Source organism: Sebastes fasciatus, chromosome 7, assembly GCF_043250625.1.
Source record: "Sebastes fasciatus isolate fSebFas1 chromosome 7, fSebFas1.pri, whole genome shotgun sequence".
Classification (NCBI taxonomy): domain Eukaryota; kingdom Metazoa; phylum Chordata; class Actinopteri; order Perciformes; family Sebastidae; genus Sebastes; species Sebastes fasciatus.
Window position 1 is genome coordinate 25,534,682 of NC_133801.1, and position 144,179 is coordinate 25,678,860.

The window sequence follows — 144,179 nt, forward strand, 5'->3', positions numbered from 1 at the left end:
TACTTCTGCTGCTGCAGTTTATTTTATCTGATCTGATTTAACTTTGACAAGAAAAACAAGTTTCAAGAGTCTTCTAGTAGAATTTCACACTGTAGAGAAAGAATGGAAACTAATTGTATGCCTTGAACAGAAAGCAAAAACCGTCAACATTTCTAAGACGCAGTAGCACGGTTTGTAAAAAGATTAGTCGTGAAACAATTTGTGGTAAAAGAGTTTGAACATGCCAAAACATTGGTATGAATCTTTATATGAGTGTTTAAATGTTAAATAAAAATGGATAGAGGCAAAACTGTGTATATTTTTGAAGATTTTGGGCCTCTTTTCTGTCATTTTTGAATTATGTTTTTGTTCTGAGGATTTGTAGTCATTATGTGCCAATCTAAAATATAAAGTCTATGGATTTTCCCTTCACTTTTCTTGATTCTTATTGTTATAATAATAACACTACAATAAAAACACAAACTTGTATATTGATCAAAGTGTAGAACTAATTTGCTGCTTTGCTGTTTTGCCAGCATATCATCACAATTAAGTGATTCAAGTTCAACCAGACTCAACTGCAGGCACATTTTGTTATTGGCATTACTGTTTAATTGCCTAATCAGTCTAATTCCTCATCTGTGGGGTAAGAGGTTTAGGATGGATGGATGCTTCATCGTGTGTTCAAAAATAACTTTATATATGTAAATTTTAGCTAGCTGATACCCGCTAGTTATCTTACAGAAATGTACAGTTGTACTCTAGAAAGTGGGTGATAAAAATAGGCCAAAAGACTATAAAATGTCTATTTTAGTCCTTTGCTCTGCTCATGTATCTGTATGTGGCCTTTTACCATACGGCCAGATTATGGGTTGCATGGTTGGGGCCACAGAAACCCATTACTTAGGGGGCTAAAGGCTGGAGTTAAGATTATCTGCAGGACTTCAGGCCAAAGAGATTTGTTTCCAGAAGCGCAACACAACACTGTGTTTAGTAGTGAGAGGATTCTGGGGTGACAACAGTTAAATCCAAGATTAAGCTAATTTCGTTCTGGTTGATGAGCATTTTAGTTGAGTTTCTGGGGAAATTGTATTACTTTTCCCATCAGCCCTGTTTGAGTGTGATTATGATACTTCACTAACAATGAAAACTGATGTGTGTCAAAGTAAGTGAGACACAGAAATGACTAATAGTAGCAGCTCCACTCAGAAAGAGGGAAATAGAGACCCAACCTCATAGGCATGCTATCTAAACCACAGTGGTACTGTAGTTGATGCATAATCATTGCTTTATCTTGGTAAAATAATAAGCTGCCTAAAGTTTGATTTGTTTCAGCTTTTTGGAAAGACGGATAACCCTCTATGGGCTTCAATTTTATTGAAACAATGAAATCATATTAAACTTCATATCCACTTCCTGTTTACATGTATGCCTGCAGGGAATGGAAAAAAATATATATACTTTTTGTGGGAAAATGCAGTTCTAGACAAAAATGTTATTAACAGGATTTTACTTGAAAAAGTTTGTTAAACGTGCCATAACTGTTTTTGTTTTTTTGTTTGTATTTGTCACTTACGGGCAGCAGAAACAAATTGTGAACACAATATTAACACATCATCACCTTTTAAGTTGCTTATTTCCACATCCATTACAGAGCAACATTATCATTTGGAATCATGTGTCTGTCCACCTGATAAATTTAAGTCCAATATTGACTCTCTGTTAGCTCTCTTTTTGGACTCTACCAATTTCTGAGGGAAATATTTGTCTCTCTAGATGCTTAATGCTTCACTATGTTCACCAGCTATAGTCTCTAACTTTGTCTGTCTGCTGTTTGGTGTTGAGCAGGTAGTGTCCTGCAGGTTTTTAGAGCTTTTTTGCAGAAAGCAGCTGCCTGCTATGGCCAAAAATGATGCTATTAGAGCGGTGAGAGTGAACCAAAACAGTAAAGAGTACTATTATAGCCACTTTATGAAAAACTCCATTCAAACTCCAGTGCTATCTTTAACAAGAGTGGCTTCTTAATCCTTTGGACTTCTTGTATTTGAGACAGTTGAACATAACTTTAAACTAAAGACAGTCATTACTGTCTGAAACACAACTTCATCTGTGAGAATGCCAACTTAAAACCACAAAATGGGTTTTAACATTGGCCTAGTTTAGGTTGAGTTATAAACAGAAGGGTGTCCTTTTCACTTTGGATGTGACTGAAATTGAAGATCTGCCTGGGTAGCAGGGGAATTTGGCAAATAAAGTAAAGGACAGCAAGCCACAGGGACACGCAGTACAGTCAGCGTGACATTCTTCAACAGAGGTTTTGATGTGGATGACCAGGAAACCTCCAGAGGTTCACACGCTGCTGGGATGATTTGTCATCATGAATGTCGACTCATGTAAGCAACGGTCACTGAAGGGCCCTTTCAGGTTCACCGACTCAAACCGCAAACCTCCTCCGTACACACTGCACACATGACCATGAAAGTTAAACATGCACTGTTTTATCTGAGAAGGTGCTTATTAAATTGCCAAACCCTGAGAGTGAGTTTTATTCTCAGATGTAGTCAGAGAAAACAGCTTACAATTCACACTGCATGAAGGTAATCTAATGCAATGGGTGACACAATTTTTGGCTACGTTTTTAGCTTTAAAATATGTTTAAATTATATTTTAAAAATGTACCAAGTACTAATTCAAGCTAAATATATTATTTAGCAGCAGAGAACTGCCTCTGCAGAAATGTTTGCTATTCTGGCCTTTAGGCTACATTACAAACTTTTATATTTTACTATTACAGTATCTTACACTTAAATGCTTCTTTTTGATGAGATATGTAACATAAATCTTAATTTCACAAGCGTCATAGTGCTGTGCTCTTTCTGCAAATTTGAAGGCACTTACACTCACTAACACGGGTGTGTTTGTGCACGCAGTCAGTAAAGATCATAATTATTTTAAATCACATACACATACGAGGAGGAAGCAACAGATTTCCAGAAACCACATCTCAAAAACACACTTTTCTCTCTCGCACTCGACAAACGGAGGTTGACAGACTCTCACACGTCTCTGGCTGTTTGCATCTGAGCTGTCGGAGAATCCTCACAGAGGTGTCAAATACTGGCTGTTTTTGTAGTGTGTATTTAAAAAGAAAATGCTTAAAATATCCGTGATGAGCAGAGCTGAGCCTGAAATGCTTTTGCAGGCCCTTTGCATGTCATCTTTGCAATACATCTTACTTCTGTGGTTTCTTATTGAACAAGTGAGAAGAAAGGAACGCTAGCTGGGGTTGATGTTTCCAGCTGAGGTGAGAACAATGATATACCAAAATATATTACAAAATTAATGAGGTCAAGCAGGAAAATATGAAATGCATGCTTAAAACACGAGAACATATAACTGTGCACAACAATGACGTAAGCAGAAAAACAACAACATTTGGACAGGCCCGTAAAAAACATGAATAGGCTTAGGTATTTTGTTTTCCTTGTCTACATTTTTAGAGATCATCTTGCTATCCCAAATCTACAGAGGTGATACCAATAAACAACATTGGAATATTTCTACAACCTGATCATGAGCACAGACTTGACATAATAGGCTCTAACTGTGATAGGCTATCAGAGTAAAAAAACGACAGCTGAGTTGTACAAACCAAAACAACAAAGCCAAAGGAAAACCAACCACACCTAAACAAACTAAATCAATCAATCAATCAATCAATCAAATTAAATCAAATAGCTAACAATCTCATATGTCCTCATACAAGCAGAAAACTTAATGCAAAGTCAACACATAGTGACAACCAATGCAACAATCTCAAGAAAAAAAATTGTGAGAAATGCTGTCACATTTACCCCAAAGTGACACCTTCATAATGCTAAAACTATTAAAATAAATGACAGGAAAGCAGCAAATCATCACATTTGTGAACCTGGAGGCATGACATGTTTTGCATGAAAAATTACTGCAATGATGATCAAAATAGCTGCAAACTAATTTTCTATCAATCGGCTAATTGATTAATCGACTAATTGTTTCCGCTACACTTGAATATATTGATGGGCAGTTTAATTTATGACAAAACATCACAGTTCATAAGCTCTTTGTGTAAAGTAACTAAAGCTGTCAGATAAACGTAGTGAAGTCAAATGTACAATATTTCCCTCTGAAGTGTACCATAGTGGAATATGAGTAGAAAGTGACATGAGAACTTATGTCACTTATAGGCACAGTACATATATTACAGGTACATTATTTACACCACTCTTAAAAAAAAACACAGCATTTATTGTCATTCAATTGCTATGTTGAGCATAAATGTAGCATTTTAATATCTGTTACATTTGTGGTTTTAACTTTTCATACTGGATTTACTCTTCCGCTGCAATCCTGTTTAGCAGAATCAACCACACAGTATTTGTAGCACATTTATTATGATCAATCAGAGATTTCATTGATGTGTATGGGTGAGCGTATGGCCTGAGAACGCCTCCAGGTTCCTCTCCCCCAGGGCCGGTGTGCTATTCTAGTAATCCAGGCCAGTGATTGATCCGAGCCCGGCAGCATCGTACTGCTGGCAGGTAGCCATGGTGGGTCTGACTGACCTTTAGCCCCAGGTCACTGCCTCTGGTCTTACTCCACTGGCTTTCAAAAGCTCACTGGATGGATGTACATCAGAGGGAACGCTAAAATCAATATGCAGGAGAGGCTGTCTTTTTCTTTACAAATAATAAATCATCCAGCTGTATTTTCTTGTTCTGTGCAGTCCGGCTGTTGCGTCAGAGAAGCCCCAGCCGGGTCAATGAGGTCAGATAACCTCATCATAAAGAGTTGTGGTCTACACATATACTGTATATAAGAATTGTGTCATCCAGTCTGTGATCCAAAAAGAAATGTGCACTCTTATGGGAGTGTATGGAGAATTAAGAGAAATCAAGTATCCTCCAGTATCTGTAATATCTGTAGTGTGAAAGCTTTTCATCCAATCTAAACATGAAGCAGGCCTCATATTAAAATAGATGACGGATTTCTTTTAATGATTTCTGTATGAGATGTGTGTTAGTTACATACTTATCTTATGCCACAATATTCACAAATGACGTACAATAATTTGACACCTTTGCAGCTGTTCCTGTTTGATGCAGGTAAGTGGATTTATATCGATGACTCACAGCTCTAATGCCTTTTGGTTTGGAGGGATGGGTGGAGCTTCCTGTGAGTAATAGAAGATTAGATTTTGGATAATCTAAGACAGAACGTGCAAGAAGGTCTACAGTGTAACTGTGATATTCATAACATACTTACTGGGGATCTTAACCGGGGCAAATATGTAGCCTACTTTATAAATGCAAGGGAATAAAGCAAGAGGTTAGGGAATGAGGGGGTTTAAGTTAAGTATTTAGTACAAGGCTATAATTACAAGGTACTTGTTACAAGGTAACCGTTTCGATATTATAATGAAATGAATTATTTGTATGATACAGTATATCTAAAATATCTACAGTATACTTAAATCTGTAATTATTTGATTTCACAATTATTGGGTAATTTAAAAAGTACCAATTTAAATTTAATTTATTTCTAGGTCCCTCCTAAATGAAAATTAGTTAGCCCCTGATTCCCTGTATGTCTCAGTCTCTATGTACCCAGTAAGTATTTCCTAAATATATAAAGTATTTAAACTGTAATTTGAGGGCTTTTTCCACCCAATTTCACCCAGAATGCAGAGTTCACCCAAATGAAACTCCAATGAGCTTGACAAAAGACTTAACTCAATGTTCACTTACTAGCTATTTCCCCGGCTTCCAACCACATCTCACAGTCTGCCTTAGTGGATTAGATTTTTTTTTTTGTCAAACTCTTGTTTTCAAGGTCAAGATTGAGCCTTCATGCTTCTTGTCAGATGATTTGTCTGACTCGTGAGTGAACTCCTGCTGTGCAGCTCTGATGTTTCCCACACCTGGACGTTTTTTTCACTGCTGTACAGTGGGATGCAGATTCACCAACTTACTCACAATACCGCCCCGCTTCAGTTCCTGCACTGTGAGGCAGAACTGTTTAACTTCAGCATGAGGGACGACAGCATGGCACCGCTCCATAAACCACAGCTCCTCTTTGATGTGTTGTATTTTATGGGCGAGGGAAGCCTCATGGGTTGGGCCTTTCTCCGCCTTCACCACCTCCTCCTCCTCCTCCTTTAACCCAGCTGGCATCTGACTTCCAGCATTGACCAAAGGTTGGTGGGTGAGCTCACCAAGCAGGAACGACACTGATGTGTGCACAGTGTGTAAGAGAAACGTACCTGCAAATCATTTACCAAGCGAGCGGAGGGTCATTTTAAAGAGAGAAAAGCCAAAGGGCAGTACTGTACAGTGAGCTGCATGTGACACACTGCATGGGAAACACGGAGCATCTAACATGTAATTAGCTGTTACTATTTTCATTCTGCATCGCCCTGAAGCAGCACAGGGCTGTTGGTTGTACACCCTGCGCCAGGAAAGTTTGAGACTGGCTTTTGAGTCTTCAACTTCATCTATGAACTTTCTGTATTGGTCTGAGGGGGGGACAGAGGGGACTGTCCTATAGCCAGAGGACCCCTCCCTGAAATGAATGATCCCTCTCACTGTGGGGAAACTTTAAAAACAGCCATCCTGAATGAAAAACAAGTTTTTTCAACAATATTGGCAATATCCTCAAAAAGGAAGACGTTGTACAGAAGCAAAAGAAAAGTCATGCTGTATTCCTAAAACAGATGTTGTTTTCATTTTAAAAGTGGACTGAGAGTTGAGATTATACGTTTTAGGAAGACTTTGGCCGGCTATTGTACGCTAAGTGGAAAACAGGACTGTCCTCCTGAGGGACCTCTCAGTGACTTTCACGTTAAAAGCTCATTTTCCTCTTCCCTAAATCCTGCTGCACTGAACATCATCCAAACTGCAAAGCTTATGCAAACTCCTGGCATCGCTTCAAAGCATGGCTGGTGTCTGCCTCACTTCCTCTGCCCCCTTTGCTCTGCTCCTTCGCTTCCCTCCATCTCAAGTAGCGTCGGAGCAAAAACTACGAGAGGAGCAGGACAGAAACTGCTTTCACCTCTGACCTACATCAGTGAGGTGATGAAATGGAAATAAAACCAATTGGCTAATGTGGATTCTTCAGATACCGTAGTATGTCCAGTCCAGAATAGAAGAAGTGCCTCTTTTTGGACAAACTTGACAGGAAAGCTTTTAAGGTCCAAAATCCTATACATGCAACTAGTTCTGAATATTACTGAGCGGAGAAGGCAGGACAAGAGGAACGTTTTACTCAGAGGAGACAGACGTTTAACAAACACTTTAGAGGAACAACTTGGCTCCTCTGCATCACTGAGCTGGATGTGAATGTTGAGATGAGCTTTATAGCCTTTTAGTATCATTAAGAATTAATATTGTTAATAAATTTCATCAATAATTAAATGGTGTTTTATTTCCATGCCCAGCTTTTAAATGCATTCGGTGCTTTCTTAATGGTCAGTAGTACTGTAGCTAATTCAGGAAAACAATATAAAGCCAGTCCAGTCCAAAACCAGATATGCTGAAGAAGTAAATATTTTAGTTCGTAAATTAATCAGAAAATATTTCTATATCAACACTTTTTTGCTTTATGCCTCCACGCCAGTGACATTATGTTTTCTGGTTGTCTGTCTGTCCGTCCGTCTGACCCATTCTTGTGATATCTCAGGAACGCCTGGTGAGAATTTCTTAAAATTTGGCCATTTGGACTCAAGGATGAACTGATCAGATTTTGGTGGTCAAAGGTCAAAGGTCAAAGGTCACTGTGACCACATTTTGGGTTGGGTCTAAATATGCTTACAGTATATATTCAGATCAGGTCTGACTTGAATCTGCGAGTCCCTTTTGGATTTGAAAATGTATTTGTTTACGTTGGGTTTGTTTTCCACGAGTAAGTAAGTAAATTTTACATACTACTTCCAGAGTATTCAGTTTGGCTTGGGTACAACAGATGTTTTACGGAAACCTTGTGTTAGAAATTTGGTTGTTTGGAATTTGAAAGATGTTCATTTATCAAGCAGGGAGGGTCTAACCTTACGAAAGACTATCAAACAGCATCATGGGAAGTGTAGGATCCAGGCTTTTTGGAGCTTGACTCACACTAGGGAGTAAAAGTCAAGATGTCCTGCGCTGCTTTGATTTTGACCACCTTTTAAATCTGACCCTGAACATTATGGAAGTGCATCACTAAATCACCCCTTGAATACAGACATTTCCACAGCAAGGAGTTATCAGAGCCAGTGAAACCTGTAGGTTAAGTTACCGTCACGTATTGTGTGTCGTGCCATATGGGATGTTATGCATGACAATATGACATAGAAATATAAAAGAAAGTTGTACTAAAGTTGCAAAAGTACTTTTTTAGAGTCTGCACCGTTGCGAACAATTACAAGGAGGTTTGTGTATACCATAAAGTCTAACCAGGTGTGTAGGAGCACTTGTTTCACCTTTTCTTAGGATTCAAGAGCTCATTTCAGGATACACAAGTGATCAACAGTGTGCTGGTTCTTTGGTTTCTTCAGAGTCCGCACTGCATGAAACACAAATGGGTAAAACAACTATAATATATGGTATTTTATTTCAATTAAGAAATTGACAAGCACTCATCAATCAACATATTAAAACATTTGTGCCATCTGTTCAAACTCACACGACGGCTCCTTAAAATAAATACTTTTAAGAGGAAATAATACAGACAGAATATGTGAGGCTCAAAACCACAAGTACAAACAAATTATCCAAATGTCCAAAGAGACGAAATGGTCTGAAAATTCCCAAAGTCAACCCCGACTCTCCAACCAAAAGTGTTTGTATAAAACAGCTAAGTATTTTTAAAAATACAGAATCTTACAAAAAAGTTTTTTTTTTTAATCTTCTCACTTCTTTAAATCACTGTAAAATATCAGCTGGTATTATGACAAGAAATCAGGAATTTTTCCATGTATAGTAATAAAAAGACAGAATGTGCTTCTGCATTTTTACATTAGTATTCACATACGTCATGATGAGTGTACTGTATCATCAAAGTCCTCCACGCCTCTGATGATGCTGCGATGGAGACGGGTGTATCGCACTTCCCTCCAACCGCTCCCCCGTCACAACACTGTGTGCCAAGCTGAAGATAGACACCGGTGACCATGGTAACAACGAAAGGTGTCCCGAGACACCCACATATTTGCAGAGACCATGTCATTAACCATCTTTTCAAACAGCACACCACCCTTGCCCAGGCCATGTAAAACAATACACTTCACAGCCAAGTGTTCATTGTCTTTATAGGTTATATTACCGACAGCGTTCACATTTTTCTGTATATAAAAAAACAACAACAAAAAAACATACTTTTTGACAATTTGTCAACTTTCAAACGGTCCAAAAAAAGAGACAAAATAGCCATCAACGGGAGAGGATTTCAAGAATACAGGTTACAGTACAAAAATGTGGTCCAGGTGGTAGCACATGAAGCATGCATGTGTTTATGTTGCCCTGCTCACCCCTAAAACCCTCATGCGAAGACATACTGTATAAAAAGGCCACATGGCTTTTCCTTCACTATTAAATGCACGTGTACTCCGACGACTGGCCTCTTTGTCTGCTCTGCCCATCCGAAGACCGACGAAAGGTGCGTTTTTATTCCTACTGGACTTGGTGGACTCCACAAAAAGACACGAAGCCTCATAGGGTCACTACGAAGTGTGTGTGTTTGGTACATCGGCATGCTCCTGAAGCTATTCACGACTGGGTCGAACTACTGACAAACACAAGTCACAGACGGTTCCTGTGATGGGAGCGGTTGACTAGAAGACACAAGTCTGTAGCTTCAATGTTGTTGGGTAAAAAACTTGTCAAGAAAACAGCCTTGTTTGAGCTTGATATTTGCATTTTTAGTGCAGTTTTATAAACCCAAAAGCTGTAGGATTCTCTCGGCGTGTTTAATTTTAGTTAAAGAAATAGTCTGACATTTTGAGAAATACTTTAATTCACTTTTTTTTTGCTGCGTTAGATGAGAAGATTGATACCACTCTCATATCTTTCTGTAGCAGCCGCTTAACTGAGCATAAAGACCAGAAACAGGAGGAAACGGCTACAGTAGCTTGGCTCGGTCCAAAGGTTTTTGTATGGATCAAACAAACCAGATATGAGGTGGTTAATGAGTGAGCTTTACAGGTGCTGGTTGGTGGATTGTGTTACTTTTGGACAGAGCCAGGCTAGCCGTTTCCCCGTTTCCAGTCTTTATGCTAAGCTAAGCTAACCGGCTGCTGGTCGTAGCCTTATGGCGCTTTCACAAGCCTTAGTCCGTTTGGCTAGTCCCAATCTGAGTGAAATTGATACTTTTGGTTCGTTTTCTATTTAGTTTGATTTCACAGTGCACAAATTAAAACGGACCAAATAAAAAAAATAATTTACTGCCAGGCGTACAAAGGAGCAGATTTATCTTTTTCTCAAGAGCTGCCATATTTGCTGCAGGGCTTCACAGACTTTGATATATTGCTGTCAAAGTTCTTTCACTTTGGCTCCTCCTGTTTAACTTGAATGACTTCACTATTTTTGTGGACTTTATTTAACATGTTCTCTATGTTCTCTTCGGCCTAGATGTCAAGAAAACATCGGACATCCATCTCAACAAATGTTTGCGCAGGCAGCCTACATTTTGGTTCACTTGGAAACGGTCCGAGACCACCTCTCGTAAGCAGTCTCGGACCGGTTGTTTTGGTCCGCACCAGAGTACAATTACTGCGTTCACAACTGCCCAAACGGACCGCACCAGAGTTCGATCAAAACTGACTCAATTTTGACTTGTGAAAGTGCCCTTATATTAAACGTACAGATATGTAAGGGATAATCTACAGTGAGCTGGTTATTGTTGTGAAATAAACCCCGACAGGGTCTTGCATTGCCCTGAAGGGGTTTATTTCACAACAATGACCCACTAGCTGCACATTATCCCGCTTATTACACGGCTACTTACTTAAGAAATCAATAATTTGACACAAAAACGGACCGCCAGAGTTAAATATCAGAACTGCGCCCATAGCAACGGTCTGCTTTAAAGAAATAACAGACTGTAGAACGCTGTGATTGACCAATCAGAATCAAGTATTCACCAAAGCCGTGTAATAATAATATAGAGGTATTGATCTTCTCATTAAACTCAACCAAAATGTAATACTATTACTTTAAAACACAAAAATTACCAAGATTGAAGCTGCAAGTTTCTCAGTTGAAAACATCGATTTGATGTCTGTGTGTACACAAACCTCACGAGCAGTCTCTTACCAAGGGCTCTGTGTTTGCTAATGGATCAGTGGGAGTATACTGTATGAGCATGTAAACAAAAGGCAGTTGGGCTTGAGCTTGAGTCTGCTGAGCTCCCTCGTCTTTAGATCACCCCAACGGGACGTCTCTAACCAGCCTCCAACGTTCTCTCTCCTCTAAGTGCAGAGGCTTAGTGAAGCCCATCACCCCTTTTTTATATCTTTTCCATAATCTTTAACATCTGTACTGCGGAAATAACAACAAAAATATAACTTAAGATAAACTCTCTAGGCACTGTTTGATTTCCAAGGCTTTTTGTTGTAGACTGTGATAAAAGGTCAGCAAACAGATAAAAAAAATGATAATAAAAAGAAACACCAGAGAGTGATGGTTCTGCAGACCAAGCACTTTCTCCTCTGTGATATATTAAGGTCCTCCGAGTCGGCTCACACAGCCAAACAGACTCGCTTCAAGCCCTGTGGTGGAGAGGCTGTAAGGGCAGAAAGTATCTAAAGGGTACGTGTGTAGAAGTTTTCAAGGTTAAGTGTCAATTCCAGTCTTTAACCTCTCTTTCTCCTCCATGAAAAGAAAACAAAGGTCTGATTTTAAGCCATTATCTTCTGGGGAATCTCTATAGAAGCCTTGATGAAGATGCAGTTGTCTCGGATGTAGTTCCTCTTCTTGATCTCCTCGTGAGAGATGAACTTGGGGTAGCCGAAGCCCAGGGTGCTCTCGTCCAGCGAATTGCGGGTGCTGCTGGGCTTCTGGAAGTTCTTCCAGTTGGGGTCGGGGTTGAAGGTTTCCGTAATGTGCTGGGGTTTGGAAAGCGACGGGTCGCTCTGGTCCATGATGGAGAAAGTCACCTTGTAGGAGAAGGGCCACTCCAGCAGGCTGTCGTACTCTCCGGGCAACACGCGGATGTAGACGGAAAGGTGGGAGCCCTCGCCGCTGCCGTTGCCATTCAGGAAGGCCGACACCTGCAGCTTGTAGCCGTAGCGGTGGGTGTAGAAGGGCGGGCTGAAGAACTCGTGGTTGCTTCGAACTTTGGCCTCCTGGAGTTTGCGCGTGTAGTCGCTGAGCTTCCAGATGAGAACGCCGTCGTGGCTGACTGACAGCTCCTCCATCTCCCTCCGCAGCTCCAGGATCTCCTGCCGCTGTCGCCCCACCAGGTTACACATCATAGTCAGGTGAGACTTGGTGGTGTCTTCCAGGTGACGACCGATAGCCAGTTTGGGGCACTGCCAGAGAGAAAGCACAGAGATGAATCATTTAAGAGCTGCTGCATAGTGAGAGTGAGGATTAGTTTACACATACACAGCTATTTAAAGCTACTATCTGTATCTGTTTATTTCACAAACATTTATATATTTGTGTTAAATTGTTTTCTACGGCCATTTAAGCGTGATTTATGCTTGCCGCATCTGCAAGGGTCGTAAGTGTCTGCACAGACAAAGTGACGTCACATCATCATGCACGGCCCTTCGCAGGGATTCCATGCAGGAGGATTTCGCCTGTCCGTGCACATCTACATTTTTCGAACCACATGGACGGGGATGGGTGGAGAAATGGAGAACTTTTGGTAAACGTTTGGATCTTTTACACGGAGTATGTGCACTGTATATGTAGTTTAGCTGCCCGCAAAATTAAAAAAAACATGATATTTGAACCATGTACCTAAATTAATCAAATAATAAAGCATGATTTGCTTCAAAAAAAGGAAAACAAAATAGTCTAAACTGGGTCTGTGACAGTTAATGCTCCAGGAGGAAATGAATATTGTAAATCCAATAGGAAGTTTTAATAATGGGAAAATAGAATTAATTGCATGATTGAAAAACAAAAACAAAAAAATCTCTCTTGGCCATTTTTCATGCAATTTTGAGACGGTCCCTAACTTTCACTCCTCTATTACTACTCCTATTATTAAGTCGTGCTCGGTGCCAGGCTTCAATAGAAGATGATGAGATAAAAACAACTCCTGTGCAACATCATTTTCATCCTCCACTGCACAAATAATCTGATGAAGAATGATGAAAAGTTATTAAGGATGAACCTCAGTGTTTTTAGCCCACAGCCTATATGTTTATTATTGTTGTATGTTTCTATATGTGCATTTGGGCACAATGTAAAGTCCTGCTGCTTTGCGTGCAGCAGTGTGTGTTTGATGTGATGTGACGTCTTTTGATCTGACTGAACTATGACTTTGAGAAGAAGTGGTGTGACGTTTGTGGCAAATTACGACGGAAAATAAATATAAATATTTCTGCAAAAAATGTGGATGCTGTTCATATCTGTTCTGTTCAGAGCACATTATCTGTATAATGTTTGTTTACAGCCATCCACACAGATGAACTTCTATTTATGAGTCTGCCTGAATACACTGAACAAGATAAAGATGTAGATGCTCTGATTATTATATATAGCAGTCACTCTGCTGTTGTGGACACATGTGTTTTGCTTTCCATCTGTGAATGTTATACATCAAGTTTTCCAGATGCTTTGTAATTCTTAACAGAGCGGAGCGAGTATGACGCTCATCTGCCGCTCTTCCTCGAGCGTGTCTACATTTTCTCAAATTGACGTCAGTTGCAAAAATAGACGGAAATGCATTCAGAATATAGAAGTGTTGCTCTCATTAAAATAGACCCTACAGGCACGGCACTGTATGTTCGAAGAGAAAAAAATCATTACTTTGGACACAGTGAGCAATGATTTGAAGGGAATATAATGAAAAAAAACGCATGTAAACAACAAAGACAAACAAGCCTGGCAGCTGATTAACAACAGCAGTGTTAACAGAAGGAAGAAATAATCTTTGAAGGTTAAATGCTGCAGGTCAGTCTTACCCTGTGTTTGCAGCCGGCGTCTTTGAAGGGGCAGAGAACGAGCGCGCTGCCGCAGTTGTCCTTAACATGGTTAGCCAGATCCTCCCGGGCGATGTTGGGTGTGCCGCACTGGTTTGGGCACTGGACAGGAAACCGAGGGCAGTGGTACTGGTGGTTCTGCAGAGGAGTCAGGGATGGTGTTAATGTGTGCACTGCTGACCGACAGCATGAGTGATAAGAACACAAACTGCGCAGCAGGGTCGCAGATTAATGGCTGCACAGGGAGACATGTCCTTGAAAGTTAAAAAAATATATACGTGTGGAATTAAAAATGAGGCTTCAAAAATAGACAAGAAAAGATGGAAAACAACTTATCATGCAGCCTGAAGCCACAGAACATTACTGGGAACATGCTGCCAATAACATGCAAATCTGGAAATCAGTGTAATAAAACACTCGTAGAAAAAGGACTAGAGCTGAAGCAATTAACTGAAGTGCAGATAATTAATTGGCAGGTAATTTGATAATTCATTAATTGTCTTTTTTGTTGTTGCTTTTCCTTTTCTTAAATTACAGTAAACTGAATGTGTTTTCTCTATTTTCTGATGTTTTACACAAAAAGATTCATAGAGAAAATAATCAGGGCTGCAACTATTCAGTTCAGTTCAGTTCAGCTTTATTGTACCACTCGGGTGGAATTAGGTTTGCAGCCACGATAAGCCATGCAGTCCACATGAAAACAAATCATAACAATAGAAAACAGACAATACAAGATCTCGATAAAAAAAGGACGTCCCACCAATTCTAATGTAAAGTGCAGAAGCAACAGACGATGGCTTATGATGAGTCAATCTCTAACGGTTATATTCATATATATATATATATCTTTTAGTCTCTTCTTGATTAATCAGTTAATCATTCTGTCTATAAAATGTCAGAAAAAGTGAAAAATTCTAAGGTTTTGTTTCGTTTGACCAACAGTCCAAAACCCCAAAGTATTCAATTTACAATAATAATACATGAAGTAATAATAGTATATAATAATATGAAGTCTAAAAGAATACCCACACATTATATCAGGAGGCAAAATGATGTTGAAATGAAATGACTAGGGATGAAAGCAACATCCTAAATGCATTGTAAAACACTTTGTGTCCAAGATCAGGTTATTATCTTGGCCCCAAATGTGGGGGAGGTTAGAGTGACACTGGCTGCCCGGCCTCTGGCCAGATGTGCACAGAGGCAGGTGCTTCAAAACAGCAGCTCACACTAACATCCAGCTACCACAGGACAGGGGGAAAACTGGAAACCCTCTACGAGCCACATGCAGGACGGATGACGGGTACAGTGATACTGACAGGAGTCACATTTTGGGAAAGACTGACTCAATCATGCCAAATATAACTAAGTTATTTCATTAATAAGACGTAATTTAAGCATTCTGATGGTAAACTTTGTGAGAAACCAACCTGGATTGTGTCGAAGACAAACTCCTTGCCGCAGTACTTGCAGGGCTGCGTGCGTTTGGGACACTCGGCCAGGCCGTGTTGGGACAGCAGACGCCGCATCATCCTCGCCCCGCACTTGTTCTCACAGTAAACACTCTCCTGAGGACACACACCCTGGTGGTTCTGGGAAAGAGAGAGGAAACACCTGATTACAATTCAGAGCAGGGTTATAAAGTCAACACATGTGATACTGTAGATACAGTAGGTGTTACTGCATTTTAATGAGGAAAATATATTTCCTTTTTATTATTAGATTTTTCGAAAAGCATTGGAGCTGCAGGTCAACTTTTGACTTGTCTATGATGAATGTGATTTCAAACAGTAAGAAAGAACTAATATAAAGTAAGTATAACTATAACTATACTGTATCTCATAATGAGATGTTTATTGATGGATATTGGACATCAATACTTTCAGTACCACCTAAAATACGTCAGTAAAAATCAAGTGTTTTCTGTTGGACACATTTATAATCTTGTTTTCTTATTGTTTAATCAAATATTGCCTGATTTAAATAGAAATTCAATTTATGCTATGTTGTGGGTCTTGCCGATAAACCAAATGTATCAAATTACTGACATTTTGAAACTTTTACTACCTTCAATTTACTCTGATGGCTTTTTAATAAATAAATAGTCGGCATTCCTTGTAGTCAAATCCGTCTAGAAATTCAGAAAATGTATTAATCCATCCAGACTAACATAAAATGTAAGCCGGCATGACAAAGGAAATGTCATGTACCAATGTGTTTTCAAAATAATCATCACTATATATATATTGTGGTTGAAACGATTGTGACAATTTATTGCGATATAAATTTAGATTTTTTTTTTTTGTACTTCTACATTATGCTGCAGATTTGTAAGGAATGACACTTTAAGAAGTTTGCCTAATTTTCTTCAATGAAAAGAGTTTTGTAGAAGATGTATTTATGCTAAGCAAAGTACCGTATTTACAAGAGTATCACTTAAGTACTGGTACTGAAACTCAAGTATAGAGCTGTTACAATTAGTCTAATCGAAAACTAATCAGAAGCTATTTGGATTACAGATTAATCATTTTTTTCTTGCAAAACCATCAACCATTCTCCGTTTGCAGCGTCTCAAATTTGAGGATTTGCTGTTTTTCACTTGTTTTATATTACTGAATTGAATATCTTTGGGTTTTAGAGACATCACCTTGGACTCTAGGAAATTTAAATGTATTTTATAATTTTTTTAAAATTAGTTTCACAGTTTTATAGACTAAACGAACCATCGTTCGATTGGGAAAATAATCTGCAGATTAATCATTAACGAAAATAATGATTTGGCAGTGGTATTGAAAGGTTTAGGATGATACACAGTTGTAAACATGAGTGAGTAATTCCAATGTAAGGGCCTAAAGGTGGATGAATACCCCTGTATCTGTGTGCAGAGTGGGGACCGTGTGGGCCAGTGTAAACAGAGGAGGGGCGGTGGAAATGACAGAGGTGTTAGTGAGGAGACTCTGAGGTACTTCAGGTCGCTCGCTGAGGAAAACACATTCAGCATGAAAGACCCAGTCAAAGCTTCTTTCCTTCTGCCAACACACGTGTTATTTCAAAACAGACCGACACACGTGCATTAGTCTCTCCTGCTGCTTCTCACAAAGACGTCTTTCATATAGGCATGGAAATTATGCGGAGTCACTCTGGGTTGTTTGCGTCAAGCTCCCGCCAAGTTATAGCAAGAAAATAATAAAATAAATACAGGTTTGGAGTTGGTGTTTACCTCGTAGGCTTCGCCGGTGAACTCGCTGCCACAGAACTCGCACTTGACCTTGCGCTTGGGGCAGTCGTGCTGCAGGTGGTCGGGCAAGTCGCGGCGCGTCAGCTTGACGGAGCAGCGGTTGGGGCAGGGTATCACATTGAAGGCGCAGGTGGAGAAGTGGCCCTGAAGGGAGACACAACAACACACACACGTTAGGAAAGTCACGAGTGTTTGATAAGGCAGCAGAGATAAAATAAATATGGAGGGAAACGTATGAGAGGATATTGAAGCTTCTCACCTGCAGCTGCTTCATCTGGCCGGTCCAGCGGCAGCCCTCCTCGCTGTGGATGCAGCGGATGGGCAGCGCCAGGATCTGCTGCTCCAGCTCTGGGTCCGGGTAGATCTGGAGAAGACAAGCAGGACGAGGTCAGTGTAGCTGTGGCAGGACAGGTCAGCATTTAACCAATAAAAAATAAAATAAAAAATGAAAACTTATGAAGTTGAAATCCGGGGTTTTCAAAATGTGCATGAAAAGCTGACATTTTGGAGTAACACAGGACGATTTGATTGGATTATTCATGTCACATATAAAAATATTGCCTAGTGCAGATGTTTATATTTATCTATTTATTTGCACACACATGAAACTTCATAAAATCCAGATAAAAATAAGAAATGTGACAGGAGAGGTCAAGGAGCCACATGCTTATAAAACGGACCTCCCCTCAACGTGACGAAAAAAAGAAAAGAAAAGAAAATGAAGCTAATATACATACACACGTCAAGAATTAATTACACATCATGAACTAAATGCGGTGACAATTTCATTTAAAATGTTCTAAGGCAGCGCTCTTGATTATGTGTATTTTTACATTCCATATCTTTACACCACGATATCTGAGGGAGATCTCTATATCTCTATCCATCTATCTATCACATTGAACTCCTTCTAAAACCAGAAAGGGTTAGTTTTACTTTACTGTTTATTAAAAGGTATAATATGCAGGAATTTAAAAAAAAAAAAAACACAATGTATAGACTGATACAAAAGAAAATCCCTCTCTATCATCCCACTAGAAGTGTGTGGTGGTGTTGTATTTGCAGTGACCCTGCAGCCCTCTGCCTGTATTATCTCTTTTCTTCTTATTTTGCTGTGTCTGGGACATTTCTGGGCTTCGTAACGTTCCATTTCTCGGATTCACTGCTTTGTTCTCACTAACGCTGTTCCCTCTCTTCACTCACTCCCTCCCTCGCTGGTTGAGCCAAGGAGGAGGGGGGAAACTTTGAATGGCGTGTGTTTACCACCACCAACCGACAACTTTTACATATTATGCCTTTTAAACAAACAAGATACATTGTGTACGCAAGTCAGGTCGGCGTATTTATTAACTGTGGACAAAGCCAGGCTAACTGCTCCATTAACACTCCATCTGGGAATAAATACGGAAGCAACAACGTCAGTGATGACGGCGGGAATATCTCAACGCTGATAAACTTTCGGGGAGTATGTATATGTTGTTACACACCACTTATATGATGAATGTTTTTGATACACATGCTTTAATGAAAAACTGAAATACTTTTAACCTTGCATACTGTAGCAAATGTCATGCTAATAGGCCTACCTTTTCACCTTGTATAAAATGTATAATATCCTGACTACTAAATGTTACCATTTACTATTAGTGAATGTCATTTGCTTCATTATAAGTTGTCTTTCAATCAAACATTAAGATATAAGTGGAAAAAACTGTTCAAAAAACATTATAGACATGACCACTGACTATTTGTGTAACGATTTAGCCACAAATTCACATACTGACCATATACGGTCCAGCCATGTACTCGGTTTTGACCGAGTGTTGTTTACAATGAGGGTAGCATGTTGGTTTCTACATCAAATCATGTAAGACTGAATGTTGAGCTACAGACACAAACACACACACTGGAAAATCAAACTCTTGAGATTGTGCTAGAAAACTGCAGCAGTGAGTTGACCCGGCCGCTGCAGTGATAATGAGTTAGTTTATTGGACCTTTGAGAGAGACGGGGGGAGCAGAGGAAAAGATTTATTTTTCCTCGGTCACTGAGCGATGGGGATGAGTCAGTTTTCTGCCCAAACACCCCAAATCCTCCCCTACAGTACACCGTCCTGCGGATTTACAGCTCTGCTCTGCTTCCCCAACCCCCAACCCCCCATGCTGTCACACGAGCAGAGCACTGGTCAAACAAGAAAAGCCACTTCCTCAAAATGTCACAACAGCCCTCTAAACAAATAACAGCTCAGCAACAGCCCGACCGCGCTCACGTGACTCTGCAACCCAAACACGGGAGAGCCGTCGCCTTCAAATTAAAAGTTAATTTGGAAAATAATCTTCACTTATCTCACTCATTGATTCTGTGTTAGGGGGATGGATGCCAAACTAAATAAGTGTGTATTAACCTGTTAAATATGCTCTACAGAAGCAGATCTATCCAACATTAAAACAGATGCTTGACTTGCTGCACTTTCACAGTAGACGATTTTTTTTTTTTTTGCTGCCATAATCACATTCTTTCAGGAGAGGCAAATGAGAAAAAAAAAATCCTCTAAAGCAAATTGAAACACTCTCTCATTGTTCCAGTCTTGGAATCTGCAGGGAGACGGCAATAATGACCTTTTAATAACTTAGTCCCAGGCAGATCGGGGGGGGGGGGGTTAAGCTCTTTGGAGCTCCAACTTGGGGGTTTACTCTGTCTGGTTTAGCCATTGTTACTCACACACTACTACGACTACTACTACTATGACTAAAGCAGCAGCACAATCCTTTAATGACTGCAACACTCGAGGTTGTGTTTGTGCACGTTTTCTGAAGGACGGTGTGCAGCGAACGCTACAATAACCCTGACAGTAGACCACCAGGACGGGGTAATTTGCAGGCGACTGGGAGCCTTGGTAAATAACAACGTCTGACAGGTGTGCCATGAGCACATCCTTCCCGTGGGGAGTCCCTGCTATTACAGGCGCCTTCATCGCTCTCAGCCCAGCATGCAGACCTGCAGTGCTGCAGCTCCGGGTTAATGGCTCGGCGGCTAATTCAAGCTAATGCTAACTGGATGCATGGGAGAATTACATACAGAGGATTTCTTTCAATCGATGCCAAAAGCTGCTCAGACGCAGGGACGATCATCAACCAGTCTCTCATGCATAGTTCAGAATTAAGCCCTTATCCTTTTGTTGCACTCGCTCCCTTTACAATGGGGATATCTCGTGTGAGAGAGACATCCTCTTACTCTGAATACAGTTAGTCACTATCTTTTTTTCCCCCGCGGGCACAATCTGATTAACCTCCTTTAATAAACAAAGAGTTCATTTGAAATGTAGATACAGTTTTCCTTTCTTCTGTGTGAGATATATTTGGGGGAAAAGATCAACTGTCTTTCCACTGTAATGAAATGAAATGCAACCACTGACTCTGGGTTAAGGATTATTGCTTGTATGTAATCCAGAGATTCACTCGTGCAAATGTTCAGTTTTTTTTTTTATTGTAACACTTTAAAGTCAAAAGTCAGCATCCTAAAATAGATTTTTTTGATCTCATATCCCAACTATATCTAGATTTATTGTGGCAGGATTATATTTATGTCACTATCTGACCAGCCTGTTTCCTCTCTGATTTGCATTTTTTCCTGGTTGGACTCGTTTATTTACACCAGTATGTTAAATATGTTTCTGTTATTTCTGCCAAATCTTAAATCACTTATCAGAAAGCCTTTTCTTAAATTTTAGCAATGCTTTTAACCTGTTTTGGTTTTATTGTTGTTATTGTTTTACTGTTTTATTTTGTGTTCCACTTTTAAATTGTTCTGGTATTCAACTATGTTATCCTTTTTAGCCATGCTAGCACTAGCAGCATGGCTCCAGGGATGGCAATGTAGGTCTGTCAGTCGGTCCACCACTTTGGTCCAGACTGAAATATATCTCTCTACAACTACTGGATTGATTTCCATGAAATTTTAATCAGATATTCATGGTTCCCAGAGGATGAGTCCTTTATGATTTTGGTGATCCTCTGACCTTTCCTATAGTGCCACCACGAGGTTAACATTTGTGGTCCTACTGGATGGATTGCCATGAAATTTGGTACAGACATTCATGTCCCCCCTATTGTTACGACCCCGAGGTCGTATGAACATTTATTTCTGTATTCTGTGTATGTGCTGTAATGTGCTCTGTGCTGGATCCTTTTGTTTTGTTTTGTTCTCTCTCTCTCTCTCTCTCTGTGATGTGTGTGTGATGAGCTGCAGGTAAGCTTGGCAAGGTGGCTGATTGGGTGTAGGTGTGTAGATTGATCCAGGGAGCTGATTGGTTCCAGCCTCAAGACACCGATTCAAAAGGCCGGTTTCCCTCAGTCCCAGCGGGCTCTCCTTTCATATAGAGCACCTTTAACATCAGCATGTTAGCATGCTGACATTAGTATTTAGCTCAAAGCAAAACTGTGTCAGAGTGTAGCCTCACAGAGCTGCTGGCATGGCTGTAGTAGAGTGAAAAAGGTGTGTTGTGAGAGTGTTAATCGTACCTTGGCATAGTCCAACGGCAGCTGGTCCTCCGGACACTTGAAGACTCCCTCACTACAACAAAACAACAGAAAAGTTTGGTTATTATTTGAATCACTCCAAGTCAAAGATGACTGCAGACAAAAACTGTTTGCGAGCATCTCAACGTGGACAATCAGCCATTTTTAAAATCACATTCAGCATTCAGTGAGATTAATAACTCTGACCCTGACTGAAAACAACCGGAGCTAAAGCGCAGTCTGTAAGAGCAGCGTTGCATTGCCTTTAGTTTTATCCTCTTTATTCTCTAGTGAAGTTCTCTGACTCATCACACTGTATGACATACGAGCACACGCTGCACAATAAAGTCAGATCTTTGAGCTTCTGGCTTTAATGACATCGGCTCTTTCATCTTCTCCCCCTCAGAGGTCTCAGAATGTTTGCACAGATTTGTATTACAACAGACGACAAAACTACAAGTTGTAGCCTGACTGTTTATTTATAAAGAGATGATTGATGATCCACTTCCTAGCTACTTTTATAGATTCTCTCACAGATTAGAGTTAATTTTTGACCTTGTTTTGCAGCCTAGATAACAATGAGCTAGTTCCAACAGGCTTCTGTTTTCCTGACAATAAAGCAGTGCAAGCCTCGCCTTCATGCTCGAGGCTCTTCCTCAGGAAAAACATTTGCTGATCTGCTTGTGCGAGAGAGTGGGAAGAGTTTTTTGTTCTTTTCCTAATTTTTCTCCTCCAGCAGTTTAACCCATAATAATACTTTTATATCAGGCCCCCGTTCATTATTTGTGGCGCCACAGAGGAGCCCTCACTGGCCTGTTTTAGGGCCAGATGAGCGAGTGCCATGGCTCATTAGGACGTCCCTACCCTGATGTCATCATGAAATATTCACTCTTGTAAATAATGGAGGCAGCAGCCGCTAGGGGTGAGCTGCTACACAGAATCTAAGCTTGCAGCTGCAAAGCAAAACCAGCCAGACACACAAAGGTTACTTAAAAAACACAGAAAAGGCAATCGGTGGCTGATCTCTTGAGATGTCAGCGGTGTCACGACTGTCTCGGGCCCCCTGCTGTTCCTGGATCAGAGATGCTCGCACAGACTGTCCTCATTTCCAGGTCTACTATTTTGATAAACGCTTTAGTCATTTCAACATTCATTAATTCCAGCTTCTCCTATTCGCTGCTTTTTTCTGTTTTGTGTAATAGTAAACTAACACATTTGGGTTTTAGACTTGGTCGTACAAAACAAGACATTTAAAGGCGCTCAATAGTAAATTCAGAGCATTTCTATAGAGTGCCCCAGGGATGACGTGTTTGTCAACAAAGCACAGAGAAGCTCAGATTACAACACACACAGAGGGAGAGCAACTTCATTCTCTGCTCAGGTAGACATTACTCCTGTAGATCATCACATAGAAAAAGATGCTGCTATATTAATGCTCTGAATATCATATAATATGATATCAACTTGGGATTGTGGGAATCTGTGAAAGGCATTTTGATATTTTCTAGACCAAACGATTTATTGCTTGATCGGTTGATGATGAAAATAATCTTTAGCTCCAGCTCTTAAATACAAATTTGTTTTGTTTTTCACATGCAATCTACTGGAACTGCAGACAACAGAGATGCACGGAAATGTGTTTTTGTTCAAAAGTCACAAGCCCTGAAGCTTGATCTGACCTCCCGTGCAAAGAGGCCCCTCATAGCCCCCGACCATGCCTAAATTACGTTTGAACTAATTAAGGGCCAACAGTGTGCAAACAGTCCAGTGTTTGCCCCTTGGTGCTTTAATGTGGTTGGCTGCAGTGTCACCTGACCGCGGCCCCCAGAGGCACAGCGACATGTGACAGGACGGGAGTGCATGTGTGCTTCGTCCCGTCTACCCAGCTGCTATGAAACCAGGGAGTGTGCTGCTGACGGGGGGGGATGGGAGCAGAGGTTAGGCCTGAGATGGAGGGAGGGTTGATGAAAAGGGGGTGGAGGAGGGAGGTTAATGCATGACGAGACAGCAGTAATTCTCCTCCATTAGGGTCACTGTGTCAGCAGGGAGCTGGAGACCAATTAACAAGCCACAAAGGGCTGTAAAAGAGGGTCAATCGATTAGAGGCTAGGAGAGCCCAGTCAGCATCTCACGTGTAGTGTGAAATCATTTACAGTACTCATCGCCATCACCGAGGAACCGTCCCGCACCGTGGAGTATAGAGAGCACCACAACCACGCAGCGAGAGGAGATGGGAAGCGACAGGCTCTCAGCTCCGGACAGGGGACAGCCAGAGGCCCCGTCCAGCTCGGGCCCCGTATCTGACGCACAGAGAGGAGACAGGCGAAAAGAGCCAAGTCACAGACTGTCAGGATAATTCCTCCCCTGGTCGCAGAGAAGCTCCCGCAGCCACACATTCATGTGTTCGGGCCCCACTGCTGATAATACCGCTCGACTCTCTTGGTCGCTTTCGAGTCGAACTCGCTGCGGCGTTGTGACAGCGCATTAGCAGAGAAAGGTTGGGCTGATGTGGAACGCAGCTCCAGTTCAATTACATCCATCTTCTCCGACTATTGAGGGTTTTCTCGAAGAGACTAGAGAGCAGCATGACCAAGAAAAACTGAATATCACAAATAGGGCTTGTTTTTCAAATATATCGATTCATTATTTTGTCCATAACCAAAGATTCTCAGTTCACAATGATTAAAAAAATAGAATTACCGCCTCGCGGTTGTATACTTCCGTCAACCAGTCAAGTAGCAGATTACATCCATGTCTGTCCAAAATCTTATCACTTCATCATTTTATCCTGTTAGACATTTGTGTGAAATTAGCATATGAATTCTTGAGTTATGGCCAAAAGTGTGTTTTGTGAGGTCACAGTGACCTTGACCTTTGACCTCCAAAAACTCATCAGTTCATCCTTGACTCCCAGTGGACGTTTGTGCCAAATGTGAAGAAATACCGTCAAGGCGTTCCTGAGATATCACGTTCACGAGAATGGGATGGATGTGAGGTCACAGTGACCTTGACCTTTGACCTTCAAAATCTAATCAATTCATCCTTGACTCCCAGTGGACGTTTGTGCCAAATGTGAAGAAATACCCTCAAGGCGTTCCCGAGATATTGCGTCACTAGAATTGTATGGACGGACGGACAAACTGAAAACATAATGCTTCCGGTGTCTATAAGGTAACCCACGATCTGGGAAACTCTCACGAGATGGTTAAGGTTAAGCATTGATCTTGAATAGTTAAGGTTAGGATAGGTCGTCGGGCAGCGAGTCTCGCAAGAGTTTTTGCAAATTTGCGGGTTACCTTCTAGACACGACTTCGGTGCGGAGGCAAAATCAGAAAAGCAGCAAATATTCAAAAAAGCTGCACAAGTCTAATGAATGTTTTGCATTTTTAGCCACACTGGTGGCTTTAAATTAGCAACTGTTAGCCTGCTTACATCCTAAACCAAGATGGTGAACATAGTAAACATTAGCTGCTAAACATCAGCATGTTAGCATTATCATTGTGATCACAATGTTAGCATTTAGCATAAAGTCACAGGGCTGCTGGCATGGCTGTAGACTCAGAGTCTTTCACTTGTCAGTTGCTTGATGTAACATTTAAGAGATTATCAGAATTGTTTTCCAATTAATTTCGCTGTTGATCAACTAATTCATTGACTAATCTTTTCCACTCTAATCAAAAATTGGACTCATCGTTTGAATCGCTTCTGAAAATGATTAGTTGATTAACAAATTAAACGACAGAAAACAATGTTGTTGATAATTGATTCGCTCTTTAGGTCATTTATTAGGCCAAAAAAAGCCAGGCGTTTGTTGATCCCAGCTCCTCAAATGTGACAATTTGCTCTTTTATATGTTTAAAACATTTGGGGATTTTGGGCCGTTGGTCAGACAAATCAAGCAATCTGAAGATGTCACCTTGGGCCCTGGATGAATCGTAGAAAGAGAGGTTGAACAGTAGGCATAATAATCGTTAGCTGCAGCCCTAATGCAGTCATTAAAAGAATAAACATGACAGTTACACAAAGCCCAAAGGGAAAACTCCTTTGTGTACATCCTTGCAAGTGGGAACTTGCGCCTGACAAACAGCCAGCCTCTTTTAAAAACAACTTTCCCACAAACAGTTTTCTACCACAGATCTCTGACCACAGTTCACACCCTCGTGTGTGAACATCCAGGCTGAGAGGCCGATAAACAAGTGTTTCAGTGTCGCGCTGGGATGTCGCAGGGGAGCAGCTTAAGACCGGACAGCAGACAGTATAATACAATCACCTCATTAAAATTTCATCGCCTCCTTCTGTCCACTCGTACCGTGAGAGCGGCCGAGGCTCTACAGCTGCTCCGCTGAGGAGACGATCATGTTTAAATCACCTCAAATTCACTGTCAGACGAGGACACGCGCGTTATCACGTCGTGTTAGCTCGTAGGAAACACATTCACCCCCTCTGCAGGTGAAACGCACCCACTAGTCAAACCCCATCATTGTCTCGGACCTTAAATCCCTCTCCCCTCTTATTGCCCCCCTCTCAAATCTTCTTTTCAGTCGCAGATTACACAGCCATCCATTCATCCGGCCGATACCACGAGGACAGCCGTCACAACATGCTTCGTCACTCTGCGCACGGCTCCTGACAGGCAGACGGTGAGAAGTACAAATCCCTCAGGTTTAATCTCACCGGTGCAGAGAGGAGGGTTTGTTTTTTTTCCCAAGCGACAGCGACCAGGCTGCAGGCCACACAGAGCGGGCATGTTGGTGACAGTAACCTTGAAACCTGCTCTATATTAACTAACCGAGAGAGTCCTAAACAAACCTCCCTGTGTTTGCCATTGCAGAGGGCAGGGCTGTCGAGACACACTAAACAAACTAAATCAAAAGCATGAGGCCTTTGGAGAGAGCAAGTCTGCAGCACATTAACACTCTAAACAGACCTCTGTCACACAAGCTATTTTCTCAGATAGCACCGACTGAACTGCCCGCTTATCTCCAGTTGGAGCTCACCACCAGCTTTCATGTTCATCCTCGTGCTAAACCCTTTTTGTCTTTTCAAGTTATAACCGGGATTAACTTTTATATACACAAACAAAACCTTAAATTCCACCAGCGCCCTCCGTTCGGGCTCTCAGTCTCACAGCGGAAACCAAACTCCCCGCTTCTCCTCTCAGGAAGTTGAAGAGAGAACAGGAATTTTGTTTTATCTCAGATAGAGTTCCTATAATCCCCCCAAATCCATCTGGTTTTCAGTCTGTGTGTGTAAGACTTTGTGCACTCATGACTTCTCTCTTCTGAGCCCCCTTTTTGAACAATAATGAGTTCAGATATTCTGGAGACATTACAGAGTGGTATTCTTCCATGTATTATCAGTTTTAGAAAGCTAACCGCCTGCTGGCTACAGCTTCATATTTGCCGTACACACACGAGAGAGAGGTATCAAGCTTCTCATCTAACTCTCAGCTAGGAAGCGAATAAGTGCATTTCCCAGAATGACAAACTATTTCTTTAATTGTTGGTGCCTTAAACTACACAGAACAGAACCAACACTGTCCTGCAAAGAGGAGATGAAATATTTTAGCTGCATTGCATTAACTAAATGATATATGAATAAGAGACAAAGCCGATTAATAAAATCAACCAGAATGCAACTTGTAGTATGGAAACAGATCTTTGAGATCACTGTAACCACTTCCACACTATACTAACATATAAAGTACTGTATAAACTCTGTCCTAATACTCATAGTATATACTGTATGTAGACTAAATAAACTGTCATTTAGTGTAGAAGAAATCAGAGTCTGCTGTTCTGTACTGACATTAAAATGATGTATGATGCGTGACTTTGGACAGCTACTGCCACTTTAATTATGGAAACTTCACGGAGACAAAGCTAAATGTTTTTCCAAAGATTTAATAGATTACTTTTATGTTTTCCCAGCTGTCCCTGGAGCTGTCTCACCACAACCCACAATTTGTTCTAATTTCTTCCAAGTGAAAATTGAAGATCTTCCTGTGAGTTTCTGTTGCTCAAGCAATTTGGAACAATATATGCAGCGGAGGATAATACCGATTTAGCGTGTGTACTGTTGTCTTTCTGTACAGTTAATTGTGTCAGTCGCACAGTATGTATGTAGGCTGTGCTGCTTCTTAAACCAACTCCATCCTTGGAACAACGTGTTCTCACTACGTGTACTTTAAAGCTACAGAAGGTGTTTGGCCTGCAGAAGCTCTTCCTCTCATCTTCACGACTAGCTGGATTAACGCCCTAGTGTGAGCCGTCGGCGCTGACTAAAGTGGCCCCTAAACGAGGTCGAGTGACGGGGGCCGAGGCCGGGTGGTGTTTCCACCTGTGGAACCTGATACGCCGCAGAGCGTAGAGAGCTCCCTTCGCCCACGGCTGATTTGGCTCTGGTTTATCTGAAAAGGGAGGAGCATCTCCTACTTTCACCGAGTGTGATGACACACCCGCCCACAGGTGGATCGACTGCTCCTTCACAGGCTTTCTGTGTGGGACATCCACAGAGAGCGATGCTGTGACAGCTTCTTGTGTGGGATTTAATACCTACAAAATAAGCTGTCCATACCTGTGGTTTGCTAGAGATTACATTGTGTATAATAAACCCTCTGATGTTTGAGGCGACATTCTTCTCTGCTACTTCTAATAGGAAGGCGACGCTAATGTCTATGGACAAGTCACCTTATAACAGCAACGTACATGATCGGACCGACTGAGTTCAGAAGAGTTCGTTTGACACCGAGCTCGGCCTGTTGGTCATCTCATCCAATATGTACGACACCAAAATCACCAAATCTCTGTCTTCAGTATAGCTTATACGTGCTCATGCTGTAAAATATATAGACAACTACTGTACTATTATCCAATGCATGAAGAGAGGAGCTGAAATGACGTCAATTAGTCAAACTATGTTAATAATCGATTCATCGCTTAAGACGTTTTTAAGTAAAAAAATATTTCTTTGTTTAAGCTTCTGTAAATAACACTGTTTTATGTCAGTAAATTTAATATTTTTGTGTTTTGGACCCGTTGTCGGACAAAACAAGACATCTGATGACGTCACGTTGGGCTCTTGAAAAATCATTTTAAACGTTTTCTGATGGTACATCACCCAAACAATTAATATAGAAGATAATCAGCAGATTAACCGTTTATCAAAATAATCGTTAGATGCAGCCCTATATAAAGTAGGGCTGTGTATTGGCAAGAATCTGGCGATACAATATGTATCATGATACAGGGGTATAGGGGCTTCAATATATTGCGATATATCGCGATACTGTAAACAAGGCGATATATTGCAATTTTTTAAATCTAATTTTAGGAAAACTGTCATTGTATAAAGAATTTTTTTACGCAATCAGTGTAACATCCAACATCATAGCACTACTTGGAGAGGGCACATACACTGAGAAGGCACATATCGTTACAAATGAAATAAAGTATTGACTATTCATTAAAAATGTATACAGTGTTTTTGAGAATACAGTATCACAAAACATAATATTCTAATACTCAATATTTTCTTACATCCCTAATATTAAGTATCTGACGGTTTTTCGGACAAAACAAAGCAAGATAGATACAAAATCTAGCAGGATAAGAGACTTCTTTTTGTATAGCTTATTATTGTCCTTCCAGCACCCAGCAAAGCCTTTCAGCAGGTTAAACAGTGGATACTTAAATACTCTTTTCTGTTTTATGGGACTGGTATAACCTGCCGTCCTCCTATGATTTTACTTATATTTATGGAGGTCAACTGTGTGCTTAATCTTGTTCCAATCTGCTCTGTCCTGACTTTGTAAAATACAAATGTCTTTAATTACTGACCATATTTCACCAAACACAGATTCTGATGAATATTAGTCCGGTGTGATTTACGATTTTACGAGCAGCTAATAGAGCTATCCGTTTAGCAGAAAGTCAGTAAATCTGAGTGAAACAGACTTAATTCATTATATGAATTCTGCAAAAAGCAGAACAAAGAAGAACAGGGACAAATTCTTAAATTTATCCAGACACCACAATAATCCCTTAAAAATATTTTCACACTAAGATTTTTTATTTCAGGAACCTGTTTGTTGGGTTTAGTAGAAGCCTGTCCAGGAATATGACACCTGTAAAATCCCATCCGACCTCCTCTGCTGGTCTCTAACAGCCACTGGCAGCTGTTTCATATGAAGTAACAATGGCTGACAGTCTGCAGGTCATGGTCATCAACGAGACAGAAATAAATTACATCTGACTCCGTGTTAGACATCCCTAAAAAGACAGGCGGAAAATTAAACCGCTTCCAATGGTGATTACACGTATATTCATTTACTGTAAATCAAGCTGTGCTGAACTTTATAGTGCAGTTTCAAATCTCTATTTTACGCTGCCTTTTCTAGACGAATGCTTTTTTTTTTTTTATTCTGTTGCTTTGCCAAAGCAGGAAAAAAATGATGCAAGTGGAAGAAAGGCACTACTACGAGAGTGTGTGTGTATGTGTGTGTGTGGGTGGATGTCTGGCCTCTTTCCCTGGCTTCATCTCCAGCACCCCATGTAACACACTCACCGGGACCGAATGTGGACCAAGATAGAAAAACCATTTAAAAGGATGGTTTTACTATGAGCTACACTGACACTACCTCCAAAACGTGAACAAAAGAAAGCACATCTTGCTGCTTTCGCTTCCTGTCTTTTGTACAATGTTCCTATGCAGAGATAATTTTGGAGATCCTGACGGTCAGGACACCTGAGGCCACGCTTGCTCATGCCGTCATCGCTTATGTAATGATATTCATTTCTCCTTGCAGTTCACCTCACCGTGCTGACATTTGTGAGCACAAGCCATCTGTGAGCGAGTTCACGCAGCTATAAAAGCGTCCAAAGGTTAACAAATTCTCAGTTTGTTTCTCTTAAATGTCAGCTTTGCAGTGGCACCGGCCACAGATAAAGAAGTAATCTTACTGCATACTGTATGTTGTTTTAAGGACTCTGATGGAGCTTATTTGTATTTTAACCAGACGACAACACAACATTTTTGGGGGGTTATCCTTAATAATAATGGCAAGAGACTGTTGAAGAGATAAGGAAAATCCCAGATAATCTTATGACACAAAACATATTTTGGATTTGAACCCGTTAACCTGTTTATATTTTTGACACTTACTGTTAATCTGTTTATATTTATGACATCTGTTTACATTTCTGGTATTGTATACATTTAGTTTTTGCACCTTATTGATAATCTTTATTATTTATATTTTATTATTTATATACTTTGCACTGCAACTGCTGCACAACAATTTCCGTCAGGGTAAATAAAAGTATTATTTATTAGTATTTATAATTACTACAATTTTATAGTAATTTTAGTTACTATTAACATGTGTCAAGAAATATTTTATCTATAATTTTATTCATCCTATTTTGACGCTTTGAATCGCATGTTTCTTGTGTAAATTGTCTTAACATTGTATTGTGTGTACCCTTTGTGTGAAGCACCTTGAGATTTCGCTGTATTTTAAAGTGTGCTATATAAATTAAACTTCACTATTATTATCATTACCTTTATACACACATAAGGGCTTGGTAGAACATAATTATGTTATTGCTTTATTACAGTATGTTCAGACCTACATTCCCTGGACGGAAATACTTTGCTTGTGTGATTATAAAAAGTAGCTCCGAGAAGCTGGCGAGGCGAAATCAAACAGTCGCTTTGAATTTGTGAGCAATTAATACGATGACTCATCAAATTGCCTGTGGTGCAGCTTAGAAAAACACCATGCCATGATAGCAAAGCGTAAAGGAAAGAGCCACCTGCCAGAGGACGAGCTGGCTACAAAGACAGAGCGCGAGGAAGGAAGGAAGGAAGGATGGGTGAATGGATGGAGGGAGGGTCAGAGGGAGGAGGAGCAGCCATCTGCAGGCTGAACGCAAGCCTGCGAGATGCCATAATCCATCCTTAAGTGTGAGGAGGGGAGACAGCGCTTAGAAGTATTTATAATCCCCTTGCACTGTCTCCTTCCATCAGTGTGATCGGGCTCTGACATGGAGTCTTTATCAGAGAGGGGAGGGTTATAACATGAAATGCTAATCCAGCTTGTTTTAGTTTGCTTCTGTTGACTTAATGAATTTATAGCAACTCAAGTTGTGCAGGTCTTCCTCTTAACTCGCACCTATGATATTATGAATTTGGAAGAATTGTATGAGATTTTGGGACAGCAATTATTTGCTACCGGGAGTTAGATGAGATGATTGACACCACTCTCATGTCTGTCAAAAAGTAGAGAAGGAAACTCCAGTTGTTTGTTTTGCTGCCGCCATTTTGGACTGAAAATGCTTATTATATTTTTTATTGTTCAATACAGACCATTTCGGTAGAATATGACAACAGAATAGAAATCATTTTTTAGTTTTACATTTGTACAGCACTTTTTAGGCGGGCATTTTATTGTCGTCCGGTAGTCGCGTTCAGCCCAAAATGACGGAAGTGTAGCTTTGCTGCTGGGTGCTGATGTTGCAATGCAACGATCACTTGACTTTATGTCTGTACGGGAAACCGCTCTGTCCCAAGATAACAATATTCGCCTACCAGCACCTCTTAATTAACAAGTTACATTTTGTGTCTGTTAAATATGAAAGACTGGAAACAGCTAGTCTGGCTCTATATGAAGGTTTTGATACAGATCAGCCAAAACAAACAAGATATAACTTGTGAATTAGTGAGCTAGAGGAAGTGGTTATAGCTTTGAATAGAGCCAGGCTAGCTGTTTACCCTTGATTCAAGTCTTTGTGCTCAACTAAGCTAACCGGCGGCTGACTGTAGGTTCATACTTGGCAGACGTCTAAATGGTAAAGCTAACAGTCAGCTAGCTTAGCTGAGCACAAAGACTGGAAACAGTTATCCTGGCTCTGTCCAAAAGTGACAAAATGTCTCTAAAGATCACCAATTAACACCGTATATCACCTTTTTTTAATTTGTACAAAAACTGAAGTGTAAAAACAAACAAACAAGCTGGAGTCAAGCTATATCGTATCTTATATCTGAGCTGTTTCCAATCTTTATGCTTAGCAGCAGTCTTTGTGCTTAGAGTTAGATGAGAAAGTCGATGCCACATGGTATCAATCTTCTCATCTAACTTTTGGCAAGAAAGAAAATAAGCACATTTCCTGAAATGTAGAACAATTTCTTAATCACCCCGTTGAAAGAACTGCTTGACATGGTATGGATTTCGGTCTCAGTTAGGCAGTTTCATAGCCATAGGCCTACGGATTGGCAGGCGATCAAGTAAATAAAACAGCAAATGTAATAGAATGCTGTAGGATCTTTTGTTTTCCTGGTCGATTTCATCCGCCAGATTATACGCTGTATGCAGGAGGTACAGGAAAATCAATCCACTTTCATTAACTGCTGCTGATCTGGGTGCAGGATGGCGAGAGGGTGGGTGGGGAGAGAGAAGTCTGTCCCATCAATTGTATCGGGAGCTGAGCTCATGCATCCAATGCGGTGCAGTCACCATCACCCACACAGCAAAAAAAAAGAGAGAGACCACCATAACGGAGCCATACCCCCATGCACGAAGGGCCTGCACTGCGTACATGAAAGGAAAGGAGGGCTTGAAAGGAGACGCTTTACGTTTGATCTGGTTGAAGGGCGGTTTGTGGAGGGGCGGGACAGATGGAGGACTGCGCCCGGAGATCAATGAAAGTCCTGAGCTTTAACATGTCGCACATGTGAGGAAGGACCTACTGGTCTGGGGAAAAGTGCTAAAAGCTGCTGTCAAGGTTGCAGTAGGTGTGAAAAACCCCACTCTCCACTTTTACTACCCACTGTCACACGTTTGTGAAAAAGACTGATAAACTGTTATTCACCGACTCAGCCCAAATGGAGGCAGTTATGTGCTATATATTTCTCCAGACACGTGTGAATTTTAGCTGTTTTAATCACAGATGGCTGGTCTAATTTTAGCTCGGCTTCAGAGGACAGATTTCTACTCAAAAAGGGTGATCTGCAGCGACGGCGGCCTGGCTTCGAGGAGCTGCCACGCTGCCACGCTAATCCTGTGGAATGCCTGCGCTGGACGGAGGGGCTTGAGATTGCCAAGGCATTGCCTGGCCTATTAAAAAGGAGAGCTGCCAACTGTATGCATATGGCTGCTTGAGAAGCAGCACTAGACACAGTCGCCTAAAACCTATTCCTTCAAACGGCATTAATGAATCAGCTATTGGAGTCACAATCATCGAGGAAGCACAGTATGAAATCGCAGCACTAACACAGATTAAGTGTGGAAGCAGTGGTGCACTTTGGGCCGTAAACCGTTAGTCAAAATAAGAGAAAATGCATTGTATGTGAATGCTGTAATGAAAGGTGTCATTCAGAAAACAGACACTTGCTAATGTGCAGGTGTTAAATTTGAGGTCATTTCAAGTTAATTTCCCCAAACATCAAACTATTCCTTTAAAAGCTTCTCTATACGACATCCAGAGCATTAATATAACAACTATTTGCTACTGTATGTAAAGATATAGAGGAGTAATGTCTCCCTCTGTGTGTGTTGTAATCTGAGCTTCTCTGTGCTTTGTTGACATAGCCGGGCCGGTCGCGCATGCTTTTAGCTCACGACCCACTGCTCTGCACTGCTCTCAAACGGCGGTTACAGCCGATAACGCCGTCCCGGCCGACGGCGCCATTGCACAAACTAGCACTAGCACTCCCCCCAGGTTAACACTGTTAGCTCTGTCAGCAGTGTTGCCTTTGTTTTCACTGTTAACGCTGTTAGCATCGTTAGCTGCAAGCCTCTGGCTCAGCTGCCGCCATGTTGAGAGCCGTGCGGAGGCAATCAAAATGCTCCCAATCTGGCATTTTTTATGTTTCAGGAAGCGTTTTGAATGGTTTTATAAACTTTAGCTTGAGCTAACGTGTCGTTGATGGCAAGAATATGAGACAGATGGTTGATAGGGAGGTTAGGAGGTTAATGCCCTGTAACCTGAATCCAGACATAAACATATTCTGTATCATAAAGCATTTGACTTTTAACACACTTTCTCTGATAGGATAGCAGCAGATAAATCAGTCCTTTACATAAATAGGAGATTTACACAAGATTTATATGCCAGGAAAGTTTCAAGCATCCAGAGGGGAGGTGCAATCTTGAAATATGAAACCTCCATCAGTCAAGACAGGATTGAGCTTTAATGGAGTCTTTCTACTCTCCTCCCTCGCAGTAATAAAGATAAAGAAAAAAAAATCAATCCTGACACAAAATCCCACGAGGCGTTTGTGTTAAAAAGCCATTAAAATTTAAAAAAGGATTTTACATCCAGAGGTTTCATGCTCCTTTAACCAATTAAGACGCCGTGCATGAGGTCGTCCCATAGTAGGATAATTCACAAGCCGCTTCCTAAATTAAGCGGTGTGGATTTCAGCGTGAATTAACTGTCAAAATGGCTATTTTTGTCAAGACGGTCTTAACTCCTGTGGAAGAATGAAGAGGAATATGCCAATGGCTTGTTAGCTGCTCCTAACGCCTCATTATTCCTGCGTAACGACCTCCTTTTGCTCTCCGTGGGGTTTGTTTTACGAGTTTCAAAACCACCAAGATCTGTTTCACCCAGCCCAGAGGCCAAGAGGGACAGTTTCTCTTTAAAGAGAATTTACTCGGCTGTTGGCCACCAGAGGAAAGGCATCAATCAGAGGCCACTTAGAGGTAAAGTTTCATGATTTAGCAGCACCTATAGACACATGAGCTCATGGCACCAGAGGAGAGAAGGACGAGCTGCTGCTTTGCATGCTCTTACCATGAATCACGTTTTATAGCAATTGGTAAGCACTTCAGTTCACTCGTTTATGGAGTCTGCTCTCAATGCCAAAAGCCCATACGGCAAACAAAGACGACAGTTGTTTTTAATGCACGCAGATCTACTGCATGCCTCTGGGGAGAGAAACGCTACTCATCGCCCTTCAATTAAAACTATTCTTTTATTGCTGAGTGACTGTCACTCCTTTGAAAACGAGTGAGTTGTAAACAAGCCGAGAGGGAAAACAACACAATATCTGCAACCGAACACAAACAAAAACAGATCCACAATAATTTACATCAGGTCCAGGGAGGCAGATTATCTCACCTCATTTCTGCACCAGCAACAGCAGCAGCAGGTGGGCAGTGCAGATAATCCCTCCAACCACTAACATCTTATGGACAACAGATCTTTTAATTAACCTGCACCTGTTCACCCCGAACACCGGAAGAGGAAATGGAGCACAACAATTTGCGATTGTGCCTACAATACTTCCTGCTTGTTAGATGCTTAAAAAGTTGATTAAATGATCCTGTTACACCTTTTAATTGTGTTATGTGCTGTGTCTGTGAGTTTACATCCACCTGTTTTTATGCACATTGAAAAAAAACTGGGTCGAAAGAAAGAAGTTAAAGGACCAGTGTGTAACAATTAGAAGGATCTATTAGCAAAATTGGAATATTATATTCATAAGTATGTTTTCTTTAGTGTATCATCACCTGAAAATAAGAATCATTGTGTTTTCGTTACCTTAGAATGAGCCGTTTATATCTACATAGGGAGCAGGTCTCCTCTCCACGTAGTCCGCGATGTTGCACCGACATGTTTCTACAGTAGCCCAGAACGGACAAACCAAACACTCTTAACTTTTCCTGCTTGGGCCGATGTCAATATCGTTACTCGCTCCCGTCATCGCCGCTCTCTCTCTCTCTCTCTTGCTTCACCACTCACTTCCCACGTCTGCTCCAAATAACCTACGCTACTCTTTCAACAACTGGCTCTAGAGAGGGCCATTCACGTTTTTGCATCGGCCACCGTAGCAATCATACATGCTTGGCACACTGGAGAAGTTGTAATTTGCAACCTCACCGCTAGATACCACCAGATCCAAAACACTGTTCCTTTAAAAAAAAAAAAAAAAGTCGAAATATTGCAAAAAAGTTTTACGCTTGTCTGAGGTAGAAAAGTTGGTGTATCAATAAAAATAAAATGCGACAAAGTGCAATGGAAACATACATACATAAATACTGTACATACATACATGCATACACGAATAAATCATGTCGTACGTGAAACATGAAGACTAAAATGTTCCCTGAAGAGACGAAAAAAGCCGACAGACAAAAACATCAGATCTGCGTGGACCAATTAATACATGAAACAAACATAAAATGCTGTATTTCCATCATGTTTTCCACTCAGTTTTCTATCAATTTAGGTCCGACCCATCTCATTGCACCTTCTTCTTCTGCAGTGGTTTAATGGGGTTGTGTCTTGAAGGTAACACACAAATTGCGAAACTCTTGCGAGATGGTTAAGATAGTCTCGCAAGAGTCTTTTCAAGTTTTTCGCAATTTAAGGGTTACCTTCTAGACACAACCGTTTTAATGGCACCCAACTGGAGAATTATCACCAACAGCTGTTTATCCCGATGTGCCCAACTCCTAATATTTGCATAACAGTATAGTGAATGGAAACGTGTATTAATTTTCATTTTCTTTTGCTGAGTCTCTGTAAATTTGGATAAAATTTGCGCAACATTTGGACGCAAACTTGACTTGTGTCTGCTCTGTATGTAACTCTCCACTATTTCTTTCTTTGCAGTGGGTCACTGCCTATGTGATGCTCTGGTTCGGTGCTTTGAACACAAACTACAATAAAACTGCTGGTAACACCAAAAAGAGCAGCTCTGCAGTCATTAACCAGCGCTCTCTTTTCTTTCCTGTCCTTCATAGATAAGTACTCCACTCCACACAAACACACATCTCCAGCTGACCTGCTATGTGAGCGCGAGATAGCAGGTGTGGTTAAACCATTATCAGCTTTACTGTGGGAGTTATTTTAGTCCGATCCCACAAGAAGGAGAAAAATGTGCAATGCCCTCTGTGACACATTCATTAATTAGCTCGAGGTGGAGGAGTCCAATCCTACAGGATCACTAGGAGTAAAAATGTTTCTCATGTGTCGAAACAATGACTCATTGATTGTTTGTTTTAGAAGTTGTGAAACCGATACGCGCATTAGTTTTTGCACCACTTGAACTTTGCCGGGTCACGGCGAACTGAAGGCAGAATGGAGATGGGATAATGATGTGGATTTCCCCTTGTCAAAGTCTGTGACCTGCCTCACTGTGATTCACCGTTATCACTGTAGAGTGCGGGAAGCACAGCCATGAGTCTGATGTGTCACGAGTCACTTGTGTTCCTCTCAGGCAGAAAAACTGCTAACTTTTTCCCCTCCCAGCCTTCTTTCCTCCTCGATGCTGCTGCTCACCTTCAAAAACGAGTCAAATTGACGCCTCTCAGATATCCAAAAAGAAAACAACGTTATATAATGTGAATTTCCGCTTCGGACTAATTTGCATTCCCATTGAACTGCGAGCGAAAAAAAGAGCTCCTTTTCCTGATTTGTCAGTTAGCTGATTCGAGGCTGTGAGGTGTGCACATCAGTGGCAGTGACAATTTTAGGTCCTGTGCTTTTGTGTCCATGGTAACTGGGAGGGAAGGTGAGGGTGTTTTAGGTGTGTGTGTGTGTGTGAGGGAGCAGTTGGCAGACAGTGAGCACACACAGACACAATGCACTAATTCACAAAAAATAAACAATCGCTGCTCGCTGCTCCGATTATCAGCTGCTATGATCTCAGACATGCTGTGGCTCCTGTTCTCCCCTACCAGTCTGGATCTGTGAAGAGCACATAGGTTAAAGCAATACAGAAACCCGCCCACCCTCGGCCTGTACAGTACACGATGCCCTCCTCTGACTGACTGCGAGCCAGCTCTGAGCTGCGCCTCCTGCAGTTGTCCACTTCTCTGCTTTCGTTGGATGCAATTTCTTTGTTCAGCGAGGCGAGGTGCTGACGTCAAATCGCCTCCTTTGTTTCAAAAACGCCTCGGCTGCATTGTTCGTCTAGCATGAATTCTTCAACCTGCCCCTGTTGCCGGGAGCAACAATGAGATAAATGACAAGATTTTTCAATCAGCGCATAAAGGAGCGAGGGGGGGGGGGCAAAACAAAAAAGAGGAATTAGCGACAAATAGAGATGTCGTAAGAATAAATCACAGAGAGGACAATGCAATTTTGAAATCTTTTGTCAGCTAAATTATATGAAATGCTTTAAGAGAACCAGTTGTTTATTTATTTACAGTTTCTTTGCAGATATGTTCCTGAAGGACTGCAATCAAGCAGATGTTTTGCATTGTTTTTTGAATAATTAAGTGATAATTTCTAAATAAAAATGGCAAATATTTACCGGCTCCAGCTCCTAAATTGAGAATATTTTCTGCTTTTTTCTTCTGCCTTCTGTGATAGTAGATAGATTACTTTTGGTTTGGATCTGTTTGTCGGACAAAAAGAGCAATTTGAAGATTGAAAATTGCCTTTTTTTTGTATTTTCTGACATTTTATTGACCAAACAGATTCATCGAGAGTCATTAACAGATTAATCAATAACAAAAACAATAATTAGATGCCAAGTGAGGTGTCCCATCACCACAATCAGCCAATCCCATGCAAATTTCCACGGCTGCTGAGCTGAGAAAGTCTAGAAAACAAGCTCCTTCACCCCGAACGAGTCGACTGAATGATCCATCTGGACGTGCACCTGACAGAGCGGCTTCCTGCGCGGCCCTTTCATGGGATCAATAGTTGGCTTGTGCCGAGAGGGAGGAAGAAGGGGGTTCAGAGCATTAACGTGTTGACATATGTGAGAATGAGCTGCGAGACACAACACAAGGGAGTTAGTGTACTTGACGGAGTCATTGAGCTGTTTGGTTAAAGGACCACCACAGTAAACAGCCCAGCTGATGAGAGGAAGGAGGAAGAGACTTTGGCAGGAAGGAAGCGGAAAGGCCGAGGGGGCAACTGGGCAATGACCTTAACATTGACGGGGCCCCTGTGGATAAATGACTATAATTCAAGAGTGTGTTCGCTTCAAGTGAAGGGCTTAACTGCTCTGCCGACACCTGTTCAGCTCCACAGAGGAGCCTTTCACTGAGGACAGGTGCCTCTGCAGCGAGACGCCCACTTCCCCGCGCTCTCCGCTCCGCTCCCAGCTGCTCTCCTTTCAGACCTCAGACTCAGATTCCTCACATGCCGGCCCGTCCGCTCGGCAACCACCGCAGCGGTCACTAAGCAGCCTGATGGTAAAGAAGACAACTCTCTAATGCAAATAAGACCTCTGCCAGAGCATCACAAGATCAGGGTGTTTAAGATAAACTAGAATATGCTGCATATTTATGCATTCAAAATGCATTAAAGCACCTTTCTCACTCTATGCAAGCTTCACTTCCTACATTCGTAATAACTAGGGCTGTCAAAGTTAACGTGTTAACGCAAATTTGTTTTAACGGCACTAATTTATTTAACGTGTTAACACAACTTGCAAGGAATCCATGTCTTACTAGCTTGTCAAGAAAGAGGCTAAATAACACTCCAAACTCACGCTACATTTTGGTGAGGAAAAACTGTCATGGCCATTTTCAAAAGGGGTCCCTTGACCTTTGACCTCAAGATATGTGAATGAAAATGGGTTCTATGGGTACCCACAAGTCTCCCCTTTACAGACATACCCACTTTATGATAATCACATGCAGTTTGGGGCAAGTCATAGTTAAGTCAGCACACTGACACACTGACAGCTGTCCCTTTAAGGTAAATGTTTAACAAATGTGCGATTCATTTGCGATTAATCTCGATTCAATATTTGAATCGACTGACAACCCGAATTTGTGCATTTAAAAAACTAAAAAGTTGCATTAAAGTATGTTTCTCACTCTATGCTAGATGGTGGACAAGTTCCCTATAAGTATGTGTAAGCTTCACTCCCTATATGAATAATAACATGACATTACTTCCATTACAATCATCAGTTTGACTCAAATTCAAGAGAAATGAACTCAAGAACTTGCTGCGTCAGTCATTTCCTGATTTCATTTTCTATATAAGTGCGAGTGGTACTTGCAATTATTTTCATTATTTTATTAATCTAATGAATCAGCCAGTTATTTTCTCAATTAACCAATTAATCATTTGATCTATAACATGTCAGAAAGAAATTATATTATAAAAAGTCCTGATTTCAAATAGCTTGTTTTGTATGACCAACAAACACCAAAACCAAAAGACATACAATTGACAGTCACATAAGACAAAAAAGCAAGAAAGCCTCACAATTCAGGAGCTGAAACGAGGGAATGTTTTGGTATATTGGCTTAAAAAGGCTTAAAAAATGATTAATTGATAATCAAAATAGCTGCTAATTAATTTTCTGTTAAATCAACTAATCAACTTAGGGTTTCTGACTCGTTTACACCCTGTTTAGGAAATTCAGTTATGCACACATTTTTTACGCAAATCGGGCAAAACAAAAAAAAAGCATCCTGCTGGAATCATTTCTGTGGGAGCTTGAACATGTGTGTGTGTTGCTGTGTGCATATATTCACACTGTCGGCTCTCTAGCTGGTTCAGTGACCTGGGCACAAGACTAACAGATTGGAGAGGGTGTGTGTGTGTGTGTGTGGGGGGGGGGTCGTCAATTTTAGTACGATAGTGAGCAGAGCGCAGATGAAGCCAGATTGAGCACTGAAATGATTTTGAACTGTGTGCCTCAGACCTTCAAATATCTGCAGTTTAACACCCCGACCACTAAACCTTCCGGAGGGGCTCACAGGATTTTGTGGGAACAGACAGCAAGCATGTACGTGTTATGATAAACATACCCTTATCTAAGCTGCTTCACATAGCATGCATACCCGGGCACGTGTAAGCACTAGCCATGCTTCCCAGATCTGGGCCAACTGGCTGCGGTCCAGCAGCAGCAGGGCTGGGTCTAGCGGCTCGGTCCCAGCATGCTCGCTGTGTGAGGAGCAAGGTGCTCCACTGCATAGCTGGAATGTTTTCGGTCTTTGTTTGGCCCCAAAAGGCTGGGAGATTCATTTTAAAGGTCCTCGTATAAGAGGAGGGCAAGTTGAGGCATGTCTATAACTCGCTCTCACGGGTCGGCTTCATTCATAACTGCTGCTGCTGCTCATTTAGTGTCATTTGATTCAGGGATATTAATATAAATCTAATCACGAGTGACAGGTCAAAGACGAATCGCATGGATAGTTCTACTTATTTGGAAGACAAAACAAAGCATACGGTTTGATTATTACCCAAACTGTCCGTTGTAAACATCAACAGATATCTTAAATTCCCTGTTTTCTCAGACTAAAATCTAAAAAAATAAAACAAAAACACAAAATATTCACATTTGAGAAGTCAGAGCCAGTTTTTGCACTTCTGCTTAAAAGATGACTCAAACTGAGGCTATGTTACTTTTGAAAGAAGAAATAACACATTCTTCCTCCTACAAATGAAAAGTTGAATTCATAAGCAATAAAAATACTCCCTTGCTTAATTGCTCAATTCAATACAGTTTTGTTGATACAATCTTTACGTGGTCTACTGTGACAGGCAACTTGTTAATGGCTAATCATCGCTAATGATAGCAAACTTTATAGAGACAGTCTACACGCCCCCAGCTTGGAGAGCAGACAAGAGTTACCGCAGCGGAGCAAAGTAATGTAGCCTACTGCTGTGGACGGGGCCGGCAGCAAAATGTATTTTAGCCACCAAAAAGACAGACTCACCCAAAAACAATCTATATCAGTTTAAGTCGTTATCTATGCTCTCACCAAAGCAACCAGACTCCATTGAAAAATACAGTAATTTTACCTCGCAGAACACGGTAGAGTTGCTGGTCTCCTGCTGCCTTGATCAGTTCGTTTGTTTGTATTATTGTGTGACTTTGGTTAGTTTGGATTCACCAAAGTCACACAATAACACAAACAAACTGACCGATTGATGCAGCAGTAGACCAGCAACCCCCCGTGTTTATGAGGTAAAATTGCAGTTTTTTTCCAATGGAGTCTGGTGGCTTTGGCAAGAGCATACAGTAGATACTGTAGATAAAACAGATTCAGTTCCCCGTCGGAAAGGTTCTGTCTGACGGCAAGGTAAACCGGAAAAAGTATTCTAAATATAGCGTACACAAACTGGTATTGAATTTTTTTAGATGGGCCTTTCATTTAGGAGGCTAAAATACATTTTACTGCCGGCCCCGTCCACAGCCGTACATTGCTTTTTTTCCCGTGCGGTATCTCCTGTTTCTCCAAACTGGGGGCGTGCCAACGATCATCTACTGTAGGTAATACACTGACTATGGATAAGAACCTCATACAACCCCACTTCAAAACACCTGTACTATCCCTTTAACAAAGTAATGTCGCTGACTTGTTAACTCTTCTCTTCTTGTGCTACTGTCCACCAACTAACCTATTAATTGACTAATTTTCTTAGGTCTAGACTTCCCTCTAGATAAAGTGGTTTAGATAATCTGGCTAATAATTTGCCCCATCAAACTTATTTTTAGCGATGCAGCCATGTTCCCAGATCTCAGCAACCAACTTGAGTGAGTATAATGTCATCATAAGCAGTAGAAATGATAGCCAAAGCTACTACAATAATGCCAAAGTTGTATCAAACCATGAATTTCCTTTACGTAAACCACCTTTGTAATTTGAAATGTGTAAAATAAAGTCTCACATCCTCATCCTGAAAACCCAAAGTTTAAACTTCTTACCAAATATACTTGTACATGTTTTTTTGCTAAACTCAACAACAAAAGCCCAAAGCTCAATATCTCATTCACAAACCGATCCACTCCACACCAACCCTGTAACATGAAGTCAAACTAGTAATTGCTGTAATTTGGGGTTGTTCTCTGCGAGTGATTCAGGTGTGTGGAGGTTGAGTCACGGCTTCAACACTTTCTGTAAACCACAAATTGCCTTTCGTCTAAAAACTCTCACATCATTCTCGAACCGCAAAGTCGGGAAAAAAGACACAATGTGTGGCCACTTGATTTGGACAGTCACGGTTCATGTGGAAGTCAACTAGACGCTTAGAGGATTTAGGATGTATTCCTGTCTGAGGCTGAACTGTTTTGCTTGGGATTCAAATAAAATCAGCCACTTTCAGGGGTCTTTCAAAAGCGATGACTTATGCTTGAACTGGCTGTCACTAATAAGCTCCCTCGCAGCAGACGGACGACCTGAAAGTGACGCACGGAGAGCCGCCCCGTCGCAACGAGAGGCCAAAACATCTCAGCGAGAAAATCCACCTAAGAAGTTTAAGCGCCCCTTCGTCTTCTGAGAGTCACGAGCGCCTCGCTCTTGTTTCTTTACATTCAAACAGCTGTCACAATACGAGTCTCACAATATCATCTTCTCTGGACCTCTGCAGCTGTGTGAAATGGTCGGGGCACTTTCTCCCAGCGATGTCATCGTCACAGCTGCATCTCTAAAGCCTCTCCGCTTCCTCCCGGGAGACTCGCCGCGAATTACCTTATCCTGAAACAGGCCGGCCAACATCTATCTGTCTGTCTGTCTGTGTGGAAACGCTTCAACTGACAAGAGTAGGGGTATTAAGTTGAGCAAGTTTCCTTTGCAAAACGTCCATCAAAGAAGCAATTCTTATTCTGCTGTTCGTTTTCTTAACTTCAAACCACGGTGGGAAAGTTTACAGGCGAATCAGAGCATGTAAACAAACCATCACATGGGCTCACATGTCATCCAGCATGGTGTTATTGGACTGTGTAATAATCTACATTCAGTGGTGTTTACACAAAGTGAGAGTTCACTCATTTTAAACCGCGTCGTGGGTCAAAAAGTGCAGTTTGAGTTCTTTTTTCTAAACATGGGTAATTGCCGCCTATCCGATGTCAACATCCATTTCCTCACACTCATGAAACGCTGTGATTTAGGGTCGTTTCCTGTTGTTTGTTTGGATTTCATTCTCAGGCTTTCATTTTCAGCTTGAGTGCAGTGACTTAAATGGCGCGTCACTGTTCATTCTTGAGCTGACACAACATTTTTTAACTTTTTAGAACGCCATTGAATCATTTTGGTCATTTGTTTTAAAGAAAAAATGTCAACTATTCACTGGTTCTAGTGTCTCAAATGTGATGATTTGTTGCTTTTCTTTGTTTTACACCATTGTATACCGAATATCTTTGGGTTTTAGACAATAAAAACAATAATAATAGTCATTTTAAACTATTCTATAGACAAAATTGATGAAGAAAATACAGTAATTGGCAGATAAATAAGTATTGAAAATAACTGTTAGCTCCAGCTGGTGCTCTTAATGCCTAAACTGGACCAAAGTCTATGAGTCATAGTCCATATTTTGAATAACAGACAGGCTCAATGTGAACGTGCTTTGCTTCAGGAGCTCAATTTCTAATTCAGGAGGTGATGAGTTCGAAGCAGCAGGAAGTAAATGTCCATGTTAAACTTTAAAGATCTTCTCATATAATCATTAGTTTCAAAGTCCATGATGACGTGTAAAGTTCAAGGAACATCCAGTCGCTACAATAAGAGAAACGAGTGGGAGGCACAAACAACTTCCCAGCAGCTGGTGTTTGCCTCTTGACTTTACAGGTGTATAGGTCCATTAAGGCAGAGTATAGAGTTACTGACTGTTCTTTTCCCCAGACAAATGCTGCTGTATCTCTTCCCACGAGTGAGCGGCTCCTTCTATGCATTGATGTGTTAAAGTTTACTGGGCTGTTTCCAGCTCTGTCACCCCGAGTACATCAGCTGACAGCAGCCTCAGTGCACAGCTCTAAGAGAGGCCTTCAAAGACCCCGAAGTGCAGAGCGGAGGCCTGAGGGCTTTCACTCAGCCAAACACAACATCTCTCTGTGTGCAGCTCACTGACCACCGTTGTCGTCAGAGACAGGATGGGACAGCAGAGTCCCCCCCCACACCCCGACCCCTAAACTCTCCGGATCTGGACCCAGGATGCCCCGCGCAGCCTACGGACACCTGCGGGGGACTGTGAATGTCTCTGTGATGGGACTGAGGAACGAGGGACGGTAATGAACACACAGTCATTCATCAGCCATCCATGGCACTGCTCCCATTCAGATACAGATACCCACTGAGACACAAAGCCCCAGCTGCCTCAAGTGGCAGACTTAACACACAACATTGGGCACCAATGCAACACAGCTCCATTTAGCCCCTTTAAAAAACGCCCCAAAGTGCCTCTCTATACATCCCGCTGCGCGCACAATGGACAGAAGTGGATTCATCGTGTGTTTAAAAGCAGAGAAATAACCTTGATTACCATCATGTTGACGGAGCCAAACGCCTTTCAGATACGGAGTTTGATTTCTATGGTACTACTTTCTAACAAATCACCCTTTTATAAAGTGTTTTAATGGTTAATAAATCACTTTCTAAAGCTTTACAGATCAGTTATTAATCTAAATCACTTTTCGGGTTGCTAGGTTGTGAAAGAGGTGTTTATCCTCCAACAGGACACGTGTCTTTTTTAGCTCTGTAGATTTTGAGGAAATGCGTTTATTTGCTGTCTAGCCAAGAGTTAGATGAGAAGATTGATGCCACTCTCATGTCTGTACAGTCAATATGAAGCATTGACAGCACAGCATAAAAGGCTGGAAACAGGGGAGAAAAGCTAGCATTGCTCTCTATGAAGGTCACAAATTCCACCTACCAGCACCTCTAAAGCTCATTAACATCTCTTTCATTTAATCTGTACACAAATTCAAATGTGAGAAATGTTTACGAGGATTTCTTTTTTTTGTATGATTTTTTTTTTGCACATCAACATATCTTTTTTTAACTGTTTTTTTGTCATGAATACTTTCACACAGAATGCAAATAGTACGCGGTGAAAAAGAAAAAAAAAATTTAAAACAAGGTCGATTTTATGAGCTTTTGCACCCTGAATAAAAGGCATCAACCAGTTACGTTGTGCGTAACGGGTTGAGTTGAGACTATATTCATGAAACAACAACACAGAGGCCATAGTCCGAGCCAAGACGCCAAACTCCATTACTCCTTTCAACCTTGAAAAAGCCAGCGCAGACCAGATCCACTCCTCCCGTTCTTACCTTCCACAATAAAAGCCCGAGAGATTCGCATGCGAGCAGTTTGCATTTTCGTGTTGTTTATTCATCACGCGCCCGGTGTTTAAAGGCCTTTACCGTACAACTTGATCAATCTTCCCATCTAACACTTATTAACATGTGTAACATTGCTAATTAGAACAAGTATTCATTAATGGATTACCAATATTTATAACTGCATTATCACCAAATAGACTAATATTGGTAATCAATGAATCGCTTAAGTTGTTTATCTTGCAACGATACTTGATCGTGGCTACTCTAATGTGAGCATTTGTTGCATTTGTCTGTGTTATATCAATGTAAATTGAATTAAATTGTTTTTTTGGACAAAAGAAGAGGTAATTTTGGGCTTTTTGTGAGATTGTGATTTGCATTTTTACTTATGCTGATATTTTATGGACTAAACAGTTAACCGATTCATTGGAAAACTACCCAACAGTTTTGCTGACAGTGAAAATAATCGTCAGTTGTAGCCCAGATTGATTGATGATTTATGTACCCTTATTAAAGCCATTAGTTAGACCTTATAAACTCTTCAAAAGAGGTCACTCATCATGAAGTAGTATCAGTCCTTCTTCCACTAAACTCTGCCCACACAGATGCTGTTGGAAGAAGAGTAAAAGAGTCTATAGCACATATGATGTTGGCGATTGTGCATCAGGGCTTTTCAGACTATAAAAGCGTGGGAGAGTGAGTATCACCTACATCAATGAGGAGAGAAAAAAACTGAGGATGTGTCAAAGTTAAACTGAATCACGGCCAATTCCCAGAAAAACCAACAACTCCCCCCTGGGTTTTGGACAGTGAATAATCGAGTTGTGTAAAAAAATTCTCATATTAGCCCACTTTGGAGTTTCTCGTGACTCTGGTTTAAGTCAGCAGTTGCAGCGCTCCACGACTGCGTGGAAGGAGAAGCTCCCGAGCCGAACAAACCAATTACACCCCTGGCAAGGCCGTGGCACCGCACTGCATCATCCCCACGGAGACGCCGCTGTCACATTGCATGGCATTACTGTGGCTCAGTGGACCCGGGACTGATGAGCCGTGAGGCCTGGCATGTGTGAGGGCTACTTAGCCCACACACAGTGAAGGAGACTGTGCTACATACCATTAAGTGTTGACTCTCCTTTATTAAAGAGGCAGTGTTGCTAAAACAAAGGCCTGCCCCGGTCAGCACAACACTCAATTGTCGAAGCATGTGACTCATATTTGATTGCAGTGAGTGTTAAAGCTGCAGGGCTGGGCTGCTTTTGGCCCCGTGACTCTCCCTGGGAGCTGGGGCAGACCTCCAGGATTGAGAAGCATTTAAACATTCCTCCCGGGGCTGCAAACACAGCCCATTAGCATCACATGCCAACATGCCAATAGACACAGAGGAAGGCACACAGCAGCAGCTCCTCTCAGCGCCGACATGCTGACATGGGAAAATAAGAACAATTCATGCGTTTCCTCGAGTGCCTCTCAGGGAAGTTTATTTTGACAAGCCTTAAAGTGAAAATACAGGATTAACCCTTTAACACTTTGGCACTGATGAGCAGCATATAAACACTGAAGATGTATACTATAACACACTATAATGTAAGCAGATATAAGTGTTTATTAATGTAAACAACTATAACTCCTCCTATGGAGAAGCATCATAACTGTAGTCTGCTGTATAAACAGATAGTAAATGACAATATAGTAAAACGTGTGTAATAATATAAAATATGTCTTCATAGGAGATGATGATATTGACATTAATGCAACACATAAACACTTGAGATGTACTTATATCTGCTTACATACACATTATAGTGTTTCTAAAGACCCATTTTATATTATTATAACCTTTATTAATGACTTATTAGCATTTGTAACTAAAGACTTGATGATTAAAACTCTTTATTAATGACTTATTATCATTTACAACTAAAGACTTGAAGGTTTAAACTCATTATTAATGACTTATTAGATTTTGTAACTAAAAACTTTATGATTTAAACTCTTTATTAGTGGCTTATTAACTATAACTCCTCTTGTGAAGCACAAAGCTGGTGTATAAACAGATAATAAATGACAATATAGTAAAACACAGTTGTCATAATATAAAATATGTCTTTATCGGAGAAGTAAACATATACTATATATCTATATATCTGCTTAAAACTACATTAAAGTGTGTTATAAACCATTTATTATTTGTGTATGTACTGCTTATGAATGCTAAATATGGGGAGTTAAAGTAAAGTGTTGCTGATGAGGTAATATTGTTACTCAATGAGGACAATTTGTCTTGAGAAAGGATGATTAACAGTGAAGAAATGTCATATATGTGGGTCTTGTTGCAACAGAGCAGCGAGCTCCGGAGACGGCGACGGAGCCGTCAGGGTGAAAGTGGGCAGAGCCGGTTGGCAAGCCCAGACTGGATGTTACGCACATACACAGCCTTCAATAATTACAGCAAAAAGGATCAACCCAGTTGCACAATGAGTGAAAGCATTAGCTAGCCACTGTCTGTCAGCCCCAATAAACCTGAGCTGTCCTCACAAAAAGATGCGTGCGCTCTGCCGGCCCAGAGAGCTGAAAGTAGCCTCAACTGGCACACTTTGTTAATTAAAGAGGTGACAAAGCAGCTTTGTTTCAGTTTGTCAGAGTAAGGGAAGTTGGGAGAGCTGCTGAAATATCATTCACTGTTGATGGAAATGTTTATTTAAGCTTTATTCTACCTGAGAGATGGACCGGGAAACTGCAACAGCTGAAACAAGTTGACGTCTTTGAGAGAAACGATGTCATCTTTCACATCAAGACACAAAAACATTTAGATTTTCTGAAAAATCTGAATGATTGAAGCAACTTGTTCAGACATCTCAGCAGCACCATCTGATGTACAATCTGACATAAGATTATGAGGTACCACGTTTTCATATGGCACCTCTTAGGAAAAGTTTAATAGGTCGTAACTAATGGCCTTATTAATGGTTAATAAGTCATTTTCTAATGCTTTATAGATTGGTTATATAACCGTCATAGGAACAACTTTTGAGTTTCCAGGTTGTGAAAAATCTCCAACTGGTTTTCTTCCTTTCCATTTGAAAATGATAAAAACATAAACGGTTGTAATCATAATAAGTCATTAATAAAGGGTTTTAACTATCAAGTCTGTCCGTATAAATGTTAATATGTCATAAATAAAGAGTCTTAATCATGAAGTCTGTAGTTATAAATGTTGATAAGTCATTAATAAAGAGTTTTAATCATAAAATCTACAGTTGAATGTGTTGATTAGTTGTAAATAAATGGATTTTGGTCCAGATTTTCTGCAGCCGTTTTCTAGAAATAAGTCAAAGGGAGTTTTCAAAACATGGCAACTCGGAATTTGATGATTTATAACCATTTATAATGATGTATTATCCATTAATAAAGCCATTAGTTACAAGTTATAACTCCTTTATGAAGGGTGCATTATTAGAAAGTGGTATTTTGGAACTCATTGCAGATTTGTGCAACTGTACATGTGTGTACATGTGTTTTCATTCGATAAAAAGTGTACATGTGTTGCTCCAGCTGTTACATCTCAATACAGGTCAGACAGGTAAGACTCATATCCCTGACGGAACGACCAAAACAGAAACAGTTACTCAACAAAAACTTTCATAAGTCGGGAAACTTTAGTTACTTTCAGTCAGCCTGTGGGAGTATGAAAAGAGCGTAAACTGGAGGACGAAGAAGACGGAGGCGAGGAGGATGAGGCAGACAAAGCGTCGGGCCAAACTCACTGATCAGCAGCGAACGCCGTTCCTCCCTCGCTCGCTTTGTTCATCTGAGCTTCTGCTTTTCAACCAGATGCAATTTGCTGCTGTCTAGGAAGCAAGAGGAGGCTTCCCGATGACTCAAGAAGGACGACACAGCGGTTTATGTACTCAGAAAGCATTCATTCACACCTCCACCTCCCTCCTGTCAACTGGCAGACTGTTTTTCTGACACATGAAGCATAAAAAAGTCGATATTTCACGACTAAATTCGATATTCGTCTTTCCCGATAGTGTTGTTTACAAAGACGTTTTAGTTGCTTGTGAGTTTCCCTCAGGGTGCCGTCAAGTTTCATCAAGTAAAACTGGAGATATTAAGATGTTTTTCAGCGCTGGTTACAGCAGAAAGGCCAATTTTGTAACTGAAATAAAAGATTGAGTTGATCTCTCACACAGAACACTAACAAAGCACAGCGTTTTATGAGCTCCAAGACTGACTTTAACAATGAAAATGCTATATTTAACTATATTTGAGAGCTTTAGCTTCTCCACAGAGTTTCTCAAACCAAACTGAGCAAATGGCTCTGCTAGTTTCTGTTTTGTCTTCCTCTCTTTATCTTTCCAAACACATCACCGAGGCCTTGATATGATTCACGCTACATGTCAACATTGATGTTCATCTGCAACACAAGAGCTGCTCTTCTGTATCGTCTAGATATGACTCAATAAATCGTGAGAAACATCAGTATGGTTGCTCTGTGTGCGAAGAAAGAATATCCACTTGCATTCATAACATATGAATGAATGTATTTGGTATTATTGTGCCGTGCCTGAGCCTGTCAACTTGCAAAAGAACCGATAAACCCATACAAGAGAGCTACGTGAACATATTTGAATCAATAGGCTACTACCAAAAAAGTCCACAAACGGAGAACAACTTTCACAATCAATTCTTCAGACCTTCGTTGTCTTTTCTTGATTAATCGATTCATCTTTTAGTCTATAAAATGTCCAAAAATAGTGAGACAACGTCCATCTCTAACAGAGCCCAAGGTGAGGTATTCAAATGCCTGGTTGTGTCCAAACAACAGTAACAATCATATAAAAGAGAAAAAGAGAAAGTTTTCAGCATTTTGGGGCATTTTTTGCTGGCAAAATTACTTAAAGGTGCAGTGTGTAGGATCTGGCAGCATCTAGCGGTGAGGTTGCAGATTGCAACCAACTGAAACTTGTCCCGTGTGCCAAATGCATACGAGAACTACGGTGGCCGACGCGAAAACGCAAAGACATGAAAACGCGAATGGCCCTATCTAGAGTGTTGACTTTGTCCCTTCTGGGCTACTGTAGAAACATTGAGGCCGTCTCCGTGAAGAGGACCCGCTCCATATGTAGATATAAAAAGCTCATTCTAAGGTAACGAAAACACCACGATTCTTATTATCAGGTGATTATACACTAAAGAAAACACTTATTATATTCCATTTCTGCCTAAATGTTACACACGGCACCTTTAAACGATTAGTTGATTATTTTTCTGTTGAGTGACTTATTGATTAATCGACTAATCATTCAATTTTGATCATCTGTATACCAGAATATGTTATTGAGTCATTTCATGAACAATTAACTCCCCTAAATCATCATAGTTTGTACTAGAGCTGAAACAATTAGCTTTGCTGTTAGATTACCTGTTTTAGATGATTGTAAACTGAATATCTTTGAGTTTAAGATTGTTGGCCGGAGAAAATAAGACATTTGAAAATGTCACTTTGGGCGCTGGGAAACTGTGTTGGACATTTTTTTGTTTTTTTCCCCGACATTTCATAGACAAAATAACGAATAGATTTAGAGCTGCAATGATTAATCGATTAGTTGTCAACTATTAAATTAATCATCAACTATTTTGAAAATCAATTATTCTTATTGTTTGAGTAACTTTTTAAGAAAAAAAAGTCAAAATTCTCTGATTCCAGCTTCTTAAATGTGAATATTTTCTGGTTTCTTTACTCCTCCATGACAGTAAACTGAATATCTTTGAGTTGTGGACAAAACAAGACATTTGAGGACGTCATCTTGGGCTTTGGGAAACATGGATCAGCATTTTTCTCCATTTTCTGACATTTTAAATGCCAAAGAACTAATCGATTAATCAAAATGTGAATCGATAATGAAAATAATCATTAGTTGCAGACTAGTTTGTAGTGCACAAAAGAAAACAGGACTCATATTCCACTTCACCCAAATTACATCATCCTCCTGAATATTCCTGAATCTGCCTGAAGAGACAAAAAAACAGATCTCAGCTGTGCAACTAAAGATCTTTGGATTCTATAGTTAAAAGAGATGTAACATATGATTAATCTTTCTGAAACTTCAATAAAGGCTTTTAACAGAGAAATTATTCATGTCCATATACAATCTGTCTACTCCAGAAGAAGTTGATGATGCAAGTTCATGATTTTGCAGGTAAATCGTGGTTATAATAGCCTATTATTTATTAGCTTCCTTGTAGTGTATGCATGACAGTTAGTGACTGTTATTGGCCAATGCAGCTCACCTAAAGATGAAACAAAGACTTTCTTTCTTCAAATCTTAACACAGACTTCAATGTTGAGCAGATTAGGAGGTGAAAGGGATGTCAGACTGCTGACCTCTGAGTGAAAGGTCCCTCAGTGGCCTCCTGACTGACACCAATGAAGGAATCTGTCTAATCCTGGACTCAGGGCATGACTCTCCAACCCACACACACACACACACATACACATCCTCATCATCATCCTCAACCCAGCAACCCCATGCAGACACAGCCACCCCTGGGGGCAAAAACACAGACAGGATGGGGAGGCAAGGGGCCCTCTGCAGGACACAAACACCACAACATGAAACACATAAAATCCCTTTAACCTAAATATGTAATTATTAAAATCTGCAAAAAAAAGCACAACTAACTGATAATTTGCACCATTGCAAGCCTCGTTTTTTGACTCCTAGATGATGCAACAACAACAACAAAAAAACACATCTCCTTTGAGCAGAACAATGACAACATCATCTACCTGTCCTACAACAACAACAAAAACACCTGCATGACTGATCCAAGACAAAAAGCTCCCCCATCATCAGTCATGGGGGTGGCTTTATCACTATTATGTAGTCATATTATTTATTGATATTAATCTTGTCTCTATAGGTGGAGGCTTCAGATAAGCCAAGCGGGGGGTTTTTGCCTCTTCCTGCACTAGTATATTATTAATTTATTTTTTTGTTATGTTGTATAGTCTTAAATTGTGCAAAATAAATGTGCATTGTTATTGCAATTGCATTGTTATTGCAATTGTATATGCAAATGTTATTGTTGTCATTATATATATAGTCCATTGCAGGCCATGTTTACCAGGCCCCATGTGTCATGATTATTGTGCTGTGGCATTAAATACTCAAAATTAAAAGGTGAGGACACACCTATACACATCCTTTATTTACTGTAGCTCGACTGAAACTAGCCTAGTAGTCTTTGAGCAGAACAATGACAACATCATCTACCTGTCCTACAAAAAAACAAACACCTGCATGACTGATCCAAGACAAAAAGCTCCCCATCGGTTTTTCTGTGGACACAGAAGAGGCTCATAAATGCATTATTGAAATCATATGTGGAGAGGATGAAAAACACCTGGAACTATAAAAGGAGGAGAGTCCAATATAGGCCATGCATGTTTACCAGGCCCCATGTGTCATTATTATTGTGCTGTGGCATTAAATACTACAAATTAAAGGTGAGGACACACCTATACACATCCTTTATTTACTGTGGCTCGACCGAAACTAGCCTAGTAGTCTCCAGTATTGCCTCCTGCAGAGAGGTTGGATCTCTCTCTGTCTGTCAAACAAACAAACACACACACACAGACAGTACCTGAGGAATTCTTGCAGACAGGTGTCACAGAACCGATGTCCACAGGTAGACACTTGGACCGGCTCCCGCATCGCCTTGCTGCAGAGCGGACACTGGAAGCGTCTCTTTGGCTTCTCCAGAAACTTGTAATCAAACCCGGGCATCGCTGCTACAGGTTCCGTGGGGAGGATTTTTTTTTTTTTATCTCGGCCTTCACAAAGCTGCTGCAAGGTTTTAAAAAAAAAAAAAAAAAAAAAAAAAAAGGTATAAATGTCCTCTCTTGATTCCTCCTCCTGTCAACCCTCCTCCTTCTCCTCCTCCACCACCTCCCTGGAAACGGGGCTATTTAGCTGCACTGCTGTCTAAAGCCGATGAGGGTTCATATCACGTCCCTTCTTCCGACGGAGGACGAGCACTCCCCCGGTTCTTCCTCCTCCGGTGCAGCCTCCCGGTAACAAAAGAGAGACACACCGACAACCAGTCCAATGGAAAAACGCTGCAGAGATGAGCACAGAAAGCGTCTCTCTCTCTGTGGTGCACGTTTTGTTAATGTGTTGGCCCTCTTCTTCTTTTTCTTCTCCTCCTCCTCCTCCTCCTCGGTGGATGCAGTAGTGACAGACTGAGCACAATGAATAACCCCTCCGTCTGTTTAGGTGCACCGAGTCTCCTCCTCTTCCTCCTCCTCCTCCTCCTCCAGCAGCAGCAGCAGCAGCAGGAGGAGTCAAGGAGCTGAAACACTCTGTTCACACCGTTGTATCCACATTATCAGCTCCATTTATAGGAGCTTTAATAGCAGCTTTTTTATGTTTGTTTTCCATGCAAGTGTTTTAATATTTATTGGCCTATTTATTTGTCAGATAAGCCTATATAAAGTACACACAAACTAGAAATATTATAATATAATATAAGAAATATTAAACATATAATTAGGAAAAGGCAGAGGTGAAGAAGGTTTTGTTGTTAATATTTCAGTAAAATATTTTTTGTTAATGTCCAATTGACCTAATACACAGACAGCACAGTCAGAGGTGACAGACGCCCTCTGGTGGTAGAGCAGACACACAACATGAATTTCTCACTGTATTTCATGTTAAAATGTTGCCTTTATAACATGATAAAGAAAAGAAAACTTACATTGTTACACTTAAAAAAATAATAAAAATAAAAACATATGAAAATCTGGACATGATTTTGTGACAGTAGAAATAAAAGGGCACATGCACATTATTTAGATCATCTTTTCACCTGCTGTATTGCCACCGGATTACATCATCATTACATCATCACACAAGACAACAATGTGGACGATCCACGTCCTTAGAAAAAAGGTGTGAACACTTCTTAAATAAGGATTAATGACTTCAAAAACGCTATGAATTTTGAAAAATAGTGGATTTCTTATCAGAAAAAAAAATCCAATTAATCTACAGTATATAGCTGTAATGTAATATTATATATAATTTATATATAATAATCATACCAAATGATAACAGCTGTATGGAAATTACATTATGAACAAAGGTGGTTAATGTGAGAGTAAGGAGGACTGTGGAGGCAGAATAACTGTCACTGAGAGATCCTATAATAATACTGTAGGTTAGTTATTAATTTTATGCTGGTGATGTATGACTTGTTTTATTTTAAAGTCAGCCTTCCCAGTCATGATAAGGATGTTTAATATTTTTGTTTCCAGACATCCATTAGCAGCCACAAGAAACATTGCATTTCCTTGAAGGGGAATTACGCCCATTTTCAAAATTCATGTTATTCCTATTGTCTAAGACAGTCCAAAAAATATTAGTAAACTCTCTCCCAAATCCAAAAACTAGAGAGCTAAAAACTCAAATTTGTGATGTCATAGGGTAGAAAATATGGAGGCGCTCCATAGACAATGAATAGGGAACGATGTTATACAGTAGATGACACTGAGAGCACCCAGGAGAATGATCTGAGTATAAGGGTACATTAATAGAATAAAGCTCATTTGGATATACAAAATCAGTCTCATTCATTGTCTATGGAGCAGCTCCAGACTTTATATAAGTTTGAGACTTACTTCTTTGGTTTCTGGCTTTGAGAGAGAGCCGCTCATGTTCACAAATATTGATTGAACTTTCCTAGGCCATGGAAAAAACATATTGGAATTGTTCATTTAGGTGGTGTTCCCCTTTAACTGAGTACTATTCACTGTGAAACCATCTTCTCGTATAAAATATAAGACTCATCACATGATTTTGTCACAGGTTGCATGTTTTATGCTGTTCAAAATTTCATTTTGGATATCCAGAAACCAACGCACACCTGTGAGGATTTATCTTTCTTTTAGTGGTTTGTTTTTGTGACAATAAAAGCTACATTTACTCAAATACTGTACTTAAGTGCAATTTGAGGTACTTTACTTGAGTATTTCCATTTTAGGGTACTTTACTTTTTTTTTTTTTGGACACTTCAGATGATTAAAACAAAATATAATCAACTAATACATTAAAGATCCCCTCCAGACATGTTTTTTACACGTATATATAAACTCTACTCATAATACTCTACTTTGAATAATAATTTGTAGCTGATATGTTCTTTCCACAAAAAATGTTGTTCTTGTAAAATAAATCTTGTTAAAATCTTTGAAATGACATGTACTCCTCATTCATTAAAAATCCATGATCTATAAATGTAAATTGAACTGCGGAACAACAGTTACTGAAGTAAAATATTGAATGCAGGGCTTGTAATGGAGTATTAATACACTGTGGTATTGCTACTTTTACTTAAGTAAAATAGAGTTCTTCTTTCACAACATTGGCTTTGGCAGTTTTCTTTTCTCAAAAGTATTAGGTCATCCTATGAATACAGTTCACACAGTATATATGTATATACCAGCTCATTCTATATATAATACATATTTCAGTGGGTTACAACACAGAATCTTCCAAAATATACAAACCTGTGTCTGAAATGACTCCTTATTTACTATATAATGCACTTTATCTACTGTCCACCATTTTCTGTGAGTGTCCAAATTGTCCCAATGTGACATTTATGCTTACTGTTAACCGTGTTTATATTTTTGGCATTGCGTATATTTTGTATTTATTTATTAATATTTTTACATTTGCACTCCTTGTACTGCAACTGCTTGATAAATACATTTCTATCATATCTGATCTCATATACTACTTTCTGCTAACAATCCCACAATGCTATTTGACACATTTTATAGATGTCAGTGATGAAGAAAAAAGTGGATGATTCATACGTGTCCATATTTATGGCTACCTGCAGAATAAACTACTGAGTGTCTATTGTATAGGGGGTAGTGAACGAGTGAACTAAGGCACTCCCTTGTTTTGGACTGAATACTGAGTGTCCATTATATAGGCGGTAGTGAACGAGTGAACGAGTGAACTAGGGCACTCCCTTGTTCCCTTGTTTCGGACTCAATCATTAAGTCTTGAAGACATAGCTCAGTTGAACCCTGAACAACACGTCGTTATTTGGTTTACATATGTATTGGAGGACTAATCCAATAAAGCACAATGTGAGCGCTGACGATGTGATCCAGATTAATGTGTTTGGGTCATTGGACTGATGACACTCAAGTGGTTTTCATTCTTTTCCTTTCTATGAATTGTGTCAACTCATTGAGCAGTGGCTTAAGAGAGCTCAAACTAGTTTGACTTTTACTGGCCTTTATTATGCTAACTCTGCTCATGAGAGAGGACAATAGCTCGCCACATAATGACTTCCTGTAATCCAGCTACAGCAACAACATTCCTTTAACTAACCTGTTGAGAGCTACACCTGCTGCAACACACTGGGTTTGACCTTTCCTGTGCTTTTGCTGCTGAATGATATCAAACCAGCGAATGAAACAAACATTCATTCCTGGAGAGAGAGAGAGAGAAAAAAAATCTAGACTGAGAGGAAGACCAAGTGTGAATGTGAGGCCGCAGCTGCGGCGTGAAAGGGAATCTTTCAACTGCAGCACAGACGGGCCTCTGGGAGGAGTTATATTCAGAGGAAGCTTCACCTCGATGCCACCGCCGGGCTTCAGGGCGACCGCTGAGTGGGTGTGGGGTCGTTTGTAGGACAGAATCATCTCGGGACAGGTTCCTCAAGCAAAGCTGGAACAAAAGGGAGGAAGGGACAAGGGTAAAACATCAGTAAGAGCTGAAAATTACTAGTCTTGTTTCAGCAAAAAATGCCAAAAAGGAGGAGGATTTGCTGCTTTTCTTCATCATATAAGATAGTTCACTGAATATCTTTTGGACTGATGGTCCGATAAAACAAAGAATTTGAAGATGCCATCATCTTTTGGACAAAACAATTATTCAGCAGATTAATCAATAATGAAAATAATTGTTAGTTGCAGCCCTAAACATGATATGACTCCACACATGACTTATCTTGTACAAATCACAGCAGACCGATAAATCAATTTGCCAATAATCAGGCCAATAGTGGCTGATTATTAAGTTAATTAAATATCGATACATGATCGTCTACATGTTCTACGACCAATATGAAACAGGATCCTCCCAGTTACATGGCTGTACAGTTAAACATGGACACTCAACACTGTTTAACAGCTCCGTTTGTGTTGCTTTCTGTTGTCTGTAGTGGTGTGGTTGCAGATTGCAACCAACTGAATACCCCTCCGCTAATTCCTCCCTTTCCCAGACTGTGGTCACGTGAGCCGCCGAATGCAAAACCATGGTAACGCCAAAATAACACCACTTTAGGAGCAACGGAAGTCAGACGGCGGCTGGCGGTACCACGGTTTTGCACTCTGCAGCTCACATTACTGCAGTTTCACAAGTGTGTCGGAGAACTACGGTGGCCTTCAGGAAACGTTAAAATGTGAAACGCTCTTTCTAGAGACAGGGTTTGGTTTGTCCGTTCTGGGCTACTGTAGAAACGTGGCGGAGCAACAGGCGGACTACGTGAAGAGGACATATTCATTCTACGCTAACGCAAACACGATTCTTAGTTTCAGCTGATTAAACACTAATGAAAACATAGTTATGAATTTGATATTCCATCTGTGCGGATAGATCCCCCGAAATGTTACACACTGTTCCTTTAAATAAGCCCTGACTACAAAGCGAGACTCGGTAAGTAAAATAGTAAACTTTGAATCAAACTGTTTTGGGTTTCTATTGTGTTCATTTTTTTCCAGTATGTGTTTGATTCTTTAATAAATTGAAGGCGTTTGTGGGTTTAAAACACCGTCGTCCTGGTAAAAAGAAAAAAGCGTACATGATATATCAACACTGTTCTAATAAGGTGTAGTATTGCTTATCAGTTTCTGGTCTGGTCCGATCAGTATCAGACCCTGCTAATGACCTCTACGAGTGTTAGTCCATATTGGTCTCCATGTCCTTGTCACATGGTGCAGGTCAACGAAACATTTAAACAGCAGCCGTGCAGCCTGTAGCGAGGATTACCAACATCTCTGTTACTTATTAAATTGTGATGCAGTTTAATCTTCTCTAAATCTGCAGCTATTTTCAATTTGGAGTGTAGAGGGACGATTTAATCCCACCTGCACTGTTTTTCAGTTTTCATTAGAATCTGTGGCCTTGCACTGTTGAGACAAAGAGGGGCAAATTGCCGTTTTTTGTTCCTCTCGGTAAGAGAATTTTAATTTCAGTCTGCAATCAATAACCACAACGCAAAACTGGAGTGAAATATTACTTTTAGCGTGCAGATAGAAAGTTTCCCGATCAAGTGTGGCAAAAAAGAAACTAGTTTGTGCGCCTGTGACTCTAAATACTTATGTATGACTGTATGAGACAAAGCTATAATCATGTCTTTAGCCAGTCAAACTTACAGATGAGGCCTTTCATGATTCCTCATAAACATGCAGCTCTGTCGACGTTATCGAGAGAAGCTCGTTTCAAGTTCAGCCTGTCTCTCATCTGGGGATTAGCACTCTCTCACTCACATTTCACCACCATCCCAACATCACCCAGTGTTTGTTAACAAAGGCTAATAAGCGAAATATTACGTTTCACTGCCAGCAGAGTGTTGCCATGACAACAAGCCACCGATGTCACCGTGAACGGGTGACTCTCGTCGAGCTGCACCGCCTTGGGTATCCCAGAATCCTCCTCTTTCCTTCCGAGGCGGCCGCGGGCCCCCTTTCCCCAGGTGTACACCTCGCCGTCTGTGGAGAGCAGGAGGAGAAGGAGCTGGTCACCATTTCTACACACACACACGTCTTTAACTGACAGCTCATAATGACTCTATCTGGAGGAAGTCAAAGCTGAACAAAGACTTCCCTCAACAAAGAAAACCTACAGGCACTGCTGGCTTTTTCCCCGGGGAGCCAGTCGCTGGCACAATATGACATTTTACCATTTTACCCTCAAAACACACTTACGCACACACACACAAACACACACACACACACATCTGTTACCTATCTGTTAACCCACATGTTCAAAGAAGCAGACCGATGGTTTTGTATGTTTAGCTCATTAGCTAAAAACCCTGTATAGTTTACATTACCGCTAACCGTTTTTCCAAACCGTACCACATGTCCCATGTAACTGTTAAACTTTCAGTTCATTTCAGTTTGACATGAAAATAAACTTCCAGAAATTTGAAACTTGTTTGAGTAACAAAATCCATCACAGTGAACATTTAATCAGCTCTGTTTTGGAGTTAGAGTTACACTACCGTTGTGTGGTCACATAGTTGCTCACAGAGACTGTTTAAAATCCTCCTCCTCTTTTCCTTCAAAGCAGCTGAACCACAGATATCTGAGGAGCAGTGTTGTCTCAGCTCAGAGCTGAGATTGAACCCTGTTGTGTTTTGCTTGTGAAACTCCTACTCATACATATCTCTAAACAACTTTTAATGTTATGTGAGGGATTAACAATGAGGGAAAATCAAGAGTGCGTCTTAAAAAGGCCTCCTTTGTGCTTGTTGGAGACTCTGCAATCTCATGTCAGCTGCAGAACAGACGCCGCTTTAATGCAAAACCATCAAATTCATCATTGTTTTTAAAAAAAAACGGACGTGTGTGCTTATTATTTTTTGCCTTCAGGTATAATTGCCAGACAAGATGGCTCCAGTGAAACACTTTTAACTAAAGACTGTTTCAGACATCAGGGCTTTTCTTCATTCCACCAACAAGAAGAGTTTCAAATCAGTCCCAGCATGCAGCAGCATCACCGTGCAGTGACAAGAAAACTTACAACCCTGCCCACAATATTTCTTCTCCCCCCTGATTTTGGCCACACCATGCGAGTAAATTTCGACAGGCAGATTTCAGTCTCAGGTCGGTGTTATTGATTGATATTGTTAACACTAAACGAAGAGAGCTTATTACCCCATTCTGGCCCACTTACATTGGCTTTCTGTATGCTTCAGAACTCAGTTCAAGATCCTCCTGATCACATTCAAAGCCCTCCATGGCATGGCTCCCTCTTATATTTCTGAATTTATAATCCAATACTCAGCACCAGGATTACTCAGATCTTGTGACCAATTGCTATTAAATATCCCACGGTCCAGGCTAAGAACAAAGGGGGGCCGTGCTTTTACTGTTTTAGCTCCAACACTATGGAATTGCCTCACCCTCACTGTCAGGTCAGCTGAGTCTGTACCACGTTTTAAAAAACTTTTAAAAACCCACTTAGGCTGGCATTTTTATAAATGTGTTGCTTGCAGTATCTTTTGGTTATGGTTTTATTTGTCTTTTAATTCTGTTTTCTTTGTTATATTGCTTTTATTTTTGAGTATCTGCTTCCGTTTCACAAATTGTATATGTTTTCATGATGTGTACTATTATGCATTTGTATTTTTAACTGTGAAGCACTTTGAAACTGCTGTTTTGAAAAGTGCTAAAATGTATTATTATTATTATTATATCTCTCTGACTCTCCCGTTAGCTGTGTTGCACCTGGTATGGCGGGACAAATGTATCACCTGTATCATTCTTATTAGTTCAACTAGTCCAGTGACCTCACATATACCCCAGCCTTCAACCTGTGGAGGTGTGCAAGGCCTTTAAAAACCGAAACGGTTAAAACATCACATTCACTTCTACTCACCAGATCCGATAGCCAGGGTGAAAGCGTCTCCACAGGCAGCCATGGTGATGCCCTGCAGCCCGGGCACCGGGTAGGGAGCACGGCTGCTACGACGGGAACTACAGCCCATCTGACCATGCTGGTTGCTGCCAAAGGTAAAACACTGACCCCTCTCTGGAAAAATCAACATCAGTATTAAGACTTTGACACAATAAATGTTTGATTATTTGCAGCCTCATTTTATGCCAAAGGTGTTGTAAAAAAAAAAAAGATTGAACTTCTACTTTTCTCATATTAGTTTAGCTTTAGCAATTTAGCTTTACTGAAGAAGTTGATCATGTTAGAAGTGATCTCTCCATGTAGTGTTTTACTCAATCTGGTGCAGCAAAAACTAGTTTGATGAAACAGGGACCTTCACTTATTTCATATCATTATGGAGGCAATCACTCAGAGATGCATCATTTCAAACAAGTCTGATTCAAAAATGTGATTTGATAGATTAATAATGGCAATATATTACCTGTAACAGCAACAGAATGGGCTGTCCCAATGTCAATGTGAACAATCTTCTCACTGTTGAGCGGGGCTGATTGGACAGGAGTGTAAGAAAGGACCTCTTCCACCTGATTGGAGGGATTCGGTTCCTCTCCAGCTGTTATCTTATCCAGCCCGAGCTTGTTGAATCTGAATACAACAAGGAATAGAGAAAACTGCATTTATTATTATTTTTTTTTAAATAGGGCTGAAACTAACGATTATTTTCATCGTTGATTAATCTGTTGATTATTTTCTCGAATAATTGATTCGTTGTTTGGTCTATAAAATGGTGAAAAATGGTGATCAGTGTTTCCCAAAGCCCAAGATGACATCCTCAAATGTCTTGTTTTGTCCAGAACTCAAAGATATTCAGTTTACTGACATAGAGGAGTAAAGAAACCAGAAAATATTCACATTTAAGAAGCTGGAATCAGAGAATTTAGACTTTTCTTTTCTTAAAAAATAATAATAGCAACTAATCGATGAATCGTTGCATCTCTACTTTTATACCACTCCATTGATATACAAGGTATATTTATCACAAACCATTTAATATTTTTTCTTCCTGTTTCCTCATCTGCTGCAGGTAACTGCTGAGTCGCAAATATCTGAACAATGCTGCTTCTACTGAGACACTGTTTACAGTCCCACTCCTACACAGCTCTACATCCTGTCCCAAACCTCTCTGAGAGAGACGGATTAACAGTTACAGAAAAGTGTTTGTCATTTCAGGAGAATGCCGTCTCACAGGTTGTGCACCAGGAAATGATCTCTGTGCATCATTTCCATCTACAGTATCATTACCACATGTAAACAAACAAGTTTATATATATACAGTACATATATATATACATTCAGTGACTATGTCATCTCATTAAATGTACAATGAGAGGGTTCACCACTGATCATTAGCTCATGTTTATTGAGACTAATGGCCATGGTTTTGGGTGGGAACACGTAGAGTAATCACCTGTTGCTTCCACATGCCACAATGCTGCACTGGGTGCTGATAATCATGGAGCAGTCGACTCCACACACCACCCTCTGGGCCTCGAATTCCACAGGTAAACACACCTGCTGTGGAGAGTTGTGGGTGTCTTGGGTGCCTTGCCCGAGGCGACCTTCCAGACAGAGGAAAGAGACCCGACAATCAAGCCGTGTGCTGGAATGCTGCAGTCATAAATGAGTCACAAGCAAACAAACACCAAGAGATGAATACTAAGATAGATTGGAAAACAACCGGTCCATTTACTACGTACCATTGTCTCCTCTTCCCCAGGCAAATACTTCTCTTTCATTGGTCACAGCGAGTACGTGGGAAGCACCGCATGACACCTGAACCAGCTCGTAGCCGAGGAGTGCCTCGACTATCTTGGGCTGAGCACAAAAACAGAGAGAGAGAAAAAAGAAGCGTCATCATTGTAATGTTTTAATTACAGATCTGTAGTTTGTCTGTAGGTTGTCACAGTTTTTAATAGGTAAACAACATGACTGACACATCCCTGGTTCGAATCAAGCATTGCATGTCACATTACTCTCTCTCCCTTTTTGTTTCCTGTCTGCCTCACTAATTTCTTTAACGCATTAACACAACTTGCGATTTTGAGGTTAAAACGGGTTCAGTTTTAAAGCTAGAGTTAATATACTGGTATCATATGAAACTAGACAACCTGAGGAATCCAACCATGCAATACAAGCATACTAGTAAAGGAGGCTACATAACTAATAAAAAACTGACATGGCCATTTTCAAAGGGGTCCCTTGACCTCTGACCTCAAGATATGTGAATGAAAATGGGTTCTATGGGTACCCACGAGTCTCCCCTTTACAGACACACATGCAGTTTGGGGCGAGTCATAGTCAAGTCAGCACACTGACAGCTGTTGTTACCTGTCACCTGTTACAACTTTAACCCTTTCACAGTGAGTTTTTAGTTCATAACAATTATTTATAACATTTCCAGTAGACTAAAAAAGTAGTCTTATTCAGTGTTCGGTTGTACTTAGCTCCACCCTCTCGTGTCACTTCTGGTTGCAAAAAACCAAGATGGCGAAGGCCAAAAACCAAGATGGCGACGGCTAAAATGCCGAACTCGAGGTTTCAATACGGCAATCCACAAACCAATGGGTGACGTCACAGTGACTACATCCACTTCTTATATATAGTCTATATTTAAAGGCATGTTTGTCATAATTTAGGACGTTTCCTTGCATATTCTGACACGGAATGTACATCAGAGCATGTAAAAAACTAGATCTGTTTACATAGTGGAGAAATTTAGAATACATGCTACTCACTGTAATATAACAGTCCTGCAAAGTCCTACCTTCATGAAGGTTATAAACAAAAGTTAGAGAGGAGCTGAATCAACTTTATGATCATTTTGGAGGATAGAGTTTGTCATGCTGTTTAAATGTATTGCATTATACTGAGAGTAATATTTAGCCCAACTGATATAAAATAAGGTGAACAAAATATTATAAATACCAGTAGAACTTATTGCAGGAGTGTTGTAGTAGTAGACTGCATTAGTTTCAGTTAGGTGTATCTAATAAACTGGCGACTGACTGTACATTGATTTAATATAAGTAGATTTTCCTTTGAATGGTGGACACGTACCTGTGTTACATCATTGAAGTTACCGTGTCCTAGGCAGCCGTTGCTCCCGCTTCCAAACGTCATGATAATACCCCTGTCTGCAAATTGAAAAAAAAAAGAAGGGATTAACGACACTATTAGTTGATGAGTGTAGGTGTATTCTTATGTAGACCAACACAATGCTCCTAATCCTCATCTAGGAAACGCTAATCTGTGTCACTACAGTGAAAAGTGATGAAAGAGAGGCGACTGAGCTGAGAGGAAGGGTCTTTAATCCTGTGTTATCTGCTTCGCAATACCGGAGGACTGACAAAACAGCCTCCTGAAGCACACTGAGTAACGGAGCACCACATTTTGAGATCAAGAAAAACTACTACCAAATGCTATCTGATGAAGTCTGGAAAAACAGCTGACTGTATCCACACTTTCATATGCAAATGCTGACTCAGTGTTGTACAGCCATGTGGTGCAGCATATGAGGGCAGAAAACAGAGAATAAACATAGATTTCCTTCAGCAGAGCTCCCTGCTTAACTGACTGGGCATGTGTGTGATGTCTTAGATGGTTATAAACGGCCCACCAACCTGTCATGCAGGTGGTAAATAGATCGCCACAGGCCACAGACTTGATGGTGACTCCGGACTGACCCTCAAGGAAACGTGAAATGAACTGAGGCTGCATCTGCTCCACCACACCGGGCAGACTGGCCTCACCAGATCCCACCGATGGAGCCTGTGACAATAAATGATTATTAGTCTTAATGAAGGCAAAGCAGTCAGAATGTAACTGTTTCCTGGAAAACATAAGCAACTACAAATGTTAAGGGATAACTTCTGTATTTTTCATCCTGGACCACATGTTTTTATGTCTAAGTAATTAATGGGGGCAACACTTTTTGAAATTGGTCCAGTATTGAGGTAGAACGCTGCAACCGGCAAGCTGTAATGTAATCATTTGTACATTTTACGTCCAATAAAAGTGATTGTTTTTGCCACTGACAGGCACAGATTGTTATTGTAAGTGTCTGAAAACATTATGGAAAGGACCCTACAGAGAAATTAAACGTTTTTCTTACCTTTCACTTTTTGTTTGTCATTGCGTCACGTGACTTTTGTCGGAATAGACAACGTTGGAAACGTGAGTGAGAGTGGAGAGAGGAGTGCCACGAGACACCGGTGTTGTCAGAGTTTTTTGTGTTGGGAGTACAGAAAGTGTAGCTTAGTGTTATCTAGAAGATTTTCAATGTCATGGTTGAATATATTGAATATATTTCAACAACGCGATCCAAGATTTAAGATGCAAGATTTAAGAACGAGTCTTCTCCGAGCGAGACACACAATAGACATTTATAATAACAATCTGAGCCTGTCAGTGGCAAAAACAAGCACTTTTAGTGGACGTAAACTGACGGTACCAGGTTGCCCCAAATGATTACATCACAGCTTGCTTTGCGGCTGCAGTTGTGGTTGCAGCGTTCTCCCTCAATACTGGACCAATGTCAAAAAGTGTTGTCCCCATTAGACACAAAAACATGGAAAAATAGGGTCCCAGTTGAAAAATACCGAAGTTATCCTTTAAAGGAAGAATCCACCCTCTGATACACCATTAAAAACCATCAATTTGTAATGTCCAACGTCTTCCAGCAGTTATTTTATTATTAATATTCCCCAGTCAGCCTCATTTAACTCTCCAGAAATACAATCCAATCCAAAACATGTTGTTTTCAGCAAATTGGTGGTGGCTGTTTGCACTGAAGCAGCTGTTGTTGTAGAACTGGTGTACTTTCTGCTCTAATGTGGTCATTGAGTCTGCTAAGAAGCTCTCTGAGGGGCTGTCACCAAAACCAGATTTGTACCAGTGATATTTTTGATAGCTGAAAAACAACATCTGAACTAGCTCGTTGTAAAAACGCCCAACTGGGTGCAGAGTAGATCACAGCTGTTCCTTGATAGTGGGTCGGGGAGGATTTTTCCTTTATATTGCATGACTGAATTATGAATTCTGAAAGCAGCATTGTAAACAAGTACAAAAATACACAGACCTCCCATGTAATCAGACGGCCAGACTTGGTCACCCCCATCCTCTGAGTGCGGCCCAGAGACACTTGAAGCACCTCAGTGTTGAGCATCGGCAGGCGGAGAGGCGCTGAGATTCCACTTCCCCACGTGTACACCGCGGACAGCGGGAGGGAATGCACCTTCCCTGATCCTAAACCGACTGATCCGTCTGTTTGAGCCCGAGGAAATAACAATCAAATGTGTAATTAAAGTACAGTGATCAACCTGGTGCAGCTAGTATCAAATAATGATGTTATATGCCTGACCTCTGGACCGGTTGGTAGGGACTCTCCCTCCTTGTCTACCATGTGGACCGGTTTGCAGAGTAGACAGTGGTTTCTCAATCCTGGAACACAGAAAAAGAAAGAGCTCGTTACACCACATATAGGAAATCCTAATCTCAGATGCGTTAAAGCATCTGTCTGGTCATTAGTCGTGCATTAAAGCAGTACCTGCGCATTTTGACATTGCCGATATCGGTGTAGAGATTAAGCAGCGGCCTGATGCATACGGGAAGAGCCATTATTTCATTGAGCTGAGGCCGTTTGGACGGATCCAGATTGAGCATGTGGAGGATGAGCTGTCGGAGTTCTGGGCTGTACCGGTCGGAAATAGGTGCGAATGTTCCGCTCATGATCTTCAGAACGAGGGCAGGTAGATTCTGAAAGCAAAAATAAAGAGTGTTATACAGATTTTCACATTAGCACCCCACTTTGGAATTGGTAGTGATAATATTTCAAAAGCTAACACAAATGTAGTACTATTTGAATCACTACATCCATGTAAGCAAGGGGTTCTTGTAAAGAAAAGGCTTTTCCTACAGCAGCCTCGAAGGCTCTCTTAAGGCTCGCTAGCTCATAGAGCACACATCCCAAAGCCCAGATGTCACTCTTCTGGTTATACGGCTTTCCCTCACACAGCTCTGGGGAGATGTAGCATGGTGTCCCGACCACCTGCAGAGGCAAAAGAAGGAGGCATCGATTTGTGCTAGTACATGTTAGGATTCAACATATCAGGGTATGTAGGTTGCTGAAGTAATCACAGTTCCAAACCAAACCAAAGGCAAATCAACTCACGGTGTAAGCTTTGCTTTTGCTGACGAGAATTTTGGAGATGCCAAAGTCACCGACTTTGACGATCATCTGGTGCTTGTCCAGAAGAATGTTCTGCGTCTTGAGGTCTCTGTGCAAGATCAGTTTGTTGTGGACGTGGTACAGGGCCAGTAAGATCTGCACAAAGAAGTGGAGGATGGTGTCCTCGTCCAGCAGAGAGTTACAGCGCTTCTGGATGTAATCAGCCAAGGTTCCACCTGCGTGAAGAAAACGTTACGAATAAGAGGATAAACAATAAAGATGACATCTGTTCTTTAAAACCATAACAACTTAGAAATCAATTAAGTTACTGGGTTGAGTGAACAGCAGTGAGATGATGATAACAAAGCCAATGAGCAATGGGTTTAACAGGCTTTAAGAACACAGCGGGTGTTGTAAATGTTATTGTTAACAAAAAAGGGAATGGGAGGCATAAAATAAACATCTAATGTAAATACATATTCATCTTTGTATCTGCTGCAAACAAGCAGGGCTCCTCAGATGATCCTAAGCTAATAATCAAGACCTTATTAAACCATTTCAACAAAGCCAGGCATGAAACACAAAATGTTGTTTTGTTTCCTGCTAAACTTTAATTAATTTTAGTTTAGTTGAGATTCTAAGGTAATAAAGAGGACTTTAAATCACAGACAACTACAAAACTGTAAAAGATGACCCAATAAATCTAAGACTTACCTAAACAAAACTTAATTACTATAATAATAGTAGGACGATGATAACAACATGGCATGATAATGACAAATAATATACTTAAAGGCCCTGACACACCAAGCCGACGGTCGGCTGTTGGCCGGTTTAGGGTCATCTGTGAGCGTCCGTCGGCCTAATTTTTTTGGTGTGCCTCGCATCGTCGGCTCTAGTCGGCCCGTGTCAAAGATTTTTTGGCCGATTCAGCACGTTGAATCTGCGGAGGAGCCCAATGGTAAGAGAAATCACTCTGATTGGCTGTTCAGTTTATATGAATCAGTGCACGAGAAGAGAAACGGAAGTGAGGAAATCAAGACGACGAGTAAAGTCAAGAGGAAAAACACAAAGGGCTCTTCTCATTTTTCATCTTCATCTCATCTGATCATTCCAATACACGGATATTTTCACAGCGACATGGCTATCTGGAATGAAGCTAAGTGGTGAGCGAGAGTGTTGTGAAAATGGTCGACAAACGCTGCTTTGTTTCATGTACGTATCGTGACAACGGCTTGTACATCCGAAGTCCTCGGTCTTCCGGTTTCCCTTTTTGAATGACGAATACAGACTACCGCCACCTGCTGGTGTGGAGAGTTATTTCCTCTCACGCAGGCGCAAAACGTACATGCTAACTGGTCGTTGACTGTAGTCTTTGCAGTGTGTTTGAGTGCAACTTGTCAGCCAAGACAAAGGCAATGTGAGGTAACGGTCGGCCTTCGTTGCCGCTAGTTCGTTGATGTCGGGTTGGTGTGTCTGGGCCTTAAGCTATGGCGGTTCCACCTGCAAATCAAAGAACTCGACAGATCACAAGGATGAAAAATTGAATTTAGAAAGATTATCCAGACCTTTAGGAGCCTGACAGCGAAGGTTTGGTCAGAACAGCTAAAGGCGCCTCATCAGGCTGAACACTGGCTCTGGGTCTTATTGCAGAATTTTGGACAACTGAATGGCGATCTACCTTTTTTACATTACACCTTGTAATATAACAGAAACGTTACCTGATCACCTCAAAACACCACCACACAGACAGATACTAGATGTTGACATGGGAAAGAGAAAAGGTATGGAGCCCTACAGCACTAAACCATGGGAAAAGTGCACCGTTAGACAATGAACAAAAGGGGGGGGTGTAATGAGATATTACAGTAAGCTTACCTGGTGCATACTCCATAGCTATCATGAGGGCCTTGTCTTCTAGGAAGTTCTCATAATACTCAATGATATTTGGATGGTTGAGCAGTTTCAGGACCTGACACTCGTTCTGAGCCGCCAGGCGTTCGTCTCGTGACATCTGCTCCACTGGGATCTCCTTCAGGATGACAAAGGCCCCGTCGCCGCGCCTGCGGCACAGGTGAACGATCCTGACAGGGGAGAGACATAAAGAGAAATTAGATGTATATTTTGTTTCATAAACAATATAGTAGGATGGTCGTTGGTAGTTTAGATCTGGTGTGACAGTTGTTTTTGACACAAGTATCCTGTATGATTTGAGGAAAAGAACTCTGTAAAGAAAAGTTGAGTATGACAATGAATCGCTGGTGTAAAAGCACTTGTGTCCTTTACTCATGTATACCTACTTACACTAATATGCTTTACAAACTTCAAATGAATTAGGAACTACTTTACTGTATTTTAATGTTGTGTGTAACAAAACAATTCCATACACTGCTGGTTTTGTGGTCCACATTAAAAAGGGTAAATAATACCATGGGGGGGATGAATGGGGATGTGAGGGTGGGGGGAATTATAGTGTTTCACTATACACTTTTTTTTAACTTGTTGAGTTGTACTGTATTGTCTGCTGAAAACCAAATAAAAAGAGGGGAAATAATGTAAAAGGACCTACAAACGTGGTGCTTCTATTTGCTCTTTATGTGCGAGGAAGGGTAGTGGGCGTTTCCTTCTGGAAGTCCAAGACCAGTCAGAAAATAATGTACAAAAAGCAATCACTACTCATTTAGCACGGATAAAGACATAATGTACAAAAATTTAGATTTACATTATTTTCTTCATGTTGCAGTGAGTTAATAATGCTGTTAGACAAAAAGTATGGCTAAGAATTGTCTATCAAATAAGCTAATTAAAACTCATAAGCTATGTTATGAGTGTACCTTATGAGTGTTTAGTGTAAAAGTTGAATATACAAAGTAACTGGTATAACTTCATATAAATTTAGGTGTGTAGAAAGTACAAAATTACCTTCTGAAATGTTTTTTATTTTTATTATTTTAATCTTTATATTTAAGATCCATTGTGATAGCAAAATAACTTTTCCAAGGGAGCGCTGGCCAAGACAGCAGCAATACAGTGTTATTGTTGTTGTTGTTATTATTATATACATATCTTGTTCTAATTGTTTGTTATCACTATTATATAGTCGTATTATCTCTGTATATCAATCTTGTGTTCTCTATAACATTGTGACATTTTAACACTGTTTAGGTGGAGGCTTAAAATAAGCCCAGTGTTTGTTGTTTTTTTCCTCTTCCTGCAATGTGTATTATTTTCTGTTATGTTTGTGTTTTAATTTGTGCAAAATAAATAAACATAAACATAAAAAACATTAAAAAAAACATACAATGTTTCAGACAACATACACACAAACACTTACAACACATAACATTTAAAATTGTTGTATATGGTCTGACAAAGTGGGAATACTCAAGTAAAGCAAGAAAAGTATCACTTTAACAAGTTCTACAATGGGAACTGAGTGAATATACTTTACGACTCGCCACTTCTGCTGAATATTTAATAATTTAATAATATTTAATAGATTTAAATACATTGGAAAATGAGCAGCAAAGAATTCTACTAAAAGTAGTATAGTCCAATTTTAGTTGGGCTACAGTACATATTGTTTGATAGATAGATAGATAGATTGATAGATAGATAGATAGGTAGGTAGGTAGGTAGGTAGGTAGGTAGGTAGGTAGGTAGGTAGGTAGGTAGGTAGGTAGGTAGGTAGGTAGGTAGATAGATAGGTAGGTAGGTAGGTAGGTAGGTAGGTAGGTAGATAGATAGATAGATAGATAGATAGATAGATAGATAGATAGATAGATAGATAGATAGATAGATAGATAGATAGATAGATAGATAGTAAGATAGTAAGATAGATAGATAGATAGATAGTAAGATAGATAGATAGGTAGATAGGTAGATAGTAAGATAGTAAGATAGATAGATAGATAGATAGTAAGATAGATAGATAGATAGATAGATAGTAAGATAGATAGATAGATAGATAGTAAGATAGTAAGATAGATAGATAGATAGATAGTAAGATAGATAGATAGATAGATAGATAGTAAGATAGTAAGATAGATAGATAGATAGATAGTAAGATAGATAGATAGATAGATAGATAGATAGTAAGATAGATAGATAGGTAGATAGTAAGATAGATAGATAGATAGTAAGATAGTAAGATAGATAGATAGATAGATAGTAAGATAGATAGATAGATAGATAGATAGTAAGATAGATAGATAGGTAGATAGGTAGGTAGATAGTTAGGTAGATAGATAGATAGATAGATAGATAGATAGATAGATAGTAAGATAGATAGATAGATAGATAGTAAGATAGATAGATAGATAGATAGATAGATAGTAAGATAGATAGATAGGTAGATAGGTAGGTAGATAGGTAGGTAGATAGATAGATAGATAGATAGATAGATAGATAGATAGATAGATAGATAGATAGATAGATAGATAGATAGATAGATAGATAGTAAGATAGATAGATAGATAGATAGTAAGATAGATAGATAGATAGATAGATAGATAGTAAGATAGATAGATAGGTAGATAGGTAGGTAGATAGGTAGGTAGATAGATAGATAGATAGATAGATAGATAGATAGATAGATAGATAGATAGATAGATAGATAGTAAGATAGATAGATAGATAGATAGTAAGATAGATAGATAGATAGATAGAAAGATAGATAGATAGATAGTAAGATAGATAGATAGATAGATAGTAAGATAGATAGATAGATAGATAGATAGATAGTAAGATAGATAGATAGATAGATAGATAGTAAGATAGATAGATAGATAGATAGTAAGATAGATAGATAGATAGATAGATAGTAAGATAGATAGATAGGTAGATAGATAGATAGATAGATAGATAGATAGATAGATAGATAGATAGATAGATAGATAGATAGTAAGATAGTAAGATAGATAGATAGATAGATAGTAAGATAGTAAGATAGATAGATAGATAGAGAGTAAGATAGATAGATAGATAGATAGATAGTAAGATAGATAGATAGATAGATAGTAAGATAGATAGATAGATAGATAGATAGATAGATAGATAGATAGATAGATAGTAAGATAGTAAGATAGATAGATAGATAGATAGTAAGATAGATAGATAGATAGATAGATAGTAAGATAGATAGATAGATAGATAGTAAGATAGATAGATAGATAGATAGATAGATAGTAAGATAGTAAGATAGATAGATAGATAGATAGTAAGATAGATAGATAGATAGATAGATAGTAAGATAGATAGATAGATAGATAGTAAGATAGATAGATAGATAGATAGATAGATAGATAGATAGATAGTAACTTTATTGATCCCGAGATAAATTCAAGTTTCCAGCATCACAGTTCCATAATGCAAAACATGTTAGTAAAAAGGCAGTAAAAAAGTTAGTAGTGCAAACTACAAAAACAATATACCAGATATAAAAATACAAGGAGATGAAGAAAACTGTTAAAAGTGAATATAGTGCAGGGTAACAGCTGAGATACACGACTATTAAAAAGGTAAATATAGTGCATTATTATCTGACCTGCAGATCGTCCTCCTTTGTCCTTTGATGTAACTTTTCCAGCAACTTAGGCAACTATCTTTAACAATGTGTCTTGTGATGATGACCAAGTGATGTGAAGCAGTAATAGTTCAGATAGCTTAGATGACTGCAACTTAACCAACATTAACTTACAGCTAGCCTTGCTCAAAATGTAAACAAACAAACAAAAACATTTGCATAGAAACGCCACACAAACTGTAATTGACAAAACATAGAAGGTATGTTTATAAATGAGACCCAGAGGGCTTTAAGATAACTCACACAGCTTCAGTGTGCCTCTTTAATAACAGTTCTGTACTTTGCTAGACATTTGATGGATCCCGTTACATTTTAGGGGTAAAACGGAGTTAGCAGCTTTGTTCTACATCGTATTTCCTCGCATACAGTGTGACTGACAGATGTGTGTAACACAGAACATCTAGGGAGTGTAAATAGACTCATAGTTTACCCGAAAGCTCCTCTTCCCACCACTTTGATCTTCTCATACTTCTCCATCGCTGCTCCTCAACGCTTCCGCCGTCTCCAGGCAACCAGCCCAGCTACTACAGGAGGAGACGAGGGACAAAAAGGGCGAAGGGGAAAAAACTCTCAAAATACATGCCAATCTGAGAAAAAGAGGTATTACAGCACTGTTGGTGGTGGTGGCACATATTTTAATGAATGTTATCAGTTACAGAGGAAAGATTTAGATACATAAAAAGAGAGCAAGCCGACCATACTGGGAAGAGAAAATCCTAAACAGCAAAGCACCCCAGTATAGCCAAGGCCAGGGGTCAGCAACCTGCGGCTCCGGAGCCACATGGGGCTCTTCAGCTCCTCTCCAGTGGCTCCCTGTGGATTTTTAAAAATGGAAATGAATAACTGTTTATTGTTTACATTTTAATTTGTATTCATCATTGTTGTAGGTCTATGGTACGACGGAGTATTAGGGCCACATTGAGGAAAAATAAATAAATCTGAGATTTCGAGAATGAAGTCATAATATTATGAGAATAAAGTCATAGGTTTACGAGAAACAAAGTCAAAATATTATGATAATAAAGTCATAATAATATAAAGTAGTAATTTTACTTGTTATTTTCTTTTTTTCTCGTTAAGTTATGACTTTATTCTCCTAATGTAACTACTCTATTCTGGAAATCTCAGATGTATTTTCCCTCAATGTGGCCCTAATACTATAGTACATTTGCACTTTGGCCCTCACTGCATTAGACTTATATACTATATACTTAGACTATAAACTGTGTTACCTTCATCACAATGCTCAAATGTTTTGCAGCTCCAGACAGATTTTTATTTTTTGGGCCTAAAATGGCTCTTTTGATAGTAAAAGTTGCCGACCCCTGGCCTAGATTAAATAGAATATATAGAATAAACAGTTAGGGGTATGCGAAGACACAGTGTGAACAGTATGAACTTGTGCAGCATGTTGCAGTAGGCAAAATAATTGAGTGCAAGTATACAGTGCCAAGAAAAAGAAAGTCAACCCTTTTATTTGGAATTACTTAAATTTCTGCACAAGTCACTATAATAGACAAATACACTCTATGTAAACTAATAATACTCAAATAATTGTTTTCAGATTTGGCATAATCATTGAATAATCTCAATATTAAAAAAATACAATTAGGAAATAGTATGTAAACCCCTTCACAAATGACCTCCAAAATAGCTACAAGTCAGATTTTCCCATCAATGAGTTGAAATTGTAATTAGTGGTTTAGTTGTGTCTTGTTCTGTACAAAACAGGCTTGATTTTATAATTTCCATTTTTCCATTAACAGCAATCCAGTTTGAACTCTGTGCTTCTAGATTTTGTCATCATGATAGAAAGAGATCACAACCAAACAATATCCTTTCTGAAAAGTTACTCAGTATATTTTGGTTTACAAACTGCTTTTGTTACAGTGATTTTATTAGTGACGTGCCAGAAATGTCTTCAGCACAGTGTTGTTGTGGCAGAGATAAATTCAGCTGAAGTGAAAACTCTAATGGAGCCAGTGAGAGAAGCAGTGAGACAGATGTGATTAGTGTAGCGTCTTGAGCATGGGCTTCTGTAGTCTCACATCCAGACATCCTGGTGATTATAAAGCGCCTTCCCTTGTCTGAGATAAGCAGGAAGAGAGTTTCCCCTCTCTGCCACGATGGGGATATAATAAATGCTTTGTGCTGTGACAAAGCCTGCTCTGTGTTGTGCCGAAGTACATACCTCCACTATTATCATCAATCGGAAATAATGATATATCACCACAAACAGTGATCTTCATGTAATTTAAACTTTTCTCTATAATTCGCAGTTTTCTAAATTAAGTTAGGTGGAGGGATGATAGGTGAGTGGGTGGTTTGCAAACAATAGTTTGCTCTTTCTCAGGGATATAGTATCTCAACAAAGGAGCACCTAAAGGAGCCTCGCAGTATATGTGGCACTCCTCAGACCAGCTCAGTGACATATTTGGCCTCACGCTGCTGTCTTCTGTCAGCCGGAGATCTGTCTCCAGACGCTACAGTCAATGACCAGGAATGCACAATGTAGGTAAGTGAAACTGATGCTAAACCCCAGGTATGAACCATCAGTCTTTCTCAAGAGATTTCTCAAGACATGACAGGAAGTTTTGGGTGAGGTTGTTTCATCACAGCTTTCACCTATTTCTCTACTTTTTTTTTTTCTCATAGGCCTTTTCAACACAAGAAAAGATGACATTTCACAGTAGGATAACCACAGGTGGAATTAATAAAAGGAATGAATTGTTAATGATGTGCTTTTCCTACTGTGACAAGTCTCTCTCTATATATTTTATAGGCTATATATAGCCTACATATATATGTGAGTGTGTGTGAACTTATATATTTGCGTATGTGTGTGTGATACTTTATTACTTCTATTTAAGTGTTTCACTGTTTACTTGATGTTTCTTTTTTTTTTTTTACATAGTTTGTTTTTTGAAAAACACTTCGTTGATTTTGTACTATATACATAAATGTAATTATTATAAATAAGCTATTTAGTTATACAGAGTGCTTGTTTTTTTATCTCTTGTTATACTGTATTACAATTATTAATATTTTGGACGATTAGAGTTCTCAATATGCACCTATATCTGTTTAAATATGATAAATTGGAGGTAACGAACATCATGTGGACATAATCAATAAATCTAACCAATTTCAATAAAGTATTTATAGTATATATACAGTATATATTATAATTGACCTTCACTTTTTCTACAACTTCCAGTGAAAAAGTGCTGTTTTACTGCCCGAGAATGACCTGAATCTCCCCCTGACCAAGACAAACCTACTTGTGTTTGTCTATTTACGATGCATTTTTGCTGAAAATCAATTAACCCGTAGATTTTTCTCTCTTGCAGACTTGCAGAGTGTCCACAGTAGCTGTTTCTCAACAGCCCTCAGGGAAAAGAAAAATCACCCCGAGATCAATATGGTTCAGTGCTGAGCCGTTGCAGGCACAAAGATATATTGGGAGACCTCCTGAACAGCTCAACCGTCTCTGGTGTTCGCTGTAGCACTGGGTGCAACATGAAACCTTTTGCATTTTCTGTCAGAAATCCTGAGCCTGTGAATAATTACAGGTTTTCTGTGTGGAAACTACAAGGGCAAAGGGCTCTCATTCTCTCACCCTCCAACAAAATAACATCGTTGAGGCAACCAGGAAACACAAGAAATGGTATTAAGTTACATTTCTCTCTCTAACTGCAGGGTTTCTTGTTACAGAGAGCCCTGTACTCAACTGATAGATGCAGATTCATGTTTCATGCTTCAAGTTTCATACCTAGACCTATTGATTAGTCCAAGTCTCTCTTTCTCTTTTATTTCCCTCTCTCAGACTTATAAAAACACATGCGTAGCTGTGTTTTGGAAGCACTTTATGAAAGAAATTGCAGCCTTATTAATCACAGGGAATTTTCTATCACATCTCAACATCATCACTACTATAGGTGGGTCTTCCCAGAGATTGTTGGAGAGAGATGCCCCCACGTGGTTTGATGAAGAACTGGGAGTCACAGTCTGTATGAAATGCTCCTTCTTCACATGAGGGTTTGCTGCTATCTAGTGGTGTGTTTTCATACTGTAGCCTATACTCTGTATGATGTCTTTCTGAATATAGGTGCAGACTCATGTCCAATTAACACTGCAGCTTCTTTTTAAGCATTCTTTGGGTATATTTGCATTTATTTGACGGTAGATGTTGAGCAGAGAGTTGAGAGGTATAAAGAAATAAGAGGAGAGAAGGTGTTGGGTGACAACCACAGGTGGAAAAAGTACTTTGCTTAAGTAAAAGTAGCAGTGTAAAAATACTCTGTTAAGCTACAAGTAAAAGTCCTGCATTCAAAAGTTTACTTAGGTAAAGATACACAAGTGTTAGCATCAAAATATACTTAAAGTACCAAGCACCAGTGGCACATTTCAGAATAATTATATGTATATTATAAATAGTGATACATTATGTATAATCACCTATGTTGCAGCTGGTAAAAGTTGGCTAATTTTTATATTTCTTATATTCTGCCAGGTTAAATCAATTTATAATAGTGTCATCATTTATTATTTGATTTAGATTTTGTGTTAATAATCTGGATTTTCAAAGTAATTGTAAAATTAACAAATATATGTAGCCAAGTAAAATGTACAATATTGGATTCTAAAATGTTGTGGAGGAGAACTATAAAGTAGCATGAAATAGAAATACTCAAGTAAAGTACAAGTATCTCAAAATTGCACTGATGTAGGTTTATTGAGTAAATGTACTTAGCTACATTCCACCACTGCATGCAACAAATACACCTGGCCAGAATCACTAACTATTCCTCAACCCCAAACATAAAAAGTACATGTATTTATGATACGATTAATACAAATAATATATTACCACAATTTGTGCCAAAAATATGCTAAAACTACAGTGCAGCTATCATAACATAATGAAGTAATTAAGGCACAGATAATGCAACAAAGACGTTATCAGCCTTACTGAGTGCATTTGACTCAATGTTTCAGTTATATAACTGTACTACAGGCACTGTCTTTTTTGATTTAGGGAAAGTATTTACATGTATCTGTATTTTGTTACAGTAAATTAAATTAATTAGTAAATGTGGAACAGCAATATATTCTACAATTCAGACACTTTTGTCCAAAGAGACGTATCTGAGAGTTCGTACGACACAAGCAAGGATGTAGATAGGAGGGAACAACGTGAGTAAGAGCCAACAACAGCTTCAAGTCTGATCGGACACGGTTAACATATGGGCATGAGACATTTCATTTCAAAGGATGGAAGACAAACATGCATATATAATGAATAAGAAGGAGCAAGGCAATAAAACAGGAATTCAAATATGCAAAACAAAAATTAAGATAAATATTAAAGACATACATCAGTTTGTGAATGAGCTGAAAAAGTTAAAGAAAAGTAAACTCCTGGTGCGTTGGTTTATATTTCACAGAGACAGCTGTGGTGCAGGTGGTAATATGTGTGGAGCGTCTTAGCATTTCCGGATGAGTTTTGCTCACTTCCTATCCCCCCACCGGGCTGCAGAGAGGCCAGCTGTGGGGGACGAGAGCCACGCTGTGTTTATGGAACGAGTTATGGCCAAGGAAGGAGGGCGTAGGCTGCCTGTCTAACACAACAGATTTACATTGTTTGCTCCAAACACAACAAAGATGTGTGTTTATGTTCTCACATCTATATTTACAGTTCTTATATTGCCACCAATTTACCTAAAAAAAAATTAAATCCTGTATTTGATCATCTAATGTATGTAATGTATTGAAGCCCCTATCTTTATGTTATTATGAACTTCCCTAACATATTATTATATATTTTATTATACCCTTGATGGAGTGCACGGTCAAGTGAGTAAGACATGATTATAATAAGGCAAAATGGATGACAATAATTGAATATTAAACTTGATAATAAGTATCTTAATAATTAGTTTTTATACTATATTTAGTTAAAATCCCAGCAGCAGCATTTTGGATGGACTGAAAGCAAGCAAGTGACTTCTGGCTTATATCAGAATAAAGAGATTTGCAGTAGTCCAGAGGAGATACAAAAACAAAACAAAAAAAACAATCAGAGGCAAGCAGTCTCTGGGCACACACAGAATATTGATTCCTTTGATCGGAGTTCACAAGTTTCGTGTGACAGCTCGGCTCTGATTGGTTGCTTTCCTTTGGCACTGTGAAATCTTTCAAAATCCATTGGGAGCACCGGAGGACACAGAGGAACATGTTGTTGTTTTTATCAGATAACCTGTCTCAAGCACTACTGTCAGGTTATAGTGCCATTTTATAAAAAAACTACTTTTTTAATCATTTTTGCTCAAAGTTACTGACTGCAGCTTTAAGCATGTCCATGTTATGCTACTTTGTACTTCTGCTTCAGAGGGGAAACATTGTGCTCCGTACTCCACTACGTTTATTTTACAGCTGTAGTTAGTTGCTTTGAGGTTCATAACAATAGCCTACAATAATACAATTAATATAGCAATATAACATTCTGAAAGTGACAATTCTGCAAAATGAGCACTTTTATTTTGTTACTACTGCACTTTTACTTTGGTAAAAATTTGGAATGCAAGCCATTTACTTGTAATGGAGTATTTTAACTTTATGGCGTTACTACTGTTTTCAGGCTTTAGAAAATCTAGCCTGTGATGGGAGACTTTGGCCAATCATAGGTCAGTTCAGAGAGAGCGGTCCTATTGGCTGTGCGGGGGGGGGGGCGGTGCTTGGTATTTCCTCAATTTATCTCAACATGGGTGCCAGATCACAAACGTTCTCATTTTACAGCTAAACAGTACACTACAAGGTGTTTCTGGAAACATTTGAGGCGAGAAATAGACATTACAGTATAACAGAATATTGATTCATATTTGATCAGCGCTGCCTAGTTTGACTGTTTATAGGAGTTCCCGAGTGATTGACAGCTGCTCAGAGACGGCAAGGCTCCAGTTCGGCTCTGATTGTTTGTTTTCCTCCGGTCTGTGAAATCTTGCAGATGTCATTTGGAGCACACCAGAGGACACAGAGACACATGATTTTTTTTCAGATTACCTGTCTCATGCACTACTGTCAGGATATAGTGACCGTTTTATAAACTTTTTAAAATCTTATTTGCTCCATTTCTACCCACTGCAGCTTTAAGTAAATTCAGATTTATGTATTTATTGGTCACTTTTGTTTTACAAAGTTAGGAAAGCAATGTTTAAAGTCAAACCTGATGTTGCCTTAAGCATAAAAGTCACTTCCACACAGTGAGGCCTATAGTTTATTAATTAAACACTGATATCAGATCGGTAATCTCTAATAAATGAGATGCATGAGGCGGAGAGACGAAGGGGGCTTTACGCACACATGCGCATATTATGAAAGGGCGGCGCTGGTTTAGCCATGAAAGTTATCACTCAGATCGTAGATCGTAAATTCGTCAGCCTGGTTCATAGCTCAGGGCTTATGCCCTTTTCTATCCATAGAATCATTGGAGGGAGGAGAGAGGAGATGGAGGAGGAGCCCAGGTGGTGTAGAGGCAGCATGGCCCATAACCGGCCAGTTGAGGTGTTTTTTTTTTCTTTTTCTTTTCTTATATCCTCCTGAGACCCAGCCCATTGACATGTGTCCTCTGTAGTGGACATTTTGTCCACATGCATATCCTCTCACTCTTTTGACCTACTCCATCAACCCCTGGTGTATTGTAAAGAGGACATCCTAGACTTTCCAGTGATATGGCATGTGTGGGTTTTTTTTAATCAATTTTAATGTATTCTTGGTTTAATATCACTCTATAGCCATAATCTGTTCATTTGTTTTTGTATTTTCACACTGAAATAGTCATGTAGTCCACTATACAGTGGACAATAAAAATAAAGTTTAACAAGCCTAAATTGTTAAGATTTTCTTTTAACCCTAAATAGGAAGGAAATCACAAAAAAGTAATTGGAAGAATCTTTTTTTAAGTCGGTTCCCAGGAGGATATATATAATTTATATATTTTTTTTTCTTTTCTTTTTTCTTTCTTTCCTTTCCTCATAACAAAATAAAATAAAATGAAATATGGATAAATCTAAATGGAGAGAAAAATAAAAAAAATAGAAGAAAAAAAGAAAACTTAAAAAAACCAACATAACTGGGCAAGATCAATATCATGTGAAGTTATCACTCAGCAGCTGTTTACAACACTTAAATGGGTAATTTCGGACACGCTTAACCCCAAAATCTCGTTTGGGCAGCCATGCTCTGTGATTTAGTTTCTTGTGTAACGTGATCACAGTTCCTGCCCCTCCTTCTTTTTGTGGCTGAAGGGCGCAGCAGCAACACTCCTCCTCTCGCCACTTCTCTCCACACAGTCAGGCGAGCTGAGAGCGCGTAAAACACTAGCAGAAACACCGTCTCACTGGAAGGAGCTGCTACCAGACAGGATCCCCTCGACTGGAAAACAACTGAGAAGAAAAAGCTGAAGAAAAGATTTAGTTAGAACTCAACTTAAAAACAGGATCTGTGCTGGAGAACACTCCCATCTCATACCAGAGCATATTATCCAGGACGGAGGAAGAAGGGAGGCAACTGTAGACAATAAGCTTTCCAGAGAGGCACAGAGAGGAAGAGCAGGGGTCTGAGGAGGAGGAGGAGGAGGATGGACACCCTGGTTACTGTGCTGAAGAGTCACACAGGCCCCTCAGTGGTGCTGTTTGCTCTGGTTTTCAGGGTGATCCACAAGTTGCTGCAGAGGCTGCCTGTGCCCAAAATTGTGAAGCAGGATTGGGAAAGAACCTGGAAGTGGAGGAACCTCTCTGTCTCATTGGTGCACTCAATGCTGACTGGGCCCTGGGCCCTGACCTGGTAAGTTTCCATCCAAAACATCTGCCTATTATTCACCCATCTATCTCTATCCATCCACACACTGGGACACCATTGTCTATTCACAGTCCACATGATGTGGGGCTGTGTGTGTGTGCAGCAGTGACAGTCTGTGGCAGCCAGGAGAAGAAGAGGAAGGGCATGTACAGACAGGGTGAGGGCTGGGGGAGGGAATGGCATTTTTAAGTGGGGAGGGAAATATCACTGTACAGTAAGTATGAGCCACATTGCTATTTGCATGCACTTGTGAATGTGTGTCACACTCAGAGGTTTGTCAAGAAATAAATCTTCTCAGCCTCACATGCAGCAAACAGTCAGTGTTACTCAAGCCACAGCCTGCAGATATGTAACAACTGGAAAAACCTGCTGGCTCAAGCATTCAAATGAAAGCATCAGGACACAGAAACTATTTTTTGGGGTGGGGAGTGCGCGTGACTCAACTTTTGACATTAAGACTTGGGATCAGAGTGAGATTTCTCAGGCTTTCTGCACGCTATTTATTGATGTGTAACATGTGAATTAGAAAGTAGAAAGTAATTTAAAAGTAGATTTTTTTGCACTGAAAGTAGTGCCAAGGAAACAGTACGCTGCTTGTCACATTAGTTCATTCATTAACAATAAATCTGTCTTGGTGTGTTTATACAGGGAGGGGATCTTTGCTTTTGAGGTGTGCCCACAACAGCAGTAAGAAGTGGCAAAGAGCAATGCAAAATCAGAGAAAAAAATAGTTGTAAAATTGTAGAAATAATGCTATTTTATGATATGTAGAAACAAATAGAAGCTAGTTTTAAAATGAAATGTTAAAAAATTAACTGCACAATTTCTCCAACTACTATAAGGAGGGATATCTATTGGTCAGGGGGTTAAAAAAGCCTGAACACCTGATGTGAAGGTGTCTGACTAGTCCGACTTTTCTCTCCAGCCCATGTATGTGTGATACATAACCATCTATCCATAACATTTCTCCCTCTCTCCAGTTGCGTGCTTTCGCCAGAGACGTTGAGCAACATTGACCACCACACCCCTCTGTCCTATCTGCTCGTCTGCATCTCAACAGGTCAGTGAAGGCATCGTGGAAAAGAATGCCACTTCAGCCTAACAAGTAAAACAAATGCAAAGTTAGGATATGTAATTAAAGAAGCAAAATGAAAGAAATGTTTCTACAAATATTAAAGGGGCTATATGTAGGAATCACAAATTGCTTGTTAAAGCTTAAGTAGCTGAGATTGGAGCAAATAAGATTTAAAAAAGTTATTTTTATAAAACGGATGCTATACCCTGACAGTAGTACATGAAACAGGTAACAAGCAGTTAGAGCTGATCTGAGGTCTGCTGTCCATCTGCTGTCTATGAGAAACTAGGCAGCGCTGATCAAATATTAATCTATATTATGTTACGTTAATGCATATTTCTCCCCTCAAATGTTTTCAGAATCACCTTGTAGTGCACGGTTTAGCTGTAAAATGAGAAAGTTTGTGACCCGGCAGCCATGTTGAGATCAGGTTGAGATGGCTTGAAGGAACGCCAAGTTCCGGTCACATGACCGGATGACAGCCAATAGGAACGCTCTCTCTCTGAAATGACCTGTGATTGGTCAAAGTCTCCCGTCATGGGCTAGATTTTCTAAAGCCTGAAAACAGAGTCATGAGGAGGTGTAGGAGTCTAGTTATCTCTCAGAACACTTGAATTACAATATGCTGAAAGGTTATTATGGAATTTTTGCCCAACGATGCCAAAAACATTCTGCCTACTGCCACTTTAACAGTGACACCTGTGGCCGTTAAGTCAACGACAGTCAGCGTCCTGTTGCTCGTGCTCGCGAGCATCGGTCGAAACAGTGAGACGACACACACAAGACTGAGCGTGATTTACCGGCATCATGTTGATTAACATTGGCAACATTATACTTTATACTTTACTTTATACTTTATTGTCAGACAGGTCTGAAATTTGTTTTGCATCACAGCAGCTCCGTTTGCAACATCACAGAAAGGACAAAGACAATAAACAAGGATACAAACATTTAAACATTACAATCACAGAAGACGATATTCAGGGCCCTTTAACGCACATTTGATCTGGGATTAGGCTCCATATTTAGTTTAAGGATTGACTGATGCAAAAAAGAGTGCTTCAGTCTAACCTTATTAAATAGTGGAACCCTGTATCTCCGATTTGATGGTAACAGTTGATATTCACTGTTCAAAACATGATTGGGGTCAGAGACGATGTTGTTAGCCAGCCTTAAGATGTTATTATGATAGGCTGATTCATAGAGTTTCTCAAGGGGTTGACCTACAATCTTTGAGCAGATTTTCATTTGTTGGAGCAGTTTTGACTTTAAAGTAGTTGACAAATTCTTGTACCATGTAGTATAACAATACTGCAGTAGTCTGCTAAAACCACAACATCACTATATATTTCACATGCTTGGCAGTAATGTTAGCTTACCTGTCCAATAGGAATTTTGCCAGCTCGGGGTCCGTTTTGATACCAAAAACCAAACGAATGTCCCTCCATGAATTGAAGGCCCGGCTGATGTTGATCCTAGGTTGCGTTCGAATAGTCCTTTTTGCTTAGGAAGGTTCCTAACTGAGTGAAATGACCCGGAAGTACCTCAGTAGCAGCCATGATAAGAGCCCTTCAAATTCACCAAAAGTTAAGGAAAGGAGCTTCAATGCTTCCTTTTATTATCTCCTTTAGCAGAGGATACACTGGACCATCCTTTACCAAAGGAAAGAAGATAATAACTTCCCACAATTCCTTGCGGCTGTAGCATTTAGAGCGACGCACCCTTCGGCCGTTCATAATAACAAACTATATGCTTATCTTGAGTATTATTTTCATACCCTCATACACTAATTGGGATTCATGTTTAATATTAGTGGACAGTGACAACCATTTCGTTTCACTTTATTTTTAATTAATTATTTATTCCGAACATGTAACAAATACCTCAGTAAAACACAAAACAAGAATAACTAATAAAATGAACAGTAAACAACCAATTAACAAATAATCAACATAAATAAATATTACGAATATTTCGAAAAGAAGTTGGAAGAAGTACAGCCTACACTTACAGTTTATGGTCCTACCCCTTCTCCATAACTCCAACAATTAACTCATATTTATCATATATTCCTGTTTATTTCAATCCCAACCTCGGTAATGAAGTGATGTTTTTCCACGTTAGGTCAGATGATCCTTTATTATCTGTTGATAGAGTGTTCCAGCAGCAGGAGGAGGAGCAGCTGTGGTATCTCTCTTTAACACACCGCAGGTGAAGGAGTCTGTCACTGAAAGACCTATTTAATAACGCACGGGGAGAAGCAGCGCCTTTTGTAGTCCATCTTCAGAACATTGTAGTTTCACCACAGCAAACTGACGTCACTAACATCCGCCGCCGTCGCATCATAATGACGGAGCCTAATGAAAGAGCAGTCGAATTCTCCTAACACCTCTGTTGTCTTTTCCTAACTCCTTCTGAATTCTCCTTCTCATCTTTCCTTGACCTCATGACGTTTTCCACTGAGGTCAAGTAAAAGTGGTTAGGAAAAGACGTTAGGGCGTAATTATTTGACTATTCGAACGCAGGCCTAGTTTTCCCCCGAAGTCGGTCTCATTCCTGTTTTGCAAGACGGGCTTCATTAGATATAACATTGTTTGTGTTGTGGTGGGGGATGGTTGTTTGTTGGCATTAGGTTGCAACCTGTTCACACATTGGCAATAAAAAAACGATTAAAAGACATATACATGTAAAAACTTGCACACAGTCTGTTTAAGTCTTAAGAGACATTTCTTTGCTTGTAGTGTTTAACGTAGGGCTGCAACAAAGGGTTATTTTTCTATTGATTCATCTGCTGATCCTTGATTAAGCTATAATTGTTTTTCTCTATAAAATTTCATGAAATTATTAAAAGTTATAACTTCCCACAGCTCAAGGTAGTGTCTCCATATGCCATTTGTCCAACTAACAGTCCCAAACTCAAAGATAGATCATGTATGGCAAAGAAAAGGATCAAATCTTCACACGTGAGAAGCTGAAACCAGCATTTTTTGGGGGCATTTTTGCTTCCAACTAGAACGATTATTACTATGACTAATAGTTGCAGGTCTAGTTCAACACACAGGAGGGAAATGTGGGGGAGGTGCTGATTGCCTGCATTGTTTCTTTCATTCTTGAATGTATCTTGTGGGCAGATAACTGCCACATTCCCAGTTGCTGCTATTCAGTAAAACCAGAAAAGGATCCGCCCATCTCACCTGATTCTCACAACAGACGAATGGGCGTCTCCTCTAAATCACCGCGGACACCAAAGATAATCCACAGAGGACTCTGGTGGTCTGATTGAGCTGTACTCTATGTGGTTAGGTTTTATGGGTTACCATGAAGACACAAATCTGTGGAGATCTGCCCTAACAACCGCAAACAGCATTAGCTCCACTGAGGCCAACCACACCAGATACTGGAGGTCGTGTTCTTTAATGCAGAGCCACAGCGTGTCAGTCAGTCATACAGAGGCACAAAAGGATTTCTAGTCACTTTAATGCCTGCATCTAAATGAGGCCTACACGGTTTAATCAGCTCAACAAACATCTTGATTAACAAGAAGTGACACAAGGGAAATCCTGCATTGTATCATCAGATATATTCAACATTATCTTGTAAAAAAAGGAGATGTTTAGGTACATGCGGTGAGTAGTTGGTGGAAGTTTTCTGCAATAATTAACATCAACAAAACACTTTGTTTTAACAGCCCCAAGGCGATACTTAACTGATGCAAATAGTGGGTAACAAAAGGTAAATGTTTGCACTTCTACTTTACACAAACGAGACATGTAAACATTCAAAGCTGCAGTTATTTTAAGCTACACAGGTTCAACATGTTGGGAATGTGCTGAAAATCTCTTATCTGAGAGATTATTTCACTTCATGTGTTGTCTCTTAAAGTTGAAATTCCTAATTATTTTTGACCAATTACATGTAGAGATGCACCGATCCCACTTTTTCAGTTCAAATATCGATATGATATCTGGGCTTTGGGTGTCGGCCGATACAGAGCACTGATCCGATACCAGTGTTTAATTAATAAGCTGTATGCCTCACTGTGTGGAAGTGACTGGGATCATTCTTTTATGTGTAAGGAAACATCAGACTTGACTTAAACATTGCTTTCCTAACTTTGTAAAACAAATTGTAACAAATAAATACATACATTACTGAACCGTATTTATTATTAAAATAATAAATCGTGCACCAGCAGCTTGGTAAAAATCTTCAAAATTAACAAGAACTACAATTCATGTGTAAACTTTTTTAATGCCGCAGCAAATTGGTAAAAATTAAACGGGAATTCAAATTCCAGTATATACTGTATATAATACTGTACATAAAAATAGAATTGAATTTAATAGATCGGCTCCATTGTCACTGATACCCGATACAGCTATTTGAGTCAGTATCGGCACGATATCCGATTTGGTTTCGGTATCGGTGTTCCTATATTGTTTTTTTTTTATGGTGGAGTGAGGTGAAACCTTAAAACAACACATTCATTGTGGTTAGAAACCTGTCCGGTTTACCAACCTCATCACCAATATATTACATTGACACTTGTTTGACCTGTTAGATTGTTGTCACTTCAATGAGGTGACACGGCTTTACTGTACAAACACAACAACTTCTCTGTCATCTGCAGTTTGAACGGACTTAAAGTTATGATCGCAGATTCAGCGTGAAAGATGTTTTGGCAAGCCAAGCAAGGAGGTGACAATCTGAGAAAAATCACACCAAACTCGGAAGCTTTTTTAACTTATACACACAAATATGGCCAGTCTGCATGGAGACTACTTCCATTAAATACAGAGGCAAGAGAAAACAAAATGAAAGCAACATGCTACTGTGTCGTCATGTGTCAAAACATGTCTGATATAAATGTAAAAAATTAAACATACATACTGTACGACGTTGATGATAAGCTTTTAACGAAAACTGAGCTACAGTGGATTAAACATGTGTAAATGTACTGTAATCAACATGCATCTGTTGTGTCAAACAGACCGGGATGTACGGCAAACACTTTCAGGAAAAGCTTAACTCGAAAATCAAATGAACAGTAAAATATAAAAATGCATTTTATTCTCATCGTCTTCCTCTCACACTAGTGACAAAGACAGTGTGCTTTTCTCTTCCCTCTCAGGATACTTTGTGCATGATGCCAGTGACATCATCCTATCAGGACATGCAAGAGCATCATGGGAATTCTTACTCCATCATGAGCTGGTAAGGCAACCCGGGCTCTATGCTATGTTTACTTTCTTTTTTTGCATTTCTGGTGCAGATAAGATAATCACAGTCAGTATGTAAAGCTCAGCTAAATGTCAAAGCGATCCTCACATGTGTGTAAAAGACTGAGAGAGAAGAAGAAGAAGAGAAAGTGAGGTGTTAGTTTGTTGATTTGACTTTAGCTCCAAAATGTGTTTCTGAATGTCACCAAATATGGAACAAAAAAAAACTTATTGCAAGTTTGTAGGCTGAAAGATTTGTTTTATATGCTGTTATTGTTTTTTACTGAATGAAAGGACTGTACAAGACTGAATGCCACATGTTGCCACCGAGCAGATCATTGTAACTCATGAGCTCAACAGTCTTGCTATTGTTATCTTATTGGCATGGTGGAGTGTGTCTATTTGTTCAGTCTTTATCTTAAAACCATCCAGTCTCCTTTAATTACCCCTTTAAGTAACTTTAAAGCTGAAAACATCATGTACAACATATAATACACAGTACATGTATATTTTATTGTTTATCAACTTGTTCCATTAAAGCTGTACGGTGTTTAAACCAAGTTAAATGGTTAAAACACACAACTCGTGAAGAAACATTTTATGTGGATTTTCCCAAAATTCAGCCCGACATATTTGATATCTTTGGAAACTTTGGCTTCTTCCCTAGAATATAAAGTTCACTTTAAGCAGACAATAAAAGACAAATGCAAAGACAACCCATGAGACCATTAGCTGTAAAAACCCCTCCACCTCTCTGTGCGTGTCTCCTCTTCAGGTGCTCTCGTGTTTCCTGTACGCCCTCTACACTGAGCTGTATCTATCCGGCGCCGTAATCGCTCTCTTTGTGGAGTTCAACAGTGTCACGCTGCACCTGAGGCTGTTGCTGAAGCTGATGACCGCTCAGTCCTCCTCCGTGTACTACGTCAACAAATTCATCAACATCTTCACCTTCGTCGTCTTCCGTCTGGGCGCCCAGGCCTACCTCACCTGGTACTTTATCAACAACTACACCACGCTGGACCACGGTGCTTACATCTTCGCCAGCTTGATGGTGATGAATATTATGATCCTGATTTATTTCTACCGCCTGCTCCGTACTGACTTCTTCTCCCGGAGGCACACATCTGTGGGACAGAACGGGACGTATAACAACAACTCCAAAAAGTTTCCTTGTGATTGACCTGGGGAAGGTTTACGGACCAATATTGTGTTTTCATTTAGGGTGGCAGTTTACACATTTTGTCTTTTTTCAAAGTGATCCCATTCCTCGTGACGGAAGGTTCCTTTGTTGCGTCTCAATGCCAAAGTAAAAAAAACAAAAGAACTCTTGGTGGAACAAGGACCAGTCTTGTTCATGCTGTTAAGTCAGAAATGTGGCTTTTCACGGGTAAAAGTACAATGCAACAGTCAAAAGCCACAAAAGCACTTCTGTTTTTGTACCATTTTAACATGTTAATTCGTGAGCTTTAGAGGTGCTGGCACATTTAGTTCCCTTTGGACAGAGCCACTACAGCTATTTCTCTGTTTCTGGTCTTTATGCTAAGTTAAGCTAACTGGCTGCTGGTTGTATATTTATATGCGGCCTACAGACGTGAGAGTGGTATCAATCTTTTCATCTAACCCTCAACAACAAAATAAATAAGTATGTTTTTCTAAATGTCAAACTATCACTTAAACATTACATTTCTGCACTTAATATGAAGCTACAGCTAACAGACTGTAAGCTTAGTTTAGCATAAAGAAAGGAAACATGGGAAATGGCCAGCCTCTCTCCGTGCAAAGGTAAACAAACAAGACAGGGTAACGTGTTCATTTGTGAGATTCAGAGGTGCTGATAGGTATATATTTTTTTGCCTATAGACCATTTCACATTTGTAAATGTAAACATTCCAAATGTGTCCCAGCTTGTCTCCTGAGTGCAGTGGTGTAAGTGAAAGACATAATCTGACAGACAGTAAACATGCAAACTAGCAACATGCAAACTAGCAATGCAATTTCACTGAAACGGTCTATGGACAGAGACGGACGCTAGCTGTTTTCCTTTTGTTAGCAGCAACAGACTCCCTCTTTCTGTCTCTATGACGCCATGTGTGGCTGAAGAGATGCTGGGCTGTGTACAGGACCGATTCAACTGGTAACACAAAGGAACTTCTGGTCCTCTTATGGTTCTCGTCTTAAATCTGTTGGTATTTGACAGAAGTGGGGCCGAAGCTGTTCATCAGTGGGCACCATGAGAAACCCTTCACAGTGAGCAGGCAGCAGCACAATCAGTACAGATATTGATTATCACCAGTAGTTAAGACTTGATGTGGAGTGATAGAAGAGATCCCCGCAGTGTGAACCGTATTTGCAAAAATAATACTTTAACATAAGAGACTACTTTTTTTTAAAGATATTTTCCTCTTCCTCCTCTTTCCTAACAAAATTGGATGTACAGCATTTTGTAAATAATATCCTCAAATCTGCATTCCTTTTTGATATATTTCAAGTCATAATACAAGTAAACACCATCAGTGGAGTACATCACCCACAAAATGACCATTTAAATATCAATTACTCTCGAAGTAAACTTTGTTTTTCTCGCAGAATCAAAAAATGGAGAAAATTATTGATGAATTTAAGTAAATTTAACAACACAAAAATTATATCAAAACATCTGTTTTACAAACTGATGTAGTATAATCTAAGCCCTGAGCCTTTTCCACAAATTCAAGGTATCACAGGGTGAGTAATTGATGTACAGATGGTCATTTTGTGGGAGAAGTATTCCTTTAAATATCCTAATCATGCCATAAATCACAAGTGCTGGCAGTGTAATTTAAAAGCCTGATGATCAGTACATTTCATTTTCTATTTCAGCCAAACGCCAAGAAATGGACTATTTTAAATGTGTCCGATCTGTGCTACAGTGCCTTCACCACAGTGCCTTTTCAAAAACAGATAATGTGTGAATAATAAAGTTCAGATATAGAGCAGACTGACATCCGTAGCTCTTTGTTAAAGCTGGGCCACGTGGAGAGATTTTTGAGACAAACATACAGTAAATTCATTTGTGTGTAATTTGTATCTTGTATTAACTGTTTTTTAGGAGCCCTGTATTTTGGATGATTGAGAGAAATAAAAAGTGTTTAAAATCACAGTGTTGATGTATATTTTTGTGATATGTACTCTACTGAGGAGGGAAGTTTCATGTTTGTTTTTTTTATTCTGTTTTACATTCATGTAGTCACTCACATTCACACCTGAGATTCCTGGTGAAGCTACAGTCAGATAGGCTACTTTACTTAAGTAAAATTGTCCTGCATTCAGAATTATGTTTATATATATATATATACGAGTACAGAAATACGATCTCAAAATGTACTTGTTTCAAAAGTAAAAGTACTATGTATGTGCCTGCAGACTGACTGATAGCATATATTTGAATATATTACATTAACTAATGCAACAATGTGCATGTAGCATTTTACTGTTGTAGCTGGACGAGGTGGAGCTACTTTATATAAATTTAGGTAGTTTAGTTCAGCGGTTCCCAGTCTAGTCGTCTGTCCCCTGTAAAGGGTCACAGGATAAATCTGAGGGGTCATGATATGGTTAATGGGAGAGCAAAGAAGTTGTTTTTTTTCTTCATTTTTTTCGACTTTTCGCTTCATCAACAATGAAACACTGTTGAGGAAGCATAAAGAAGAATTTGGGGACTAAAAAGATCCCACTTGGTTGGACTAAACCAGGCTGATGAAGCCTTGTGTTAACTGTATACAAGTCATTTTTAAACAGAACGAGGATTGTGGATTTTGTCCCCCATCATTTACAACAACAAAGTCTAGTTAGAAAGGCATCTCTTGATGGCCAGTATGATGATCAGATGATCAGTATGAAGGAACCATTAGAGAGACAAAAAACTCCTACACCTGTACAAACTAATGCAAATGTTTTGTCATAAAGTTGACTTTTATGACGCCTATAATGTTCAGTTTGTGTTGACACAAATTCAAAACACCTCTGAATATAAGGTAGTCCAGTACAACACCACCTTTAAGTATGACCTCAATAATAAAACTACAATTTAATTTACACATTTCCAAAATTGTACTTAAGTACAGTACTTAAATGTTCTCAGTTTACGAGAATGTAAAACCTTTACAAAATTAACTATGTATCACCTTACATTTAAAGAAATATTAGTAGTTTAATTTAGTTAAGTAATTATTATAAACTGATATAATAATATGTTTATGTTATTTTCATTTAATGCTGTATATATTTTACATATTTTTTAAAAATGTTTTATATTGATATTTAATTATTTTACAGTGTGTCTATCAGACAGACAGATGTGTTGTGTTTATAATGAGGCAGAGATGAGTGAGAAGAGGCTCAGAGCGCCCTCTTCTGTCGACATATTTAAGTGACGGGCAGGAAACACATTTTATTTTCTTCTATGTTTTCACACTATATCACAAAAACAAGTATGAAAATATGACATTTGTAGAGACAGTAAAAAAAAAATCGTGTAATAGAAAAGTATAAACACATGAATAAATAAGAAGACTAAAAGAATAAAAACAAAAGGAAACAATATCTAATGCAGCTGTTCTACCATAAAGTCTACTATTATTATGCCAATAATGTTTGTTTTTGTTTTTAACACCACTGGGAAGAGTATATTGAATTACATGTTAAGAATGCAAAACCTGTACAAAATTAACTATTTGTAACCTTACATATTAAATAATATTAGTAGTATAATTGAGTTAAGTGATTATTAGAAACTTATATAATAGTATTATGTATCATGTTTATGTTATTTTCATTTAATGCTGTATATATTTTGCTTCTTTTTTTAAATGTTTTTATATTTATATTTAATTATTTTACAGTGTGTGTATCAGACAGACAGATGTGTTGTGTTTATAACGAGGCAGAGATGATGAGAAGAGGCTCAGAGCGCCCTCTTCTGTCGACTATATTTAACTGACGGACAGGACACACATTTTCTTTTCTTCTATTTTTTCACACTATATCACAAAAACAAGCAAAGTATGAAAATATGAAATCGTGTAGACAGTAAAAAAAAATCATGTTATAGAGAAATATAACTACATAAATAAATAAGAATAAAAACAAAAGGAAACAATAAAAGGTCAATAAGATAAATGTCCAATTTGTTCTACATCTTGATAGATCGATAGATAGATCGATAGATAGATAGATAGATAGATAGATAGATAGATAGATAGATTTTCTTTACCTCATTTCCTCCAGCAGGGGGCCGAGCAGAGAAAAATGTGGGAGGAAAGAAAAAAAGGAATCCAGGGATCTGAGTCAGCAGCTCCAGTCTGCTCCTCTTCTCCTCTCTCTTCTCCTCTTCCTCAACTTCCGTGGATCCATTTCACCTCTGATCACTATCGAATCCACACTTTAACGCTTTTCAATGAACATGCATGAGTCTACATCACAATAAGGAAGAAAACAAGCCGAAACACAGCAGAGAGGAGAGTCTGGAGTCTCGATGAGGTAACGTGATGTGTTAACTTCTTCAGCAGCTCAAACACGCTTAAAAGTTTCATTCAGTCATGTATGTGTAACTTTAACTTATAGCTTTCTTAATAACTTTACATAAACAATACGATACTTTACCTGGTGTTTGGATGTAAGATGGAGTTTTAAAGTCTCAGTTTTTTACGGTGGACCAAACTAACTCTTCTTCTTCTTCTTCATTACCAGGAGCTTTGATGAAGTAGAGGATTAAAACAGATCTACACAGTAAGTGGATCAACACTGATTACATTTGTCTGGCTCTGCATCTGGTCATGCTGTTGCTACACAATGGATCACTAATAATATTTTCTCTCACTACAGTGTATTGTTTGACTCTCTTTATTTGCAGTGAGTCAGGATGTAGATGTGTGTGTGCAGTACAGTCTATGTTCTGGTTGCCTGGGAAAATAAAACAAATATAAAGATGGCAGGAAGAGAACATGTGAGCTATATTTATCCCAAATGTAATAGACACAAACGTATTTTTCTTTGTGCCTTATAGAACTAACATACAGGTATTGATTCATCTATTTCTTGGTGACTCATTCTTTTCTAAGTGTTTTTATAATATATAAAATATAGATATTTATACATGCCAAAAATGTGCAGAAGATAAATTACATTCAGTTTAGTTCAGTCGAGATCTTTATTGTCCCAGAAGGGGAAATTATTGCTGCAGCAAGAAAACAAATAGAAAGCTGCAACTAATGGATAATTGAATTATTATTACTATTATTAGTCTGTAAATTTAAATTGTCTGTATCGTGCAACCAACAGTCCATAAACCCAAATGCATTAAGTTTACTATCAAAGAAGACTCAGAAAACCAGTAAATATTCCCATTTGAGCTGTCGAACCGTGAATTTTGGGGATTTTGATTGAAAGAGTGACAGAAACGATCAATCAATTATTTTGATTGATTAATCAAAATTGTTTCAGCTTTAGAACTAACATTTTATGTATTATTTTATCAATGTAAGTTTAATATATTTGGGTTTTGACTGTTGGTTGGACGAAACAAGTTATGAGATACTCAATTTACAAGGGTATGTAATGATATAAAACAGTGAAAAGCAGAAAATCTTCGTATTTGAGTGGCTGGATCCAGAGAATATTTTCAATACGAGCTTCATTTAACATCTCGTAAGTTTAATTTCCAGTAGCAACAGTAAAAGTGAGCAGCAGGTCTGGAAATCATTCATTGCAGTCTAGATATTCTGAAGCCTTAACTAGTTAACATGTCTTTTTCTCTCTCTGTCCAGCTCACCACATGTCCCTCTGCTAAACATTTACCCCGAAGCTTCATGTCCCTCCGAGTTTCAGCCATGAGTGTTCTTCCTCCTGTCCGAAGGGACCGTGTCATTGCTCAGCTCCCTCAGGTAAAATCATTTACTGTTATTATCGCCTACGGTTGTCCACCAGCTCTCTAAAACAGCCTCACAAAACCCCTCTTCTTCTCTTGTAGTATTTCAGGAAAGAGGCAGCTCTCCACACTGACCAGGACTTCAACAATAAAGTGAAGACGGCCTGTCAGGAGCAGCGAACTGGCACTGTGGGGTGAGAGCAGGAACCAGCAGCCACAACATGATACTGGATGTGTGACACTTATTCACTTGTTGCTTCTTCTTTTATTCTTCTCAGCAGATTTAAAATCTCTAAGGTCATTGTTGTGGGAGACCTGGCTGTGGGGAAAACCTGTCTGATTAATAGGTGAGCTCAAACACACTCACTGAGGCACTTCTGGGAATAAATAAATAACTCATGTACCTCCTTCAAGGAAGCACAATCCTCTAAGTTAACTATTTTATTATTAAAAAGTGTAGAAGTCTTAAATCTGCATTAAAATACACACTGTAATAGACACTGGTGGAAAGTAACTACTTAAGTACTGTACTAAAGTATAATTTTGAGGTCATTTTGCTTTACTTAAGTATTTCAATTTTATGCTACTTTATACTTCTATTCCACAACATTTATCTGACAGCTGGAAATACTTTACAGTTTAAGATTAACAAAACATACGATCACTTCATAGAATACGATACTGTGCTATAGATTAAACTACCCAACAGCATATAAAGTAGTTCAAATCTGCTCCACCTCTACCAGCTGTAATGTTTACAGTAAATGCTGCTTACATACACACTATACTCACTTTTAACAGTTTCTTCTGCACTATATTCACTTTTTTGATAGTCGTGTATCACAGCTGTTACCCTGCACTATATTCACTTTTAACAGTTTTCTCCGTCTCCTTGTATTTTTAAATCTGGTATATTTTTTTGTACTTTGTACTACTAACTTTTTTACTGCCTTTTTACTAACATGTTTTTGCACTATGGAACTGTGATGCTGGAAACTTGAATTTCCCTCAGGATTAATAAAGTTACTATCTATCTATCTATCTATCTATCTATCTATCTATCTATCTATCTATCTATCTATCTATCTATCTATCTATCTATCTATCTATCTACATGTTAAAGCATCAGTAATAATATTCCAATAATGTGATATATGTAATTATATACCTCCGGAAGGCCCAACAAGCACTTTTACTAAGTGAAATCTTGAATGTAGGACTTGTAACAGAGTATTATTGCTATTTAACTTAAGTTAAAGATGGAATAGAATTCTGTTTATGCTGCTCAAAGTATTAAAATTAAGTTTAAGGCATTTTAAAAGGCCAGGTCCGGCCAATAATCCACAGGAGATGCTGTCCCTAGTTTTCATTGTAACTGTATGTTATACCAGAGAAATAGTCCCTAATATACAGCATATTCCACTGTAATTTGACTGAACCAACAATTTAGAAAATCCACCCGATTCAACTATTATCAGGCCATTAAATAGGCATCATCAGTCGCTATAAGCACCATAGATGTGGGTCATTAGGGGCCTACTACGCCTACTATGTTGGAAAATCAGTGGATCTACACATTAATTCAGTGGATGGCGATGTGAATGTGAATGGTTTTATATTTTACTGAAATCTTTTGAGAGTATTTTGAGATATCTTGATCAGAAACAAACAAATCAAAAATATAGCCTCCTTCATTTAGATAAATACTGAAGATATTTGTCTTATGTTTTCAGATTTTGCAAAGATGCTTTTGATAAAAACTACAAGGCAACGATCGGTGTCGACTTTGAGATGGAGCGCTTCGAGGTGCTGGGCGTTCCTTTCAGCCTACAGCTGTAAGTCTTCATTATTCTACATAAAAAACAAAGTAAACTGAGTCTTGTCTGATGCAAACAATGCTCACATATCTGTCTCTATGTTACAGCTGGGACACTGCAGGCCAAGAAAGGTTCAAGTGCATCGCTTCCACGTACTACAGAGGAGCGCAGAGTGAGAGATTTGTGTGTTTTAGGGCAGAAAACTAATAAGAAATGTACTAAAGACTCCTCTTTCCGTGTACACAATATCAAAAACTCTTAATTAATGTATTATTTTCTCTTCTTCCAGTTGTAATTATCGCGTTTGATGTTAATGACATCGCCTCTTTGGGCCATGTGAGGTGAGCTTATTCATTATGAGCAGATTGTTGGCACTCGTACAGATTTTGGTCCCAGCTGGAGGTCTTTAACTGGTCTCGTTGTGTCTGCAGGCAGTGGCTCGAAGACGCCCTGAAAGAGAACGACCCCACCGCTGTTCAGCTGTTCCTCGTCGGCACAAAGAAAGACCTGAGCGTACGTCTTTTCACTGTTTAAAGTGGACATGCCTGTGGACGTTTTTATGTCTTTTACTGGAGTCGAATGTCAAATGTTTGGATTGTTGCCAGCTGCACAAAGCGTTTGTGTCCGGGCTCCAACCTCAGGAATGTAGCTTCACTAGACTCCACAGCTTTTCTGATAGAGGCTGAAATGATGGACATGCAGACATTTCTAACTGTATTTAAGCAGTGGTGGGAAGTAGGAAGCAGACTCTTCTTCCATTTCAAGATGTTTGGAATATTTCTTGAACTATTTGAAATGCGTCTCTTCTTTGACTTTATTGTGATTTGGTGGTAAGATGGAGCACGCTGAGATTTGGTATTTAGTTTTTGTCTATTTGGACCAATGTTGTGGCTTTTGCAACAAATTAGATTAGTGGATTTTATTATTTCTAGAGTCATTCCCTTGCGGTAGAATCAAATATTCCAGTTCTCTTATTACCACTGAAAAACAGTCGAACATTATAGTGTATAAAACTACAGAGCTGAATGATTATTCGCTCGACAGAAAATCAATTGTAAACTATTTTAATGATTGATTAATCAGCATTTTTCAGGCAAAAATACCCCAAAAAAAAAAGAAATTCTGTTTTTCTTTGTCTTATAGGACAGAAAACTGAATATCTTTGGATTTTAGACTGTTAGTCGACCAAAACAAGCAATTCGAAGGCCTCACCTTGGACATTATAATGGATAGTTTTTACTTACTCTACCATTTTATAGACTAAATGATTTCTCAACTAAGCAAGAAAATAATCATCAGATTAATCGGTAATGAAAACAGACCTTTTGTGTTTAACTTGCTTACATTATATCTAACTTTGTCTTTCTCCGACAGTCTCCTGCTCAGTATTCTCAGATTGAAAAAGACGCCCTCAAACTAGCACAGGAGATGAGAGCAGAGTACTGGGCTGTGTCGTCACTGACGGGTGAGTGTTTTATATTTAAATACAGTAACACAACCAGTAACTCCACCACTGACTTAGAGGCCCTAAGGTGGGTCAGATAAGGGTCTTTCATTCATTTCCATGCTGCAGACTTATGTTTTACTTCATCATTTTATTGTGAGATTTACTGTAAAAAAAGATTGAATAGTTACGTCAAAAACATGCCTTTTGTATGCATCATTGATCATAAAGGTGTTTTGCCATAAGAGGACACCCATCAAGTGTCATCAGGGCTTTATTTTCTAGTTGTTAGTCAGAGCAATATGTCAGATTTGAGAAACAATAAATGTGGATCTATCTATACAGTTGGTAGGGAACACTGAATATTATCTTTCTAAAGAGCTCACAATTTATTTTACTAGCCAACAGTTTCTATTGTAAAGTTACATGTACTGTATCATATAGAGTTGGGAAGTGTGAGATATTTTGCGCGCCCCTGGTTGAGTAAGTAAAAGTTCATACATTTTTCACATAGACAATATACGTGACTTCACTTGTGTGACAGTTATGTGCAAAGGATTAAGAACTCTGCTGGAAAATATCTGGTTCTTTGATAAAAAGTGGAAGGTACCAGCTTGTGTACATAAAAAGTTGACTACATTTCCCAAGGTGCATTTTGGCAAAGGAACACCTGATCACATGGTTACAATTCTGTCACGTGCCCCACTAACAGCCACGTTTTGTTAAAGGTCCCATATCGTGCTCATTTTCCTCATACTGTCTGCATGAATATACCTGTATTCACCCTCTGTCTGAAACGCTCCGTTTTAGTGCATTTCAACGGAATTGCGTTGCTAGGCAACAGCTTGGGTCCATGTTTACTTCCTGTCAGCTGATGTTATTTACATACACTGCAACAGGAAATAAACTGGGACACATTTAGAATGTTTATGTTTAAAACCGTGTAATGGTCTAAATATTGTATATTTGTGACATCACAAATGGACAAAAATCGTAACGGCTTGTTTCAAATGCACAATTTCTGAATACGGGCTGTGTGTATTTCTCCGTATATTGAGCGTTTAACAGTCTTTATATAGCACTTAAACCTCTTTTATAATATAAAAGACCTGAAAATCTCACTTTTTTCAATATGGGACCTTTAAAGACTGCAACAACGAAGCGTTTTGAATTGGCTACAGCTCTGACTTGATTGTTTTCTCCATGGCAACGCCAGCTGAGGCTCATGGGTACTGTAGTATTCTGTGCTGTCTGCCATGCCATAATGACAGATAAAACATGATTTCTCAGAAACAAAGTTGAAATAATTAAAACTGGTGGGCCTAATGTCAACCTACATGGTTGTTTCATTATCTGGGAGAGTCCTGTGTTTCTATGTTCAGCAACATTGAGGATATGGTTCAGAGAAAAATTAAATGGAATACAGATTTCATTTAGTAGCTCTTAGTTCAATAATTGGACACACCGTTTGTTTCGTTTACCATACATTTGACAATTGTTAATTCCCCTCCTAATGTGTGATTTGCGCTGTATTAACATGATTTTTCCATTAACATTTGACTCTTTAAAATGACGATGTGGTAAGTTTTTTTCCTACATCAGGGTGAAGATCAGAAGCTAATATTAATGATCCTGGAGAGCGTCTTGCTTTTTTTAAAAGTCTATACGTTTCAGCCCTCCGCCCCACACCAGTAATTTCCACACAGTCCCTTACTGATCTATATTTCCTCCATGCTGTAGGGGAAAACGTCAGAGAGTTTTTCTTTCGAGTTGCATCGTTGGCGTTCGAGACCAACGTTCTCGCTGAGTTGGAGAAAAGTGGATCGAGGCAAATTGGGGGCGTCGTCAGTGAGTATCTGAACTCCTCTCTCTGTGATCATGGAAATCGACACATTGGTCACAAGGTTCTAACACCCTGCTGTTCCTTTGTTCTAGGAATTAACAGCACTTCACACAACACGTACAAAGATTCATCAAAGAAGAAGCAGTCGAACTGCTGTCAGTAAAGATGGAAGCAGGAGGTTAAAGTCGAAGGTTCAGACTGAAAATGAGGGAAAAGACTGGAGGGATTTCAGTGGTCGGAGCAGGAGGAGGGACTTCCTGACATGTTTGAGTTCAGTTTTTCCTGGCCTAGAAAGCGTTTTCCTCTGTGGGATGTGGATTCTTGTGGTGTTGCTCAGTTTAACTTGTCTAGAGTTACAGAGTGACACAGCAATTACACATAAAAATGACTGTTTTAGTACTGCAGGGATGCCAAAGTAAGACTGTTGATGTTTTTAACATGGTGGATGGGTGGATGATTAAATATTCAGTCTCGCTGCTGTAGTTTAACAATTAAGATTTTTCTTCACAGTAAAACTCTGGTTTACCTTTAAAGTCTGTTATTTTAAATGCCTGTTTTTACTTGGTACTGCACCTCTTTTCATTATGCTGTAGATCAGACGCTCCCAACCTTTGTGTAAGAATTAAGATTACACAGTAAATCACAAGAAAAAAAGCAAAGATTTGAAGAAAGTCTGAAAATATAAACAGAATTTTGTGTAGCAGGAATGTTTTTTCTGCTTTCTTATCCTGTTATTTATCTCACGCAGATCCTTTTATCTTTTCAAATTAATACATATTTTTGAAAACAGTTAGTTCAAATCACAGGATAGCTTGTGTTATTTAAAAGCAGATAAAACTTTCATGACCATCTCAGTCATAGAATATATCACTATTCCCCTTTTCTTCTTTACTGAAGTTGAAGTGAAGAAATCATGTTTTCTTGTTCAGTTGAAGCTTTTGAAGGAATCAAGATACTTTCCATCAATTTGGCTCTGGAGCTCTTCAGGGATGCAGTGAGAGAATTTGTAGTTTTCTTTAATCCACTTTCCTCCTTCAGTGTTCTCGATGGCCACGGCTGCTACCCCTGCAGGAACACAGAGAGTGATATTTATTTTAAAATGCTGAGGATCTTTGAATTATGTTACACTAGTGGTGGGAGAAGTATTCAAATATTTTACTTAACTAAAAAGTAGAAATACTCTGTTACAAGTAAAAGTCCTGCATTTAAAATCATACTCAAGTAAAATTACATTATAATCAAAATATACTTAAAGGTTCTCTATATAATATCCAGAATATTAATATAGCAGCAAACAACTATTTGCTATGTAAAGATATAGTGGGGTAATGTCTACCTAAGCAGAGAATGAAGTCACTCTCCCTCTGTGTGTGTTGTAATCCGAGCTTCTCTGTGCTTTGTTGACATAGCCGGGCCGGCCGTGCGTGCTTTTAGTGCATGTGAGCGTGCCCCATCAGCCCATTCTCATTCCCAGGGCGTCAAATACTGACTCTGTCACGGCCATCGGCGTTAGTTACCGACACTTAGGGCACCCTTTAGCGTCATTATGAGACCCACCGGACTTTCCATTAACTACAATATAAACCTGCGTCAATATTAAACGCTCTTGGAAAGTGCGCCAGGAGTGTGGTGACTTTAAGAGGGAAAAGAGACTCGCCAGGCGGATGGGAGCGGAGGTGGATGGGTCCAACAAACACAAGGCTTTCATCCAGGAGGCGGCTGTTCGTGTCCAGTGCGTCACGTTACAATCAGCTTATCGTTCATGTCTCCTGTTCACAACGTTCAGTGTCATTTTCACTGTACAAACGTAGTCGTTTTAAGCCCAACAATGTTTTTTTTCCTAAACCTAACTATAGTGGTTTTATTGCCTGAACATAAGCAAGTGTTTTTGTTTACTTCACAACATTAAGCACGTGTTTACTGCGACCGAAAAGAGTGACATCGAGGGGTCTGACAAAGCGCCAGTATGTGACGAGTTGCGATGAGAACGTGTTGGCCTCACTGGCTATCTCAAGGTCGCTGCTCTGCACTGCTCTCATACGGCGGTTACAGCTGAGGCGTCGTCAAAGAAGCGTAGCACCCACCCCTCCGGTTTCCCCTCAGGTAAACACTGTTAGCACTGTAAGCAGTGTTGCTGTTGTTTTCACTGTTAGCGCTGTTAGCACCATTAGCTACGAGCTGCCGGTTCAGCTGTTGCCATGTTGAGAGCCGTATATAGAGATGCTCTGAATTTCACATTGAGCAACTCCAAAGTACCAAAACAAAAAGTACTAATTATACAGAATGGCTCATGTCAGAATCATATATATTACTGCATTATAATAAGTGGAGCTCATTTTAATTACTTTATAAACTTCTGGGTAGCTTAATCTATAATAATTTATCACATTTCTTTTACATTATTTTTGTATTAATAATATAAATCTGCAAAGCAAGTAATCAAATCAAATGAATAAATGTAGTGGAGTAAAAAGTACTAGTAATATTTCTCTCTGTAGTGGAGTAGAATAAAGTGGCATAAAATGGAAATACTCAAGTACAATATTGCCGAACTCGTACTTTACTTAAGTACAGTACTTGAGTAAATGTACTTAGTTACATTCCACCACTGATTATAAGGTAACCATCTCAACTGACCTACAACAGTGGCTCCCAGCCTCTCCACCAGCTGGATGGAAGCCTTCATTGTGCCTCCAGTCTCTATCCATTGGTCCACTAACAACACCCTCAGACCTGCAGGAAGGAGACACATGCCAACCAATTATATCCACTGGATCTGTTTTTGTTTAACAACTTTCACAGGCAAACAAAGTCAAGTATATAAAGAACACCTCCTTTTCTTTTAATAAAGAGGACATAGAGAGAGAAAGAGAGGACCTAGCAAAATAAACAATTTAGACAAGGTTAACAAATAAAAAGGAATAGTGTGCTATCATGTATCTAATACAAAATACAAAGCAAACAACAACACAAATAATACAATAAATCATATGGTGAATACATGTACAGATGTGCAAATGTAAATATGCACAAAAAAGAATTAAGTAATTAATCAAAATTAAATATAACATTAACATCTATCTCTCTGCTCATTCTCTAATCCTCCACCAAAGGAAAACTCACCCGAATTGTTAAACAAAATGGAATAAATATAATATATAATAAATAAATAGTCTTCCATAACTGTAGCAAACATCTTTTGGTAGGAAAAAAGACAGTGGGGATAAAAAACATCTACGTCTATGGACTTATATGATTTTTAGTGTATTAAAGATGAATAAACAACCCTCATAATATCTGACATGATGTCAAAGATACAACTCCAACATCAACTGAATGATTAATTCACATATTAACACTAGAGGGGGCTGTGTCACAGGGAATAAAACGACATGAACCCTGCAGTGAAAATCATTTGAGACATGTATTGTTCAAGGTTAAGTTGATTTTTAGACAATTAGTTCATGAATCCATCAGTCAATTGACACAATCAGCAACTATTTTAATAGTCAATTCAGCATTTTAGTAATTTTTCAAGCAAAAGCTTTGGTTGCAGCTTCTCAGATGTGAGGATTTCAAACTTTTCTTTGTCATATATGATAATGAACTGAATATCTTTGGGTTTAAGACTGTTGGTTGAATAAAACAAGCAATTTGATTACATCCCCATGGGCTGTGGAATATCATTATGGACATTGGTCATAATTTTCTTCAAATCTTTATTGCTTATTATCTTAATTCTACATATAAATACAGCTGTGCATTGAAGCTTTTCGTACGCCTAAAACAACTCTTTGTATTACTTTTTGCATGGAAATTATTCAATTATAAGACTGAATATCTACAAAAAACACAAATAACTTAAGTCTAAACTGACTGACATGCTTGTCAGTGCACACAAACTGAAGTGTGGTCTTTTTGAAATATACAGTATTTTCAGATGTAGCAGTCCCAACCCTTGGGTGTGCAAACATTGCCAGCTGAGTAAACATTGTTTACCCAGCTGGGAGAAGGTTGAAGGGTAAAAAGCAAAGGGAGATTAACCTGGCTTCAGCACATCCAGTCTTACTTCCATAGTCTTTTCTCTGCCCGAGTAGTCGGTGTAGTTTTGGTTTTGGGTGGCGACACAGATGTGTCCTGCTTTACGGAGAGCCAGGAAACCTTTTCCGAGGGTGGTGGCAACAGACGCACCTGAAAAAAACATTTATCAGAAACATTCATCCACAATGACAGAATGATCATCGTCTGTGGCTAACCCCCCTGTGTGAACTAAACACTGCTATGCCATGTGCCACGAAGTGTCTAAATTTAGTATCTTCAGTCAGGGGATAGGTTTCATGACCTACCTACTAGCAGAGTAACTGGATCTTAAAATATAATTTAGTGTGAGACAACAAACTATTTATTTCCCTTCTTAAAACGAATTGATGTGTTTTTTTCTTACCTAGAATGAATCCCATTGCATCCATCCCGGCAACCAGATCAATGGTGTCACTGTGGAATGGACTGAGGAGGTCTTTGACACAGTCTGCAAGAGCCTGAATCAAGTGCAAAGACAGTGAATGCACAAAATGCAAAGTGTGCACATTAAATGGACACACAGTTTGTCTTTTTGTGTTATAACACAGTTTAATGCATGTGTTCAATGACAGGGGGATACAGCAGAAACAGTTGCAAGTAACTAGAAATCATGCATCACATACCTGGGAGTTGCAGTAGAGTCTGGACGGGTCCAGCCAGGCGAACGTTGGTCCTTTAGTGTTGGGCGCCATCAGAGACAGGTACCATCCTTTACGTCTGTCTGCAGGAGCGGCCAACACGTCCATTTGAGAAACAACACTGCTAGACGGAGAAACTGTGGTGAATGAAGTGGACTGTGAATGTGTGAATCTCAGGTTTCAGCAGGGGTGAATAGTGGGAGGGAGGAGGCTGTTAATAACACTGAACTTCATTACTTAGTCACTCTGCAGTTGACTAATGAGTTGATGACCAGTCTCAGCCTTGTCAAAGTATTGTAGAAGAAAATAGTTAAAGTGAAAATACAGTTTATTTTCTTCAATTTTGACAGCATACTCTGAGGAAGCTCTTTATTTCACAAAGCTTAGATTGCTGTTTGTTTTGTAGTCTGGGGAAAGTTTGTTTTGCATGTTTTAGCTCATTTAATACAAGTCCTGTCCACTTTACATCTGTGCCGACTATCATCCAAGGCATACAAGAGTGTTTCACTTCCTTTAATGCATTTTTTTCATTACTTCCCATTCATTTCACTACAAAGTAAGAATATAAACTAGCAGAGAGTTAAAACTTTCAGGAGTTGCAGTAGTTAATTATGAAACTGACACTATTTTTATATGGCAATACAGGTCAAAGAGCAGATTGAATGTATTGAATGTATTGAATGTATTAACACACAGCAGTATGCGAACTTTGATAAAGATATGCTATACATAGTATTCACTGGAAAGTTCCTGGATGTTGCTTTTTCTACTATGGTTGAATGAAATAAAACACTGGTATGCATTTGAAAATGACACTATCAAGTATTTGTGGTTTGCCATAAATGAGCAAAAACAGTAGAATGATCCTTTAACAGAGCAACATTGTATTTCAACTTTGATTATCAGGTTACGTGAAAAGAAATTTTGCGATGCTAAAGCAGCAGTGCAAATATGATTTAAAAAAGTTATTTTTATAAAATAGTCACTATATCCTGACTGTAGTGCATGAGATAGGTAATCTGAAAAAAATCAGTCCAGTGCTCCTAATGGCATCTGCAAGATTTCACAGACCGGAGGAAAACAACCAATCAGAGCTGAGCTGGAGCCTTGCCGTCTCTGAGCAGCTGTCAATCACTCGCAAACTCCGATCAAACGGTCAAACTAGGCAGCGCTGATCAAATATGAATCAATATTCTATTACTGTAATGCCTATTTCTCTCCTCAGATGTTTTCAGAAACATCTTGTAGTGTACTGTTTAGCGGTAAAATGAAGTTGTGTAAGTGAAAGTTTGTGAACCAGCAGCCATGTTGAGATCAGTTGAGGAAATACCAAGCACCGCCCACCAGCCGGAGCAAACTTTCTCATTTTACAGCTAAACAGTATACAAGATGATTCTGAAAACATTTGAGGCTAGAAATAGCCATTAGAGTAACAGAATATTGATTCATATTTGATCAGTGCTGCCTAGTTTGACCGTTCGATCAGAATACGCGAGTCATTGACAGCTGCCTCCGTTGAATGAACAGCCAATAGGAACACTCTCTCTCTTTGAAATGACCTGTGATTGGCCAAAGTCTCCCGTCACGGGCTAGATTTTAAAAGTCTGAAAACAGAGCCATGAGGAGGTGCAGAAGTCTAGTTTTCTCTCAGAACACTTGAATTACAATATGCTGAAAGGTTATTAAGGAATATTTGCCCAATGATGCCAAAAATAATTCTGCCTAGTGAAGCTTTAACTATAATAATCAGACCAATTGCTTAATTTTCACTATTGCTACTATGGTGAATCAATAAAATAAATATTATTGTGATTTGACCAGAAGATATAAATTATATTTCAAAGACTGCCACATTTCACATGGGGTCAGTGTTGCATACTCTAAAGAGAGATTTACATTTAGACACAGCTACGGCTCATATTCTCAAGTTTATGAGGAATGGTTACAAACATGATGTTGAACTGATGTCATGTTTCATGAAATGACGCATTCATTTTTTGGGGTCACAGAGACCCCTGCTGTAAGAAGTTGTTATAGATCAGTGGTTCTCAAACTGTGGTACGTACGCGAGCTCTCTGTAGTGGTACGCGAGCTCTCTGTAGTGGTACGCGAGCTCTTTGTAGTGGTACGCGAGCTCTCTGTAGTGGTACGCGAGCTCTTTGTAGTGGTACGCGAGCTCTCTGTAGTGGTACGCGAGCTCTCTGTAGTGGTACGCGAGCTCTTTGTAGTGGTACGCGAGCTCTCTGTAGTGGTACGCGAGCTCTTTGTAGCGGTACGCGAGCTCTCTGTAGTGGTACGCGGAGGAATCTCTGAAACATTTTTTAGAAATCAATAAGAAATAGGGCTGACCCGTAAATTTTTCTTCGTCATCATATTGTAGCGACCCTGCAGCACTAACATAAGAGAGACACTTGGGGAGTTCATGGGGGGAGATGTTGCCCTAGTTAAGCTGGATAGGTCAGGTTCATTAAGAGGGGAGGGGGCAGAGAGAGCAAAGGAGTGAGGGAGAAGGAGGAGGAGGCAGAAGAAGAAAGGCAGCAGGAACACGCCACGAAAGTTACGGCCAGTTTAGCTGATTAGCTAGTTTCGGCTACCAGCCTTTTGTTGTTTTGGGCACTCTTCCAACCCCGGGGTTAGCCTGTATCATAGGGTAATAAAACCCGGTTCTCCGGTTAAACTTCAGCCACCTTGTCCTCATCATTTAGCTAGCCAGCCGTGCTACGGAGCCGCGAGCACTACACTGGTGTCAGAAGTGGGATTCCCCGCCCCCACTCCCCGCACGACAGCTGGCTACCACCGCTAGCTACCGCCGGAGGAACGAGATGGCTGAACAGATGGAAAAGTCGGACTTCTACGCCCCAGAAACACCAATGAGAGAGCCAACAGATGATGGCCCGGTTGTAAGGAGAAAAGTGGTGACAATAACTCACTCACCGCTCGCTACACTGCTGACTGACGTCCCTGCTGTGATGGAAAACAGTCCGTTCCAGTTGGCCGCAAACGCCGGACCATGCTCTGGAGGAGCAGATGTAAACAATGCAGCCGCGTGCAGACCGCGCATCGGCCAATCAGAAAGCGATGACGTCACCACTCTGACAGCTCCCGAAGGTAAAAGGAGTGGCCAACCAGTCTATCCCAGAGTTAGAGAAAGACATTACAGCTACAATTGAGGATGGCTTTATGCAGAGAATGAGCATTGCAATGGAGCGTGCTTTTGGACATTTCCTGAATAATTCTAGAGGCAGCCTTATGTCCAGGATGGGAGGAGAACCAAAGAGTTGTGTGACTAGTCCTCTTGGTTGGTGCCCACATATGCATTATTTGTGTTAGCCGGGTTAGCATGGCTCAACCCGGCTAACACAAATAATGCATATGTGGGCACCAACCAAGCCCGTACCAAAACTGTCAGAGCTAAGGATGAGTATGCTACTGTTGCTGACATCCGTGACGCTAATGTTCCTGTTGACGTTCCGGGTTCAAAAACTACCCAACCTCCTGGTGAGGGCGCCACTGTGGATACCCACCCTGTGGGGAGACTTGGCAAGTGTAGCTCCCTTACCTCGGCTTCAGTTACTTCACCTGCTGCCGTCAACCAGCCAGGTGACCTGATACCTGCTCTGACTACTGTGCTTACTACGGCCTTGATGAGTGTTAAAGAAATGGCCCCGGCCCCATCCCCCAGGGACAGCCTCCTGAGCGTTGGGCGCTATGATGGACTCACTTCATGGGAGACGTACTGGGCTCAGTTCTGTCTTCTAGCAACAGCCAATGGCTGGTCCCCTGAAAAGAGAGCTGTCCATTTAATCTCGGCATTGGAGGGTGAGGCTAGGAAAGTACTGCTGGATGTGACTGCGGCCGACCTGGAGAACCCACAAGCTATATCTAGGGCCCTGGAGAGGCGCTTTGGGAACACCACCCCCGCAGTTGTGATGCGGCAGAGGTTCAACGAACGAGTGCGGGCACCTGGAGAAAAGCTGGGAGTGTTTGCGGCAGAGCTTCGCTACCTCGCCCAAAGAGGATTCCCTGATTTTGATGATGCAACACGCTTGGTGCTAACCAAGGAGGCATTCATTCGTGGCCTTCTACCCCTCCCATTACAGCAACAGGTCCAGCTGGCTGACCCTCAGACCCTGGAAGCAGCTCTAGAGAAAGCACTGGCAGTGGAAGACATCCTCATAGAGGGTTTCGAGCCTCACCCCAGACAGGTGTCGACACGCCCCAAGACTCAAGCCTTTCAGCCTGTCTGAAACGCGACGAATAAGAAAACTCATTATATTTAGGGATGGTTAACGCTGCAGCATCTCCTCTGCTGCACTGTCAGAACTCTCAGTCAGTCAGTCTGTGAACAGCTGATCAGAGAGGCCGCGTTGGAGACAGATACAACTACTCGTTACTGTAAGTTCAATAAAACTTTGCAACTGTAAAGCCAATACACGTTATCATTTCACTGTTCAACAAGCATAAACATGATGAAAGCTAATATACACACTTCAATATTTGTTTATTTATCGCAAGTCATATCGCAAGTCATATCGTCATCGCAATATTGAATATTGAACACATGGCAGATGTTCCTCATATGGTGCAGCCTGGTGTGAGAGGCTGCCCGTTGCGTAGTATGAGAGTTGTGTGGAAGAGTTTCAGTGCCAGTTCTAGTGCTCCCCCTTTGACAACAATAAGTAATATTCTTATTAGGAATAAATTTGCCTCCTGTGTGAACTGTGCATTGCTGAATAGGGTAGGCCTACGCTACTGTATTTTAACATCGGTCATAATGGTGGTACTTGGAGAGCCAAATATTTTCTGAGGTGGTACTTGGTGAAAAAAGTTTGAGAACCACTGTTATAGAAAATACATTTTCACATCTGTGCTTAGTGTTGGCAGTACTTTCATCCCAAATATTTGGATTTCTGTCAATAAACTCTCAGGTGATGAAAGGTATTGTGCACCAAAAACAAATCCACCTCCGGAGTCACTTGGTAATATTTGATACCATTAACTGACTGGAGAAATTCTGACTAATGATCCTCTAAAAATGTTAATATTGCCCTTCATGCATGCCTCAGGTTGTTATTGTAAATGCTGCTTGGAGCTGTTTCGGGTGAATCACCAGAGGATCGATGTCTAAATACACTCAGCTTGTGATTATGTTCACAGCTGGAGCGACAAAATCCCATTATCTTACTGTATCCACAGTACATTTCCCAGTTCTCAGACTGGAAAGGTTATTACAGTTATGAAATAAACTGATCTGAAATTTCATCTCAGTTTCGTACAACAGAGTTCAAGCTGAGCTAAAGACAGAGTGTTCAACAGTGACTGTACTTTCCCACGGTTTTTGTCTCATGTGTATCGTGAACCAAATGAACTTACAGTAAATGTAACACTGGAATGCTGGCATGCTTTCTCTTGCACTTTTGTTTAAACATTATTGTCACACTTACAAGATTTACAAGATGATACATCTGATTTAAATATAACATCTATCTGTATGAGCTCATGCTGATGGATTTATCTTACAGAGAAATGCTTAAACCTGCAGTAGCAACTGTTTTTTAAACAAGCTGTAAACACAACACTGACTTTATGACCTCTTAAGTTTATATGACAAACTAGCAAACAGTAGCTCATTTACACATGCAGCGGTTACAGAGCAACATTATCATTCATTTGGAGTCTTGTTTGTGTCCACATGATGAATGTATGTCCAATATTGACTCTCTTTCAGCTCTGTTTTTGGTGCTAATGGCTCCAATATGTCCACCAGCTAGCTGCTAATGTTGTCTGTCTACCATTTGGTGCTGAGCAGGTAGTGCACAGCAGGTTTTTAGTGCTTCTCATGCTGGAAAAACTGCCTGCCGACGCCAAAAATGAACAGATGAGAGCGGTGAGACTAAATCAAAACAGTAAAGTTGCAGGCCGTCAAACCAAAACAATGAGCTGAAAGACACTTTGAAAGGCTACTGCAGAGTCAGGTGGCATTTCTCTGTGATTTCATCACTTCAAGTCCCATTTCATAATCATTTGATCCATTCTTATCGTAAAAACTGTCAGGGGAATGGGGAGAGGGACGTAGTTGCGGACCGGTAGAATCTAAAAGTTAATCCCGAAGGATAACCACAAAAATTGCAAGTGATTTAAAGGGAGAGGGGAAACACCAAATGAAAAGAGGTCTAAAAAGAAAGCTTCCTACACTCAATATATCTTGAAAAGACTAAAACTAAAACACCGCTGCAGAGCAGCTGGCTAGAACATTAATGAAACAAAAGAACCAGCGAAGGCAGGCCACACAGACCTAACCCACTATTAGAGACTCTAAGAAGCTAAATGGTGAGTGAATCCCACAGATAGGTTCACGTGGTACTTCTGCAGATTCACACACGCCCTATACAGATAGAGCACAAACAGGACAGCACTCCCACTACCTCTGACAAAGAGATAATGAGTCAGCACCTGAGCAACGTAACGACGCAAATAAAACAACGCAACGTAACAACGTAACGTAACTTAATTAGAATAAAAATAATTAACTGCCCCTAGCAGACTTTCTTATGTTACAACTCTACGTAACAAGCGTAAAGTCAATATTTACTTATGGTTTCACGTGGGACACGAACAGCAGTCTCCTGGGTGAAAGTCCTGTGTTGACCCCTCCCACCCGTGTTTAGTAGGATTTGCTCACATGTTATACTTGTGATTATACCACATAACTTTCAACAACTGTTGCTCGTTGCACTACGTCAAATGCAAAAATGTTGACATTCAATGTATCCGTGGTTGGCAGAAATGTACAATGGCAACATTTTTTCCTGGTGACTGGGCCGAAAGACAACAACAGCACTTTGTAATTGCAGCTGGGCAAGAGGCAATCAGTTTTGGGCATGCACATTGTTGTTTTCCCACAATTTGGGCACTTGACATTGCGAGCATGGAGCTATTCTCATGTAACGGCCTCTGGAGCCAATTAAAACACAATTTTATCAAATCCAGTCACCTTAAATTGTAGTATAATGATCAGCAGCAACTGAGGAATCTTATGCATTAATCCATAATTATATTCATTTCTAAGTTAGCCTACTCAGTACCACTAAAACCACACTTTTTTCTGTTGCCAGCAGGTGGGGTTAACTATACTACTATATTATCTTTAAATAGCTCTGTAGCATTAATATTGATGATGTAACTGCATTCACTCTTAACTTTTCAAGAATCATTTTGCACCTGTAAACTCTGCATGCACATCATCAGTATGGTGCACTGAGCTCACAGAAAAGTGCCCTCAAGTCAGACACTGACTCCTAAACTCATCCAGGGTGCTCTGTTCTGCAGCTAGCCTGTCTGAAAGGAGCCTTACCCAGAGGGAATCAATACAATACGTATTTCATCAAGTGTCTCCTTTCTGTTTCACTGTGCGCTGTTAGTCGACTCCACATGGACTCCAAATCTTATCAGCAGGATTATCAGCCTCATTTTTTGTCCCAAATCCCTCCTGCAGTGACCATTCATGAGAAACCTTCCCCCCCCTCCCTCAAGATGTGGTCGAATGTTGCCTCGGGTGATTTTACATCATTTCTCTCCGCCTTCCAACAATCCGATTTCAGTTCCTTGAGTAGGCTAAATCTCCGCCTCTAGAGCTCCGTGTAAGACCAGCCATGTGACATAACACTGGGGTGATTAGAAAGCCAACCTGACAAGAGGGTTTTCTTTTCTTTTCTTCTCTTCAGGAACAGTCACTTGTTCACAGATGCAGAGGAATTTGCTGAGCATCATTTTCTTAACTCACATGGGATTTTAGTGAGAATAAGCCCACATCTATGCCCACTACAAATATGCAATGGGCCAGATTCGCAATGCTGAATATACATTTTCAAACAATACAACAAAAGTCCACAAATAAAGACAATTTGAGTAATTTATATGATCAAATTTTCAGATCTTTATGTCTACAACAAAATCCAGAAGTCACAGACAAATCAAGAGCTATATAAAAGTGGAGAAATCAGAAGGAATACTAATTAAATAGCCTACTCCATCTTGCCTCCTTTTACAGGCGTTTGAGACAGAGTTTACAAATTTAAACTCATCAAACTTGAACAACCTTTCATAATTTTGATAATCTGAATGTTTCAGGATTATGTCAAGACATTTTATGGAAAGTTAACTCTCTTAAATCATTAATAGCTTTTACAATAGCCTTCAAAACAAATGGTTCTCACTCTCCCGATATCATGCAGCTCAAACAATCGGCTCTCCACTTGAATATTCTTGAATTCAGCTTCCGTAGCTAAAAAATACCAGCTGTCAACTGTACAACTTAAGATCCTTAGCTTCTAGAAAAGTGAGATGTAACATAAGATTCAGGTTCATACTTTTATTTAATATGAATAGGTGTTCTTCTTCTTAATGTTAACCCATAGACTGTATATAAAGACGGACGACATGACAGCTCCCAAAAAGTGAAGCCAAAACATCTGGATCGCCCCCTGGTGGCTGGCTGCAGTATAGGTCATAAAGCCCGCCTCTTCCATGTTAGCGGATGGGACATGGACCAAACTAAAAAGTCAAAGTGCACGTCAAATCCATTTTTACCAAAGATGGTTTCTGTCATTTTAGGTAGTTCTTATCACGCTGATTTATGCTTGAGTGTTAATTTTTTCTTATAAGTTTGGTTTTAATTAGTTATTTGATGCTATAAAAAGGGGGTGAGATGTCATGATTGACAGCTATGAGTCTCTCTTGGTTTCGTTATGATTGGTTAGTGCGGCTGACCTCGATACTGCAGCTTCGCCCCCCGATCACTACTGCGCAGACTCTGGCTCCAAATGACGTCAAAATCTCAACATGGCAGCTCCCGTATCCGGGATATTTTGGCTTCACTTCTGTACAGTGAGAGGAAGTGGAGACGCGTCGTCCATCTTTATTTACAGTCTATGTGTTAACCCCATGATAGGAACAAAACAAACATAACTGGAAGTATTTGACGGAATTATATTTTGACCAATGTTATAAATTATACAGAAGCAAAGATAAGACAAATATTAACATGATGAAATCCAATAAACAAGCAATAGTCTTTAGTGATACACAACAGTAGGGGGTAAAAAAAAATGCAACATCACAAAGAGGCCATTTGAAGCACTAATGTTGGATTAATTCGGCTCATATGTAGCCCATGTAAATGCTCAGGATACCATGATACCACACAGTCAACTGATGCCTCCATTACTTCAAGTTTCGTCTGAATCCAACCATCAGCTGAGGCCCTTCAGTCAGTGTGGCTTTGCGTGTGACATCGCCAACCTTTCTCAACATTCCACAATGAAAGAGTTTTGTCCCGACATTGTTATTTAGGTCATCACCAATTCAGTGGCTGTTTTGTGGCATTTGAAAGATGTCCAATCTCTTGGGTTGGCACAATCACCCCATGCCTGTTACCATGGAAAGTGGGGACAAGCTAGAACCTCCTCCATGCGTGTTCCCAAAGTAAATCTCCACTTTCTGGGTGGGGGGGTTGAGCAAAGCTGAAGGGGGTTGGGAGGTAACTTGCGGTCACTGCTCTGTGCAGTGAAAGGTGCTGGAGGATCATGGCTCTACACACCCACAAATTAACCCTCTCCTCTCCTTCTGCAGGTTTTAATTCAGAGAGGTAAGTTTCAAGTTTCAAGTTTCAAGTTTATTTGTCATATGTATTTAAAAGTACAGTGTACAGTGAAATGCAATGAAATGCATTTTAACCTGGCTCTCTCTCAGCCCTTAAAATCTATAAATAGTACAGTTGATAAATACTACAATAAATAAGACAATACCTAAGAATAAAATTATAAAACAACCTAAAAACATCCATAAAACAATCCACAGCTCTGCATTCATTTAGTGCTACTGTTCAGTAGTCTGACTGCCAGAGGGTAAAGACTGTCTCTGAGGCGAGAGGTCCGAGCTCTGATGCTCTGTAGGCGCTTCCCTTAAGGGGGATAAGAGAAAAGAGTATATGCTGGATGACTTGTGTCCTGCATGATACAAAGTGCTTTCTTCCTGCAGCGAGTGGTGTAAATGTCCTGTAACTGTGGTAACGGTGATCCAATGATTTAAGATGCTGTTTTCACTGTCCTCATCAGGAGTTTGTGGTCATATGATGTGATGTTGCCAAACCATACCAGTATGCATCCAGTTAAGATGCTTTCTATTGTGGACCGGTAGAAGTTGATGAGGGTTTTTGTGTACATACCATGTTTCTTTAAACACCTCAAAAAATAAAGTCTCTGTTGAGCCCTTTTTATGGCACAACTGATGTGCAGGGACCAGGAGAGGGAGTCAGAGTAGGATTGTTGTAGGATGCCTACAGTAGGAACTTGAAGCTGTTGACAATTTCGACAGGAGTGTTATTTATATCAACAGGTGATTGAACAGTTTTAATTCTCCTGAAGCGTAAGCTCCTTAGTTTTCTCCGCATTCAGTGACAGATTGTTGTTGTGACACCACATGGTCAGGTTCCTCACTTCGTCCCTGTATGCCATCTCATTGTTATTAGTAATGAGCCCTATCACTGTTGTATCATCTGCTAATTGATAACATACACTGTAAAAAAAAACTTCTTTTTTTTTACAGTTTTTTCTGTATTTCAAAATGACAGAAAAAAAAAAGTAAAATTAGATGTTTCATTTGTGTAGTTACATTATTACAGTGGTAATGTTTTTTTGTGTGTGACTCAGGGACGCCTGTGATTACAAAAAATACTGTAAATCTAAGACCATTTTCATATAAATCACAAATGAAACATGTAATTTTTACATTTTTTTTCTGTCATTTTGAAATACAGACAAAATGTAAAATTTCTTGAATTTTTTTTATTTACTTTTTTTACAGTGTATCACTGTTGTATCATCTGCAAATTGATAACATGCGGGTCATATCTACTCCCTCTGCGTAAAGAGACTCTGTCCGGTTCTGGATATCTAAAGAGGTTAATTCTCCTGACTCCTCCCAGCGTGGTCGTATATCTCGTATTAACAATCACACCACTTTTAGCTTCGCCTTTAAAAGTGGGAGGGCTGCTCGGAGAGAGCCGGTAAAACCGCTGAGAGGAGCTGTCTCCGTTACGCATGGTGCTGAAAGTGCCATCATGTGGTCGGTCTTCTTCGTCTTTCTGTCTTACCTGGACAGAAACGTCGTCAAGGGCGACCTGCTGAGTCGCGCTCTGGTGGACGCAGAGAAGGAGAGCGAGGAGATGTTCTCCTTCATGCTCAACAACACCTTCTGCGCCAAGGTGTCCATGGTGAGGGAGAGCTTCTTCCTCTACCAGGTGTCAGACGGAGCCGAGGCGGTCAGCTCCGTCCTCAGCCCGGACGGGAAGCTGGTGGACTGCTCCGTCACAGTGGACCACGTCCAGGTGAAGTCCTTCATGCACCAGTGCAGGTTGGGAGTGAAGGAGCAGAGAGCTGGAGACGCGCGGCAGATGGAGACGCGCTTCTTCTTTACGGGCATGGATGAAGCCAGAGTGACGTGCAGAGAGTTCAAGGAGAGGTCAAGAGGTGACAGTGATGAGTCTGTGCTGCAGGACCAGGTGTTAAAAAGATCTAAGAGAGGCTTCACTTATCCTGGGACTCTGTGGTGTGGAGCTGGAAACATGGCTGATCATTACGGCCAGCTGGGTGGGTTGTATATAACTCTTCAGGTCCGGAGGACACAGAGGAACATGATTTGTATCAGGTTGCCTGTTTCATGTAGCTACTACTGTCACGATATAGCGACCGTTTTATAAAACTAACTTTTTGTAATCGTATTTGCTCCAATCTCAGCTACTTCAGCTTTAAAGTACCAAACATAAAAGTACACATTATGCAGAATAATGTATATTATTGGATTATACTTATTGATGCATTAATGTGTTCATCACTTTAATGTTGCAGCTGGTTAAGGTGGAGCTCATTTGAATGACTTTATATACTGCTGGGTAGTTTAATCTATAATAATACATCATTTATTCGTTGATTATATTTTGTATTAATAATCTGAATCTGTAAATAACTAAAGTTATTAAATCAATGTAGTGGAGTAAAAAGTACAATATTTCCCTCTGAGATGTAGTGGAGTAGAAATAGAAAGTATCAGAACATGGAAATACTCAAGTAAAGTACAAGTACCATAAAATTGTAATTAAGTACAGTACTTGAGTAAATGTACTTAGTTACTTTCCACCACTGAGTACATGTTATAATGTTGTGCTTTTCTAAGCATTTACTGCTCCTGTTGGAATAAAATAATTGTTGATTATTTAACTGAAAAGTAGTAATGTGTTTTTGATACCTTCACTTTTTTGCATTAAATCATACCGGGATGTTTGCTGAGATTGATTGGATGTGGCACAGCCCTACCTAGAAAAAATTCCATCAGCCGCCACTGACTTCTACTCAACTACATCTCAGAGGGAAATATTGTACTTTTTACTCCACTACATTTATCTGATAACTTTAGTTACTTCACAGATTCAGATTATTAATACAAAATATAATCACATTACCATCAAATTACACATATTACTGGGTTCATTCCATATTTAAAACACAAATATTGACAATTTGTATAATTTTTATTATTATTATTATTAGTAGTAGTAGTAGTAGTAGTAATGTTTTTTTTGTGTGTGATTCAGGGAGGGCGGCGCCACTGCTTCAATATCTTTTTTTAAGTAAATTAAGATAATTATGCAAATGAGTAATAATAAATGTGACCTCCTTGTTGCAGGAAATTTTGCCGAGACCGACAGCTGCTGCCGGACCCATGACCACTGCCCTCATGTCATCCACGCCTTCTCCTCCAATTACGGCCACACTAACTTCAAGTGGCACTCCATCTGTCATTGTGACTGTGATAATGCGTGAGTAAACATTGAAGTGTCACCTCCTCTCTGTAGCCTAGAGATAAAAAACATCAGCTTGCATTGTGGTGGCAGTTTCTGTTAAAACACAAACCAAGGTCACAACTTGTCTTTCAAGTAAATTTAATAAAAAAGCATACTGTATATTAATAAGAAAAGCATCTGCAGATGGACTCACGAGCACATTCACCTGAGTGAACTGAAACAAGTGAGCCCCGAACACAAGAGTAGTCAGTATTTATACATACTAAAGCATAACACACAGACAAGTGCAAAGAAGAGAAAGATAGAAAGTGAATCATTATCATTACGTCAGCACCGAACAGACAACAGAGCATCACAAGACATAACAAGTACTTCAGCCATCTGTTGTTTACAGTCACAGAAGGCAAAACTGTCGGGTCACTGTCTTAATGCTTATGGTGACAAGGTTGAACATGTGAGGCCCTGAGATTATCTAAAGGTACAGTGTTAACTTTGGCCTACTCCTCGGGGGTGTTGGAGTGTCAACTGTGGATATGAAAATTGCCATTACAGCATTTAACTCAATTCACTGTTAATTGGACCATTGTTATGCTTTTTTAAGCAAATGTCCAACTACCACGATGAAAAGATATGAAAAGTACGAGTATGACAGCATGTGGAACAATGAAAACATCATTATCCATTCTTATATAGAGAAATAAATAAAAACATTGCCTTTTAAAGAATCAGCCTCAGGGGTTTTAACAATCACAATCAACATAAAGAACCGTATCAGAATGAATTACAGATATCAGAGCTTGTGAAAATATATATGGTGAAATTCAGACATTGAGTTCAATAAACAGCTTCTGACAAATGTTGTTTTCTGGAATTCATAAAAATTAGGTAACATTTTGCATTGACCATACATTTTTTGTTGATGGTCAGTTTTGATAGTTGCAGCCTTTAAGTAATTTTGACAATTGTTAGTGGCCTCATTTTTTCTTACAAGTTCCCAATTTATTTCAACAATGATGCAGTCGTGAATTTCCTCATTCAAGATCTTACTGTAAAAGTTAATGGCCATTGTTTTAACGGCAGGAAACTTCAGCTTTTGACAAAAATAATGGCAGGTGTGTGTCAAAATAAAAATATAGAGTTAAAATGTGAATAAGTATCACAAGGACCACGTGATCAATGTGTTGCCATAGACTAAAGGACAATAATATAATATTTCAATGATCATCTGATTATGAAAAATTTAGTGATTAATGCAACATTTTGTATAACTTTAAACTAAATTTTTGAACAGCTTGATAGATACCTTGCAAATGCATTACATCCCAGGAGCAACTGCAGGAGTGGAATCGTATAGCAACAAGTTAAATTCAGCAGATATACCTACGTCCTGTTATGGAGTTACTCTACTGTAATAGGTCCAACTGCATTGCCTTCTCCTGAAAGAGACGACTAGAGATGAGACTGAATTTTCCTTCTCCTTGTAGGTTGAAAGATTGCCTGAGGAAAGTCAACGACACATCTTCCAGGGTGGTTGGTCAAGCGTTCTTCAACGTCATCGGCGTGCCTTGCTTTGAGTTTGCCTATGAAGAGCAGTGTGCAGAGCGCCACTGGTATGGCATGTAAGTATCTCTTGTGTTAAAGTTTTAAGAAGATTTGCAGCTGTATTACTTTTTTTTAAATCCCCACACACAAACCTCCCCTTCGTTCACTCTCTCGTAGGTGTAAACGTTATGAGAAGTTTCCCATTGCTGTGCTGGAAGAGGCGGTCCCGTACGACTTTGGCGGTATCGCCGTCATCGATGAGCTGACGTTGGCTCCTCCCAAAGAGAAAGAGTCCAAGAAAAGCGAAGAAGAAGAAGAAGAGAAACCAGAGAGCACAACACAGTCTACGATGTCAGGTCCTGAAGAGCCTTCGTTCAGAAACGTCGTCACCGCCGCGGAGGACTTCATCAAGGTCCTCGCTACCGTCTCCACCTCTCAAAGCTCCGCTGCCGATTCCGATAAAGGCGAGACGCAAAGCTCAGAGAAGAAGAAGAGGAAGAACACGGGGAAGAAGAAGGAAACCACCAAAAAGCGAAAAGGAAAAGGAAAGGGGAGGAAGAGGAAGCAGAAAGCAGAGGAGGGCGCTGCGGTTTCGCCCTCTGGCGGCAAAGCAGAAGAAGTCATCGCTCTTAGTAACTTCATCAGCGAGTCACACAAACACGAGAAATCAAGTAGAAACACAAACGGAGTTGGTGACGGTGAGTATAAGCTCGGCAGGAAAGAGCCCTTTAATGAAGTAATGAAAGATGAACCAGCGATGGATAAGGAGACCGTTTCCATTACATCACCTCCAACGGTCCAGAAGAAACCAGCAGAGTCCACGGAAGAAATCACTCTTTCTACGCCAACAACCACGACAACTGTTATTCCACATGAAGCAACCACCAGAAGGCTCAGAAAGGGGAGGAGAAAGAAGAGCAAGAAAATCCCTCTTCCTTCCACTGAAGAGGTCGTAAGGAGCACAACAGACAACATTTCTGTCACCGCCGTCATTACCATAATCCCAACGGCACAGCCCGAGCAACAAAGCTTTGCTGTCACCGCTGCCAGTACCCCCATTGTAATCTCCAAAGTCAAAAGGAACAGGTCAAAGGAGAGAGGAGACAGAGAGGGGAGGAAAAAAAGGAGGAAACTCAGCTCGGCTTCTTCCATTGTGGCCGCTGCCCATGAAAATTCCTCCGCGGACAATCTGAAAGCAATGCCTCTCACCGGGGCTCCCACCGTACCGTCGATGCCCATCACAGAGCGGCAGGTTTCACACAGGATGGACGCTTACGGAGGGAAGACGACTGTCCACCGTACGCCTCTGAGCTCTTCCTTTAGTGTTCTGAAAAGTCAAAAGTCAAAAGGACTGAGAAGCAGAAGGAGGAAAACAGTTTTGCCTCTTTCAAGTGAAAACCCACTTTTTCCAACACTTCCGACTCCGGAGACGAGCGATGCACTGAAAAGCCCTGCATCTACTCCTGCAGAAGAAACTGAAACTCACAGTGAATGGAGGCTTTTTACTACCATCACAGCAGCCCCTTCTATCATTAGAAAACGACACAGGCCGACAATCAGACAGCAAAGAAAACCAAGAAAGAAAGCCATGGCTGCTTCTCTCGGCAATGGAGTTTCTATCCCTAAACAAACAGAACAAACATCAATGACTTTTACAACCACACCACCCAAAGGTGTCACCACCGAAGAGCTCCATCTACGTAGATCTGAAAAGCCCCACATGACCACCTCAGCATCTCCCATCATGAGTCCTATTCAGTTATCTATTGAGAGAGTGAGAGCACAATTCAACAGGAAGAAGAGGAGGAAAGCAGCGCGGTCTGTTTTTAGACAATGAGCCATGTGGTGCAACAGGATATGCTGAAAGAAAATTTAGCTGGCTATAGGCTAGCTCCTGTTGATCAGATACACTGCTACATCAAAAATATTTACAGTATAATGTTTTCTGGTTCAGTATTTAAAAATCACAGAGATGGACAGAAATCATACTTGATTGTAATGTGAGAATCATGTTTTGTAATACTGTTTTCTGCACGTCTATAATAAAAATTTCCGAGTGATTATATATGAATGTATCTGACAGTGTCTCTGTGTATATCTAGTGATAAAATAAACAAAAGTAACATGTTTTTCATTTTGGGAAATATGCTTATTCGTTTTCTAGCCGAGAGGTAGATGAGAAGATTGATATAACTATATAAGAGTGGTATCAATCTTTTCATGTAACTCTGCAAGAAAGTGAATTAGTGTATTTCCCACAATTCCTTTAAGCTTTGTGGATATCTGAAATGATATATATTCTGATAAAATATGGCAATATTATGCGCAGAAAGCGTTAGCTAGCTAGCAAAAACTCTAAATTATCTTTTACAAATCACTTTGTGTGCACATTCTCTTGTTATCTCAGCTGGAAATATTTAATCAAAGGGAGAAAATTTGAGTTAAAAAAATTCAGAGGCTTAACGCTAACCTGCTTATTTTATTATTATTATTTTTTTATTAACCTTTCTTTCCATACTGCGTGCACAGAAACCATGCCAAGAAAAAGCTGCGAGTTTATGTACTGTGCTCTTTTGTTTAAGGGGGCCTTATAGTTGCCCCCCTGGCTGGTTTAAGGCAGGGTCACATTCTCCACACAGATTAGGTGCTCACTTTTCTTTTTCCTTTCACCTCTCAGCACTGAGAGGGGTTTGTAACATTCGGTGCAGAGGCTGAAATCCTGCCAGGTCAGCTGATTCTCACATGCTCGCATTAGGATGAATTTATCTTGATGAGTTTGAAAAAGGGTGAGGTGTCCAGATTAGATCTCCATCCCATCTGATTACATATAAAAAGTAAAATGTACTGTTGATGAAAGAAATCAGATATATTGCACAGCATCAGATTATCATGTGTGAATCTTGCAAACAGTGGGAGACGATGTAACAATGCAGACTTTCATGCCGCAGCTCAGATTTTTTGGAAGACACCCAAGCATTCAAAGGAGCTTGGCACTCAGACACAATCATAAGCTGAAATGGCAGAGCGGCTAACACAGTTGGATCTGTGATAAGACCGTTTCTTACAGGGAGGGGAAAAAAGGGGCAGGAGTTTTCCATTTCATCTGCAAGTTTAAGACGTAGGATTTTAAAACTCAAATGACTATGATACTCTGCAAAAATACCCAATATAATTAAAGAATATTATTATGTATATCCCAATGCTTACACATACACAACATTCATTTACATATGAAACTAACAAATGTGTCTGTGTGTAGCTTCTGATATTTTTGTCCGTACATATCAGATTTATACGAGGATAAAGAATGATTAATACATTTACGGAGGTCAACACACACATAAATATACAGTATTCACACACACACACACACACACACACACAGGCAAATAGTTGCGCACAATATTTAATTAAATGTGTGATTGTTAGAGCTGTCAATCGATAAACATTTAATCACCTTAAAGGGAGATTTGTCAAGTATTTAATACTCTTATCAACATGGGTGTCAAGTCAAACTGAAGTTTTCAGGAAATTAAGATTTATAAATATTAATAAATAGAAATTAAGAAAATAATATAAATAGAAAAATAGAAAATAAATAAATCAGAAAGTAATTTGTAAATTAATAAGTCCAGTAGCAAAACTGAGTGCTCAGTGAGTAAACCAGAGGGAGGAAAGTAATTAACCTTCCTCTTGTGTTTTAAATGCATAAAAGAACCACATAAATTTGTTTATTGCATCAAGGCTTTTTGACTTTGTCAGGAACCTGAAAACTGAAATCATAAGTGCACTGTCAGCCAACACACTGACAGCCAGCTCCTCTCCCAATCATGTGAGCTTTAGGGGATTCTCATTTTGCCTTGTTATCCAGTATACCTGCACAAAAACAAAACAAACAAAGACGGGCATGTCCAGACATGTGAGGTCAATTCAGTATAGAGTTGGTGACTTGCAGAGTCCACATCTCCAATTTGCAGCATGCAAAAATGAAAAGAAGATTTTCAGTGAGACAAGTTCTGGATCATATTTTTGGTGAAAATGAGGGAGAGGACATAGAGCAGCATAGCGATACGGATGAGCAGGTTTCTGAGGAGGAAGACAATGTGGAGTATCATCCAGAAGACACAGACACATCTGATGAGTCTGATGAGGAGGTCACCGGTGGTGAAGCTGCTCCCGCTGAAAGATTCAAGTCCAAAAATGGTAAGATCTGTTGGAGCTCAGTACCTCATGATGTACATGGCAGGGCAGCTGCTGCAAATGTCATCAAAATGACCCCTGGAATTACAAGGTTTGCTGTGACATCAAGACATGTTTTGAGCTATTTATGCCATTGTCACTAAAAAGAGTCATCATTGCTATGACAAACCTTGAAGGAAAAAAAGTCCATGGCGACATGTGGAAAGACATTGATGAGGAATACCTGGATGCTTATATTGGTGTTCTTCTTATTGCTGGAGTGTACAGATCCTGCAATGAGGCCACTGATAGTCTCTGAGACGCATCGACAGGCAGAAATATTTTCCGGGCAACAATGTCACTTCAGACCTTTCAAATGATATCAAGAGTCCTCAGATTTGACAACAGAGATACCAGAGCAAGATCTGACAAGCTTGCCCCCATCAGGGATGTCTGGGACAGATGGGTGCAGCTCCTTCCACTGATGTTCAACCCAGGGCCAGAGGTGACAGTGGATGACCGTCTTGTCCCTTTCCGAGGAAAATGCCCCTTCCAGCAATACATACCCAGTAAGCCAGGGAAGTACGGCATAAAATCTGGGCAGCCTGTGATGCAAAAACCAGCTATGCCTGGAATCTACAGATTTACACAGGCAAAGCTGCGAGTGGCATCCCTGAGAAAAAACAAGGAAAACGTGTGGTCCTCGATATGTAGACTGCAGGGTCACAATATCACTTGTGACAATTTCTTTACCAGCTATGACCTTGGACAAGAACTTCTCAGGAAGAAACTTACCATGGTGGGCACAGTGAAGAAAAATAAACCTGAGCTGCCTGCTGAAATCTTGCAGGTGAAGGACAGAGCTCCACTTTCCTCAAAGTTTGCTTTTACAGACACCACCACTGTTGTCTCATATTGTCCAAAAAAAACCCGGAATGTGATACTTATGTCTACTCTTCACAAAGATGCAGCTGTGTCATCAGGAAGTGACAAAAAGCCCACAATTATCCTCGACTATAACAAAAACAAAGGAGGAGTGGACAACCTGGACAAGCTGACTGCCACCTACACTTGCCAGCGAATGACCAGGAGATGGCCAATGGTTGTGTTTTACAACATCCTTGATGTGTCTGCATATAATGCATTTGTGTTGTGGACCCACATCCACCAAGGGTGGAACTCAACCAAAAAAAGCAAGCGGAGAATGTTTCTTGAGGAGCTGGGAAATTCCCTTATCAAGCCACAAATTGAGCGAAGGGAACGGGTGCCCTGAGACCCAGACGCTGCAGCCTTGGTCAGACAGCTGCAGAGCTCACCTAGCACTCCGTCCACGCCATCAGCAACACAAAGAGCATCCGCGCCAGCATCCTCCTCAGCCAGCCCTGCCTCTACACCAACCAGAACAGCCACAGCCACAACCCCACTCAGGCCACCTGATTCTAAAAGAAAGAGGTGTCAGGTCTGCCCAAGCAGTAAGGACAGAAAGACAAACGTATTGTGCTTCAACTGCAAGAAATATCTCTGCAAAGAACACACTAAAAGTGTCACTTTTTGCCACACATGCATCTAAACACACATACACATGCAAGTTCTTGCACACAGAGACTTTTACTCTGATTTAGTTTTTTATTAGTTTTGGAACTAGTAATTGATTTCTATTGGTTTGATTTGCTTGATTGGTTGTTGTTTGTTTGACCTTGCAAATCTATATTTTGTGTTATGACTTGTTCTGCTTTTCATTTTGTGTTTGACAAACGGGATTTCCACAGGTGGAAAAAGGACTGGGAAGCACTCCAGAGGCAGGGGGAGCCGACCGGTTCAAGGGAGGTGAAAAAAATTCAATTACCGGACAGTTTGGATGACAAAATCACAAGAGACCTTCGCCTCACCACTTATAACACTGCAAGCGACATCTTTCGTGTCCTAGAAAACCGCTACGGCAATCAAATCGCTATTGCTATTGAAATAGTGGAGGAGTTACAAAGAATGCCAGCAGTCAGAAGTCACCAGCCACAGAAAATAGTGGAGTTGATTCAAGCTGTGGAGAAGGCGCTTCAAGATTTGACTGACCTTGGAGACACAGGTGCTATAAAAAATCCTCTGGTAACAAAGTCAATTGAAAGTAAACTTCCAGAAAATCTCATGGCTAATGACTAATCACTAAATGAAATGGATAATAATTACAAAGTGAAATGAACCTTCAACTCAACCTACAAAATAAATGAGAGAAAAAGGAAAAGCTGTTTGTCATTGAGTGGATTCCAGTTAAAATCTTACAGTGGATGTTTCAATCTCTTTCAAGTTTGGATACTGCACATATTTAAACAATAACTTGACAATGGGAGTGGGTAAATATGCTGCTTTATGCAAATGTATGTATATATTTATTATTGGTAATCAATTAACAACACAAAACAATGACAAATATTGTCCTGAAACCCTCACAGGTACTGCATTTAGCATAAAATATATGCTCAAATCATAACATGGCAAACTGCAGCCCAAGAGGCAACAACAGCTGTCAGTGTGTCAGTGTGCTGACTTGACTATGACTTGCCCCAAACTGCATGTGATTATCATAAAGTGGGCATGTCTGTAAAGGGAGACTGGTGGGTACCGATAGAACCCATTATCATTCACATATCTTGAGGTCAGAGGTCAAGGGAGCTCTTTGAAAATGGCAATGCCAGTTTTTCCTCGTCAAAACGTAGCATAAGTTTGGAGCATTATTTAACTATTCCTTAGATTTTTTAGTTTCATATGATGCCAGTATCTTCACACTAGCTTTAAAACTGAGCCCACTATAACGTCCGAAAGATCGATCGCGTTAATACGTTAAAGAAATTAGTGGTGTTAAAACGAATTTGCGTTTACGCGTTATTATCGCGTTAACTTTGACAGCCCTGGTTAATTGTCATTTGCTGCATTGGTATTATAAAAATATCAATTACAGCCGCTTTAAGGATCTGAGATATATGAAAAGGCAACCTTGTTTAGTGACTTAACAATGGACATTAAGATCTGAGGCACTGAATGGCAGCGAAAAGATGCCAACACAGTGTGATGTAGACTTCCTGTCCCACTATAGAAGTCTGTAGCAGCAGCATTTTGGACAAGTTGCAGAGGCACACAGAAGACTGTCGGGATAACTTTCCAGATCATGGAGTTAAAAGATGTAGTTGATTTTGAATATTGTCCTCAGCTCAGGAAATCTTACTTTAAAATATATATTAAAAGCCATTAAGATGCAGAACAGACTTCCCGGAATCATTTCCGGTGCAGCAGTGTTTTGTTTGATGTCTTGATATACAGTACGAGTAGCTTGGTGTCATACTGGGAGTAGCAAGAAGTCTTAGTGGACACCTGCGCACAGAACAGAAAAAAAACAAAATTTTAAAAAATGAAATCATTGAGCTCTACAGCAAAACTTGAACATTTTCCTGAAGCTATGTGATAGCAGCTAACTCTGCAGCATATTGGTTGGATGCCCACCGGGCAGGGGTAGTGTTAAGCCGTGGGCACACTGCCCGCTTCAGGCTCACGTGACGGCAGCGTCGCGTCGTGGCTGCGTGATGCCCACCTAGGGTGTTCACACTAGACACGAGTTAGCTGCCTGTTGGGAGCGTGTCTGCTACCTGTCAGCTGTGTTTCTGGTGCTGCTGTCAGCCCTTTCTTTCTACATAGAGTTTGCCTTTTAATGGCCATTTAACTTCATGATAAATATAATTTATATTTATTTTAGACAGAGAAAGGTTCAGAAACGTGTGGTAATTAGTAAATAATAGTAATAATCCACAATTAAAACTCCGTACTGTATTCATTTATGATGCTTTCCAACTCTCTGCTTGTTCCACATCACTGTCCGGCACATATTTCAGAATAAAAGCCTTGTGTTAACAAATGAAGGAATTCTGTGCAAAGAAAACCCGCTTTAGGGCTTTTATTTCGAAATGAAAGCAGGAAGTGTTGATTTAAACCCCAAACTTTATAAATGTTTTGAGCTCCCAAAGTGACTGCACGTTTCCACAGCACTTAAAGTGGTGGACACACTGCCCGCATGAGGCTCGCGTGAGGCTCGCGTGAGTCTCGCGTGGCGGCTTGTTTTTTATTTCGGCGTCCATGTTAACAGGTTAGAGTGGACACACTGCCCGCATGAGACGTGCGTCTCACTCATACCGGCAAGACTTTACTACAGTTTACATACCTGGACATCTGTAGAATATGTCACAGACAGTGAAGGTGATCTATTGACTGTATATGAACATCATACCAGCAAGATTACTAAAGTTTCCATGTCTAGACATCTGTAGAATATGTCACAGACAGTGAAAGTGATCTAGTGACTGTATATTAACTTCATACAAGCAAGACTTTACTACAGTTTCGAGGTTTATCTGTAGAATATGTTACGGAGATGAAAAAAAAGTAAAGTTAAGTAAACTTGTTTTTAAATCAACACTTCCTGCTTTCATTTCAAAATAAAAGCCCTCAGGCGTTTTTTTCTATAGTCAGAATCCCTTCATTTGTTAACACGAGGCTTTTATTCTGAAATATGAGCAGTCAGTGCTGTGGAACAAGCAGTCACTTTGGGAGCTAAAAAAATTGATAACGTTTGGGGTTTAAATCAACACTTCCTGCTTTCATTTCGAAATAAAAGCCCTAAAGCGGGTTTTCTTTGCACAGAATTCCTTCATTTGTTAACACGAGGCTTTTATTCTGAAATATGTGCCGGACAGTGATGTGGAACAAGCAGTGACTTGGAAAGCATCATAAATGAATACAGTACGGAGTTTTAATTGTGGATTATTACTATTATTTACTAATTACCACACGTTTCTGAACCTTTCTCTGTCTAAAATAAATATAAATTATATTTATCATGAAGTTAAATGGCCATTAAAAGGCAAACTCTATGTAGAAAGAAAGGGCTGTCAGCAGCACCAGAAACACAGCTGACAGGTAGCAGACACGCTCCCGACAGGCAGCTAACTCGCGTCTAGTGTGAACACCCTAGGTGTGCATCACGCGGCCACGATGCGACGCTGCCGTCAGGCGAGCCTGAAGCGGGCAGTGTGCCCACGGCTTTAGGGTTTTGACCCCAGCCCGTTACTGCGGAGATGGCTTTGAAACATACGAGATGTGTTGGGAGGCGCGCTCTGGTCAGGCAGAAAACATCACACACAAAGGTAAATGCAATCCATAGCATGGGCGATAATGAGAGGACGGCACGCTCTGTGGCATCCTATTAGGTGAAGAATCCAATAATCCATTATATTCACCAACTCGGAGGAGGATTTATTGATTGAGAGAAACTAACCTGCCGTGGTTAGATTGGCTGGTGCGGCACTGATGGATGAGGGAGAGGGATGTTGTGCTTCTGCTCCGACGATCCTGCTTCCCCAATTGGATTATGTAGGTTGTGTAGAATCGTGCCTCTGTAGTAATTCAAGTATGTAGCACTACAAAGTGGAAAAAAAGCATTTAAATGAATATTTAAATCAAAGATGAATTAATTTTTTTTAATAAAAAGCACAACTCAGGGCAAGAAAGCATTAATAAAACACATTCATCAGGTTCAGGTACTGTAGTGTACATTAAAATGATCATCCCCAAAGCACAAAAATTCGAAATGGAAAAATCCTTTTGACAGTTTATAAAATAGGAAATCTTCTTTGTGGGATCTCACTCAAACGTAGCCAAAACTTTACAATACAAGACAGCCAACCAGCTTCTTTTTTTCTGCTTAAGCCCAGTAAGCATTATTTTATTCCTGGCCGGTGATGACAGCAAAGACTAGTCCCCGATTCTCTGACACACATTTTCTGTTTGGGTGCGAGGAGCTTCAGCCTGGTCACAAAAACAGTGAGCCAAGTACTTTGCCAACATTTGTGTACGTATACAAATGTAGGCTCTGTGTAAATGGATGTTCATTACCATCAGAAAGACGGTGGGTGGTTGGTGGTTGGCAGTCCCCAGCTAACCTTGGCTCTCCTCTGGGCTGGAAGCTGAGCAGGAACCTCCCTGGCATCTCTCTACAGGCAGAGACACAGAGAGAGATGAAAGTAGGTTTCTCTTTCAGCAGGACAGACTAGGATACTTCAGTCTGGAACAAAGGTGTGGACTGATAGACGCTGCTAGCATGGCTAAAAATGAATAAATTCACATTATTATCTTCTCTTTACATCTGTTGATATTGTGGAAGAAGAGGCTGATCACTCTCCTGTTGTAGACTGTAAAATAAAGAACACTGTTCCAGGTTGATGCTTTTCTGCCTCCTCCTCAATATCTGCCTTGATTATTACTGAATCGTCTATTCTTGTATAAGTTGAAGAAGCTATGAACTTTAACCTTGTTGTCCTGAAGATCAGATGATGGTTTTAGTCTTATTAGCATAATAGCCTATGCAACAGAAAGGAGAGATCAAGGATAGGAAAGGATTTTAAAGGAGAACTGCCCCCGCCCCACACTTAAAGCTGATGTAGGCGAGATTGGAGCAAATATGATTAAAAAACGTTTTTTTTAATAAAACGGTCGCTATATCGTGACAGTAGTACATGAAAAAATCATGTTCCTCTGTGTCCTCTGGTGCTCCTAACGGCATCTGCAAGATTTCACATACCGGAGGAAAACAAGCAGTAAGAGCTGATCTGGGGTCTGCTGTCCATCTGCTGTCTATGAGAGCCGGCTGTCAATCACTCGCAAACTCCAACCAAACGGTCAAACTATCATATATGAATCAATTTTATGTTACGTTAATGCCTATTTCTCGCCTCAAATGTTTTCAGAATCACCTTGTAGTGCACGGTTTAGCTGTAAAATGAGAAAGTTTGTGACGCCGCCGTCATTGTGAAATCTGGTGAAGGAACGCCAAGTTCCGGTCACATGATCGGAGCACAGCCAATAGGAACGCTCTCTCAATGAAATGACCTGTGATTGGTCAACATCTCCCGTCACGGGCTAGATTTTCTAAAGCCTGAAAACAGAGCCATGATGGGGTGCAGAAGTCTATTTTTCTATCAGAACACTTGAATCACAATATGCTGAAAGGTTATTATATAATTTTTGCCCAATGATCCCAAAAATATTCTGCCTACTGCCACTTAAAGAAGAAAAACTAATATATACAACATGATTTAGCATAATACATGTAAGAACAAAGAAGTGACTGTAAAAGACACACAATATGAACCGAAGAATTTAGCATGAATTATCTGACAGTAATGATAGAAAATGATGCTATATTGTGCCTCATTCTTCTTTTATAATATGTAGGACTGCTTTTACTGTCTTACTTCAGAAGACACATACAACCAGTGTGTGTTCTCCTTAAATAAATCATATAAGACAACAGAGGCCGACCAGAGGATGTTTTTCACCCACTTTCACTCACTCTTCATGTTCAATCTCAGCGTCATATTCATAGTGTGTCCATATGAAATTGTCAGCTGTTTTTAAGCCCAACAAGCTTCTCTGTGTGCTTGTTAGCCACCAAAAAATATGAGAGCACAATAATATATTCAATATTCTGGAGGCATGTAACAGTGTGCTTGTGACCTCTAGTGGACAAAGCTTGAAAGGATGTTTATCAAGTTGTGTTGCTCAATGGAAATCCATACTCATACTGAAAAGCGCATTGTTTGGTTTAACATACTGATAACTGTTCTGCTCCATTTTAAAAATGCTGTAGGAGAATTTAAATGTTGCATTGCAAGGCAGTGTTTGAATAAGTCAATATATGATCTCTAGCTTGTTTATTTGGATTTTTTTCTCATTTAGGTTAAACTTGCCGATATACAAGCAGCCCAGATTAATAAAAGTCACATGGACTGAAAAGGTTTACATTTACATGTTGGCATCTTCCAATGACACTTCGAAGCATCAACAACCATCTTGTGCACCCACTCACAGGTCTGTGGGTGAACCGTCCAGATCCTCCCTGTAGGAGTCAGTGCTGTAATTTCAGACAGTGACAACACATCACTCAATGGCAATGATTAAAAAAAAAATCTGATTTTGTTCAAGGCGAGTTGTATCACAGTTAAAATCCCAAACCAGGGGCTGTTCTTCACCTCGCAGGGCTCAAAAATGTAAAAATGTCTTTCATAGTCTGACCTCACTCTTCTTGTGCATGTCCCAGGACTTTTCTTCAGCATCTTCAGCGAGTCGCAATCTCTTATATCTCCTGTGCATCCTGGAGAGCTCTGTTAGGCTCACACTAAAAGGATGACAAACGATGAGAACAGACATTCAGCTCAAAACCAAATGTATCTGTGTATCTCGGAAGACAACATCAATGTACATTATTACTACTATTAATACTGTGTTTTATTCAAAGTAATGAGTATGTAAGACAACTGTGATTGTCTAAAATGAACCAAATAAACAATGTTTTTGGTAGAATTTTGATCATTATAGCTCCAAGAGAACAAATCATGCTTTCAATCATGATCTCATAATTGTGTATTTATATTGCAGACAATTATTTAATTTTTTTAATTTTGCCTGAACTTAATATGTAAATACTGTCTTTGGTATTCTGAAAGAATAATATACTACATTTAACAATATCTTTTATGTAGAAATCCTATATAGATTCCGTATTATGGCCAGACAATTACAATCAGTCACTTCCTGTTTAGCCGTTTTTTCCGGTCAACTGGCATGGGTTTGTTTTGGTGCTGAGAGGAGCGGTTGAAGACGGTAAATGAGGAGGTGTTTTAGGTGATAAAATAAGTTTTGGAAAGGTTAATGCCTTCAGCAGAACTCCTGATGGACTCGACTCAATTGTCTTTCATTATCATCGCAAGGTAACGTCAAATCGGTCTCTTAGCTCTCTATCTGAATGCATGTAGTTTGCAGATTGAATTCAAATATGGTTTGTGAATTGTGCACAGCACCAATAGCCAATCATAACTGTAAATAGTGTTGTCCGATTTTGAACATGTAGATTTTCTTACAGTCCCATCCCAATGAGAAGTGTTTTGTTAATGTTTAAAAGATGCCTGGTTCTAAAACCCGATTGTTTTTCTTCCTGTCTGATTTCATCAGATGAACTGGGAGAGCAGCGGTGCAGTGATTTGGATCTGCCTCTGTTCACACCAGAGAGTTTGGGTGAAGTGTTCATGTCTAATCTCAGGAATTTGGAAAAAGCGTGAGTCAAAGCTCAAAGTCATCGATCAACTGGTTAAACACTGGTTAAATGTTTGTTTTTCCTAAGCATTCCTAATCTTTTCTTCCAGTCATTGAGCGTTGTTGGCAGTTGACGTAATTGATTACGAAACAGCCATACTGCTGTCCATCCTGTGTCACGAATTTATAGAGACAATCTACAACCAGGTCGTAGATGTTGTGGCACCTGAGGTTTTTGAGAGGGCTCACATTTTCGTGGAGAGTGCCAGCAAACCCAGCGACACTTCTGTCACAATGTAAGTCAAAAGCTTCCACAGCCCAGAACTATGTTATTCACTTATGTCTTCTTCTCAAACATCATTACTGTATGTGGACTCAAAAGTTGTAACCTTCAGAGTCAACAGAAAATACAGGTATTGATCAATATTGCTTCTTGAAACCATAACCAGATTCTAGTGTTGCTGAATACTATCATCAATTATCAGGTTTGAGTTTGTTTCCCTCAAGTTCTGAAAAAAGTTCAGAGGGTGATACCAGTGGGAACTGTTTAAATGTCACTGCCCAGAGAAGATCAGTTAGCTAAAGTATGACTGTTTCTCTTTTTAAAGAACAAGACTGAATCTTGTAACTATCACACAGTGGCAGAGGAGGATATCCAAGCCAGCCTTGGAAATTCCCTTCAACACTGTATTGGAGCATTGTTAGGAGTCGTAAAGGAGAATTCTGATTACTCTGAACAAATGCTGGAGCGTGTTGCAGAAGAAGTGGCCAAGAGGGTCAACTGCTTAATGGCTTTTATCGGGCAGCCAGCCTCTTGCCAAGAATCGGAGGATTCTGTCGAGTGTGAAGCTTCGGAATCTCCAATTACCGATATGATTTACAATGTTGGTAAAATACTGATCAGCTGTCTCATCAAGAAGTACCACTTTGAGTCCCTTGTTGAAGGATCTATGGTGGTTGAGGAGTTCAGCACAGAGGAACCAGACAACGACTCCATGATTGAGGAGTTCAGTGAACAGGATTCAGACGGCGAGTCCATGGTTAAGGAGTTCAGCACAGAGGAACCAGACATCAAGACCATGGTTGAGGAGTTCACCATAGAGGAACCTGACAACGAGAACATGGTTGAGGAGTTCAGCACAGAGGAACCAGACGAGAGCATGGTTAAGGAGTTCAGCACAGAGGAACCAGACAACAAGACCATGGTTGAGGAGTTCAGCACAGAGGATCCAGACAACGAGAGCATGGTTGAGGAGTTCAGCACAGAGGAACCAGACATGAGAGCATGGTTGAGGAGTTCAGCACAGAGGAACCAGACATCAAGACCATGTTGAGGAGTTTAGAACAGAGGAACCAGACATCAAGACCATGGTTGAGGAGTTCAGCACAGAGGAACCAGACACCGAGACCATGGTTGAGGAGTTCAGCACAGAGGAATCAAACATCGAGACCATGGTTGAGGAGTTCAGCACAGAGGAACCAGACATCGAGACCATGGTTGAGGAGTTCAGCACAGAGGAACCAGACATCAAGACCATGGTTGAGGAGTTCAGCACAGAGGAACCAGACAACGAGAGCATGGTTGAGGAGTTCAGCACAGAGGAACCAGACAACGAGAGCATGGTTGAGGAGTTCAGCACAGAGGAACCAGACACAAGAGCATGGTTGAGGAGTTCAGCACAGAGGAACCAGACATCAAGACCATGGTTGAGGAGTTCAGCACAGAGGAACCAGACATCGAGACCATGGTTGAGGAGTTCAGCACAGAGGAACCAGACATCGAGACCATGGTTGAGGAGTTCAGCACAGAGGAACCAAACATCGAGACCATGGTTGAGGAGTTCAGCACAGAGGAACCAGACATCGAGACCATGGTTCAGGAGTTCAGCACAGAGGAACCAGACATCGAGACCATGGTTGAGGAGTTCAGCACGGAGGAACCAGACACGAGAGCATGGTTGAGGAGTTCAGCACAGAGGAACCAAACATCGAGACCATGGTTGAGGAGTTCAGCACAGAGGAACCAGACATCGAGACCATGGTTGAGGAGTTTAGAACAGAGGAACCAGACATCAAGACCATGGTTGAGGAGTTCAGCACAGAGGAACCAGACATCGAGACCATGGTTGAGGAGTTCAGCACAGAGGAAGCAAACATCGAGACCATGGTTGAGGAATTCAGCACAGAGGAACCAGACATCGAGACCATGGTTGAGGAGTTCAGCACAGAGGAACCAAACATCGAGACCATGGTTGAGGAGTTCAGCACAGAGGAACCAGACATCGAGACCATGGTTCAGGAGTTCAGCACAGAGGAACCAGACATCGAGACCATGGTTGAGGAGTTCAGCACGGAGGAACCAGACACGAGAGCATGGTTGAGGAGTTCAGCACAGAGGAACCAAACATCGAGACCATGGTTGAGGAGTTCAGCACAGAGGAACCAGACATCGAGACCATGGTTGAGGAGTTTAGAACAGAGGAACCAGACATCGAGACCATGGTTGAGGAGTTCAGCACAGAGGAACCAGACATCGAGACCATGGTTGAGGAGTTCAGCACAGAGGAAGCAAACATCGAGACCATGGTTGAGGAATTCAGCACAGAGGAACCAGACATCGAGACCATGGTTGAGGAGTTCAGCACAGAGGAACCAAACATCGAGACCATGGTTGAGGAGTTCAGCACAGAGGAACCAGACATCGAGACCATGGTTCAGGAGTTCAGCACAGAGGAACCAGACATCGAGACCATGGTTGAGGAGTTCAGCACGGAGGAACCAGACACGAGAGCATGGTTGAGGAGTTCAGCACAGAGGAACCAGACATCGAGACCATGGTTGAGGAGTTCAGCACAGAGAGACCAGACATCGAGACCATGGTTGAGGAGTTTAGAACAGAGGAACCAGACATCAAGACCATGGTTGAGGAGTTCAGCACAGAGGAACCAGACATCGAGACCATGGTTGAGGAGTTCAGCACAGAGGAAGCAAACATCGAGACCATGGTTGAGGAATTCAGCACAGAGGAACCAGACATCGAGACCATGGTTGAGGAGTTCAGCACAGAGGAACCAGACATCGAGACCATGGTTGAGGAGTTCAGCACAGAGGAACCAAACATCGAGACCATGGTTGAGGAGTTCAGCACAGAGGAACCAGACATCGAGACCATGGTTCAGGAGTTCAGCACAGAGGAACCAGACATCGAGACCATGGTTGAGGAGTTCAGCACGGAGGAACCAGACACGAGAGCATGGTTGAGGAATTAAGCACAGAGGAACCAGACATCGAGAGCATGGTTGAGGAGTTCAGCACAGAGAGACCAGACATCGAGACCATGGTTGAGGAGTTTAGAACAGAGGAACCAGACATCAAGACCATGGTTGAGGAGTTCAGCACAGAGGAACCAGACATCGAGACCATGGTTGAGGAGTTCAGCACAGAGGAAGCAAACATCGAGACCATGGTTGAGGAATTAAGCACAGAGGAACCAGACATCGAGACCATGGTTGAGGAGTTCAGCACAGAGGAACCAGACATCGAGACCATGGTTGAGGAGTTCAGCACGGAGGAACCAGAGACGAGAGCATGGTTGAGGAGTTCAGCACAGAGGAACCAGACATCGAGACCATGGTTGAGGAGTTCAGCAAAGAGGAACCAGACATCGAGACCATGGTTGAGGAGTTCAGCACAGAGGAAGCAAACATCGAGACCATGGTTGAGGAATTAAGCACAGAGGAACCAGACATCGAGACCATGGTTGAGGAGTTCAGCACAGAGGAACCAGACATCGAGACCATGGTTGAGGAGTTCAGCAAAGAGGAACCAGACAATGAGACCATGGTTGAGGAGTTCAGCACAGAGGAACCAGACATCGAGACCATGGTTGAGGAGTTCAGCACAGAGGAACCAAACATCGAGACCATGGTTGAGGAGTTCAGCACAGAGGAACCAGACATCGAGACCATGGTTGAGGAGTTCAGCACAGAGGGAACCAAAGGCTCATTTTTACTCTCTACCTCGTCAGAGATTTCAGAGGAGTTCTCGCAGGGAGAGAAGACCTTTCTCACAGTGTTTCTTGGTACGCTGTTAGACCACATTGCCCAGTCCACCAAGACATCATTGTTGGACTTGGACTTTGATGGGATTTTGAGGAATCTGAAGAGGACTGTGGGAGACACAAGTTTCACTCTCCCATAGACTATTGGAAATCTCCATCGTGCTATCTTCAAGAATATTTGTCAGGAGTTTGGATCCGCAAAGCTGCTGCAGCCTGCCATTGTGTCTGAAGGTATGGCGTTCGAGGAGGTGGTTGCCAGGAAATTAAAAGGGCAGCTGCAGAATACTACACGAAAATCCCCGAGCTAAAATAGTGAGGAATTTTTTCAGAAGAAGAAGCAATTCTGTAGCTCCAGCCTGTGAAGTCGACACATCGGTGTACCACAGTGACCACAGCAGCGAAGTTGCCCTCCTGGAGAAGAATCGTAAATGCCCAGCCGTCATCGGGATGCTCTTTGCCGTGGCCAGGATTGTGAGGAAGCCCTTCACCTCCTGCATCAGCTGTGGATCACAGGATGACTTAGTGACATGGATTGTTTTTCAAGATGAATGCACACTATTAAAAAGGATGTGTTAGTTTGGAGTTTGGTAAATTACAGGCAGGATGATCATTTGACAAAGTGATTTTGTCAAACAACTCTTTTATGTCCTAAAATGGGCACTGGGCTGATTGATCTGACTATGGATAAGATCACCCAACTCTAAATCAAGCACATACTTTTTAAGAGTGAAGGCAGCACGGTGGCTCAATGATTGAGCTTGAGTTTGCATGTTCTCCCCGTGTTGACTTTGGGTTTTCTCCGGAGGATCCAGTTTCCTCCCACATTCCAAAGACATGCAGCTCAATTGGAAACTCTAAATTGCCCACACATCTGGACTTCAATAAATGCTGATAATAAATACTAATAAAAGTAATTAATGGTTGTGACATCTCCTTTGTCACCATTTACTCAAAAGTAGAATAGGAGTCAGAGCACTTTCTCCAGGTTGTTAAGTTGTTAAGTGAAAGATAAAAGAGTCAGCTGGTCTCCAGCGAATCTAATTCAACCACTAGATGGCCACAAATAACCATCACCGTATCTGCACACTCAAGCTGAACTTGTGTTACACACGCAGGAAGACACAGACCCATCACTGATTCTGTGGTTGTTGGTTAAACAAGATATCATTTTGACAGAAAGAAACTTTACACTGTCACTGTCTTCGAAAGAGGCACCAGTAGCACAATATTGATATAATTATGATTTTAATGTGTAATGAGAAGCCATCTGTCATGTTCTGGCTGTGCCAGTCTCTTGTTATTATTTACTTTTGTGATTTTGGATTTGGTGTCTTCTATATTATTCCGGTGTTTCCTGTTTTATTTTGTAGTTCACTCCTCCTGTGTCTTGTCTGGTTTTACTTCCCTCCTTTGTTTGTTTTCCCGCCTTTTGTTGATTGTCTGTTGTTTGAATATTCAGCTTAGTTTTATTAAAGCTCGCTTTTATTTCAATACTTTCCTGCCTGTTACTCTGCGTTTGGGTTCCATGTTAAATTCACCCCACACCACGACAGAACGAACCGACCAGTAAAATGGACCCAGCAGAGCTGCAAATGTTTTTTTTGAAAGTTTGTAATTTTGAAAGGACTGTGGAAAGACTCTTTTCTGCTGATTCTGATGCTTGGAGTCCCATTTTGGAACAGCTTGCTGTGCAGAGGCTATATTTTAAGGAGAAGCCATGGGTGAGCCATTTTGTGCCCCACTTAGACATTGTAACAAAGAGACTAAACCAGTTCATGCACACCCATCAGCTCTCTCTGCCTACAAATCACCATTCTCAACTACAGACTGTTAACATTGGCTTCCTGACCTTCCAGCCCATGCCCCAGCAGTCAGCTAGCTCTAAGCTAGCATCAGCCCCAGATCTGTTCTTAGGAACCCGCCTTGCCCTGGGAGGCCCACTAAGTTTCCAGTCTAATCCTCGCCATGCTAGCATCCAGGACACTAGCTTCAAGCCGGATGCCATGCTAGGGGTTGGATCTCCCAGAAGGAAGCGTGGGTCTCAGAGGCGGCGTCCTCCTAAGTTTCTCAGTGTTCAACCCGAATTCAAGCCTACTCCTGTGTCGGCGGTCCGGCCGACCTCTGCTTCAAGCGTCCTGTCGGAGGTCCAGTCGACCTCTGCTCCAAGCGTCCTGTCGGAGGTCCGGCCGACCTCTGCTCCAAGCGTCCTGTCGGAGGTCCGGTCGACCTCTGCTCCAAGCGTCCTGTCGGGTGTCCGGCCGACCTCTGCTCCAAGCGTCCTGTCGGGGGTCCGGCCGACCTCTGCTCCAAGCGTCCTGTCGGGCGTCCGGTCGACCTCTGCTCCAAGCGTCCTGTCGGGGGTCCGGCCGACCTCTGCTCCAAGCGTCCTGTTGGGGGTCCGGCCGACCTCTTCTCCACGAGTCCTGTCGGCGGTCCGGCCGACTCCTGTTCCAAGTGTCCTGTCGGTGGTCCGGCCGACTCCTGCTCCACGTGTCCTGTCGGTGGTCCGGCCGACTCCTGTTCCACGTCTCCTGTCGGGGGTCTGGCCGACCTCCGTTTCAGTTGGGCCGCAACCGCCACCTGCTTTTTCGGTTGGGCCGCAACCGCCACCTGCTTTTCCGGTTGGGCCGCAACCTCCACCTGCTGTTCCGGTTGGGCCGCAACCGCCACCTGCTGTTCCGGTTGGGCCGCAACCGCCACCTGCTTTTCCGGTTGGGCCGCAACCTCCACCTGCTGTTCCGGTTGGGCCGCAACCGCCACCTGCTTTTCCGGTTGGGCCGCAACCGCCTCCTGCTTTTCCGGTTGGGCCGTAACTGCCACCTGCTTTTCCGGTTGGGCCGCAACCGCCACCTCCTGTTCCGTCTGGTTCGCTGGTTGGGCCGCAACCGCCACCTCCTGTTCCGTCTGGTTCGCCGGTTGGGCCGCAACCGCCACCTCCTGTTCCGTCTGGTTCGCCGGTTGGGCCGCAACCGTCACCTCCTGTTCCGGTTGGGCCGCAACCGTCACCTCCTGTTCCGTCTGGTTCGCCGGTTGGGCCGCAACCGTCCCCTCCTGTTTCGCCTGGGTTTCAGCCCAAAAACCTTGTTCCTGTGACTGCTGGGCCACAGTTCCAAGACCCCGAGTTTCCCGGCTCTGACTCTGCCCTGCCCCCGGGCCGTCCGCCCGAGTTCCCCGGCTCTGACTCTGCCCTGCCCCCGGGCCGTCCGCCCGAGTTCCCAGACTCTGTCCCGGTTCTGCCCCCGGGCCGTCCACCGGAGTTTCCCGGCTCTGTCTCTGCCCTGCCCCCGGGCCGTCCGCCCGAGTTCCCCGACTCTGTCCCGGTTTTGCCCTCGGGCCGTCCGCCTGAGATAATCGGTGCCCGCTGTTCCTGGAGTCCCTCCTCCGGACCCCCCTCCGCCCACCCGGTTCTGTTTGTGGAACGTCTGGGATCCGTCCCTTGAGGGGGAGGCTCTGTCATGTTCTGGCTGTGCCAGTCTCTTGTTATTATTTACTTTTGTGATTTTGGATTTGGTGTCTTCTATATTATTCCGGTGTTTCCTGTTTTATTTTGTAGTTCACTCCTCCTGTGTCTTGTCTGGTTTTACTTCCCTCCTTTGTTTGTTTTCCCGCCTTTTGTTGATTGTCTGCCCCACCCTGATTTGTTTCACCTGTGTGTAATCATGTCTTGTATTTAAGCCTGTGTGTTTCCCCTCTGTCCTTGTCGGTTCGTTTGTCTCTCCAGCCCCGTCTACCTTGTCCTCCGTGTTCCTTGTTTCCTCCTGCTCTGATCCTGGTGTTCCTTGTGTTTCCCTGGTTTGTGATTTTTGGTTTTGGTCCTCTGTTTGGTTTTTGTTGTTTGTTTCTATTTGTTCTTTTGTACTTTGTTCCCCTCCCTGCATTTTGGTTGTTTGAATATTCAGCTTAGTTTTATTAAAGCTCGCTTTTATTTCAAATACTTTCCTGCCTGTTACTCTGCGTTTGGGTTCCATGTTAAATTCACCCCACACCACGACACCATCATATGTATAAACCTAATAATAAGCTACGTTCCAAATCGCATACTTTTTCTTTTTACTTTTAGTACATACTGCAGCTGCCCTTACAACTACTACTATTGGGACATAATACTTCATCATAACTTTTGCATACTGCAAAATGTGACCCGATGTAGTAGGACATCCTGGTATTTTTGGCATACTGCATTTGACATACTATGTATTGAGACATACTAAGTGTTTTTTTGGAATATTAAATCAGTCCTTCCAGGAATTTGCGATGTTGCGATCGCAACAATTCACGCAAATTCAACCAATCCCCGTGATTTTTGCGCGACCTTGCAGTTTTGTCCAATCAACGCAAGTTTTCCGCAAATTTGATGGATCATAGCAGTCCGCCCCCGCTCACGTCACCAAACTCACTTCCTCCTTCTTTCTGGTTATGAAGAACGGTCATAATCTGTGCTCACATCCACTTCTCCCTTTGGACTGAATAGACTCAGGACCTGCCGCTAGTCTCCTAAAGGTGCAGGGCAGTGGCCAAATGAAGTGTCACTGTCATATTTCCGATTTGTTGCCGGTCACATTTACATACGTGTCCCGTCGGCACAGACAGTAACGTTACATGCCGGAAGTTCTTCAGCATGAGTGAAGAAGACATAAAGCTCACAATAACTGCAATATAAGCCTCGGAGGAACAACCTTAAAAACATCTGGAACAACTAACTTAATCAGACACTTAATGTAATTCATTCCCGTCCATGCTGCTCAGAGTAATCTCTGTGACTGGCTTGTCTGCAGACAGCAGCAGTTAACAGAGGTTCCATTCAGCTACATTATGATGCGTTCAAACTCTGGTCAGTAAAAATTATCATTAGGCCAAGGTAAATTTAGTTTTTGGCGAGAAACTTGAATAAATACAGTTGTTTGAAGGAGATGTTTTCACAGTAATATGAAATAGATATTAGAGAAAGAATTATGACCTGTTTAACTTGCTAACACTAGCTCTAAGCAGTTTATAATATATAATTAAAACTACTAATGCCAGGAATTATTTTATAATCAAAGAAATATTGAAATAAAAATAAAATCTCATTTCATATTCAATTATATCTAAAACCAAAGACATGATAACTGATTTTAGAAGACATGCCCACACACATGAAGTCACATCCATCAAGAGTCAGACAGTGTAATGTGTGCAAATTTGACTTGATTCAAAGCTCAACTGTGAAGCTAATCGTGAAGCTGTGTGCAAAAAGGCGAACCAGCGTCTGTTTTGCGTGAGGAAACTGGCCTATTTCCACATTGACAAAACCATGATGACCTTATGTCATCGTGCTCTTATTGAATCAATCTTGTCTTTTTCTTTGGTGTTTGGAAACTTATCTTTAAAGAACAGAAATTGTCTGAATCAGATTGTGAAATGGTCTAGTCGGCTGACGGTTCCAGAGTTTCTCCTCTCTTTTAGTTATAATAACTGCTTGATATGCTACTAAACTTGCCGTCTACAACTAAACAGTGAGGATGGTTCAGAGTGTATGTGGTTAATCAGGGTCTTACTGGCCGTGGAGGAGCAGCAGCGTAACTGGTGGCTGCTGCACTCGGGATGTATGGCAGGTATGACTCATTCTGTGAAGAGAGGGAAGGTTAGCCAGCCATAACACACACACACACACACACACACTCAAAAAATATTTCAAACACAAACACTCATCTCAAATGTATCTAAACACAATAGTAACATCAATCAAGTAGTATTCTGGTAGACAATCATTAATGCCAACACAAAGACCTGCACGGACAATCATATACACCTTCAGTACTGTGAAACACAAAGACCCTATAAGGTGCAGAATCTCACTTCCTACTGTACTGTGAGAAATATAAGATATATATATACATTGTATATACTGTATCTAATATTATACAAAGAGAGATGGAGACAGAATCTCACTTTTTACTGTACTGTGAGAAATATCAGGATGTGAGAGATGTTTTCTTTGAAAAAATAAATAACATATATCCTGAGTTTATCCATCTCCCCGATCTTCAGAAACTGCCATATTGTATTTATGTGTGGGGAGGAAAATCAATGTGCGATATTAGCAGCAAAATATGTTGATAATAAGAGGTGATACAA

At 40.4% G+C, this 144,179-nt stretch overlaps 6 protein-coding genes and 2 long non-coding RNA genes across 13 annotated transcripts; 4 read left to right on the plus strand and 4 right to left on the minus strand.

Annotated features, from left to right (window-relative positions):
- Nucleotides 1–8,585: 8,585 nt before the first annotated feature.
- Nucleotides 8,586–55,189, minus strand: traf4a (tnf receptor-associated factor 4a). The gene is made up of 7 exons (XM_074639941.1): nt 54,545–55,189; nt 21,905–21,956; nt 17,644–17,748; nt 17,367–17,528; nt 15,577–15,738; nt 14,129–14,284; nt 8,586–12,520 (listed from the first exon to the last, which is right to left on the minus strand). The coding sequence occupies exons 1-7, from the start codon at nt 54,685–54,687 to the stop codon at nt 11,888–11,890; spliced, it is 1,413 nt and encodes a 470-aa protein (XP_074496042.1). The 5' UTR covers nt 54,688–55,189; the 3' UTR covers nt 8,586–11,887.
- Nucleotides 55,190–56,438: 1,249 nt separating this feature from the next.
- nek8 (NIMA-related kinase 8) lies at nt 56,439–74,947 on the minus strand. Its single transcript, XM_074639940.1, has 15 exons — nt 74,845–74,947; nt 70,709–70,914; nt 68,834–69,066; nt 68,579–68,710; nt 68,210–68,418; nt 68,024–68,103; nt 67,742–67,926; nt 66,285–66,432; nt 65,722–65,798; nt 64,362–64,479; nt 64,073–64,223; nt 63,086–63,249; nt 62,587–62,739; nt 60,534–60,692; nt 56,439–58,647 (listed from the first exon to the last, which is right to left on the minus strand). Exons 1-15 carry the CDS (start codon nt 74,889–74,891, stop codon nt 58,619–58,621), a joined length of 2,091 nt encoding a protein of 696 aa, XP_074496041.1. The 5' UTR covers nt 74,892–74,947; the 3' UTR covers nt 56,439–58,618.
- A 7,702-nt stretch (nt 74,948–82,649) lies between these two features.
- On the plus strand, nt 82,650–92,704 carry tlcd1 (TLC domain containing 1). Its single transcript, XM_074639947.1, has 4 exons — nt 82,650–83,258; nt 84,254–84,333; nt 89,480–89,562; nt 90,343–92,704. The coding sequence occupies exons 1-4, from the start codon at nt 83,053–83,055 to the stop codon at nt 90,745–90,747; spliced, it is 774 nt and encodes a 257-aa protein (XP_074496048.1). The 5' UTR covers nt 82,650–83,052; the 3' UTR covers nt 90,748–92,704.
- On the plus strand, nt 84,345–87,900 carry LOC141770449 (uncharacterized). The gene is made up of 2 exons (XR_012594568.1): nt 84,345–85,827; nt 86,880–87,900. It is a non-coding gene; the product is annotated as an uncharacterized LOC141770449 (long non-coding RNA).
- A 2,154-nt stretch (nt 92,705–94,858) lies between the features above and the next one.
- LOC141770450 (ras-related protein Rab-34-like) lies at nt 94,859–102,299 on the plus strand. Of its 2 annotated transcripts, none has more exons than XM_074639949.1 (12): nt 94,859–95,084; nt 95,295–95,333; nt 96,371–96,487; nt 96,574–96,665; nt 96,750–96,818; nt 98,205–98,306; nt 98,396–98,460; nt 98,578–98,629; nt 98,720–98,801; nt 99,663–99,753; nt 101,473–101,580; nt 101,668–102,299. In XM_074639949.1, the coding sequence occupies exons 3-12, from the start codon at nt 96,413–96,415 to the stop codon at nt 101,736–101,738; spliced, it is 807 nt and encodes a 268-aa protein (XP_074496050.1). In that variant the 5' UTR covers nt 94,859–95,084; nt 95,295–95,333; nt 96,371–96,412; the 3' UTR covers nt 101,739–102,299. The 2 variants fall into 2 exon arrangements, with proteins under 2 accessions (XP_074496050.1, XP_074496052.1); XM_074639951.1 differs by having other exon boundaries at nt 94,860–95,084; nt 96,753–96,818.
- LOC141770451 (adenine phosphoribosyltransferase) lies at nt 99,864–109,394 on the minus strand. 5 transcript variants are annotated; one of them, XM_074639952.1, is made up of 6 exons: nt 109,228–109,394; nt 106,279–106,430; nt 106,020–106,113; nt 105,620–105,766; nt 104,213–104,308; nt 99,864–102,640 (listed from the first exon to the last, which is right to left on the minus strand). In XM_074639952.1, exons 1-6 carry the CDS (start codon nt 109,352–109,354, stop codon nt 102,501–102,503), a joined length of 756 nt encoding a protein of 251 aa, XP_074496053.1. In that variant the 5' UTR covers nt 109,355–109,394; the 3' UTR covers nt 99,864–102,500. The 5 variants fall into 5 exon arrangements, with proteins under 5 accessions (XP_074496053.1, XP_074496055.1, XP_074496054.1 ...); XM_074639954.1 differs by having other exon boundaries at nt 106,279–106,414; nt 109,224–109,394; XM_074639953.1 differs by having other exon boundaries at nt 106,279–106,417; nt 109,224–109,394.
- Nucleotides 109,395–117,313: 7,919 nt separating this feature from the next.
- On the plus strand, nt 117,314–122,761 carry proca1 (protein interacting with cyclin A1). Its single transcript, XM_074639957.1, has 4 exons — nt 117,314–117,941; nt 119,035–119,167; nt 120,637–120,771; nt 120,872–122,761. The coding sequence occupies exons 1-4, from the start codon at nt 117,413–117,415 to the stop codon at nt 122,529–122,531; spliced, it is 2,457 nt and encodes an 818-aa protein (XP_074496058.1). The 5' UTR covers nt 117,314–117,412; the 3' UTR covers nt 122,532–122,761.
- A 4,459-nt stretch (nt 122,762–127,220) lies between these two features.
- LOC141770814 (uncharacterized) lies at nt 127,221–130,907 on the minus strand. The gene is made up of 3 exons (XR_012594625.1): nt 130,808–130,907; nt 130,191–130,332; nt 127,221–128,236 (listed from the first exon to the last, which is right to left on the minus strand). It is a non-coding gene; the product is annotated as an uncharacterized LOC141770814 (long non-coding RNA).
- Between the last annotated feature and the right edge of the window lie 13,272 nt (nt 130,908–144,179).

Coding starts and splice junctions, on each gene's coding strand:
- proca1 (XM_074639957.1), top strand. CDS start 117,413: ATGTGGTCGGTCTTCTTCGTCTTTCTGTCTTACCTGGACAGAAACGTC. Junction 119,168..120,636: donor CATTGTGACTGTGATAATGC/GTGAGTAAACAT, acceptor TTCTCCTTGTAG/GTTGAAAGATTGCCTGAGGA. Junction 120,772..120,871: donor GAGCGCCACTGGTATGGCAT/GTAAGTATCTCT, acceptor ACTCTCTCGTAG/GTGTAAACGTTATGAGAAGT.
- tlcd1 (XM_074639947.1), top strand. CDS start 83,053: ATGGACACCCTGGTTACTGTGCTGAAGAGTCACACAGGCCCCTCAGTG. Junction 83,259..84,253: donor GGGCCCTGGGCCCTGACCTG/GTAAGTTTCCAT, acceptor CCCTCTCTCCAG/TTGCGTGCTTTCGCCAGAGA. Junction 89,563..90,342: donor TCTTACTCCATCATGAGCTG/GTAAGGCAACCC, acceptor TCTCCTCTTCAG/GTGCTCTCGTGTTTCCTGTA.
- traf4a (XM_074639941.1), bottom strand. CDS start 54,687: ATGCCCGGGTTTGATTACAAGTTTCTGGAGAAGCCAAAGAGACGCTTC. Junction 17,529..17,643: donor GCCAGATGAAGCAGCTGCAG/GTGAGAAGCTTC, acceptor GTCTCCCTTCAG/GGCCACTTCTCCACCTGCGC. Junction 12,521..14,128: donor ACGCCGGCTGCAAACACAGG/GTAAGACTGACC, acceptor TCTCTCTGGCAG/TGCCCCAAACTGGCTATCGG.
- LOC141770451 (XM_074639952.1), bottom strand. CDS start 109,354: ATGCGCGGTCTGCACGCGGCTGCATTGTTTACATCTGCTCCTCCAGAG. Junction 105,767..106,019: donor TGCAATGGGATTCATTCTAG/GTAAGAAAAAAA, acceptor TGTTTTTTTCAG/GTGCGTCTGTTGCCACCACC. Junction 104,309..105,619: donor ACTGGATGTGCTGAAGCCAG/GTTAATCTCCCT, acceptor TCCTTCCTGCAG/GTCTGAGGGTGTTGTTAGTG.
- nek8 (XM_074639940.1), bottom strand. CDS start 74,891: ATGGAGAAGTATGAGAAGATCAAAGTGGTGGGAAGAGGAGCTTTCGG. Junction 68,104..68,209: donor GGCAATGTCAAAATGCGCAG/GTACTGCTTTAA, acceptor TCTGTGTTCCAG/GATTGAGAAACCACTGTCTA. Junction 64,224..64,361: donor CTGGGGAAGAGGAGACAATG/GTACGTAGTAAA, acceptor TCTGTCTGGAAG/GTCGCCTCGGGCAAGGCACC.
- LOC141770450 (XM_074639949.1), top strand. CDS start 96,413: ATGTCCCTCCGAGTTTCAGCCATGAGTGTTCTTCCTCCTGTCCGAAGG. Junction 96,488..96,573: donor TCATTGCTCAGCTCCCTCAG/GTAAAATCATTT, acceptor CTTCTCTTGTAG/TATTTCAGGAAAGAGGCAGC. Junction 98,461..98,577: donor GTACTACAGAGGAGCGCAGA/GTGAGAGATTTG, acceptor CTCTTCTTCCAG/TTGTAATTATCGCGTTTGAT.